General features: G+C 42.3%; 1 protein-coding gene across 9 annotated transcripts; it reads right to left on the bottom strand.

Annotated features, from left to right (window-relative positions):
• Positions 1-69,284: 69,284 nt before the first annotated feature.
• On the bottom strand, positions 69,285-126,652 carry CDH17 (cadherin 17). Of its 9 annotated transcripts, XM_069466214.1 has the most exons (18): positions 126,580-126,652; positions 116,073-116,143; positions 111,115-111,213; positions 103,411-103,545; positions 102,379-102,517; positions 100,325-100,483; positions 100,027-100,226; positions 97,267-97,398; positions 96,822-96,972; positions 92,990-93,205; positions 89,316-89,392; positions 87,190-87,381; positions 82,190-82,434; positions 79,059-79,189; positions 76,473-76,712; positions 72,000-72,116; positions 71,753-71,866; positions 69,285-69,519 (listed from the first exon to the last, which is right to left on the bottom strand). In XM_069466214.1, exons 2-18 carry the CDS (start codon positions 116,121-116,123, stop codon positions 69,419-69,421), a joined length of 2,499 nt encoding a protein of 832 aa, XP_069322315.1. In that variant the 5' UTR covers positions 116,124-116,143; positions 126,580-126,652; the 3' UTR covers positions 69,285-69,418. The 9 variants fall into 9 exon arrangements, with proteins under 9 accessions (XP_069322315.1, XP_069322318.1, XP_069322322.1 ...); XM_069466217.1 differs by lacking the exon at positions 71,753-71,866; XM_069466221.1 differs by lacking the exon at positions 76,473-76,712.
• Positions 126,653-144,179: the final 17,527 nt, after the last annotated feature.

Below are 144,179 nucleotides of genomic sequence, written 5' to 3'. Positions count from 1 at the left end.
CCTTGAGCCCGTGTCCAGAAGAGCTGCAGCTAAGAGGTGGGCAACAGGCGGAGGGGCCTGTAGCTCTGCACATGCCTCCCCTGCCTCTTCCTTCCTGCCTATGGTACATTTTTTAGGAAGATAAAAATCATAAGACTGAATCCTGGGATGTAACGGACCAAGCTGTGTTAAGATGCACCCAAAATCTCATGTTTCACAAAATCACAATTAAAGCCAAAACTGATGATGACAACCCCTTAGGGATGCATCTTCCTTGCAGACCTGCTCAAAGACGTTCTACAAAGCAAATCTTCCTAAACGGGCTTTTGGCACCAGGAGCTTGTGTTTTGGTGATGGAATGTGCCTGGAAAACAATTCTTGGGCTCCTTTGATGCCTGGGGCAATCTGCCCCTCAGTGAGAAGTCTGTGAAGAAAGCAAGAGACTGACAGAGCCCAGGTGGTCCTCACAGAGAAGCCTCCGCAGCCCCTGATGGTGGGGAAACATCAGTCACCTGAGGAATTCATTAATGCCGGTTCCCGGGCCCGCCTCAGCGATTCTGATTCAGTAGGCCTAGGGTAGGATAGAGCATCAATGTTTAAAGTTTCCAGCTGATGCTGGTGGTGTCTACAGACCTCCCTTTGAGAAGCACTAGTGTATGTGAATTCTACAGAATTGACCCCAAACCTCTAAGGGAATCACCAGATTTCTTGGTATTTTGTTGGTGTTTCTCATGTCATCTTGGAGATAAAATTAGGGAATCAACATGTACCACCGTCATCTTCATCATCATCAGTGTCTCTCTGGTTCTGGCATTTATTTTCCCTCTGTTGCAGGGCCTTTCCCCAGTCTTCCTGGAGCCCTCGGAACGATGCCCGCATCTACCTGAGAAGCCCGGCACCTGAAGATCAGAGCCCTTGCTCTGCTCCCTGCAGGGTTTCAGCCCTGGGAGCCGCCATCACAGGTGAGGTGTCAGGTGTGGGCTGTCGCCTATCTCCCGACTGACACTGGTGCCCCTTTAATGTTGGAGCACCACTAACTCTTCTGATTTACACTGTTGCCCCTGCTGTGCCCAGCAGGTGCCTGGCGCTGGCAAGGCCCACTGCTGGCTCTGGGGTGTCTCTGCAGAGGGAGCTGGAAATCCCTTCACCCACCTGTGTGACGCTGACCCAGAGTAGGAGCACCTGGAGCAGCCAGGTGGCGCAGAGGCAGCAAGATCCTCCTGTGCCTGGTGTCTGAGGAGCCAGGGGCAGATCTGTCCTAAGGAGACTTTGCTCTGGCAAAGAAATTACATGAAGGTGAGGCCAGACCTTGGTCTGGAATGTTTCTGTTGATGCAAAGAAGAGCTAATCTGCTCTGCCTTTCAAAGTTAAAGGAGAGGAGGTCCACTGAGGGCAGCTCTGTTTGCTCTGTGCTGGGCGCTCACCCCTGTTGTTTCATTTGGTTCTCGAAACCTGCCCAGGACAGAGCACTGGTTGCTCCACATCCTTGCCAACAGCTGGTGTCGTTAGACTGTCTCACTTTTGCCAGTCTGGTGGGTACAAGATGGCAGTTGTATCTGGTGTTTCCCTTATTGCTAGTTAAGTTGAACTCTTTTGGGAGACTTGGCTTTTAAATGTTTCCTTCTTCTCTGAAATAATGTCATGGTTTTACTGCTAGCCTGACGTGGCTTTGCTGATCACTGACTTTTGGTTTTCTCTGGGCCAGTTAAGGAAAACGGAAGGGGGAGGGGTGAGAACATTTCCAGACCTCAGGGAAAGAGAAAATTGGAAACGTTCTGAGGGAACAGCCCCACCAGCACGGTGACAGGCTAGCGTCAGAGGGAGGCCTGTGCCGGGAAACTGGCTTGGGGGGATTCGACCCAGGACTTTGGAAGGTGAGGCCTGATGCCCAATTGTGTTCCTCATTCAGTGGTGTCTTTCCATGCTTTTATTTTTATTTTTGAGACAGAGTCTCACTCTGTCATCCAAGCTAGAGTGCCGTGGTGTCAGCCTCGCTCACAGCAACCTCAAACTCTTGGGCTCAAGTGATCCTCCTGCCTCAGCCTCTCAAGTAGCTGGGACTATAGGCGGGCACCACCACAACTGGCTAATTTTTGTTTATATATATTTTTTTTGGGGGGGGTAGTTTAGTAGAGACAGGGTCTTGCTCTTGCTCAGGGCTCAGGCTGGTCTCAAACTCCTGAGCTCAAATGATCCACCCGCCTCGGCCCCCCAGAGTGCTAGGATTACAGGCATGAGCCACCATGGCCAGTCCAGATCTCCCTTTACTTTTTTCTTCTTTTCTACTCTACCCCGTCCTGACTGTGGGCAGTCATAAGACTTCAGTGTGCTTTTCATCAGGAAAAGGTTGGAGAGTCTTGATTTCATATAAACATATATCACTGAAGCTGAAAGAGAGCACCTCTTGGCACCTCATTTTCCTCAGATGTAAGCCCCATCTTATGAAGTTGTCATGAGGATCTGCACCAGATAATGCATACAAACTGATTAGCACAATGCCTCACACAGTATAAATATCAGATGCTATTATTATTATCATTCAGACTCTTATCTGTCACCTCTCCCAGTAGAGACAGCACTAAAAAACAAAGAGCTGATAATTCCCTTTGGAAACTGGGGCTGCAATATTTAGATGCTGTTTTGGGTTAGTCTCAGGTTCTTCCTGACACCATATCTGTGGTATCTTTTCCGACATCCATTCTCCAATTCTCCAACACCAGCTGGGGGCCCCCAAAATCAATTCAATCCTGACACTAACTCCTGAAGTTAGCATCCGACCCCACAGGTCAGCCACTCAGTCCCACAAGACTGGCCCCTCTTCAGCTGCAAATGGGGTGCCTAAGCTACCCACATTTCTGCCTGCCTGACTGCAAATTCAGGGCTTCCCATGACTTCCCTAGTAAAGCAAAGGAAAACTTCAAACAGAAAATATTAGGCAGTTCGGATTATGAGAGGTTATTAACCTTTCACTTCACCAGAGAGCATCAATTAAATCTGATAAAAACCTCTTAAACTAATTTTAGCTTTTTGTTTCCTAGATTAAACCTCTCCGGATAGCTATCAAGAAGATTTGATAATTTGCTAGAACGACTCACAGAACTCAGGAAAGCACTTTGCTTACTAGTTTATTATAAAGGAATCAACTCAGGAGCAGCCCAATGGCAGACATGCATGGAACGAAGGATGGGAGGGGAGCTTCCGTGCTAGAGGGCTGCTGTTCTCTTTTGGGGGTGGCCTTTCGCTCTGATGTTTCCTACTTCCAGAGTTCTTTTGCTGATTCCTCCTCATCTGGGGCAGCTGTCACTTCTTATTTTTGGATTTTCTTTTGTTTAGATGGAGCTTCCTCCCCACCCCCACCCCTTGTAGAGGGGTGTCTCTAGCATATGTTGGGTAAGAACCTTTGTCTTTGCTCGTGGGTTTTGATGGCAATCTAGGTTCTGGATGGATGCCTCGGTGATGGATATCCTTGGTGTGGTGGTTTTCTCAGTGGCTAGTCGTTTGTAGGCTGTAGCCGTGGTGAGCTATGTCACATCAGGACTCTTAAGCGCCAGCTTTATCTCTGGTTCCTTAAGCGAGCTGGGTTTGTAATTCATTTCACTCACTTGGGATCTCAAAAACCTGTTTCTATGTCCAAAGTCTCTTCTTACTGGCAGCCAGGGAAGGTCACTACTTCCCCCATCAGCTTGCTGGCTTTTGCCCAAACACTAAACGGTTCCTCTGCATTTTGTGGAAGTCAGATCATAAGTGCCCTCTTGGCCCCCAACATTGTATTTGTGCTCAGATGGAAGCCTGCTCTGGCCACCCCACCTTCACCCCTGAGTCTATACTTTGCATGCTGAAGCATTTGTTTTGCCATGTTCCTCACACCGGAGGACATAGCCCCATTGTTCTGCGCAGATCTGTCTTCTGTCTTCTACCTATGCTTTCTCAGCTGTGCCGGCTTTGATGCTGCAAGGCTTAGCTGCTATTGCTTCCTTAACGAAAAGGGAGAGTGGGAGTGGGAAAGAAAAAATAGTTTACTACAAAACTTCGGAGCACCCCAGTTTCTAGTGAGGACACTTTTTCAATATGGGGACAGTGGCAAGCATCTCGAAGGGTTTGCCATAAGGGTGACTTCTGAGCAATCAGGATAAATTTAAATTGAAACAGTTAATGGAAAAGAAACTTATTTCCTATTGTAATGCAGCTTGGCCTCAATATAAATTAGGAGATCTGGAAATTTGGTCACAAAATCGTTCTCTAAATCAGCAGTCCCCAACCTTTCTGGCACCAGGGACCATTTTCATGGAAGACAAGTTTTCCATGGACCGGGGAGTGGGGGGTTGATTTGGGGATTATTCGAGTGCTTTACATTTATGTGCACTTTATTTCTATTATTATTACATTGTAATATATAGTGAAATAATTATACAACTCACCATAATGCAGAATTAGTGGGAGACCTGAGCTTGCTTTCCTGCAACTAGACAGTCCCACCTGGGGGTGATGGGAGACAGTGACACCCAAAGTGTGTTGCTTATGTCCAGTCTACTCTGTAATCTCGTTTTGGTGGCTGTCACTGCAGAACACTCTGCTTCACAAAGATAGGATGTTGGAAATGGAGGCAGGCTTTTCAGTGCTTTTGTGGCAATCTCAGGATTTTCTGCCTTGACTTTAATACAGAACTTATGGAGATTTGAAGTTATCTCAAACACACTTTTAAGGTCACCGTCATTTGCGATCTCAAGCAGTTGATCCTCTTCTAGCACGATTCACCTGGCTTATTTACAAATGGGTCACAGATCCATTCCTTCCCGGTTTCAGGGTCTTTCCTGGTTGAGAGGTAATGCTCAAACTCTTTTGAAAGCTGAGGTAGGTGATCATGCATCAGCTGGGAGAAAGAAGGCCTTGGCTCAGTCTCTTTCAAAATCTCTGCTAATGTTTGAAACATGTCAAAAATCCCAATGTTCACCCATCACCCCATAATTCCAGTTTGGCTTTGAATGCAGACACTTTATCTGCTAACTTGAACACAGTTGTCATTCTCCCCTGAAGTGACAGATTGAGTTCATTGAGCAGGTTGAATATGTCACACAAGTAAGCAAGTTTTGTGACTCTGTGTCTCTGAAACGTGCTGCCACTGGTGACTGTTTTTCTAAAAGAAATCTCTGGAGCAGCTCTCATAACTCAAAAACTCTGGCCAGTGATCTGCCTTTAGAAAGCCATCTCACTTGTGCGCATAAGAGAAGACGTGCATGTTCTCACCCATCTCCTCATAGAGCTGCATGAACAGACATGAGTTAAGAATGTGTACTTTGATGTGGTTAATAATTTTAATCACATCGTGCAAAATGTTGTTTAGTTCAGGTAGACATTTTTCAGCTAGCCACAGTGTGTAGACTCATATTCAGAAGCGACCTCCTTTACCTGAGTAGTGAAACCAGAAAGCCATCCGGTCATGGCAGCCACTCTGTCCGTGCATATACCGACACAAAATGACCAATTCAGTTTTCCTGGTGTGTAATCATTCAAAGACTTGAATAGTTTTGCAGCTGTGGTGTTGGTTGACAACAAAAGGCACATAACATATCCTCATGCACATCCTCCTGTAAAAAATATATTTGCACAAAAACAAGTATTGTTGTCTTGTTGTCAGCCTTGGTAGACTCATCAATCAACCTGGATTTCGTACTATAGTGACTCATTAATCCTCTCTAACAATTGTGCCTCAATATCCTCTGTATTTCATCGATTTGTCTAGTTATGGTGCTAGTTGAAACAGGAACACATGCCACCTTTTGAACTGTAGCCTCTCCTAAAAGTTCATGTCAAATGTCCTTAGCAGCAAGCAGGATCAACCCTTCACCAACAGTAAAGGGCTCCTTAGCTTTAGCAATGTGGTTCCCCTAAGAATGATGCTCTCACTGCAGACAACATTTGATGACGTGGTAACCTTCAATAATTGCTCCTGTTCTTCATGTTTTTTTTTATCTTTTGAAAAACTCCAAAGCCTTGTCTTTTAATGCAGGGTACTTGGTGTCTGTGTGGCAAAGCAGTTTTGAAGGTTTCATGGCTTCATTGGATAGCTGGTCACCACGTGTTATACAAAGTGGGCTTGGAGAGTGTGAATCACCTGTTGCAATGAACCTGTAATTTAAGTAGGACTCTTGGTATTTTCTTTTAAATGCAGCTTTCATTTTGTTGGCAGTCTTAGAGTCTTCGGCTGTCTCATCATTGGGTCTTTCCCCCTTTTCAAAGAAGCTCTCCAGTGACATTTGTTTTTTACTCATTTTTTTCTAGAGTTAGCTTGTGGGCTTACCAAAACTGTGACTGAGACAAGTGCATGGTTTGGGAAACAAACATGGTAAATAAAATAACGGGCGGACCACAGATAGACTAAAATAAGTGTCAGATTCTGACTTAAAGCCTGCCACCAGATGCAGCTGCACAATTGAAGTACATCAACTCACTTGCCACTCTGAAGCCTGCCACTAGATGCAGCTTGTCACTTGCCACTCAGATAGGGGTTTGATATGAGTCTGCAAGCAATTGATTTATTATGGTCTCTGTGTAGTCAAACCTCTCTGCTAATGATAATCTGTATTTGCAGCTACTCCCTAGCACTAGCATCACCACCTCAGCTCCATCTCAGATCATCAGGCATTAGATTCTGATAAGGAGCGCACAACCTAGACCCCTCACACCTAGACCCCTCACACGTGCAGTTTACAGTAGGGTTCAGGCTCCTATAAGAACCTAATGCTGCCACTGATCTGACAGGAGGCGGAGCTCAGGTGGTGCTGCACACTATGGGGAGTGGCTGTAAATACAGACGGAGCTTTGCTCGCTTGCCCGCTGCTCACCTCCTGCTGTGTGGCCCATTCCTAACAGGCCATGGACTGCTATTGGTCAGTGGCCCAGGGGTTGGGGACTACAGCTCTAAATCATCATACCATAATGCAATTAGATTTGGTTTATAAAAGGGAGAAAGTGGGTGGAGGTCCCTTATGTACAAGCTTTTATGGCCCTTTATCAGGATCCTGACTTAAGGGATAGTTGCAGGATGTGCCTAGCTTGTGTAACCTTCAGGCATCAGGAAGTCACACCTGATATTCTGGATGATCCCCTCCTGGCTTCCCCTCCTAGATGGCCTGCACCACCCCCAGAACCACCTCAGTCTCCCAGCTCTGGGGGAGGGGGGTCGATTAGCTCCCTGCCACGAGATTCTACCCCAAGGTGGGCAGACACTCCTCTCCCTTACCCAACTGGCACCAGCCTATACCCTCCATGACTGGAGGAAGTGAGCCCTACCAGCACCACCAGGAGTGGGGCCCATGTCAGCTCCTACAATCAAACCTATGCCCATTGCAGGAGGTGGCTAACAGAGGCGGGGGAATAAGTACAGTGCATGTGCCTTTTTCTATGTCATCTTTGGCATATGCAAGGAAAAGTTTGGTCGGTTTTCTGAGGACCCAGGAAAATTTGTTAAAGAATTTGTTAAATTGACTATGTCTTTTGACTTAACCTGGCAGGACTTACAGACACTGTTGTCTAATTACTGTACTGTAGAGGAAAAACAGAGGATCCTAGGCACTATCCATGAGCACTCGGATTGGAAAGTCGCTGAAAATCAAGGCCATGCCATCTGCCGTGTAGGGGGAGATGCCGTTCCTGACTTAGACCCCCAGTGGAATTATCAGAAAGGATATATAGATTGTGGATTCCAAAATCATATGATAACTTGTCTAACAGAAGGCAAGAAAATGCATACTGAAGCTGGTAAGCTATGACACGGGTAGATAGGTGATCCAGGGAAAAGATGAGAACCCTGCCCTATTTCAGGGTCACCTGGTTGAGACTCTCAGAAAATATACTAACACAGACCCAGATTCCCTGGAGAGACAGGCCCTCTTAGGAATGCATTTATCTCCCAGTCCACCCCTGACATCAGAAGGAAGCTCCAAAAACAGCAGTGGGCTCTCAGACTGCTATGAATCAGCTTCTAGATATGGCCTTTGGAGTTTATAACAATAGGGACAGGCAGCAAAAACCAAAAGAAATAACCAGAAGGCCCAATTGTTGGCAGCTGCCTTAAGCCCTCTGCCACCTCAAGGTTACCCACCTTATGGAAATACGGTGGGGCTGGTGTCTGGGACACCCAGATGAGAGCCCCTGACTCGCCAGCCCTTGGGTCCCAATCAATGTGCCTTTTATAGGCAAGAGGGCCACTGGAGAAAGAACTGCCCCAAGCCCCAAAGGGAGCCTGGGCCACCCAAACCTATAGTGGCCAGGAGAACAGAGGATTGATGGGGCCTGAGGCCCCTACGGCTCCCCTTGGACTTCTCACCATCTCCACACAGGAGCCTCGGGTAACCCTGGATATGCCAGGTAAGAATATTAAATTCTCATTAGATACAGGGCCGCCTTCTCAGTCCTGACCCATTTTTCAGGGCCATTATCTTCTTCTTCCTGTACAGGAACTGCAGTTGATGGACAGCCAAAGATTAAATGTTTGCCCATTCTTTAGATTGCTCCCTAGGGGACCATTCATTTCTCCACAGAATTCTGCTTGTGCCTGAATGTCCAGTTCCTCTGATGGGGGGGAGATTTACCTTTCAAGTTCCAGGTAATTCCTTTCAAGTTCCACAGTTCAATTTGGTGAACCTTATAAAAGAGCCAGCCTAGAGAGAACGTTGCTTTTGACTTTGAATGCTTCTCTACATACTGATGGGGGAGAGTCTAGCCTTCCATCACAAATTGCCACCTGGGTGGAACTGAAGTTCCTGCAGGTTGTTAATGTGCCCCCAGTTCAGGTTACTTTAAAGCCTAATGTTAAGTATCCCTGGAAAAGGCCATACCCCTGAGACCTGAGGCTCAGAACATATACAGCCCTTGATAAGCAAGTTTGTAAAACATGGGCTGCTCTGGCCTTGCCAGTCCCCATGTGGTATCCCCATCTTGCCAGTGAAGAAACCAAATGGAGAATACCGGTGTGTCCAGACTTAAGGGCAGTGAATGAGGCCACGATTCTGGGCCATCTGATAGTTCACAACCCTTATGCAATACTGACCTGAGAACCTGAAGATGCCAGGTGGTTTCCAGTCTTAGATTTGAGATGCTTTCTTTTGCATTCCTTTACACCAGATTCTCAATATATTTTTGCTTTGACATGGACTGATCCAGATACTCATGTGACATCCCAGCTTACTCGGACAGTTTTACCACGAGGATTTAGAGATCGTCCTCATTTGTTTGGAAATGCTTTGGCGAAAGAATTAAGAGAGTTACAGTTAGATAAGGGGACTCTCTCACAGTGTGATGATTTACTGATATCCAGCCCCACTAAGGAGCACTCTCACGAAAACACTGTCCAGGGCCTACATTTTTGGAGAAAGCAGGGATATTGAGTGTCTCCCCACAAGGCACAGATCTCTATTCAAGAGGTTAAATATGTAGGATATGTGCTCATTCCTGGAGCCAGGACTTTGGCTTGGGATCAGAAGGAGGCTGTATTGGTACTTCAGCCCCCTCAGACTAAAAAGCAGTTAAGAACCTTTTTAGGAATGGCAGGATTCTGTCAAATCTGGATTCCCAGGTTTGGTCTCATAGCAAAACCTCTGCATGAGGCTCTAAAGGAAACTCATCATGAGCCTCTAACCTGGGACAGGACCTGCCCGCAGGCCTTCCTAACCTTTAAGGAAAAATTAGGGACTGTCCCTGCTTAGGACCACCAAACTTAGAAAAGCCCTTCATCTTCTACATGGCTGAAGGGTAAGGGACAGCCTTGGGGGTCCTTATTCAAAGGCTGGGAAATGATCCTAGGCCCGTGAAGCCAAGAACCCACATGGCAAGTTCAGGGGGCTTTCCTCCCTTCCCTGGGGCACGCCCTGCATCAGTTTTGACCAGTCTACAGACTCTGTGCAGTGAGAGTTTTTGTGTCTTCTGCTTCACCTTTGATATCAGAAGGCCAAAAGCTCCACCCTTGAATCATTCTAAGGCCAGCATTTTCTGAACATGAATCTCATGAAGTACCACAAAGCTCAGTTGTTTCTCATTTCGTAAATACTCATGACTCCTCCTATAGTTTGTTAAATGTGTACATTTGGCCACCCTGCTCACCCTGTTCCCATTGTCCCTCCCTTGAAGTGCCTCCTCTCAGCTTCTGCCCTAGGCTGCTGCTTCCCAGCCTGTCAGAATGGCCACCCTGCAGGCTGTGACCCTTTATGAGAGCTACAACTCTCCTTTCCAAATTTATGAAGCTCATCATTTCTTCAGTTGACAATAGATAGATCCTCTCTTTTTTTATACTAATAGATGCATGAACACCGTTCTGTACCTTCTTTTCTTCTCACAACATACCCTAGAGATCATTTCATATTATTAATAGTACATTCTTTTTAATAAAGCTGCCTGATATTCCATGCTATGAGGGTTCTGTAAATTAAGTGGCCTGTTAGCAATGGACATTTAAATTTAAATTGTTTACAGACTTTGGTTACCATAAACCATGCTGTGACAGTCATCCTTGCACGCTGTCTGGTGAAAGCATGTCAGAATGGATCTTTGTCCCTAAGTGCCCAACAGGGAACCTGGCTGGAAGGATGTGCTCAGTGATTGTTGCACACTTGAATCATCAGACGCCCCAGACTTAGTCCCCTTATGTAGAGGTGTTCTTCTCTCCAGAGCTCTTTCCTTATGCCAGGAAAGGCAGCCAGGATGCTGAGTGCCTAGCCCTTGGGCTATACGAATATCAGAAAACAAATAATGTGACCTTTTCTTTCAGTCTAGCTGTACTGGGACCCAGATTTGGATCTCTTTCCAGATTTGAGATATCTTTTTTTTCTGAGCCTGAGAAATACTGAGTTCTCCTCTATTGTTGTCAGACTTGAAGCTAAGTGGCCTTGGGACATCTTCTTGCTTGTAGATAGCTGATGGGGCTTTGCTTTGCCTTTAATCACCATTGTTAAGGGACTGAAAGAAAGGCTCTGAGATGTCTTAAAGGTATGAGTCAGAGGCAGAACTCACATGCTCATCTCTGGAGGCCAGGCTGAAAATCTGAAAGATTGTAGTGGAGAAAGTGCAGAGCCCTAAGTGTTCTCTGAGGTCAGTTCCCCAGCCTACCTTTCACCTTCCGCATGGACTTAGGAGGGAGTCCAGGTGGAATGCAGGTATTAGATTGCCACAAACTCCACTTCCAGGCTCCAGGAGAAGGGAGAATTCCCTGCAGGAAGGAACAGGGCCTTCAGAGCTTATCTGTCTGGTGAGGATGGTTAGCTGTGTATGTGGCTTGTCCTCCCCATTAGAACAGAAGCTCCATGCTGGAAAGAACCATTTCATACCTGTCTCATTCCCAATCACTAGGCAGGTACTCAATAAATGTTTGTGAAAGGCATTTGGCCTTGTCCTGACTATACTATGCTCAGCCCTGGTTTGTGAGGTGCATGACACAGAAACTTTGAGAACAATTTGGTTCTTGGAGTCTTAAGTCAACTCATCAAATACTTATTAAGCCTGTATTATGTTCTGAGGATGGAGACAAAGTCATCCTCAACAAGATGAGAAAAATGATGAGTTCTGTGAACTAAAATAAAATCTTAAGCCCCCCCAGCTGACCGAATGGACCCCTCTTGGCCAAGGTGACCCCCAAAATACCCTAAAGCTGAATTGCTAGCTGTGAGAAGGGAGATCAGACATGCCATGTCATACTCCCCCTCCCTTCTTAGAGATACCCTTCCTAGCTCACTAACAGGCCTAAGGCTATGCAAGACAAAGCTTTAACCACACCTGCAGGTATATGTCTGGTGGCTTGTCTCTGATTAACAGACTTCCTTATCTTAAAATATTGCAAGACTTTAGACAAAGCTGCATTTCTTTAACCAATAACAAATTACAATTACAAATCAAAGAATCTTTAAACCCACCTATAACTGTAATGCCCCTTTTCAGGCCAAACCAATGTATGCCTTCCATGTATTGATCAGTGACTTTATGTGTAATCCTTGTCTCCCTGAAATGTATAAAACCAAACTGTAACCCAGCCACGGTGAGACCACTTGCTCAATGCTTCTTGAGTGTGGCTCTCTGGGCCATGATCACACATATTCAGCTCAGAATAAATCTCTTAAATTATTTTACAGCATTTGGGTTCTTTTCTGTTGACCGTGTGAAAGGGTGTGAAATTCATATGCAGGTGAGAAAGATTCCTCAGATGAAGATTAGGGTAGAAGGAAGTACAAAGTTCATTTTACTCTTTCTCTGAAGAAGAAGAGGGCACAGCACCAGAAAAAAGGGAGGCGCTGGCTCTGAGACCAAATGACTCTGACCCTTTATTAGGGCAGGCTGGGGAGGGGTAGAGGGAGATTTATGATTGTAGCCCAATTAGCAGAAGACAGCTGAGAAACTGCTGTGTTGGCCTTTTCTGTTTCTCATGTAACAGATCGATAAAAGGAATTGGTTTCTTCTTTCTTCTTGGCTATAAATTGATAATGGAAGGCATCTGGTATTATCTCTCCTTGGGGAGGCAGGGAAGCTCACACTCTTGCTGTCCACTCAGGAACTCTTTAAGGCTATTTAAACAAACTCAACAAAACTTTTTAGTCTGTAGGTGATTAATTTTAATGACAGTCAATCAGATAGTCTATCCTTCCCTCCCCTCTCCTGGTGACTCTTTTCCCTTTGGAATGTGAATTGACCGGTCTGGCAAATGTTAATGAAAATTTACATCTTTTTTTTTGTTTGCTCAGCTTCTTTTAATTGCTGAGTAAATATCTCTGTAGGAGAGATGCTTATGTAACTAATCTTAGAGACAGAGTTTATGCTGCTCTAAGAGGCTACAGGTGAGAGATTTATCTTTCCTGTCAGCCTGTTAGCAAGACCATCCTTTCACAGTGCTATCATGGAGAAATGCTCAGGCAGATACAGGAATACAGAAAGGGGGCCCAAAGGTTTAGAATTAGACCAGGATCCAAGAAAATTTCTTGATAAAGGCAACATCTAAGCTGAGCCCTGAAGAATTAAGTGGAAGTTGGTTGAGGAATGGGTTTTTGTCAGGTCGTCATAAGGATTCCAGGCAGAAACAGGCTCCATGGCGTATGTGGGGCATGGAGAATAGAGAGGAACGGCTCCCGTGAGCAGAGGGAGGGAGGGAAGGTTGGCCAGGAGGCAGGCCACGAAGGACCTGTGTTCTGCCCAGGGAGCACTGACTTCATTCTGAGAACCATGAGGACTTGGCTGGGGTTAAGCAAGCACCCCTGGCACCTTGCTGGTGCTGGGAATACAACAAAACAACAAGGGCAGTCTCTACCTTCATGCAACTTGTTTTCTATTAGAGATTGAGCAAAGAGAAGAAGGGGAAGGTGACTCCCAGGCCTTCTGCTCAGATGACCGAGTTGTTAATAGTGCCATTTGTTGTGAGGGAGAAGACAGGAGAAAGAACAGGTTTTGAAATGTGTTTTGTAGGTATTATCCTTGCAAGTACTATAAGCTCCATTTCCTTTCTCTCCACCTTCCCCAATGTGGTCTGCTCCTCGGGTGCCCCAGCTTCTCACTGGTTGGCCAGTGCCTTCCTGCTTCCAGCACCCCTTCCCCTCCCTCACCCACAGCCTGTCAGAACTTATTGATCAGGGAACTTTCCTCCTCTCAACCTCCTGGGACAAGAATGACTCTTTAATCTGAAAATACAAAATTCCAATAGCTGATGATAGCTTCATGCATTACCTGAAATTGGGATGAGGACTCACACAGACATGGGTTTGCATTCAAGTTCTGCTGCTTCCCAGGCAGATGAGCAAGAGGCCTTTGTGGTCTCAGTCTGCTCATTTGTAAAGTGAGGATAACATGAGCACCAACTTCATAGCGTTGTTATAAGAATAAAATTAAATAATATATGGCATTTAGCATAGTTTCTGGAAGAGCATGAGAGTCAAATCAATTGTCACTGTTCCAGTTATGTGTATTTTTGTCCACGTTCAAGCTGACCAAGTAAGATGGTCATTGAGCCTGACGTTAGAGGCCTCTGGGGATAGGAGTTCCATGGCCTTCCTTAGCGTGCTTGCGTACTTGCCCGTGCAGTTTGGAAACCCTTCCTCATGTCTGCCCAGCCTTCTCTCCCTGCCTCGGAAGCCCTGTTACCCCTCTGTGGAGGACACGTGCTCAGCTGCCTCCCTGAGAGTCTTTGGCCTCTTCCTCTCCAGGCTGAAACACTTTGCATTCCTTCTTGTTACCTTATAAAACCCATCGTCTATTTCTGGGATAATGTCATAATTTTATTACTCTTCTTAGGAATCAGAGTGAAGTTTAGAAGGTAGCCAGGGGCCCAAGGACACCCAACTTGTAAAAGAAAGCAAAGTACTGCTTTATCATAAACTGGGACAGTGTCGTAAACTCTGGGCGGTGGTTCTCAGACCAGCTGTTGTTGTGGTCCCAGACCAGCAACAACAGCATCGCCTGACAACTTATTAGCAGTGCAAATTTGTAGGTCCTGCCCCAACCTACTGAATCAGACACTCCAGGTGGGGCCCAGTGGCCTGTGCTTTAACAAGCCCTTCTGGGGCTTCTGACGCTCATTAAATTTGGAGAGCTGCTGCTGTGTGCAAAGTGACAGTAAAAAGGACCAGAGCAATGGCCAAGGCCTGAGGCATAAAGGGGAGTGCTTAGCTGCCTCTTAAGCCCAAATCCAAACCTCAGGCTTTCATTACCCTCTAGTTGGTGATGAAGGTTATACGCACCCCTGCATGGTCCCTGTAGGAGAGAGAGAGAGACTGCTAGCCCCCGTCCTAAGCTGCCCTCACCCCTGGGAGGAGAGAGGAAGCTGGGCTCCTCTGTCCTGATCAGTTTACTGCAACATGCAGAAGCAGAGAGAGCCACTAACTCCTAGCAGCCTTGTCTCCTGGCGAACATGACCCAAAATCGGTGTCTTATTTTTTTTTTTTTTTTTGAGACAGAGTCTCACTCTGTTGCCCAGGCTAGAGTGAGTGCCGTGGCGTCAGCCTAGCTCACAGCAACCTCAAACTCCTGAGCTCAAGCGATCCTACTGTCTCAGCCTCCCGAGTAGCTGGGACTACAGGCATGCACCACCATGCCCGGCTAATTTTTTCTCTCTATATATATTTTTTAGCTGTCCATATAATTTCTTTCTATTTTTAGTAGAGATGGGGTCTCGCTCTTGCTCAGGCTGGTCTCAAACTCCTGAGCTCAAACGATCCGCCCACCTCGGCCTCCCAGAGTGCTAGGATTACAGGCGTGAGCCACCGCGCCCGGCCAAAATCGGTGTCTTAGAATCTGAGCAGGCAGATCAGCAGCTCCTAGGGAGTGAGGAAGTAAGAGAGTGAGAGGAAAGGCTTCCCTCTCCGTAATGAGAGGGGTAAAAACTTCTATCCAGTCCCCTGGGAACTACAGCTCTTCTGGTTTCTCTCCCTCTCAACTTACTGTGGGAAATAAACTTCCCTTGTTGTTTTTAATTTATTTATTTATTTTTGGTGGGGTGAACTAAAGTGCCCGGATCATTGAGGGTTTTGGGATGTGTGTTGGGAATTATTAAGCAATAGATGTAAAATTTTCCCACATCAAACTTGGGCATATTTCCAAAAGTAGAACTTTCCATAGCAAAACATCTGTTTTCAAATTATTCTAGAGGTCAAAGGCAATCAAAGTGTGGAAGACAGCTCGAAGCCACTACGAGGGACCTAAATCTGTCCCACGGTGCAGGGCCAACCACTTCTGGGGCACCCAAGCTTTCACCAGGTGTTGGGGGCCAGTCTGTGTCTGTGAGCAGGTAGGCGAGCCGGCTATGATAAAAGGCACTGGCAAAAACACTGTGTTATGTCTTTGTTTAGCTTTTCAATGTGGTATGAAGTTAGAAGTTCTGCTTTTGCTCAGCTCTTTGTTTTGTTACAAATCAGTAATCTTCCAAGTTTGAGATAGTTCATTCTGAATAGTTGGGATCCTACATCTCTGCACCCTGGATCAGCAAAGATAACTTGCATTAAGCACTTGGGGAGAAAAGACATATGAAAACATTTATAAATTTTATTTAATTATCATGCCTTTTTTTCTTTTTTGCAAAATTATGCCTTTTTAAATTCAGCTCACGTTAGTCACGGGCTATTGGGACAGGTCACTGTTTGGTTTAGTGCTGTCGGCTAGAGAGTTGCAGGGTAATTTTTTCTCTGAATTTGTCACCAGAAGCACTCATTCCAACCTGACATCCTCTGAAACCCTACAGCAGCCTCAATGTTTCAAAACAGATTAATTATGAGAGAGCTTTGCATAAATCTGCTCCCTTCTAAATGGTGTCCTAGCTTCTTCCTTTTACATTTTACATCTTCCTGTTTTTACATTTTACATCTGCCCTTTGTGAAGATACTGCAAAGGGGCCTGAGACACAGAGGATGTGCAGGGGTTTGAATCCAATGTCCATTTTCAAAAATGATCCCAAACTGCCAAACTCCAAGGTCCAACTGGCCTGCCACCGAAGTTGACCCAGCCTCTTACCAGGGACTAAGTGGCCTCACAAGTTAGGTGGGCTCTGGGGCAAAGGCCAGAGAGCAGGAGATTGCAGCTAGCAGAGCACCAGGTGCCTGAACCTTCTTCATTAAGCACTTGTGTGTGCAGAACATTGTGTCGGGCTCCTCAGGAAACACCCACACAACACTGTGCCGTCCCTGCAATGGGGAACTTGCACCAGGTCTGCAAGTTGAGATAAGCTTGCATTCAGACACAGGGACGTACCACAGAACAACAGGAGAGTGCGTTGGGGTGGGGGCTCATGCCTCCTAAGAGGGTGATCAGGGTGGAAACATGCTCTGAACGTCCTCTCTCTTGATTTTCAGTTTGGAGTTGCCTAGGACCTGAGAAGATACCAAGTTCAGACAATATCTTACAGACAAGCAAACAAGCCCGGAAAGGAGGCAAATCTGCTGACAGAGTGGATTCGGCTCAGCTGAATACCACCAGCCCCCCCCCCCCGCCACCTGCCACCATCCAGTAGAAAAATTGTCTTTCATGAAATCGGTCCCTGGTGCCAAAAAGGTTGGGGACAGCTGTTCTAAGTAACATAGTGTAACCGGCTCCATGAACAAATTTCAATGACCCTATTTGTTTTTTTATAATCCTTCCTCTCTCAAGTTTTAGATTCTCAGGCAAATAGGGCTTGATAATCAGAACCCTGTAACTTTTAACTAACTACTTGACCTTTTTGAATTGTTTCCCAGAAATGACGGAATTTTTCCAAGATAAAGGAGTTAAGATTCCAAAGTCCGCTGGACAGAATTTCTGAGGCCAAGACTCACCATGCCTTACTAACCTGCCCCAATGAGCATAGCCCTCATTAATTTAAACATAACCTTCCCCCATGCACACAGCCCCTCTTCTAAAAGCCTCTTCTGTTAGTCAAGATGGATTTGAGGCTGCATCTCCTGCTCTCCCGACAGACATCTTTCCTGTTAAATACTCCTTTCTTCCTTGGCAATCCCCATTGTCTCAATAATTGGCCATATGTGCAGTGAGTAACCAGACCTTGGCTGGACCCCTTTTGGGTTCAGTACCAACAGTAGGCATTCAAAGTCCTGGTGCCTGAGCCCTACTCTCTTCTGTGCCCTGGGGACCCCAAGGTCAAATAGGCCCTGTCCTCAGAGCTAAGAGTCTAGCATGGGAGGCAAGAAAGGAGTCCAGGTGACAACTTCACACTACCAGACAGCATGCATGGTGCTGAGCAAGCCTGAGGTCAGAGGGGAACGTTGCTCCTTCTCCTGGGGTATCAGGAACTGGGGATTTGGGCAAGCCCTCCCAGAGGGGGCATAAGTGAGCTGTGTCTTGAAACCAAACTAGCTGTTAAAGAGGCAAGAGAAGGGGAGATAGATGCAGACAAGTTAAGAGAAGCAACTAGTTGGAATTCAGGACAATTTCCAGGATCATCAGAAGTTGGAAAAATAGTAACAAAAACAATCTTGGATTTACTCAGGCACTCACTCTTGGTTTCTGATAAATGATGTGCAGCGTACACACTTCTCCCAAAGGCAAAAGCTCAACAGAAAGCTAGAGGAACTCACCATACACTTTACTAAAGCTTCTGCAGGCTGGTATTGGGATCTCAGAAATGCTATTATTTGTGGAGGTCGAAAATGGCATTACACCTCATGGGAACAAGCCCGCTAGGTGATATTTGTTGCACAAACAAATCACTTCTCTGGAGCTTTCTTTTTAAACTAAAATATTAATTGGGAATTTTTGTTGTTTGTTTTTGCCAACAACTGAAATGAGTAACTGACACAAGTATCTCAATCGGTCGAGGTTTATTGAGCCAACTTGAGGGTGCACCCAGGAAAAAACACTAGTCACAGACACATTTTATGGCAATTTTATTTCAAAGTTCTCAGGAGGTTTAGCATTTTCTTTAAAAGTGGGGGGAGAAGCAGTGAGGTGAGTGGTTACATTCTTGTAAGACCTTAATTAGTGCTCAGTAAATCTATATGTTACATAAGATAAGCTGAATATTTGAAGAAAAGAAAAGGGAGTAAAGAAAGAAACAATTATGCAGACATATCAGAGTGGATGGAGGAATGATTGATCTCATCTTGTCTGTGTTCTACACCTGGCAAGATAAGCTTGTAATCAACATGATCAGTGTGGAATCAAACAGACTTAATTTTAGGAGCTAGACCTAGATTGCAGACCTAAAGTTATAGTTGACTTGTTCTTGTTTTATGGGAGGGTGTACATGTTAAAGGTTTCAAGGCTAATAGAGAATTTACTTATGCGTGATTTTGTGGGGGTAGTCATCAGGAAGTGCCCGAGGCCTTTTGCCTTTCCCTGGGGATCTGGCTGATATATAAAGTAGGGTTGTGAAGTAACAGCTACCCATTTGGGAAAAAGACACCATGTAGTGTGACTCAGCCTCCAGACTTAATTTTCCCTTTGACATAAGGAGTTTGGAGGTCCTGAGATTTTATTTTTCTTTACATTGCTATAAACTAAAAGTCTGATATAAAAAGTAAAAATTACCTATACTCCCAATACCCAGACATAACCACTGTTAACTATTGATGCTTTGTAGTTGAGCTCATACAATTTGACTTTTACATTATTTATTTAACAATATACTATAAGCATTCTCAAGGTAATTAAGAAGGCATCGTGGAAGTCATTGTAATGGCCACATAATTATTGTATAAATATAATCTATATAACATATATTTGGTGGTATACATTTTGTTCTTTTTATAATAAAAATTTGCTATTATAAATAGCACTGACATGAAAGATATTGGGGATGAAGTGTCATGATTTTGGCAACTTACTTCCAAATATGGTAAGTTGTTTTCAATACTTGAACCTGTCATCAGGATGGCCATGGCGGAACAGTTCAAAAATTTTAACAGTTTTTCTTTAGTCTTTTTATCTACAGGCACAACCACTCAGGGACACCAGATGGCCAGGAAATAGCCACATGACCCCCTGCCGGATCCCAGAGGAATTCCAGGGCCACACAAAACCATGCAGACCAGAGCAGGTGACCTCCAGTTACCTTTAGCTCATTAACATATCATTATACTACTAAAAAGCCCTCCCCTAGGAGAAGATCGCCACCATTTTGTGTACATGTGATGTATGAAGAAGCGTGTATGTGAACTGCACCTGCGCATCTGAAATTCCACCCTGTACAAGCTCACACACCTCCACCGCCCGCTAACTTGAACTCCCACACCGCCCACTGCCTGGTAGAAGGCGCCCTTAGAGCCTGAGCTCCCCCTCTCCATTCTTTGGCCACTGAATAAAACCTGAATGCCTTTCTAACTGAATGTTCGTTCTTTGCAACCGACATAAAGTGGAGAAAGAACGCAGATTATTATTGACAAATCTAGCTGGATGGTATGGGAATTTACTGTACTTTTCTTTCAACTTTTTTGTATAATATATTTAAAAATTTTCATGATAAAATATTGGAAATGATAGTGCAGTGATGAATTCTTTTGTACATAATTTTAAAAATTTGGCCGGGCGCGGTGGCTCACGCCTGTAATCCTAGCACTCTGGGAGGCCGAGGTGGGCGGATCGTTTGAGCTCAGGAGTTCGAGACCAGCCTGAGCAAGAGCGAGACCCCATCTCTACTAAAAATAGAAAGAAATTATATGGACAGCTAAAATATATATATAGAAAAAATTAGCCGGGCATGGTGGTGCATGCCTGTAGTCCCAGCTACTCGGGAGGCTGAGACAGGAGGATCGCTTGAGCTCAGGAGTTTGAGGTTGCTGTGAGCTAGGCTGACGCCACAGCACTCACTCTAGCCTGGGCAACAGAGTGAGACTCTGTCTCAAAAAAAAAAAAAAAAAAAAAAAAAAAAAATTTAATCCTTTAATTTTGTGTTTAGGATGAATTCTTAAAATAGAACCATTGAGTGAAAAGGTATGAATATCTTTAAGGATCCTAATACACATTCCCAAATTGCCCTCTTGGAGGTTTGCAACAACAATATGTGGGACTATTTGTCTTGTTCCATCCATGCCATCATTGAATAATACTCATTTTGATTAATATTTGCTACTTTGGCAGGAAAAATAGTATGTCATTGAATTTCTTTGGTTACTGATAAGTTTGAACCCATTTTTTCTCATTTTTATCAGCTCTTTGTATTTCTTTCTTCAATCATAATCTTGACCCATTTTTCTATTGAAACCTTAGTGTTTTCTTAGGTCCTTGAACGAATGTTTTAATTTAATGTTTATTTTTTCTAGGTAGCACATGAATATAAATTAATATTCAAAGATTTGTAATGTGAAGTAATAGCCCCTGTTTCACCCTCCCCATCACAGAGAAGGTTTCTTTAAGGAGCTGTTTTTTCTAGTGTTTTCTCGATACAATATATTTTCTTTGCCCTTTTCAAATTTATTATGATATCATTTACATATAATAAATTGCCCATATTTTAACTGTACAGTTTTAAGTTTTTTTAGTTGTGGTAAAAACACATATAAAATTTACTCTCTTAACCATTTTAAGTGTACAGTTCAGTAATGTTAACTATATTCACAATGTTGTGCAATAGATCTGTAGAACCTATTCGTCTAAAGTGAAATTCTATACCCATTGAACAATGACTCCCCATTTCCCCTCCACCCAACCCCTGGCAACCGTAATTCTACTTTCTGTTTTTATGAGTTAGACTATTTTAGATACCACATATAAGTAGAATCATACAGCATTTGTCTTTTTGTGACTGACTTATTTCACTTAGCCTAATGTTCTCAAGTTTCATCTATGTTGTAGCATGTGACAAGATTTCCTTCCTTAAGGCTGCATAATATTCCATTGTGAATATTTGTGTGTGTGTATATATACGTGCACACACATACACATGCACACACACACACACACACACCCCCCACATTTTCTTTATCCATCCATTTTTGATAGACATTTGGGTTGCTTCCACTTCTTGGCTGTTGTAGATAATGCTGCAATTCACATGTGTGTGAAAATATTTCTTCAAGATTCTGCTTTCAATTTTTTTGTATATGTACCCAGAAGTGGAATTACTTAATCATATGGTAATTCTATTTTTAGCTTTTTGAGGAACTTTCATACTATTAATATGCTTTAACAGATATTTCTTGCTCTTTTATTTTCAATTTTATAGACATTATCTATTGGCTTTATACTCTGGAAGATAAGCTTTGTTATATTTATTTGCCACCTCCATTTCCCCTTTCTATTGTCTTTCAAGTATATTTATATCCCAAGTTTTAGTTAAATTACTATTTTGTGTTTCTACTTTTTATTATACAAGCATTGTTTATTTAATTTTCTTTCATGTAGAACTTTTTGTTTACCTGGAGTTAATAATTGTACTATTTTTGATTCCCTTAATTTTTTATGTATGTATCATTACTTTATAGCCAGATTCACTTACAAAACTGTAAAGTTCACCTCAATGTGGTCAAACATGCCAGGTAACCTATTAGTTGCACTTTTCCCTTGGAGACAACCTCTGTCCCCTTGCCCTATACCCTCTGGTTTGTTTCTTGGTCTGCTGCAGAACTGTTGTCTTAGAACTTACTTCCATCATCTTGGTGATTCTTTTCACCTCTTTCCTATGTTGGATTCTGTATTTCCTGGGTATTAAATCTTAGCTTTCCTCAAGTCTGGTGATCCTTGGCTGCCTGTTTATATTTAAGAATGGAAGCTGTATGTTTACAAGGGGATTGAGTTATCTTGGTCTGTTTTTTGCTGCTATAGGAGAATACCACAGACTAGGTAATTTACAAGGAATAGAAGTTTATTTGGCTCATGGTTTTGGAGGCTGGAAAGTCCAAGGGCATGGCAGCAGCATCTGGTGAAGATTTTGTGCTGTGTCATCTCATGACAGAAGGGCAGAAGTATAAACCAGCTCAGGAGACAGAGAAAGGAAACTCATCCTTTTATCAGGAACCCACTCCCAGGATAACTAACCTGCTCCTATGATAAAGGCATTAATCCATTAATAAGGGCAGAGTCCTCATGACCTAATCACCTCTTAAAGTCCCCACTTCTTAACACTGTTACAATGCAGGTTAAGTTTCAACATGAGTTGAATGGCAAGAATGTAAAGACTGATCACCTGTTATAGCTCAGGTACTAGAGAGTCCCTGGGGCTTGAAAGAGAAATAAGATTCAAAGGAAACAAATACAAGCACAGATTTATAAATCTAGAACTATTGACGTGACTATAAAGAATAGTAGTGGCACAAAGGAAGGAGTAATCACCTCTTCCTGGGCAGTCTTCCCTTCTAGAATATATGAATACTGACAATGATAATGGCAGTAACAATAGCTAACCGTGGTAAGTGCCTACTATGTAGAGCTACTGTTACATCCCTATTTAAGACCAAAGGTTTCCTTTGGTTTTAAAATTTTTTAAATCACCTTTTCTGAAACAGCAGAATTTTATTACCTTGGTAAGAATGAGTCATATATCAATAATGTTAGAAGAATCAGCATAGGTTGACAAGTGATATTTTAAATGTCTTTGTTTCTCCTTCAATCTCTATTCATCTTTTTAAAATAAGACAGAGATACAACTTCATTAAAAGAAGTGTCCTTGTGCAGAGCAATATGTATATCATTTGTATAAAAATGGATGTATTATGCATATTTTTGTGTAAATTACATATTTGGCAAATATTTTTCTAGAAGGATACACAACATAGTGTAAACTAAAAATAAAATCCTAAGGCCTCTTCCAACTGAACAGACCCCCTCTTGGCCAAATTGTCCCCAGAAAAACCTTAAAACTGAGTTCTCAGGCATAAGGGAAGGGAGGTTGGACTTGTCTTGCTATACTCCCTCCCTTTTGGAGTTTAGACAAATTGCAGACAGAACCTAAGACCATGCAAGGCATAGGTTAAATCATGCCTTAAAAACCATAAAATCTTGCTAACTTTTTTTTTTTTTTAACTAACCCAGAATGGTGTGGCTCCTTTTCCAAACTGACTCTGGTACAGCATCACATGACAGATAGCTGACCCTCATATCTTAATTCAAGCATTCCTTTCTACTGACTTCAAGTCTTTGAATAAAGCTGTATTTCTTTAACCAACTACAAATCAAAGAATCTCTGAACCCATCTATAATGTGTAAATCCCCACTTGAGATGTCCCACCTTTTCAAGCCAAACCAAGGTATACCTTCCATGTATCGATTTATGATTTTACCTGCAATTCCTATCTCCCTAAAATGTATAAAACTAAACTGCAGCCCAGCCACCTCAGTTCCACTTACTGAAGGTTTCTTGGGTTTGTCAATCTCCGGGCCATGGTCACTCATATTGGCTCAGAATAAACCTCTTTAAATTATTTTAGAATTTGGGTCTTTTTCCGTTAACAATAGTGTGGATACCTTCCAGAAAGGGAGGGGCTATGCAGGTATGTGTAAGTTGGAGGGGAGCTTTTAATAAGTTTTCTATCCTTTAGATCAGTTTGAACTTTTAACTGTGTGCATTTATATTGCCTTTGTAGTTAGAAACTAGTTTAAAATAAAATAAAAATCTGATGGTACCAAATATACAATCCTAGCCTGACATTAGGGGGTTATTATCCTATAATGGAAAACACTCTATCAACATAATTCTCCTCAGTGCCTCTTTCAGGACTGAAAGGCTCAAGTTGCAGACCCAGAGCCCTAACACCAACAGAATGTTGCCTAGGCTGGAGGGATGGGGTGGAGCGAAAACATGATGAAATGTTACAAGAGCAGATTTTTGGAGTACTTGGGAGTATTGATCTGCCTGTCAGCTCTCTGCCCCTCACTCCCTTCCAGCCAGTGGATGGTGAGTTGCCAGGAATAGAAGTTTATTTGCTGCCTTATCACTGTCACCTCTCTCTCCCTTCTTTGGGAGCAGTGGTCACAGCCTGGAATAGAGCCAGGGCTAGTGATCTCCAAGTTGGCTTTGGGGCTATAAACACAGTCTGGGATTGAAAAGAAAAATCAGGCAGACATGAACCAGTCTGACAGCAAAACCAGTTGGTCAAAACCAGTAAGTCAGGAGCAATTAAATCAGGGTCTTGGCTACATCTATGAAAACAGAAATCCCAGCAAGTGTCAAAACCCAGGAGAAGCGACAACAAGAGCACCCCAGATATGGAGTGTCTGCCATAATAGTGGTAACTATTAATAGCATTTATGCAGCATCAGTTACGGGCCAGGCGCTGCGCTAAGGGTTCCATCTGTGTTCATTCACTTAAGCCTCCCATCAACTCTAAGAGGTTGACACTGTTCTAATCCCCATTTTATAGATGCAAAAACTGAGGCTTAGAGATACGTAGTGATTTACCCAAAGTCATACAGCTCATAGGTGTTGGCAATAGGATTTAAATCCTAGTAGAGTGGCTCTAGAGGCAGGAACTGTGCTAAGGTTAAGGATAAAATGCTCACTACAGAAACTACTTACAACTAATAAACATGTAATTATTAACTGAAGAAGTCCAAAGAGAAGAAATATGGCTTTTGACTATGATACTTAGCCTACACTGCAGAGTTAGGTAGAGCTTTCCCGGTGGAGGGAAACTTGAACTGCGATCCAGATGTTGAGTTGTCAAGATAAAAGACTGGAAGGAGGGAGAGTCATGGAAAGAAGGGAGTTCCAGAAAGAGGAACTAGCATGTGCAAATGTCCTGTGGCAAAAGAGAGAGTGCTGAGTTTAAGAAAAGCCAACATAGCAAGTGCTGTTTCAAGGGACTGCATGAGCCAGTGATTAAAACTTGGTCATCGCCATCACATCTAGGATTCGGGATAGAGAAGTGTTCTGACAGGAGGAACCTGGGCTTCTAGTGGGGATTCAGTGTGATCATGGTAGCAACATCTAGCACTGTGCTTGCTGATGAACTGGTACCTATTATGGTTTTATTCTTCCTCTTCCATACTCTCATTCTTCTCTTCTACATTTCTGATTCTGTGGCACAGCTGGAAGTGGACAACAATGCCCAGGTTGCACAAAGAATTGGGATGTGGTGGCCCTGGGTCCTCTGCACTCTTTGTAAAGAGGCCTCCCTGCCCGCTCCTCCTCCCTCTGTCTAGAATGACTCACCACAGCAAAGAGGCAGACAGCCGAAGTGCATTTGGCCAAGGCCAATAGCACATTATGTTGCAGGGTTTGTTGGCTTTCCCCACCCTGGGCTTTCAAAAGCAATTCAAATGAGGGATGAACCAGGTGCCAGGTCCATTGATCTGTGCCTGCTAGAACTGAGGTGGCTGTCAGCTGTGTCCCCATTTGGCATTACCCTTCCACACTCTGCCAGAAAGGCGCTGGAGAGTGCCTGCCGCGTGTGTGCTGGGAAGCTGGCTGGCTGGCTGGCCCCCACTTTGTCTGGGTCACTGCGCAGTGGCATGGCCACCCTCCACCGTAGGATTGCCAAGCTCAGATTGTCCAACTTTGGAGTTTTAACTTGTTTTTCATTTCTGTGAGTAAAAGGCTATTCACTTAATAACCAGAGAGCAATTGGTTATTCAGGAACATCCTGTAATCCTTACAGGGATTGGTCCTTGACCCTCAGAAAGAAAGCAACAGACATTCAGAGAATGTTGATGATCCAGTTTGGGAACTGCTGTGAAAAGGAGGAAAGTGTTAGCGGTGTTTTGGAAGGTGCTTCCAAAACTCCCTCTACACTGGGCTGGCTTTGTAGAGCTTAGGGCTATTACAGCAGAGCTGTTCCTTTACCTGTATTGAATCTTAAATATTTACAAACCACCCACCTGACATGGCCCAACCCTGCGGGTCCTGGGATCCCAGAGAAGAGAATGCCACTCTTGCAGTGGAGTGGGAACAGACGATGACCGTCAGTCACCGTGAGGGCACCTGCAGAGACCCTAACTGAGGTTTGCACAGGGCCTGATGGCAGCACAGCAAAAGCAGCCAATGTTTATCAGAGGGGGAGGTCAGAGAAAGCCTCAGAAGGCTATCTGGTCTTTATACCCCTCTTCAAGAGGGCCTTGGGTAAGTCTCCAGCTTGGAAGAGGGTTTGTTTACAATGATTTATGGCTCAAGGTCCCCTGTCTCTCCTTTTATAGCTGTTATCACTGCTATGTGTCCTAACCAGAGAGAGGCTTCTGACTGGGCTCCTGGCTTAGTAGTAATGGTTATCATTATTGAATTCTTACCAGAAGCCAGCCACTGCCCTAAATAAGCCCTATCTCATTCAATCTTACTCACGAGGCAACTGTTATTCTTATCCCTACTTTATAGAAGAGAAATCTGAGACTTGGAGGGATTAAGTGAATTGCCCAAAATGCCACAGTTAGAGACAGAGCCAGGGTGGTAAAATGGGCAGTCTGATGGCAGAGACGTTGTTCTAAACCAGGAGTCAACAAACTATGGCCCATGGGCAAATCTGGGCCCATTGCTTGTCTTTGTAAATAAAGTTTTACAGAACATAACCATGCCCATTTGTTTACTATTGTCTATGGCTGTTCTCATGCTGCAATGGCAGAGTTAGGTAGTTATGACAGAGACCACATGGCCCATAAAGCCTAAAATATTTACTATCTGATACTTGTCAGAAAAAGTTTGCCAACCCCTGCTCCCAAGTACTACACTAAACAACGTCCCTTCCAACTAAATCAGAGTCTCCCAGAGGGCAGGGACTGCCGCATTCATCCCGTCCCTCAGCCTGACCTGGGAGATTCCATTATTGACAGTTTACACTTCTATAGACTTTAAAATACTTACTCAATTAAATGGACTTAAACTGTATTTAAACAATCCTAAACCTTCTTCTAAAAATGTAAAATTCTAGGCAAAAATAATATTTGCTGCAACCTTCACTAGGGGAGACAAGTCCCGGAGGTCAAGACTGATGGCTCTAACAGCGTAGCAAGGACAACTCTAAATTAAAGTGCATGCTACATCTGTAGCAATCTCTTTTTCAAATGTGTTATTTCTGAGAGTAGCTCTGCAGTAAGCTGCCTGGAGGAAAAAAAGACAATATATCTTTCAGCGCTTTGGAAATTGGAAAGTACACATAAGCAAAACCTCAAGGAGACGGGAATAAATAAGAAAAGCCTACACTAAATCCCTGGCGTCTTGCAGGCAGCCGGGGGAAAGAAGCAAAGGAAGAGAGATGAAGTGGGTGCCCCTCTCCAGCAGTGGGGAGGGGATGTGGCCGGTGGGGTCTCAGACCTGGAAAGGGTTGTGCATGTCCGGCTGGGGCTTCAGAACCAGGTGAGACCACGTACACCAACCCCCACTCAGTTTTTACCCCTGGGGTTTGCCCAATTTTGGGTCACGAGGGCTACAGTGGTGTGGGAGGAAGAACACTGGACGGGTATAGGAGATCGGGGGTCACTTCCCAGCTGTTTGATGCCCTGGTGACTTCAAGGCCGTGTCACCCAGCCTGGAACCTGACACAGCAAGTGAGTGAATAACTGTCAGTGAATGTGCATTGGTCACAGTGGGATGAACACTAGTGCTAAAGCCAGATAGACCTGTATTTAAATCCCAGCTCTGCCTTCACTCGCCCCAGCGTCCTGTGAAAGTAATTTATAAATTAGGTTTAAAACTCCTCCAAGGCAGGGACTGCATCTTATTCATACTTGTATTCCCAGTACCTAGGACACAATAGGTGGTCAATGTTGAATGTTAAATGAATAAATCTCTTTAAACCTTGGCCGTTACGGTGAACATTAAATGAGAAAATGAATGTCAAGCCCAAGCATTTAGCAAGTGCTTTATAAGTATAAATGAAAACAAAAGTGGGAATAATGTTAGTGATGTAAAATCAGCTTTTTTGTGCCTCAATTTCCTTGACTATAAAATGGAATAATAATTGCTTGATAAGATCACGTTTGTAAGTAATTAGAATGGAATGAATACGAAAGCATTTGTTCTTCCCATGGAAGTTTTTGCCTGTCTCTATTTTAGCACTTGTTATTTGCATGAAAATTACCTGTTTTCAATTGTTCTCCTACTCAGCAGTAGCTGGAAAGTAGCAGGTGCTCAGTAAATGTATGCAAGGTTAATCGCCTTTGGGATACATAGACAGTAGTATAATGGTGAAAAATGACACCATACAAATGTAACTTTCAATTTTGGATGTAGTGAACATTTTACTAATGCTATAAAGAATCTTTGTAAACAGAAATCAAGTGGCTTGCAAAGTATGCATTTTATGCCAATGCATGATTGTATTAATATTTTCCTGTCTTTGCCAATTTCTGGGGGGTTTTCCCAGCGACAGAGTCAGCATTTCAGATCAACGTGCCTTCTGGATTTTGGTTCATATCTTTCCTGCAGTGGAAAATAATTCTTGGGGTTTTTTGTCCAGGATTCTTACCTCTTCGATTTCATTTGAGCCATTTCATCTACATTGCTAACATTTCCAAACTTGATTTCATACATAGCATCGGTGCACTGATCTTCCAGGTCATAAATGAAACTGTTTCACTCACAGGTGCCTACTAAGCACCTCGGGGCACTTAAGGCATTTTCATCTATCACCATCACCTTTTCTCACCTCCCACTAGTCATCAAGTCCCATAACGTATTTTTAGCTGAGTCAGTTATGAGCAAACGTTTCAAGAATCTTTATGAAACTGAAAATGCAGCTAATTTATTGCATTTGTAAATTTTGCTAAAAAAAAAAAAAATAATGAAGTTCCTCTCAGCTACTGTAAAATGCGGACATAGTGAAGGAATAGGACTTATACCCAGCCTAGTAGAGAATGATAAATACTGCAGGTATTGATTAACACAGAACCAGGGAGTGCCCAGGCAATGCTTCTTGCCTCCTTGCTGTCAGACAAGACAATCCATCAGACCGTACCAAAGTTCTTCATCTTTTTTCTTTCTATGTGACGGGAAACAAATGACTCCTGTGCAGCAACATGCAAGTCCTGTTGCATTCTCTGCAGCTCCATCCTTCGTACCCACACCTGAAAGCACTCCTAAATGCAAGGGAGTAAGACTAGGCATTTGATTGAGAGAACCTGGAGACCACTCTTATCTTTAAGTTAGTCATTGGCAGTATTAGCACACACTCGTAACAAGTTGATAGTCATTAGTTATGATTGCTATAATCCATCTTGCATCTGGTTGCAACACCCCAATGTGTTATAACTCTGTAAGAATCTTCAGGAAATGTTGAAACAATTAAATAGAACAGATAGGCACTGCTATGGTCTGAACGTTTGTATCCCCCCAAGTTCGTATGTTAGAATTCAAACCCCTAAAATGATGGCATAATTGCTAATGCAGGTGGGGCCTTTGGGAGGTGATTAGGTCATGAGGGCGGAGCCCTCGTGAATGGGATCAGTGCTCTTGTAAAACGGGCCAGCAGGGCTTTCCTCATTTCTTCTACCCTGTGAGGACGCAGGGAAACGGTGCCGTCTAAGAACCAGGAAGAGACACCGAGTCTGTTGGTGCCTTAATCTTGGACTTCCCAGCCTCCAAAACAGTGAGAGACAAATTTCTGTTGTTTACAAGCCATGTAATTTATGGTATTTTGTTATAGCAGCACAAACAGACTAAACCAGACACCTGGAGTGCTCAGGCTGCAGCCAGGCCATTTGATATGGAAGGTGGATATTTATTTTCCTTGGTGAACATGACTGTTCTAACCCAGCATGTAGTTTATATTAATGATTTAAAAATCTATCTGTTTTGCATTTTGTTATGTAATCCAACCCCTGTAGTTGATTTAGTTTGCACACTTTCAGTTGGGGTCTTAGGAGCATCATAATGAGTGAAATGGAGTTACAAATCTAATTTGCTCTATAACATGAGTTTGCAGGAAACAGCTGTAATTCTAAAATCCTATCAGTTAGCTCTTGCTATGCAACAGACCACCCCAAAATTTAGTGGATTCAAATAACAAATTTTATTATTTCTCAAATACTTATTACTGGTTGAGTGGTTCGGCTGGGCTGTCTGGCAGGTGGATGGTCTAAGATAGCTTCACTCAGTGTGTCTGGGATCTCAGCTGGGAATCGAGGATTGCTGGGACAGCTGGGCCTGCCAAAGATAAGCAGAGCTGGATGTTGATTAAAGGCAGTAAAAATAGATTTTATTCAAACTGTAGTCCCAGCTACTCGAGATGCCAAGGCAGGAGGATTGCTTGAGGCCAGGAGTTTGAGAGCAGCCTGGGCAACATAGTGAGACCCATCTCTGAAAAAACAAACAACAAAAAATTCCCAAACTGCTGCAGCTGGAGCAAGAGATGGGCTGAAGCCAACATGCAGACAGTCCATCTGGTGTTTCTAAAGGAGAATGAGGGAGCAGGGAGGAGGAGCGAGTGGGGACTCGGCAAAATGAGAGAGGTGAAAAATTACAAAATGCAGTTAGGTGGTGTGTGCCTGCTCACTGGGCTTATCCACGGAGACCGTGAGGCTGGGGCCCCTCACCTTCCCGAGGATTACGTTCCAAAGGAATGGCCAGTAGATCCTTAAGAAAGATGCTCCTGGGCCGCAGACGATGCATATATATCTGAAAGAGACAGAAGAAGGGTCCACAATTGTAAGCTCTTTTTAAAAATGTTCTAAGAAAGTGAGGTCAGGAGCTTGGCTCCAGGGGTTGGTTGGAACAAACTGTAAATTCTTTTGGCAGCCTTGCACTTTCCCAGGCAGGAACTGAAGGCAATGGTGGGGCTGTTAGAAGCCGTGCTAGCGTTTGGTTAAGTCTCTCAGTGCAGGGTTTGGACCGAGTTGTTCCTGCCAGGAGTTTCTGCACTCCTCAGGCAGGCTTCCCTGCACGTGGCACCTCGTCCACCAGCAGGCTCATCCCAGGTGACAGAGAAAGCAAGCCCCAGTGCACAAGCATATGTTGAGCCTCTGCTTGCTTCATGATTGCTGATAGCTCATTGGCCAAAGAAAGTCAGATGGCCACGCCCAGATTCAGGGGGTGGGGAAACAGACTTCCTCTCTGGACGGGAGGGGCAGCAAGGCCACACTGCAGAGGGTGTGCATAAGGGGCTGGACATCTTTGCAAATGATCTACCAGACATTCTGGTCTAGCACCACCCTGGCCTTTCTCCCAAGCTCTAGTCTCCAAGCAGGAAAAATAAAATTTACTCATATGGCTATTTCAGCTTAAAACAAAGTGCAATCTGGTCATTTAAATAGTAGAATGAGTCTCTGGAATAAAAATGCTTTTAGCCTCTATCTAATTCTCTGGTAGTGTCTGGGGATGGGAATGTGGCAGAGAAGAGTCGAGTCTAACTTCTGTTGATGTTTTTTGTCTTGAACTTGTCGTGGTGTGGTTGAAGTGCCAAGCCACGACCTGGCTAGAGCTACATCAGCCTGGATGGAGAAAGGCACCTCTTTCTAATTGATCGACCCAGAGGTGTACCTCTTAATTTCCCTCTGCCCAAAAAAGCACCTTATTCTGTTGTGCACAAAGACATTATGAATGTTAGCAGAGGCCCAGGAATAATATTTTCTACCACCTCCAGTATCCCCTGGGGTGTTCCTTAGTTGGCTGGTTAGGTCCTGTCCTCCTGGCCCCTGCAGTGGAAGCCTGTGACTGGAGGGCTCAGCCGCCATCCGGCCTCCCCAGGCTTGCTGGGATCCGTGGCACGTGCTGGCCAGATCAGCCTGGCTCGGCTCTTGCAGGCACCCAAGACCGCTCTGAGTCCTGGCTGGGATCCCTGACTGGGACCTCCCTGTGCTGTTCTGAAGAGCTACTTGACACCAACCAGGTACTTCTTCGTCCTGTCTGTGCCACGCCAGAACCACAAAATATTCTTGTGTGATTCCAAGTTAGGGAGACTGTGCCCCAGATTGTTTAGAGCAGGGAGGTTCACCCCAGAGTCCCTGCTCCCTTCAATCTATCCTGCGCCTTAGGCTGGAGCTCAGCTGCGGGGAATCAGGGACATACAGTTCTCGCCTTTTCCAGTGTCTTCCCACAGTCCTGTTACTGTCTGGACATGGGCAAGGCTTCCCCTGCTCTCTCATTCTTCCTTGCTCGCTCATTCCATCTACATCTTCACAATGGGGAGGGCAATCCCCTCTTGTCTATCTAAGAGCTAAAATTTTGGGTTTTTTTTTTTTCTTTTATGTGTTAAAGGGGGTAAATTTCCAGATACGGAAATAATTTTTTTTGAAAAATTATTTCTCAAGACCATAGCCCGGCTTATAAGACTGCTGTCTCGTTGTACAATTGTACTCAGCACGTCAGAAGCTGACTCTGCCGTTCCTCTCCGCTTTCCTTTCATAACAAGTGCTGATCCCGCCACCCTCTCCTGGGAGATGGATGGGACAGAGGACTGCTCCTCTAAGTGAGGTCGGCATGGCAGCACTCAGAGCTTGTTAGAAATGCAAATCCCGGACTGCTGAGTCAGAATCTTTGGAAATTGGGCCCAGAAATCTGGATTTTAACAATTCCTCCAGGACATTTTGATGTCTACTAAAGTTTCAAAAGCACTGAACTGAGGTATGGGGCTTGTACTATACTAAAAAAAAAAATGCAGATAAGGGGGTTTAATTTTAATTCAGCACTTCAGAGTATCTCATGCTCTTCTCATGGAAGACTCTGGATCATTTGGGATGAAATCACTACAGTAGTTAGTGAACTGTCCACTCTGTAAATGTGCCATTTCTCAATAATTGGTCCCAAACAGCAAATGCAATAAATAGTGGCGTTTTCTCCTTTCTGTGTTATGGTCTCCTTCAGGATAAAGGCCAATATAGGAAAAGGAGGTCGGACGCTCCTGTGGATTTCTGTTATTCAGGCGAGATTATGCTCCCCAAATCATCCGTTGGCCTCCTGTTCCATTTCACACATTGAGAAGCAGACGTGGAAAAGAGGCAAGTGGGTGTGGAGTGATCAAGCCTTATTCACAGCTTTGGGACATCTGTGCAGGAAGGGTCCGGGCCCACAGCACCGCTGTCCCAGGCCGGTGTGATTTTAAGCAAACCTAATGGGAAGCAACTGAGCCAGCTCCAGGCTCCGGGGCACTAACGGGGATCCAGCCCACCGAGAGTTAATTCTGCATCCGGGCGCTGCAGTGCGCATTGGGACGCTAGAGGGCAGCAGAAAGTCAGGGGTCTGTGCAGATGGCTTGGGTGGTGGACCTCCATTGGGTAGAGTGACAGGGCAAGGTCAGAAAAGGGGGCAGTGACAAAGAGCTGAGTACGACATAGTCAAAACAGGAGCGAGCTTCAGGAGCCAGTTGCTGGAATATCATTCAACTCAGGGGAACATGATAAAGACCAGAGCAAGAGCCCCCGAGCTAAGAGAACCCAGGACGGTGTGGGAAATGCAGGGAGGATGAGACCAGCCAGCCAGAGTGAAGACCAGGTTGGGGGACAGTGGGGCCACTCCGGTCCTGAGGATGGGCTTACGGTCTCAGGGCAGGTCTCAGGGGGAAATGCGGCTCTAAGAGCATGCCCAGCTCCTCATAGGGCATCATTCTAAATTTATGCCTGTCTCAGTTTTCTCTCTGGCAGCAGGCTCTGCTTCTACTGCAGACTCATCTATTTCACAAGAAGTCTACAGAAGGACTTAGTGACACAAATCTCTTCAGCAGACCTAAAACAGGGTGCTCCATGCCAGTGCCAGACAGAGGGGTGGGTACTAACACAGGTCAAGATTGTCTTGTCTTCGGGGTCAAGATTAGGGGAGATTGTGGCTCTTCTGGTTCCTAGGTGCTTTCCAGAACTGCGCAGACTGGGAAGCCCAGGGAGACGGGAACCAGTGGGCCTTGCGGTGAGTGGTAGGAGAGCCCCCAAAACACATCCCTTGTGTGGATGTGTGATTGCGCTGTAGGGTGGTGAGTCCTGCAGCTGTCTGTCACAGCAGTGTGGTCGTGGGCAGCATGGCTGTTCTGAGTCTTATTACAGGGAAGACAATAATTCTTGCACTGACCCTAAGGTGCTGAAAACTCTAGCAACACTCGTGCTTGTTCTCCTACTCCTCTCAACAGCTGCAGAATATGGTGGTAAGCAAGGAACCATCGTCTTACACATTAAAAAATAAAAACAAGAAAGATCCTCCTTCTAAACATTACTGCCAGGAAGTCTCCTTACAAATGACAACCACTTCAGTGGCAAGATAAAGTCTGTTCTAGGAGAAAGTGCCTCCCTAGCATGACAGCAGGCTAGATGTGCCTCTCCCGGTTCCATGTCTGATGGCGTCACAGGGTGCATGGGACGATAAACAAGGCCACAGGGGAGCAAAGCAGAGAGCTCTGACTCTCAGCAGAAAAACCTACATCAGATGTTTATCTAATATTTTTGTTTAGCTTTTCGGAGACATTTAGGCTCTATACACAGAACCTCAGAGCTACTGGCCAACTAAGGTAATGCAGTAAGAAAAATCGTTGGTCTCAGGAAAAGTAAACAAACTAATTCTTTGAGTACCATTAAGAAAACAACCATTAAAATTTTAAAAATTTGGCTGGGTGTGGTGGCTCACGCCTGTGATACTAGCACTCTGGGAGGCCGAGGCGGGAGGATCATTTGAGCTCAGGAGTTTGAGACGAACCTGAGCAAGAGCGAGACCCCGTCTCTACTAAAAAGAATAGAAAAAAATTAGCTAGACAACTAAAAATATATAGAAAAAATTAGCCGGGCATGGTGGCGCATGCCTGTAGTCCCAGCTACTCGGGAGGCTGAGGCAGCAGGATTGCTTGAGCCCAGGAGTTTGAGGTTGCTGTGAGCTAGGCTGATGACACGGCACTCACTCTAGCCTGGGCAACAGAGTGAGACTCTGTCTCAAAAAAAAAAAATTTTTTTAAAAAAGTTCTTCCAACCAGTAGTTTTGATGTCTGCTTTAGTGTGAAGTTATCAGAACATATACAGCGCCTACCAAATTCACTGTGTTTTACTTAAATATAAAAGTCGCTGTACCCACAGAGTGGAATGCTATTAGTATGTTTTGGTTATGGTAATGTATTTATGAACATGGGAAAAACTCACTTGAATATTAATGAAAAAGAGCAAATCACAAAATAGTTTGTATTATATGAACCTTTCTGGGAGAAACAAAAGATATGAACTAGTACATTAATTAGGCAGGTGGGATTATGAACACTTCTTGTTTTCTTGCTGATACCTTTTAATTTTTGTGAAATAAGCATATATTCTTCCATAAAGTTAAAAGATCATTTTTGTATTCATAGCAGTGTCAGGGAAAGGGCCTTTGGCATAGAATTTTCTGGAATCATGACACAGTCCAGAATTGTTTCACAGACCCAAGTCTCAGCAATTAGTGGGCATTTAGCTATGTGAAAAATTGTTTCTGGAATAGCAGGAATACATCTTGTAATCAACCAGAAACTCGAGAATCCCTGAGCAGCATTTGAGAAAGCGAGATCCTGTGTTTTGAGAGAACTCAGACACGAAGTATTCACTCCAAGAAATGTCAACAAGATGGCATGGTGAGGATGCCTGGCAGCCACCAGCCCAGCCTGTTTCTTGTCACTCTGGAGACAACAGCCACTGAGCCCCTGGGACTTGCCCTTGGGGAGTGTGTTTATCCTTTTGGTCTGTTTCTGCTTCGCTGCAGCAGCTCACTCATTGTTTTTATGAGTTTTTTACAAGGCTGGTACAACAGATGTAGACATAGAAGTGACGACAGACTGGGCAAGGGGACAACCCAAGGGCACTAAGTGGGTTGAGCACCCTCTGGGTGCTAGAACAGGCCCCGGCCAGGCTTGTGTCTTTGCTAATGTTATTGGGTTTCACCCTTCTCTGACCCTTGTAGAGCAGGGTAGTTTTTGCTTCCCATTCTATACTTAAAGACTGTAGAGATGGGAGTTTAAATTTTTTAATTAACTTAAAAAAAAACCCAACTTGTAAACTGCTGAGTGGAAAAGCCTAGAACTTGCCTTGGATATGGTATGAATCTGCCTTATAGAGATGTTGGGAGGATTAAAAATTTCATGTAAAGCATTCAGCGTAGTGCCTGATATGTCATATTATAATAAATATTAGCTGTTAATAATTTCCTTTTCTTAACATAAACCTGTTTATGTTCCAAATCCTGTTTATTTTGAATAGTTTAAAAGTTAGTTTAATTCTTATTTTAGAGAGACCAAGAGAGAAAGTTCTCGATCATCACCTAATGCTTAATTTGGTTCCTCAGACATAAACTCCTGTTTCTAAGTTGATCACCCTACTTGATGTTGTTCAGGGTCCAGAAGTTTGGGCAGTCCTTGCAATGCTCCCTTACTCTGCCAATCTTAACATGGGTCTTTTCTGTACTAGGAGCCAATGAGGTTCGATCTTAATGTTTTGTTCCTTGAAATTTCCATTAAGTGTGTTTATTCCTTTTGAGATCCTACGGTGGTATCCTGCTAGATTTTGGATGAGGTTGGTCCAGGGAAGTTTACTCCATAAAAGAACTGTTGCTGAGGTTCTGCTTTCTCCTGACTGTTGATTGGTATAAGAATGAAACTTCTGGAGACAACCAGGGAGGCTATAAACAAAAGTGCTGCCAATTGCCAGCAGTAGCAATCTGTTCCAAAGATGGCTCCAAATGACAGTTTAGGCAGGAGATGGATGTGGGGTTTTTTTGTCTGCCAAGGTCTATTGGGAGAAAAATCTTCCCCATTCTCAATCCTTATGCTTCAGTCATTATGTAACCTGGGCTTGTCCAGAGTTCACCACCATTGTGATCGGTTATTGGTGCTCAGGTAGGGGAAATCCAAGTCTTACACTGGACTTTTTCTGGAACTATTAATGTTGAGAAGCATTCCTTTTTTTTTTTTCCCCATGGAGATTAACAGTGAGGATTGCATAAGTGTAGAGTTGCTGGTGGTAGCCTTTGCCTTTACAAGAAGCGGTGGGGAAAAATCTCCCCAAGAAGGAAGCTGAGAAATGGAAAGACAGTTCCCTAAGAGTATCTTATAAGCCCCTGGGTCTAGTGCTGCCAGAAACAAGCCATGTCCTGGTCTTCACAGTTCCATGAGCCAAAAAGTAAGTCTGAGTTGGTTTCTGTTACTTGACAACTGAACGAGATCTCTCTATTATGAAGTTTATTCAGCAATATTTGACTTCCTTCTTTGTACCAGGCACTGAGCTGTGTTCTGTCTTGACATATTTTCCTTCTACTTTGAGGCAAATGAAACAAAGTCTTCAACAGTAGTGAATTGGCTCCTGAGAGCCTGTGGATCCCAGAAAGATCCCTAATCCTTGGATAGTCAGCAAATCTTACAATATCAAATATCAAAGCTATTCTTCTCATCAGCACCATCAAATTATTCCATTTAACCAAAAAAAGAATCACACCAGAAGCACTGCTGTTTTCACTGTGGAGCTTTCACATCAGTGCACTATGTGGTACTTTTAAGAATTCTTAGCTGACCCGGTGCCATTAGTTGAATGTGAAGGTCTCCATAAAACCATCTCTATTAGTTTGCTAGTGACCCAAGACAATAGAAATTTAATTTCTCACAGTTCTGAAGTCTGGAAGTCTGAAATCGAAGCGTCAGCAGGGCCACATTCTGAAGGTTCTAGGAAAAAATTCTTCCTTCTTCCTAGCTTGTGGTGGCTTCCAGGGATCCTTGGAGTTCCTTGGCTCATACCTGCATCACTCAAGATTCTGCCGCCATCCACACATGGTTTTCTGTCCGTGGTGTGTATCTTTCTGTCTTCACATGGCCTTCTTGTAATTATAACTCGTCATTGGACTTAGGGCCCAACCTAACCCAGCATGACCTCGTCTTAACTTAGCTAATTATATCTGCAAAGACCTCATTTCCATATAGGTCACATTCTGAGGTGCCAGGTAGACATGAATTTTGGGAGGTATACTATTCAATTGAATATTTCATCCAACAGAAGCTCTGTAGAACCAAACTGTCAGATACAACAGCCCAAGGTAAATCTCTTCCCATGAGATTATTTTTCTACATGTCATGGAAATTACAGATAAAACTCCTAATAGAAATGCTTTGCTTTTAGAGTGAACAAAGAGCTCTTACAAACTGGGCCAGCAAAATGTAGGAAACATAAACTTAATTATATCTGCATTTCTATTCAACCATACTAACTTCTCAGCTGACAAATAGTTCTGCTTACAGATTGTGGGAGAAAAAAAATTATCCTGAGAGAAATTTTCATTCAATATAATTATTCATCATGGAAATAAAAATTGACACTCCAGTGAGAAACTACAGCACATTGAATCGAATGGTTAAAACCAAAAATATGGACAATGCCAGGTGCTGGCAAGAATATGGAGCAACTTGAACTCTCAAGCACAGCTAAGGGAAGTATATAATACAACTTTCTTGGGAAAAAACTGCTTAGCAGTATATACTAAAGTTAAACAGGCCTACTCCATGACGCAGCAATTCCACTGTAGGTATGCACCCAAAGAAATGAATGTGTATATCATAAAAAGACTACTATAAGGCTGTTCATAGCAGCTTTATTGATGGTGGTTAAAACTATAAATGATTCAAATGTTTATCAACAAAAGAATGATAAATCAATTGTGGTATATTCATGTAATAGGATACTATAAATCCATAGTAAAAAAAAAAGTTAGAGACATAGAAAAATATGAATAAACCTCAAAAACATTTCAATTGAGTGAGAAAGATACAAAAGAGTATACATACTATGTTTCTATTAATATTTACATGAAGTTCAAGGACAGGAAAAACATCTATATTGCTACAAGTCAGAATAGCAGTTACCTCTGGAGTGGGAATATTGACTTGGAAGGGACATGAAAGAACCTTCTGGAATAGTGGAAATGTTTTCTATCTTGGGTGGTGGATATGTGAGTGTATACATATGTAAAAATTCATTCACCTATATACTTAAGAGTTACTTCTATGTAGGTAAATAATACCTTAATAAGGATATGATTCCTGTTGGAGCTCCTAATTGGTAAGGAAGATGAACATTAACAAATAAGGACCCAACCATATTGTCAGAATTATTATAAATGCGCTGACAGAAAAGAATGGTGTGCTTTGAGAAAGAATAACGGAAGAATGTAATTAGGGTTGGTGGAATTATTTTCTAAATAACTTTATGTTCCTATTTCTGTCTCGGATTTCTACTATGATCTCAGATGATGTCAGTAATTTGCAGGCATATTGGGTCATTGTCGAAATCCAACTGTTTCCTGGCTTCCAGGAACATGGGATTTAAGATACGTGAGCATGTCTAACAGCGTGTCAGCACTTCACTCCAGGAGGCTTAAGAAACATGCAAACAACTTTATACCAGTTGTCACTGGGCCGTCTCCAACAAGCAGAGGTTAGTTGAGAGAGAGAGGGGTCACTTAGGCCAGGATGTGCACCTTTGGAGGAGACTGGATAAAGGGTTTGCACTGTGTTGTTAAACATGCTCATTTATACTCAACAGTAGGGTTAAGTTCTGCTGAATTATTCATGGAACAATAGCTTAAAACTTAACTCCTTCCAAGAGTGCCCGTTGTGGGGAGAAGGAAGTAGTCACTGACTAATGACAGGAAGTTGCTGTTAATTACAACAAGTGCTTAGGTAAAGAAAGAAAAAAGATCACAGAATCGAAATTTTAAAAGGGTGCCTCCTTTTAAACGGTAGGCAGAAAAAGAAACCTAAAATGCTTGAGAAGGATATATCCCTATAAAGGGTTTGGCTAAAAGAAAAAAAAAAAAAACTTGAAATACTTCAGATAGAAAGTCCCAGCAGATGAGCAAAGGTTTGGAAAATCCTGTAGGCGTGACAGATGAAGTCTGTCTAAAAGAAGGGACCCAATCCAAAAATGCTAGTCTGGTTACTAATGTCTGGAATAAAAGCACCATCAAACATCAGTCAAAAGTCTGTTATCTGATAACTTCAGTATCTCATCACAGGAATGGAAGGTTGTGATGCCTTTCCTCACCCACCATAAGGGTAGCAGCCGGCATTCCTATAACAAAAGGCAAATTAATAACAAAAGCATGACAAATATATTTAATCAAAGTTTAGGTGACACGGGAGCCTTCAGAAATAAAGACCCAAAGATCTGAGGAAAACTGTCTATTTTTCTGCTTAGGCTCGATGAGGAATGAATAGCCACATAGAAATGTGTTTGGACAAAAGGGTATGATGTAATGGCAGTAGGCTGAGGTGCGAGGAGGGCCCAGCAGGACCTGTTTTGATTCTTCTTGGCCTCTGTGGGTAGCATTCTTTCCTCCTGGGAATGGGGCAGGACCCTTCTGGAATGAGGGTCTTCAAGGGAGAAGGGAGAGGATGACCTTCCAGGGTTTTATTTTTTTTTTCTTAATTTCAGAATAGTATGTGGGGTACACATGTTTTGGTCACATGATTTGCTTTTGTACAGTTTGAGTCAAAGATATAAGTGTGCCCATCACCCAGAGAGTGTGCATTGTACACGTTAGGTGTGAATTTACCCATCCCCTCCTCCCCACTCCCAGCTACTTGATTTCTGTTGAGTTTGACTTCCATATGTGCATATTAAGTGTTGATGGATTATTTCCAATTTAGTATTGAGTACATGTGGTGTTTGTTTTTCCATTCTTGCAATACTTCACTTAGAAGAATGGTCTCCATTTCCATCCAGGTGACCTTCTAAGTTTTATAGCTGGCTTTGGGAGAAAGGAGTTCCAGTTTCTATGTCCCAATTTGGGAAAGGAGCATTCTGGTTTCTGTGACTTGCTTCCATGGGGAGGTGGGGTGGGGAGGAGAGGCAGGAGACAGAAGGATGGGAGGGGGTTCAATTTCCTTCAGTTCAAATTCAGCACACCAAAGCACCATAACTTGGGCTGTCACATTCCGAGCCCCAACATAATCTCAGCTGTTCTAGGATGGCTGTCTGCACCTTTGAATTTGGTGATAAAATCCTATGAATTTATCAAAATAATATAATATATATTTGGTGTTTTTGAAATGAGCAGTGTCTTAATTTTTGTGGGATCTTTGTATATTTTTGAGAATATTGAAAAGGCCAAGAGAATGGTATGTCTAGGAGACATATATAGTATAAATTATTAAGTAATAAATGTTCATTAACTGTGCCTAAATAGGCACCCCAAGGGGAAAGCTAACATGTGGCAAGAACTTTTGGGACTAAGAAAAATGTATTCTGTATGCTGCCTTGTATGCAGTACAAGATGCTGCTTTTCCCCCCACAAGCATGAGGTTTTGCTCTAGTTAGACTAAGAAAGAGGATTCTTTCCTTTATAACCAACAGTACTTGGCTAGTGTTATACAAGATCAGAATACTGATGAGAAATGTAGTATCACCATGTTGATCAACTTTAAAGGCCAGAGTGACCTGCCCTAGCAGAACCATTAGAAGCAACATATCTCTCTGGAATTTTTGTTTGTTGGTTGCTTATGTTAAAAGATAAACTTAGGCACATTAAAATTTTAATGGGCTTATTTGAGCATTCAGTGATTCCTGGATTGGGCAGCAGCAGACCACAAGTGGTTCAGTGTTCCACCAAAGGGGAACAAGGGGACATTTTTATTAGGTGTTTGTAGAAGCAAAATAAAATATTTGGTCGAAGTGGAAAGTCCCTAGTTAATGTTTAGTTGGTAGATTCTGATTAACCTTAAGTTTCATTTTACTGTTCATGTTAAATTGGGTTTGGGTTGCTTATATAAGAACCCAAGGTGCTGGGACCATCTCACCCCCAACCGGGAAATATGAAGAATGTGTCATTTTAAGTACAGGCATTTGAGCCAGATGGCCTTGTTTGAAAAAACAATACCACATTCTATATTTTGGAATGTTCTAATGTGGAAACTACTCTCTAAGAATGGACTATGAAAAACAGTATCTTTGCTATTTTTAGAAGCAACCATCCTCTCTTTCTCCGAGTAATGAGCTTAATGCTCAAATTTATAATTCAGGGATTAAAGGTGAACAAAAACTGTATCAGATTAATATTTTCAAAATATCCCCATTGCACTCATGACTTTTCTCTGCCAAAACGAATATTGAGGCCTATCAGCACATGCTTCCACGTGCCGGAGAGAGTTAGCAGATGAAAAGGAGTGGGGGCCGTGGAGACGGTGATTAAGGCACAGAGCTCGTCACTGCCAGGCCAGTTCTTCCAGCTGCAGGGGAACCTCCGAGAACATGTGCCAGGCCCCCCACTCCCCAAACACAGCCACTACAGCAGCAGGCCATGGGGCTGCTGTGAGGACACCCACGATCAATGTTGGTCCTAAGAGGGATTCTGTACAGTTGTGATTTGAAGGTTTTGGGGTTTTTTTTTTTTTTTTTTGTCACCTCTGCCCTTTAAGTCTTATCCCCTCAGTTGTTCTTAATACCAGGAACTGCCACATTTTTGGAATGTCCTCATGATCACACATCTGGGTCTTGAGGCAGCTGGAACCAGGTTAGAGAGGTTTTGATGGAAAAAGGTAAAAAGAGAATAATACTAATAGGTCTCATTTATCAAGCGCTCACTCCCTCATTGCCTTCAACACTCACACCACACTGGCGGGACACAGGCCAACTCTTGGTTGCCCACCCAGCATCCATTTTGCCCTTTCTTCTGTTGAAAGAAAAACTTCAGATAAATTTAAGAGTTTATTTGAGCAAAAAAATGACTCATGAATAGGGCAGCCTTCAGAACCAGAGGAGATTCAGAGAGCTCCACCCAGCAGCCCACCCAGCGGTGTGAGCAGGGAGCTTCTATAAGGGGAACGCAGAAGCAGAGAAGTCACCTGACTGGCTACAGAGAGGCATTTGCCTTAGTTGGGCGTGGTCTGCTCAGTGGCTGTTTGTGATTGGCCGAAATGCAGCTGTTATTAATAGAAAATATAGTCCTAAATGTGGTTTCTGTTTCTTCATGTACTAAGATAGAGTGTGGTTTGTTACCCAGGAACTCAAAGTATGGAGACAGCCTCATGCTAATGGCCTCCTGCATTAGCACTTCTATAACTGAATCCCAGTTTTGTAACCAAATGCACCCCTGCTCCCTGATCCATTATCAGGGCATTCCTGTCTCTGTCCCAGTAGTTTGTTCAGGAATGTGCACCCACCTCTCATCTGGAAAGTGAGATGAGAGGAGAATGTTCCCGGAAACATCTTAAAGTTTCCTTAATCTCTGCCTGGCATGGCTGCAGCCACGCAGCTAACAGTGTAGGCAGGGCCAGCATGGGTTTGGCAGAGCTGGGAGAGAGAAAGACCAGCTTCCTCAATGGCACAGTTGAGCTGCTGAACCAAACAGCTCTGAAACCAGAATTCTTCTAGACATCCTGTTATGTAAGAATAATCGATGTCCTTGAGTTTGAGTTGAATTGTTTTGCTACTCGCAGGCAAAAGTATCCTAACTGATACACTGCTGTTATTTTTCCCACTTGGAAATGGAGAGTCTGACAGCTAAAGGACTCATTCAAAGTTGCCAGCAAGTGAGTGAGAGCAGAGTTCAAAGCCAGGTCTTTCTGACTCTAATGCCAAGCTTAACCTGCTAAGTAATCTGAAAATGGTCCATTCACAGTAGCAAGGAGGGCCACGGAACCAATGACTGTAGATACTCTTGGGACATCAGAAGGAACCTAGTCCAACTCCTCTCTGAGGCAGGGCCCCCTAGACAGCCGGGGTGGCCCAATATCCTGGCCTTTGGGTGATGGGGGGAGGAGAGGTATGTGGAAGAGGCCCCCACAGGTCCCTTTAGAAGCACTAGTGGGACATTGATCAAGTTTACAATATTAACAATGACATTTCACAGAGGTATTCCATGTACAAGATGCTTTTTTTGACACATGATTTTAATTGTTCTGATTCTTTTAATAATGCTATTGAGGCACAAAGTAACCTCTACTTTATAGATGAGGAAACCGAGGCTCCAAGGTTGTAAGTCTTACCCAATATCTCTCAGCTAAGTGGTGGAGTTGGAACTGATCCAAAGACTGGCTGATTCTAAATCCCATGCTCTTCCCATGTCACTGTGCTTATCAATATGACTCTCATTCCTGCAGGTGACATGCTTGAGGCCACAGACTTAAAAATAATTTTTGGCAACACCTTGGGGAATGGTGGCTTGCATGGCTGATGCGGTAACTCTCAGTGATTTAGAGGGAGGTCTAGACTCTCACCATTCTAAAGTGGAAGAAAGGAGGCAACTGCCTTGAGAGTTAGTTCCCAAGCAATGTGCAGCCCTTGAGCCAAGAATTGTTATTGTCTGGAAACAGGAGAAGCCTTTTAGGGCAGGTTGGAAAACCTCAGGCAATGAGCCTCTTGCCCAGACTTTCTACAAGATTAGAATTCAGCAGGGCAGACAGACCTTTAACTGAAAAGCTCTTTGCTCTCCACTAGTTCCCTTAGGCTGTGACAAAAGACATTCTCAGTATCCCCCTTGGCAAGGAGACTGTGCTGAGAAAACCTCTTGTAATTTAGTGGAGAAATTCAGGCTATCGGTTTCCTAATATTACTATTATAGCTGAGGTCTCTGCTTGGTTATTCATAGAGATGATGGTAAACTGGGTTGCCTCAAACAAGTACACACCTACCCAGAACTATTCTGTCGTCCTCACCAACAGCTGCATGCACTACCAAGAGAGACTGGGATTCTGCGTGTGGTCCCGCCCTGGTATTGCCTTGGGATGGTCCGGTTTTTTAAAACATTTGTTGAACACCAACTGAGTACTAGGCCCTAAACATACCTTTAATCTTCACAACCCTGTGACAGCAGGTATTATTATTCCCACTAAATTGATGAAGAGACTTAGGTCCGGGCTGATTTGCTCAAAGACACACACACAGCTAGTAAGTGGTAGAGAAGACACTGATAATGTGAGAGTCCGTTTCCACTGCAGGTATTAATGCATGCACTGCCTACCGTGACCAGCCCGTAGTGACAGTGTGGCAAGAGCAGGATTTTGTGGCAGTTCTGGCTTACGGACCATCAACTGTACATATGTATTATGCCAGTGCTTGGTGGAATCAGGATTGGTGAGAGGCCTGGTCTTCGATGAGCTTCTAGTCTAGTGGAGACAGATGTTGTGGAAGAAACTTCTATTTGAAATCTAATATTTATTCTCCCTTCTTCTAAAATAACAGAACTTTTAACTGAGTACATGATTACCAAGCTAAACACTGTATTTTCTAGCTTCTCTTGCAGCTATGAGTGGCCCTGTAACAAAGTTCTGGACAATGGGATATAAGAGAAAGTGATCTGTGCAACTTACAATTGTGCCTTTAAAAAGAAGTGGGGTCCTCCAGCCTTTCCCCTCCTTTTCCTTCCTGCTGCTTGGAATGCAGACATAATGGCAGGAGCTGGAGGTGCCATTGAGAACCAAGAGGTAGAAGTCACATATTGAGGATGACAGAGCAGCAGGATAGAAGGAACCTGGGCTCTGATGATTATGGAGCTGCCATAGCAGCCTTAGACATGTCCCTGAAATCAACTTGTCATTTATTTATTTTTTATTTCAGCATATTATGGGGGTACAAAAGTTTAGGTTACATATATTGCCCTTGCTCCCCCGCCCAATCAGAGCTTCAAGCGTGTCCATCCCCTAGATGGTGTGCATTGCACTCATTATGTATGCATACACCCATCCCCCCACACATCTGCCCAACACCCAATTAATGTTATTCCTAAATATGCTCTTAGGTGATGATCAGTGAAACCAATTTGATGGTGGTACATGTGGTGCTTATTTTTCCATTCTTGGGATACTTCACTTAGTAGAATGGGTTCCAGCTCTATCCAGGAAAATACAAGAGGTGCTATATCACCATTGTTTCTTATAGCTGAGTAGTAATCCATGGTATACATATACCACATTTTATTAATCCACTCATGTATTGATGGGCACTTGGGTTGTTTCCACATCTTTGCAGTCGTGAATTGTGCTGCTATAAACATTCGAGTGCAGATGTCTTTTTTATAGAATGTCTTTTGTTCTTTTGGGTAGGTGCCCAGTAATGGGATTGCTGGATCAAATGGTAGATCTACTTGTATCTCTTTGAGGTATCTCCATATTGCTTTCCACAGAGGTTGCACTAGTTTGCAGTCCCACCAGCAGTGTATGAGTATTCCTGTCTCTGCAGCCACGCTAACATTTATTGTTTTGGGACTTTTTGATAAAAGCCATTCTCACTGGAGATAAGTGATATCTCATTGTGGTTTTGATTGGCATTTCCCTGATGATTAGAGATGTTGAGCATTTTTTTATATGTTTGTTGGCCATTCTTCTGTCATCTTTTGAAAAATTTCTATTCATGTCCTTTGCCCACTTTTTGATAGGGTTGTTTGATTTCTTCTTGCTGATTTTCCTGAGTTCTAAATAGATTCTAGTTATCAGCCCTTTATCGGATGTGTAGCATGTGAAAATTTTTTCCCATTCTGTCGGTTGTCTGTTTGCTCTCGTGACAGTTTCTTTGGCTGTGCAGAAGCTTTTTAATTTAATCAGATTCCATTTATTTTTTGTTGTTGCTGTGATTGCCTTTGGGGTCTTCATAAATTCTTTGCCTAGGCCAATGTCTATAAGAGTTTTTCCCACATTTTCTTCTAGAATTTTAAAGTTATCATTTAGGTCTCTTTGTTAAAGAAGGCCACTTTCTAGCCCAACGAATAGAGATGTGAACACAAATACCTGCAAATCGGTGTCTTAAGACTTGGTAGCCCCCATCTGTGTGATGGTATGGACCTAAGCACCAGAAGGTGCTTCGCAAGTGCCCACAACCAGTTTGCTACCAAGCACATTTGCTCCATTCTTCCTGTTCTGTTCCCTGTCATTGACACTGCCTCCCGTGTGGCAAGTCTTCCCACAGTCACAGCCCATCATAAGGTGGCCACCCAGGCCAAGAAAGCTATCTCCTCTACATCCAAACCCTCCAGGTCTCTGGGTAGAGAGAGATGCAGAAGTTCTTTGCAAAGGCCAGAAGGGACTCTTGTGCCTCTGACCACTCGGTCTTGCGGGCCATCAGGGCAGATCTACCCAGAGCCCCTTTGGACACTGGTGTCAACTTTGGGTCCTCCCTCTTCACTGCAGGTCATACTCAGTCCATAGGGCCAGACCTAGGAGAACAGATACCAAATCATCCTCCTGTCTTTCTCCTCCTCTTCTTTTCCCTGCCTCCATCTAGGTCCTTTCTCTTCCACTGCTCACCAACCAAACACAGACATATGAAAAAAGACAAATAGACCCCAAGATGTGTTGAGATTATGTGTAAGGGTAACACTGGCAGTAGGCAGCCAAAGTTGAACCATATATATAGCCAAGCTGACTGTTTTGTGTGTGCACGCACATGCATTTGGGTGCATATTGAGTGGAGGGGGTCCTATGGATTCGCTATACAAAATGCCATGGGGGTATGGAAGAGGGAGAGATTTTTCAGGCAGAAGCAACCATGGAAGGTTTCCTGGAGGAAGCATTCTCTCCAGGTCCAGGCCAGTTATAGGGAGCTCAGATGGCTGCCAAATTTCCATTCCCTCTGAACTCTTAACAGGTAGCCAGAGGACAGAGCTGGCAGGAAAGCTGATGGATGAACCAAAGAGTCCATCATTCCTTTACCCTATTGTCTTAGTTCATTTGTCTCAAGGGTTCACAAAACTAACATGCCTGGAGGGGCCGTCAAGGAAATGTCATGGGTGAAATGGAAAACTGAGGACCCACATCTTACCCAAGGGGACAGCAGATGCTCAGATGCTGCCTACTGTTGCCATGCAGGAGTAGGGTCCCAGGCTGGATTAAATCAGATTTGTCAAAATGACCAAGAAATCTAAATTTTTTTAATGTAAAATACCACAGTTTTTCAATGCTGATAACTAACTGAGATATTTAACAATCACTAGGCAGGCCAGATTAAACTCATCTTTGGGCCACGTTTAGCTGCATCCTGACACTGAGACCATGTTTATTCCTGGGCTCAATGTCTGCTAAATACTTGCCATGAGCAGGGCACCGTATTAGCTCCAGGCTGCACATGTGTGTCGGAGTGGAGAGGCACAAAAACAAGGTCACTGCCCCAAGGAAGTTATAACCCGTGAGGACAGGTGCAGCACAGACACAAGCGATGGCAGGGAGGAGAGAGGCACATCTTTTTGGGGAAGTCAGGGATAGCACCTCCTCCAGGAGGAGCAGAATTTCAGAAAGGGCACGGCGGTCAACAGCACGAAATGCTGCTCAGAGTAAGGAGGACACACCTGGGGAAGGTTATTGACTTTGATGAATAGGAGGTCAGAGGTCACCAAGGAGAGGGGATTCTGAGAGGGTAATGGGACCGAGGTGGTGACAAAGCTGAAACTCCAATTGATAGTGCTTTTTGGAGAGAACTGACCACTATAGAGAGTAAGGGAGAAAGCTGGAGGGATGCGCAGGATGAGGACAGTCTGTGAGACTGTGGGAAAAGGGGACACAGGCGAGGGCGAGATGGATGATGCTGGAAAAGAACAGGGAGAGCAGAATCAAGGGGGAGGAAGGAGAGAATGGAGCCAAGGGTATGGGCCTCTGGGAAAGGAGGGAGTCATCTCTCCAAGGACGTCACAAATCACAAGACAGTCCCAAATGGTCCCAATTTCTAAAAACATCAGAACAGAAAGCTGTGCTGGAAAGTTGTTTTTTTTTTTTTTTTTTTTTTAAAAAAAAAAAACACCTTTAAAACTATTTCCATGGATGTTCATTTAAAGAATAAATCTTTTTGATTGCAGGAAACATCTTTAAGAAAATGAGAACTCAGTGAAAAGTTTTAAATGGTTGGAGGCAATACAAGTAAAGATGCATAAAATCCAACTTGGCAAAAGATGAAATCAAAAGTGGGATTAGCGTTAAGTATATCTTGGGGAATGGAAAAAATGTTCCGAGAGTCCATATTAATAGAGTGGGGTTATCTGTGGGGCAGAAAGATAGCCGGCGACTCTACAGTTATGAAACAAAAACAGAAGGATTAGACCACTGTAGATTATTTTAGGAAGGATTGGGAGAGTGTCTGTTACAGGGTTACTCCTTTATGTTAATTTTTAACCCCCCTACAGGGTGAGAACTCAGTGTTCCTCTCCTGAGCTTGACTGCATTTTTCCATCACACTGGTGCTGTATTTGCCTTGTGCTGGCTGTTTCTCCCCAATGGATTCTTAGGGATCACCTATAACTAACTGCCTTGCCCCGGTGTGTTACTAACCCACTAATTTGATTTTCAATACAAAGTTTCAGTGCTGTAATTTGTGCCACTTTTCCCACTCATAACCTCCAGCAGATTTCTATAATTGTTTCTAAGATGACGTCATGAGCAGAAGGTGACCTAGAAACAACAATTAGAATGTACTTTTGTGCCAGGTGCAGATTTACATGTCTTAATTAATTTCATTCAACCCTGACAGCACCCCTTTCCCTAACCTGTTACATACCAATTGTCTCCCCTTAGGAATGGTTCATTCTTTCTCCAATTTCTTCATCACAGAATGTAATAAAAACAATATGTCAGAACTGTGAAGACTAAATGAGTTTGACACCAAGTGTACTTAAAACAGTGTTCTCTATTCAGTAAGTTCTCAATAAACGTTTTTTATTTCTATTATTACTAGTGAGGGTCATTATTACCTCTATTTTACAAAATAAGAGGAAGTTGCGCATTGAAATTACATCCCCAACATCACCATAGCCAACTAGTAAGTGGTAGAGCTGGGTAATGCCTTTTATAGAAGACAGAGTTAGAATGGCGAGCTAACACAGCCCCACGCTTCGAGAAGACAGATAAGGTGGCATGGTTGTGTGGATTCTGATCTCATTGCTCCTTCCTTTTCAACTGGAAGTGGCAGGTGACTGTGTCTTCATTTATGTACATGTCTAGCTGGCTTGCATGGTTTTGCCGGGGTATTAGCTGTCCTGTGACATTCTGTGAGCTCCCATTTTTTCCAGCTGGGTAGGATGCAAGCCATTTATGGGCAAAACTCTTCTCTGAACCTTGACCACAAATATCTGCTGAACAGGGAGTTCTTCTGCAGAACCCTGGTGGTTTATCATGTGAAAAGAAACATGGGTCATGGGATTTGCAAAATGAATCATGGAGCCAAAGATTCCTTCATATGAAATATTGCCATAGGCTTCTGTTGGAAAAACATTGAATGTGCTTAATTTACTTTTCGTGATCCTCTTAGGAGTTGGCTCTGTCTCAGTGTGTGTGCCTCCAAAAATATTGCAAGACTCTTCATATTTACGCTAAAACTCGTGCTGAATGAAGTTCTATTATGCTACATGTATCATTACAGCCTGGATTTAAATGTTGTGATGTGTAAGGACTTCCAGTATTAGCAGACTTTCTTTCCAGTGGCCAAAAGAGATTCTGAGGCCTCTGCTTTATTTCCTCTCAGCACTAGCTTCACTAGATGGTTGTTGTTGTTATTATCTATTGATATCGAAACTCAGGTTCACTGATGCCAAGGGAACGTACTAAGATTTTATAGCCAGTCAAGGGAAGAGCTAAATTGATGTTTCCCTTTTTGCCTTAGTTGACACCTTGGTTATGGGGATGTATAAATGTGTCATAGTCTTCTATTAAGATTGTGTATGTTTGCAAGTAAATGAAAACCCAACTTTTAAAAGTCTTTAAAGAAATAGGGATTTTCTCACAGAATAATACAAAAAGAAAAATCAAGAAGGGAGGCCATTGTTATTACTGATTTAGCAGCTCAACAATCGGAGGACTACTGTCTCTTATTTTTTCTTCTGCAAGATGGCTGCTGATCATATGTCCTCTTTTATCAAGGTATTAATATTCCCCCCAACCTTAGCAGACATCAGCTTATGCTCAGGTGCCAGATAGTGGCATATGGCTGCCCTTATCTAGCTGAAAGGGAGCCTCAAATAGTAAGCGAGGAAGAAGGGTATAGGGAATGGGTATTGGGTGAGTCAACCCACCATGTCATCACATCTGAATCTTGAAAAATTTGTTTTTATAATCCCTAAACAGTTGTTTACTGACTCAAATATTTCAGTCAAGTCAGTGAAAAAATTGTTGGAGATTTGTTCAGAGATGTATACCAATATACAATTGTATGCCAATATATTAATATAATTATCATCAACTGGAATTGTATATTCAGTAGGTTGTTTCCCTTTATTTAGACAGTCTGATCCTGCTAAAATTTTCTATGGTTCTGGTTCACTGATATGTTTAGATGAAACCTAAACCAAACCAGTGGTTTTCAATGGCATTCAGTGCATCAGTGCCAGGTTGGCTTCATGAAGAGCCACCTATCTATTCCTGAGTCAGTTTTGGTAATTTGAGTCTTTCAAAGAATATATTCATTTCATTTAGGTTTTCAAATTTGTGGGCATGAAGTTTTCTATAATATTCTCTTATCCTTTAATGTCTGTGGGATCTGTAGTGATGTCCCTTCTTTTGTTTCTGATACTGATAATTTGTGCAGATGCTCACTTGCTCTCTGGAGTTTGCACTCTCTCCATCAATCTAACGGTTCATTCTTTCTTTTTTTTTTTTTTTTCTTTTTATTGAGACAGAGTCTTGCTTTGTTGCCCGGGCTAGAGTGAGTGCCGTGGCGTCAGCCTAGCTCAAAGCAACCTCAAACTCCTGGGCTTAAGCGATCCTACTGCCTCAGCCTCCCAAGTAGCTGGGACTACAGGCATGCACCACCATGCCTGGCTAATTTTTTTTCTATATATGTTTTAGTTGGCCAGATAATTTCTTTCTATTTTTAGTAGAGACGGGGTCTCGCTCTTGCTCAGGCTGGTCTCCAACTCCTGACCTCGAGAAATCCACCCGCCTCGGCCTCCCAGAGTGCTAGGATTACAGGCGTGAGTTACCGCGCCCGGCCTCATTCATCTCTTTAAAGAACAGCTCTTACATAACTTGATTATTAAATTGCTTTTTTCATTTTCTCATTTATTACTTTCTGCTCATCTTTGTTATTCCTCCAACTAACTTTGGGTTTAATTTACTCTTTTTCTTGTTCTTAAGATGAAAGCTTAGAATGCTCATTGATTTTAGGCCCTCTTCATTTTTAATGTAAGCATATAGAGTTTTAAAATTCCTTTTAACAGCTACCTTAGCATTTTAATATGTTGTGTTTCTATTTTCATTTAGTTCAAAATATTTTCTAATTTTCTCATTTACTTTTTGGATACAATGAATAGTTAAGTGTGTGGTTTAATGTGGGGATTTTCCAGCTATCTTTCTGTTACTGATCTCTAGTTTAATTTCATTTATTCAAAAAAATATACTTTATGTTATTTTTATTCTTTTAAATATGTTGAGACTTGTTTTACAGTTCAACATATGTTCTGTGTTGGTGAATGTTTTATGCACACTTGAATGTGGATTCTGTTGTTGGGTGAAGCATTCTGTGTTAATTAGGTCAAGTTGGTTGCTAGAGATGATCACATCTTTTCTTTACTGATTTTTTGGCCTACTTCTATAAATTACTGAAAGAAGAATGTTAGTCTCCAAGTATAATTATCACTTTTTCTATTTTTCTGATCTTGCCTCATATATTTTGAAGCTTTTAGGTGTACACACATTTAAGATTATTATTTCTTCAACATGAATTGATGCTTTTATTACTATGAAATGTCCCTTTTTGTTTCTGGTAATATACCACTTTGTTCTGAATTCTACTTTGTCTGATATTAATTTAGCCACTTCAGCTTTTGTATACTTAGTGTTTGCATGACGTATAATTTTTAATCCTTTTACTTTTTACCATTTTTATATTTAAAGTTTTTTATAGACAGTATACATTTGGGTCTTATATTTTAATTCAGTCTGATAATATTTTTAATTGTACTGTTGATATCATGTAACTATCAATGTAGTTGAGTTTAAATATACCATTTTATGAAATGTTTATTTGTTCCACCTAAACTTTATTGCATTTTTTTTTTTGCCTTTTTTGGATTAAGATGATACTTTTTTGTATTCCATTTTATCTCTATAGTAAACCTTAATAGTATGATTTATTAATTTTTAATTACATCTCTTTGTATTTTAAAAGTTTAATCTAAGGTTTATAATATGCATTCTTCAACTTAGTCTGCCCTCAAATAATGATATACCACTTTGTGCATAATATAAGATACTCTTAACAGTATACTTCCATTTTTCTGCATCTCATCCTTTGTTATTTTGTCATATATTTTATTGCTACATGTTATGAATTCCAACATACATTATTTTTGCTTTAAACAGTCAACTATGTTTCAAAGAAAAACTTAAGTCTCTAATATTTACTTATATATTTACCATTTCCACTATTGTTTACCCCTTCATTGTATTAGTCAGGGTTCTCTAGAGAAACAGAACCAATAGGATATATAGATTTATAGAAAGATTTATTATGAGTGTTTGACTAACACAATTAAGGAGGCAGAAAAGTCCTATGATCTGCCGTCTGCAAGCTGGAAGCGCAAGGAAGCAGCTGGTGTAGTTCCAGTCCACACTCAAAGTCCTGGGAACCAGGGGAGCCAATGGTGTAAGTCCAAGTCCGAAGTCCGGAGAACAAGGATCACTTGTGTCAGAAGGCAGGAGAAGCTGGATGGCCCAGCTCAAGCAGAGACGGCAAATTCACCCTTTCTCTGCCCTTCTGTTCTATTCAGGTGCCCCGTGGGTTGGATGATACCCACCCACATTGGTGAGGGCAATTTTCTTTACTCAGTTGACTGATTCAAATGCTAGTATCTTCTAGAACACCCTCAGAGACACATCCAGAGATAATGTTTTACCAGATACCTGGGCATCCCTTAGCCAACTGCAGTTGACACAGAATTAATCATCACATTTGTGTAGATCCAAATTTTCATCTGTGTTTTCTCTTTTGCCCAAAGAACATCCTATTAAATTTTCTTGTAGAAAAGACTGCTGGTGACAAATTCCCTTGGCTCTTGCCTTAAAGTTTTATTTTATCTTTATTTTCGAAGAATATTTTTGCTGGATATAGAAATCAAGATTGATAGGTTTTATTTTAGCATTCAAAAAAAAAGTCATTTTCTGGCCAGGATGTTTTCTGATGTGAAGTCTGCATTTGATTCTTATCTATTTTTTGGTGTCTTTTTTCTCTGGCTACTTTTAAGGTTTAATTTCATCACTGTTTACCAGGAATTTGATTACAGTGTACGTTGGTGTATTTTGAGCAGAGGGAGGGGTTGGAGGAGCTTATAGTACTCATCACTTTCAGAAAACTAACAGCCACTATTAAAATATTTCCTCTCTTAACTCCTTTTCTAGAACTCCAATTACAAATGTTGGAGTGTTTGATTTTATCCCATGGGTCACTGAGGCTCTGTTTGTTGTTGTTGTTGTTGTTGTTGTTTTACTTTATTTTTCAGGGCAGTTTTAGGTTCACAGGAAAACTAGGTGGAAAGTACAGAAAGTTACCATATGCCCCCGCCCCCCACACAGCCTCCCTCTCAACATCCTGCACCAGCATGGTACACTTGTTACAACTGATTCATCCCCACTCCCCCACTCCAAATTCATAGTTCAAATTAAGGTTCGCTCTTGATATTGTACATTCTATGAATTTTAACAAATATACAATGACATGTATCCATCATTATAGCACCATACAGAATGGTTTAACTGCCCTAAACATCCTCTGTGCTCTGCCTACTCATCCCTCCCTGCCCTTCAAGCCCTGTAAATCACTGATCTTTTATACTGTCTCCACATTTTGCCTTTTTTAGGATGTCATATAGTTGGAATCACACAGTATATAGCCTTTTCAGATTGGCACCTTTACTTAGTAATATGCATTTTATGTTCCTCTGTCTTTTCATGGATTTATAACTAATTTCTTTTTAGCACTGAATATTATATTTCATCATCTGGATGTACCACAGTTTATTTACCTTTTCACCTACTGTCAAAATTTTGGCAATTATGAAAAAAGATGCTATGAGTATCTTTGTGAGGACACATGTTTCCAACTCATTTGGGTAAATACCAAGGAGTGTGCTTAATTGCATGGTAAGAGTATTTTCATGAGAAACTGCCAAACTGTCTTTCAAAGTGGCTGTACCATTTTTCATTTCCACGAGCAATGAATGAGAGAGTTCCTGTTGCTCCACATCCTTGTCAGCATTTGGTGTTGTCAATGTTTTGGATTTTAGCCATTCTGATAGGTGTGTAGTGGTATCCCATTATTTTAATTTGCAATAACCTAATGATATATGATGTTGAGCATCTTTTCATATGCTTATTTACCATCTGTATATCTTCTCTGAAGTGTTCAGCTCTTTTGTCCACTTTTTAAATCAGGTTGTTTTCTTACTGTTGTGTTCTAAGAGTTCTTTGTGTATTTTAGATTACTGTCTTTGTCAGAAATGTCTCTTGCAAATATTTTCTCCCAGTCTGTGGCTTGTCTCCTCATTCTCTTGAACTATTTAATTTAAAACTTTTTTCTCTATGCTTCAGTTTGGATGGATTCTATTGCCATCTTCAAGTTCAGTAATACTCTGTGGTTGCTGTCTATTAACACCACCCAGTGAACCTTTTCAGATATTATGTTTTTCATTTTATAATTTCCATTTGAGTTCTTATTTATATCTACTCTCCTCACCATATTTTTTCTTTACTAACATATAGTAACAATAGCTATTGTGACGTCCTTGTCTGCGAGTTCCCTATGTCTGTCATTTCCAGGTCTGTTTCTATTGACTCCTACGCATGTGTGGTATTTTCCTTTCTTACCATACCTAGCAATTTTTAATTGGATGTTTACATTGTGAATGTTACCTTGCTGAGTGTCAGAATTTTATTGTATTCCTTTAAAGAGTACTGGGTTTTGTTTTGCAGTTATTTGCTAAACTGTTTTATCCCTTTGAAGCCAGTTTTAAAGCTTTGCTAAGTCTGGAGTATTCTCTGCCCCAAGAATGGTGCAGCCCTCTTCTGTGATGTGACTCCTCTCAGTTCTCGACTGAATGTTGTGAGTGATCAAAAAGGACTCATTAATATGACTTGTCAAAGCTCAAACCTGTCCCCTCCCCCTCTGTGAACTCTGGGTATTGTTCAGCTTACAACTCGGCGGTCATTCTGCGCCCGGATTCGTGGAATTTCCTGTTTTATGCACATGCAGCATAGTACCCAGCGAAAGCTCAAGGGAAGCCCTATATACATTTTTGTAGTTCCTTTTCTTGTGTTACTCCGACTCAGTCCCACAGTTTCAGCCACCTCAGCCTACCCAAACTCTAACGTCCATCTCTTCACTTCAAGTCTGCCGCACACTCTTTGGAGTCCCTTTCCCTGTGTCAGTGGGCCATACGTTTCCTTAGGGCAGTGAGCTGGAGAATTCACATGGCTCACTGTTTCTCTTTCTCTTCTCTCAAGAATCAATCAAGAATCAGTCATGGGCTGCCTGTAGTCCAGTGTCTGAAAACAATTGCATGTATTTTGTCCAGTTTTCTAGTTGTTCATCATAGAAGGTTAAGTCCAGACCACCTTACTCCATCATCATAGGAAGATGAAGTTTTTCCATGTGGTTTTTGATAATGCAATCATGTTTGGGAACCACTGTTATTAGCATTGTCATTATTCTTATCTATATTTTATCAACATTAGGAAGTTATTCATGGAATCACCTTCAGGTTCAATTTAAATAAGCATTTCTGATAACAGTACTAATAGTATATAATCTATTGTACAGGCAGTCTGCCAAGGACTTCGTTTACATCATTTCATTTCATCTACACAAATACTATTATTGGATACATTTTATAAAAGAAAAACCCAAAGTTTAAAGATAATAAATAGTTTTGCCCTTTGTCATACTGCGAGTAGATGGTATGCTAACACCAGATCTTGTGCTCTTATCTGCTAGGGAGCTCACCAGATGGCATATAGATTATACAACTGCTGTCCATCAACATTCAAAGCTGGAAAATGTGTTTGCATGGAGTTAGGTTAGTGGAGACTGCTCATGTTGAATAAAGATCTCAAAAGCAAAGTAGTATTAGCAAAAACTAAGATAACAGATCATCTTAATGTGCCATAAAATTTATAATCCTGCAGAGTTGGCATCCTTACCCCATCCCTAAATTTCACTCATGACAACTTCTACCTGGAAGTTAAGATCAGAGTGTTCTAGGATGGAGGAGGATCAGGAATGGAGAGATCCAGAAATCTGCTATCTCACTTGGTGATTTTAAAAAGGAGTAATTTTTCATTTTCATGAAACATCAAAACACTGAGGTTAAATCAGTTGTATCAAAATATTCCCTAAATCAAAATAGCCACATCCAAATGTCTGTGTTAAGTCAATCCTGTTAAAATGTTTTTCTTCGAGTATCTCTTTTTAAAAAGAGAAAGTTGACAAATCTCATTTTAAAAGATCACAATTTGAGGACTATTTTGTTTTGGCTGTTAGTTACCTATTTTGTCTCCTCAGTCAAATTAGATTGGAATTTTCTCAGCAGACCTTGAAGCAAAGTCATGAATTGGGAGATCAAGGGGTAAGCTGAGTCTGAGAAGACATCCATTTTCTCAGCCCAGTCCTTTAGGCAAGGATGTGTTCTGGGTCTATTCTTAAGCCCACGGGGCTGCCATTCATTGCTGTGAGGTGAGAGAATGGCTACATGTGCTCTTCGGCAATAACATAGCAATACTTGAGATAAATAAAAGGAACCCACATCTATTAATACATATTCCTAACATAGAAAATGATTGCAGGAATGTACTTGGATGCACATGGCTGTTGGCAGGCCTCAGGCTTTCACTGGCTATTAACCAAAAACATCAGTTTTGTGCCATGTGAGCTTCTCCGTAGGGTAGCTCACAACATGGCAGCTGGCCTCCCCAAACAAGCAACTGAGCAAGGGAGAGATGGCAGCCAGAGACATCTTCTGCTTATTTCCTAACATCAGAAGTGACATCCCATCACTTCTGCCAGATTCTATTCAGTAGGATGATGTCGCTGAATCCAGTCCACACCCACAGTAGGGGATTACAGAAGGGCGTGAATGCCAGGCGTTGGGGGCAGTCCTGGCGGCTGCTTGCTGAGTTAATCTCACATACCAATTGCCACCCACATGGTCACCAGATTACCACCTTATTATGAAATCAGTCCTGTTTTCAAGGCCTCTGGCTGCATTATACCTTTTCATCCACTCTTTCCTTCTTACGATTTTCTTCTCTAATGTTTATCAATACTTCAGTTTGTAAGTTTTTTACTTTTTTTTTTTTTTTGGCCACTTTTTATGCTTTCTTAGGACCATCTTACTCTGACAGACTTTAAGAGCAGAGTTCTGAAAGTTCTTTATTCTTCAGCTTATTTGCATTATCGGCATTTATTTGTATGTCAAGTGAACATTTACTGAGCATCTAGCATGTATTGGGTGTTCTGACATTGACTGCTCTAACTGGCAGAACCACGTAAAGATTAGATTCCTTTGAATCAGTGGTCCACAGTGTCTGTATCTTCACGTTATTGGCTCTGAGGGCATACATACTGAAACCACTTTTGACTCTACTCTGCTTTTACGAAATTTGAAATCACCTGTACAAAGCAGGGGTGGGGAAGAACAGACCATTCAGCTTTATTGTTTTCCATTTTGCTTTTGGAACATATAATGTAGTTTAAAAAGTTGGTAATGTTTGTCCTGAATTTCCCTCATCTGAAAGTGATTTAAGTTGAGTGATTTAATGATTGGAACATTTTGGCGCTTTTGCCAGAGCACCAAACCTCTTAACGTGGTTTATGAATTCTGCAGCACTCTGACTTTCCCCAGCTGTCGGGAGCCTTCACTAAGTCCTGCTGTAACTCCACAAATCTGGCCTCACAGAGACAGGTTTTCATACCTTTTGTTTCCTTAAACTATTTTCCAGCTGATCTTAAGATCAGGCTCTGATCGTGGTGAAAATACCAGAGACAAGAATGATCCAAGATGGGCAGACATTACTGTGAACATTGATTTTGCTAATTATTTGGTGGAAGAGTCCTGGAACTTGGAGTCTGGGAACACCCAAAATTCCCTCCGCAGACCTGGTGGGGTTGTGTTGAGAAAGATTAGCAGAAAGGAAACTGGGAGAAGGAAACTGCTAAGGAAATTAGCAGAAGAAGGGCTGTAGTGATTGTTACCATTACTGTCTGACTGCTGCTTAATAAAAAACAAAAGTAATTAGTAATTTGTGGATTAAGTCACACATGAATCTGAAGAAAACGATCCTTAGCTAAATTCAGAGTACCCTAATTCAAGGAGCAAATATCATGCCAACCATTGAGATGACTCTTTGAACAAGGCTGTCATTGACAGAGCAAACTCACCACACACTACCATACACTACCGGGGCGGATACTCACTCACCCTCAACAAATGTTCTCTTCCTTTCTTTTCTCTTGCCTTGCCTTCACCCTGAGCATTTTTCCATCCTTCCTTTATATTTTAAACAAGATTTTATGCAAAGGTTATAAACATTAGTAATGTTAAGCTGTATTAAAGAGTTGGACATGTGTCAAGGAGAAAGCCATTCAGGGCAGGGTTCCAGAACACACATACCCAAATGACTTCATTTCTAGATCTGTCACATGGTGTCCTTGGCTTAAATGCAGTGATTAATATTCCTTTCAAACTCTGAAATAGCTAGAAGCTTCTTGAAGCATTTGAGTTTGCAGCAAAAGGCTTTGTTTAAATTTTTAAATTGTTGTTCCACTATAGTAGAAAGTTATTTTTAGCTCCTCCTCCTTTATTCTTATTCAATCATGTCTAATTTGGGGTGAGGAGAGGCTTTCCAAATTAAGTCACAGATCGGTTCAAGCTAAAAAGAGATTTCTGCTCTTTAATAGTTTTTGACAAGTAGGACACAGATTTTGGTCTATATGGTTAACAGGCAACAACTTTGGGCTCATATGAGTTGAGACAACTTGCTCTGCTAAAAAGAGCAGAGACTGAACTTCTAGAAGGTCTCGGGATGCTTCAAGTTAATTCACTATTTACCAAGCAGCCATTTTATTGAAGATTCTTTGCAGGCAGCAGAGTTATGATAAAACATGATCTCCTGCCCTCAAGGAACTCAGAGTGTTGTCCTGAAGGAGGTGTGTAGGGTAGGAAGAGGGAAACACATGAATAAATAACAAAAATAAGACTTGATACTCTACAGAGAGGTGCCTCTCTATATAAGTAAGATAGAAAAATGCCTATTGAACATCAGTCAGGACATATAAAAAATCATTAACAAGCCTTGACCTTAATTTACTTTCAAAATGTATGGTATAGAAATCCATGAAATTCAAAGTTGTACAAGTACATTAATTCAGCGAGTGAATCAAATGTGTTCTGTTATATCCCTGTGTGAGAAACAAAACAGAAACAGCTGACAGAACACGCTGTAATTGGTGGAGCCTATCTCTACTACTTTTTATTTGTATAAATTTATGGGGTACAGGTATAATTTTGTTATGTGGATATACTACATAGTGGTGAAGTCAGGGCTTTTAGGTTATCCATCACCTGAATCATACATGTTATACTCCTCTCTCTCTACTTCTAGAAACCTTGAAGGCATTCTAAAATATGGCCATCTTGAGAGGCTTTCTGGTCACTGGGTGTCACTTTGTGCATCATGCAAAGTGAGAATTGCATCCACAATTGTTCCCCCAGAATATCCTCCTTCCTACACTGAAGAGCCATATGTGACTTCAGTTTTAATGTCATGTTTGCTACCCAAGGGAGCCACAAAGGGAGGGCTGGACAAGTGGTCTTTGTGGTCCTAGCTCCATGTTCCAGTAAGTAGAGGGAGGGGACTGGGAGGTGAGGAAAGCTAAAGTGATTTCAGATACTGAGGATGAAGGTGCTTCGAACCTGCAGGGGATGGAAAAGTGCTTTGTCCCTTCACAGACTAGTTGTTCTCCCCCCGCTGGTTTTTCCTCCCTGGTCATCCCTAACAGATTTCCACCCACCCTGTTCAGCTCCCACATCTCCTTGACGGTGTCAGCACACACCAATCTGCATTCTCTGAGCAGTTCAGCACTTAATTATTCTGTGTCAGATGTACATCTTGACTCTTTAATTAGATCCTAAGCTATGCTATTTGTCCATTCACATAAGCACCTACTCTATGTCAGGCAAGATGCTCACTGTTGGGAAGCAACAGTCAACAAGGTCTTGCCCCTAAAGATGCAAACTAATAGTGGGCGTAATTGCACATTATGGAAAGTCCTAGGATGGAAATTAGCAAGGTGCTGCTATGATGGAAAATAGCAGGCAGAACATCTCAGAGGAGACAATCTTTACACTGTGACCTAAAGAAAGAAAAAAAGCCAGCCACGCAAAAGAGACTTGAGGGGTAGGAGAACATTCCAGGCAGAGGCACGTGTAAGGGAACGGAAGTGGAGAGAGCTTGGCCTCTTCGAGGAAGTGGCAGATGGCCAGAGTGTGACTCGAAGTTGTTGAGCAAGGGGAAGGAGGCAGGAGGTGAGGCCAGCAGGAGGGAGGGACCCAATGTTGCACTTCGTTCATTCCACATTTGGTGCTCGGCCCAGGACTCCCTCCAATGGCTCCCCTGGTGCCCAGCACAGACCTTTGCTCAGAGTGAACTTTCAGCAAATACTTGAAGGTTAAAATGACTCAGAGGTCCCAGACTTGCACCAACACTTCCAGAACCTTCCCTACCCATCAGTCATCCCCCGAAAATCTTGTGGTTGGCCATGTCCACCCTCACTCAGGCTCCTCCCAGAACACGGGGGCGCTCAGTGGATGAGAATGACAGGTGAGCATGCCTTGTCCCTAACTCTCTTCTGAGAGGTGGGCAGCAGCACAGTTGACATCTGACATTTGAGAGCCACACTGCTGGTTACTCTTATCCTGGCTCTAGCATCCATAAGCTGTGTGCTGTGCTGTGGGGGAGGTCAGTTCGTCTCCTGAGCCTCCACTTCCTCTCCATAAAATGGGTCTGATAAGAGGGTTTTCTCAGGGTTTCTGTGAGGATTAAATGGAATGATGCATGAAAAGCCCTAAACACAGTGCCTGGCACATGGTAAACTCAGTACATGATTAGCCATTGTTAGCTACTGTTATATTATTATTAGCATCATCAACCAAGGCCCCTGATACTCAAAATTTTCCAATCCCACCCTTCCCTTCTCTATTTGGAGAAACCTAAGGCTCAGCTGGGTGTCATTTCCTGGGGCGGGGGGGAAGGGGTGGCAGTGATGATTTGCTCCTCTCTCTGCCACTGCAGCAATTTATATGCTTCTCTTGGGTGACACTTGGTACTTACCACATGGCATGACAATTGCGTGGGCCTGTCTGTCCTACTCAATTGTGAAGTCTTTGAAAACTGGCATACTGCCTTTGTGTAATATGACTATTGACTCACAATTTTTTTTTCACGCTTTAATATATCTGAAATTGAGGATGCATCTTACTAATAACAGCAGGTTGTAGTTAATTGACGGTGCTCTTTTGTTAGTGTCATATAAAATAATGAAACTTATTACCATAAATGGCACCTTCGATGAGATGAAACGTGGTAACTTGGGGCACGGGCTTTAGAGGCAGGCTGCTGGGGTCACTTATTTGGTATGTGACCTTGAGCAAGTTATATCCTTAACGTTTCTGTGTGGCGATTTGTCATCTGAAGAACAGACATAATTGTCTTTACCTCATACAGTTGTTGCAAGGATTCAATGACTTAATATATTATAAAGCATTCAGAATAGCGCCTGGCACATTGCAAACGCTGTATTTATTAGCTATTGTGATTCTTGCTCTTGGTGACCAGCTCAGTATCTGGCCATAGGGCTCAATAAAAATCTGATGAATATAAAAGGGACTTAGAGGGCCGTGGGAGCACATGCTGGGTGCTGACTGCCAACCTCCAGTTTCTGTTCTCTTTGGGATCACAGCATCGCCCTTCCAGTCTGTGAGCACAGTGGGGTCCTAGAGCCCGGTGGTTTCCTCCCCACCTGGGGTCCTGCAACAGACACCCTTTGCTGTGGCACTCGGCTCACGCAGCCTCAGAACTGCACTTTGGCCTGAAACTTCGTGTTAATCCTTCTTTCTCCCCCCGCTGCGTTCACAGCTCTAGTCCTCTCATCTCGGGCTGGGCCTCTCCCCACCTGCTCCTGTTCCCTCCCCTTAATTCTCCACAGGCCTTTCCCTCCATAGATCTCTTGCCTGTTGAATTTGGCCATGGCCTCTGCTTCTTGGAGGGCCAAACTCTGACCATTAGCGAGCCTTCTAGAGAACTCACTGCCGCCCACACAGTCCCAAACGATTTCCTAGTTTCCTGCTTAGACAGGTGTGGTGCTGCCAGAGAGGAAGCTGGACTGAGAAAAATGTAGGAACAGCCCAGGAAGAACTTGAACTCCATGGTGGAAGGCCTGCCTCAGTGCCAGAGTGTTTAGCACAGACTGCCAGGACGTCAGCAGGTGTCCACCCACTAGGCCACGCTTGCTTACACGGAAGCCTTGTCCTCCCGCCTCACAGGCCGCAGGAAGGCTGCCCGAGGTCCCACTGCGAGAGCAGCACTCGGCAGGTGACCCCTAGCCAGGGCCTTCCCCTCCTGCCCCACAGCTGGCCTGGCCGCTTCCAGACCCTTTCCCTAGTTCTGTGTGTCCACCCTGCACCAAGGCCATGGTTGACTTTGGTTGTTCCTGGGCAGAGCCGCAGGAAATTCTGCTTTGGGGATCTTTTTCTTTTTTTTTTTTCGGTCAGGAGTCAAAGAGGCTCAGTTTGTCTTCTGCTACCCAAAATATATTCTATTTCCTCTCAGTCCTGTGCTTAATCCAATAGAGTAACTAAAATCGCTGGGTAAACACATGTGCTATTTTTATTCCTACCTCCCATGTGCGCACCCTCCTCTTCTTCCAAATGTAGCCTTGGAGTCTTGACTTACACATCCACATCCACCCAACTGTTTCGATGGAAAAATGGAAATGCTTGTCCTCCATCAAAGGAACGCTTGCTTCCCTAGCCCACCCCTTCCCTCGACCTTCCTGCCGCCCTGCCCCCACGGCCAGCTCTCCCAGGACAAGGAACACGTGGACAAAAAGGGGCTTTGGTTTCTGTCCAAAGAAACCATTGACTATTTGGAGACAAATAGCACATGGAGCCCTCGAGTGTGACTTGTGTTTTTACCCCTGGATTCCAGGGCAGGCCTTGCTCTTCAGAACTGCGTGTCCTCTCCACGGGCCGTCCTCTTTGTCTTAAGGGCCCAGATGGCTTGCAAATGACTAACACATAGCAGATGCTCAGGAAATCGTTTTGAAATGTTGAATGGAGTTTTTGCATCATGCTGGTATGTCAAAATACAAACATGGAAAATCAATAAAATGGGAAGTAATGGTATTATAAAAATATTCTTTGTTTTTACATCATCAGTAGCATTTTATATTGCCATTTCTCCAAGCACATGCACAAGAGTCACTTTACATAAGCATGTATTTTATGTGTATTTTTGAGAGCTGCAACCACTATGAAAAGTGAGGCCTCATTGCTTATCTCAGCTCTGGCCTACAGAGGGAGGGCTGCTCTCCTGCGGGCAAGAAGCACCTTTTCCTTCTTGGCTTCATGGCTGAAGTTCACAGGTTCTGACATGGTGGCAGAGTGACCCAGGCTGCTCTTAGTTGAAGGGTGTCTTCACCTAAGGCATGGCTTTCCCAACAGCAGACCCTCTTGCCTTCCCGAGTTCCGGGTCACAGTCTGAGTGGACATCTGGGAAGGGTCTGGGCAGGTGAGGGTTAAAAGAGCCCCAGAGGTTGAGGGGATAGGGAAGCCAATATTGTTCTGAGGAAGGATCCTGATTCAGTCTTTGTGTTAGTCAGCTCAGGCCACCAAAACCAAATACTATGGTGTGGATGGCTTAACAGACAGTTATTTTCTCACAGTTCTAGAGGGTAGAAGTCCTGGATCAAGGTCCATCAGGGTCAGTTTCCTGGAGGCCTCTTTTCCTGGCTTGCAGACAGCCACCTCCTTGCTGTGTCGTCACGTGGCTGTTCCTCTGTGCATATGTGGAGAGAGCGAATGTGCTCTGGTGTCTGCCTCTGCTTCTAAGGACACCAGTTCTGTCAGATTAGGACCCCACTCTGGTGACCTCTTCAAAGCCGTATCTCCAAATACAGTCACTTTAGGGCTCAGGGTTCAACGCAGGAATCTGGGGGGGACATGATTCAGTCCCTAAGCAGACTCTAAAAAGAATCGTTCCACACCAGCCTGGTACTAACTTGGTCTTCCAGGGACCAAGGGTTTGTGCTTGTGGTTGTATATTAAAATCACCTGGGGAGATTCTTGGAAAAAATACTAAGGCTGGGCCCGTGCCCAAGCATGCTAATTCAATTGAGGGTGGAGCTGTGGAATGCATATTCGTAAAAGCTCTTCCAGGTGATTCTAATAGGCATCCATTGAGAACTCCTGTACTAGACGGCTGCTTGGCCAACACCTGAACATGCTCCTTGGGGCTCAGCAAGAACAAGACAGGCTTTCATGGGGATGAACATGGGATGTGAGTATGTACGGTATTTGGAGAACATAAGTTCATTGTGTATACATGTGTGGGTAGGGTATCTTCACATATGTGCAAAATGCATTCATATGTATACAATGTGTGACGTGAATACGTGCAAAAATCAAAAATACCATTAGCCTTGAGGTGGTCTTCTCAAGAGGTAACTTTTTCTAGGTTCGAATGCTACTTTTTTTAGTTACTATTTTAAAACCTTTAAAATAATGATATTTTGGACGAATAGTATATAATTCCATTTACATGTGATATCTAGAATAATCAAATTCATAGAGACAGAAAGTCAGAATGGTGTTCCCAGGGACTGGAGGGAGAGGCATGGGGGTTAGTGTTCAGTGGGGGCAGAGTTTCCTTTGGAAGGATGAAGTTCTGGAGGTGGATGGTGGTGATGGTCACACGACAGTGTGACTATACTTAATGCCACTGAACTGTACACTTGAAAATGGTTAAAATGATTTTTCAAAGTTGATATTGTAAGATAGTGTATCTTTTCTAAGTTTGCCAAGCTCCCTGATGAGTACAGCCTCACACAGAACCGTGGAAGCAAACCCTTCCCTTCTTGTGTTAGACACTTGGGAGGTAATCTCTGCTTTCTGTGTGTGGATTATCTACACCGTGGACCAATACCTCCCTGTCTCTACTCTTAATTTACTGCTCTGTGGAAGCCCCTGAGACTGTCTGTGTAGCTGCTCACAAGTGTCTGCCTACATCCCCACCCACCGAGACCCTCTTCGTCTCACAACTATTTCTTAGCTATCCAGAAATTCTCGCAAGCTTTGTCATTCCCAGGCCTCATTCACCACTAGACTGCTCTGCGGATGTTTGAACAGAGCACCAGGGTTTTTGTATAGGGAAAAGGAGGGTGGTGAGGGGGAGTTTAAAGGGTCTTTGAGAAGACTGTAAGTGAACACAAAGGATGAGAGTTACACTTTTTCCTCTGGCTTAAGCTTTGTCAAATGTGTGGCACTTAAATGACAATAGCTTAAGTGGCCAAACTGAGTCAGCTATTTCATTTATTCAAATAATTATGGAGCCACTATGAGCCAGGACTTGTGCTCACACAGTGGCATCAAGAGAGATTCCGAGAAGTCCCAGACTAGTTGGGGAGATCGAACAGACACTAATGATAGACCAAGAGAAAGGCCACATGCGAAGTACAAATATCCACTCTTTTGGTTGCAAGGGAAAGAATTTATTGTGTTGTAAGCAAAAAAGGATATTGGCTCATAGGATGGAAAAGTCTAGGGCAAGGTTGCCTTCAGACAAAGCTAGATCTAGGTACTCAACATTTTCAAAATGTTCTCTCATCTCCTGATTTTGTGGTTCTCATTCTGGGGAAGGTTTATCTCTTACGGTAACCAGAATGCTCAGCTTACTTCCTACTGGTTTAGCAAATTCCACGTACAGACAGCTCTTTTCTAAGAGTTGCAACTAAAATTCTAGAAGTGAAACTCACTGAGATATAGTACCCAACTCTAGAGCTGAAGGGTTGCAGAAAAACAGGGAGTTGGTTCTACCCAAACTGTAGAGATTGGATCAGGGCTTCCCAGTGGGAAATTCAACATTCTTACAAGAAGATGGAATGGACCCTGGCCAAGGAAACCATTTTCCTTGCTAAAGTGTGGAAATTTAAATGAGGCAGTGGCCTGTTCTCTTGTAGGAAATCAGAGGCTTCCCAGAGGGACCGGTAGTTAAACTGGTCTTTAAGAATGAGTAGGCTCTGGTCATGGAAAGACGAGATTGAGAGCGAGGGACCCACTCATGGAAGAAACAGCGTGAGCAATTTGAGTGCTAATCAATGGTCCTTGATGGAAAAGTTCTGTGTGATCAGCCTATTATCAGGAAACACCAGTTGGTCCAGAGAGGATGTCATGGAGTTGAAGCGGGAGAGGACCCCCCCCGCCCCCCGCCCCCAGTCTACCTCAGCAGACCTGCCTCAGGACTGCCTCAGTCTTTTAGTGAAGATACCATTTCCAGAAAATAAGCAGGGCAAGCAATAATGCAATTTTAAGTGACCTAAATGTCACATCACAGTCATTCCTTAGTTAAAAACACACAGGTGTAAAATACCTAAAGAGCTGCTGATAAAGTTGTGCTATTCCTCAGCTTGGAGGAAGTAAATTTGCTTTTAGCACTTTTGGGTTTTTTTGTTTGGCCTTTTAACGTGAGGTGAGACAGGAGAGAACCTTCCCCCCGTGAGGGTTCTGAAGAGCCCCATGTGAAAAAAAAAAAGTTTGAAGCCACAGTCTAATAATATACAAGAAAGCAATACTGAAGGCTTAAAAACAGTTTAGGTATTTTACTTTTTTGCTTTTTAAAAAAAGTAACAGATCACAAAAAAGATTATTTACGAAAAACACGAGCTCATGGCCTACTTCAGCAGCCGTTGTATGAGCATCCTTTCGTAGTTGAGCTCTTGTTCATGGTTAAAATTTCTGAGGGGTTGTGTAATGTTGAATGCTCCCAAAGCTCAACTCATGAACCAGATGACAGTGTTTCAGGCCTAGGAATGCTTTAAAATCTCCAAGGTTCTCTTATTTAAATTTTAAAAGTTCCTGAGGTACCTACCTGGAACACCTCAACCCACAATCATGTGAGCAGTGAGTTTATATTTTTTGTAGACTCCCACTCTTGGGCTAATTCCACATGGGAGGTAATTTTGATAAACAGGATTAACCATTGTTAGTTAACTAGTTATTCCTCTCAGCAAATGAAAAGAACCAGGAAAGCAGTCATCCTTGCAGCTCTCAGGCAGGGCAAGGCAATATATGTAACCTAAACATCTGCACCCGTAATATTCTGAAATAAAAAAATTTTTTTTAAAAACGTAATATAGAAACACAAGGGAAAAAAAAAAAACCAGAAAGCAAAGCCAAAGAGATCAGTGAAACGAAAACATTCACAACCAACATTTATTCTTGATTTTGGTCACTAATTTTATGGTTCCTTATTTTCCTCCACACATTAAATATATAACAATCCAAACTTTATTAATATACAAATAAAACATGCGTAGCATGCAAGCATGGCAGGTGGTGAGTAAGCCCAGGCAGCCGGTTGCTTCCCGCACCAAGATTGATGAAGGCAGACACAGGCGACTGTGTTGAGCAGCTCCTGTGGGTCTGTGCCGTTCCCAGGCTGAAGAACCCCAACCAGCACGCGCCATGTTGGTTAAAGGTTAGTGACACAAGCGTTTCTGTTAATATTGAAGGACAAGGCTGTTCTTTTTTTTCCTGAAACCCCACTTTGTTCTTTTCTCTGACAAATGTTCTAACTTCAGTGACATACCAAGGGAGACATGGATGAAGGGACACAGGGTAGAATCAGAAAAAGCATAAATGGAATCTGGGAAGTTCTGCGGTAGGTAACTGCTACCCCTTCTTGATGAAGGAAAAAAGTGTACAGAATATTTAATCAGCCCATCTTTCCCTGAAAGGGAAAAACACATATTTTTGGTTTTAGATAAGTAGCTAAGGCTTTTACAGAGAAGAAAAATGTCATGGGAAAATGAAAAACTATCTCTAATGTCTATAGCACATGAACTATCTAATAGGAGTAAAATATTAAAGGGCAAGGGGGAACATCTGTAAGAAGTTATAGTGCACATGTTGGATGAAAAGTAATATTATAGGATTAGACAATTGTTATTGAAATAGCATTTGGTATATAAACTCAAACATTCCTTTTTAAATTCAGCTTCTCAGAGGTTGGACTTCAGATGCCCGAGCACTTTGAACATTATCTTTGCCTTTATTTGTCTTCATGCGGATAAACACAACTGCTAAAATTATACCTAAAAGAGAAAGCTCAGAGTCAAATGGATGGAATCTTAAAATGTACTGTCACGTTCATTTATAAAGTAGTATCCTGGTAGGAAAAAATGACTCACATAACTTCATTTTTGTTTGTGGTTTAACAAAGTTTTGTTGTCCTGGTGAATAAGGGACTCTGGGCAGTAGCTTTCTTGGATAAGTAAGCTTAGTGCTTGTCCTGTCATCAGTATGTATGTATCACGCCCCAAATCATATGTGACCTGGTGATTCTCACTGGGTCTCTATCTAGGAATGTAAGACCTAATGTCCCACACTGAGTGTGTGAGTATCTGACGGTTCCTGAACTTTATATTAAATACATACTCCGTAAGTATTGATTCCAGTCTGTCTGTCTTCCCCTTCTTTAGAGGAAACAACCCAACCAGAACAACTGGAAAGCTGTTGTCAGACCTAAAGCTGACCTTCACTGTGTCTACACCAAATATACATTTTCTTTGGTGCCTTCCTCACAGCTCTAGCCCGGGTTGTTGAGTGACCTTGAATAGACTACTAAATTTTTCTGGTTTCTCCCATCCCTGAACTTCTACAAAATTACATCGTGCATCTCAGCACTAATTGTATTATTATCAGTCGGAACCCACTATGAAAAAGGGATTTGTTTTATGGAAATTAACCTGTAAGTTTACAGGAGGAATCATGGCAGAAAAGACTAGATGTTCAGAAACCCATTAAGAATCCTGTAATAATTCCAATCCTACTTTGAAAAGAATAAGGGTACAAAACGGTAAGATTCTATTACTTCTATATATCCCCAAACTCATCCAACCTTTAACTTGTGGGAAGATTCTGGGTTATAATCCTTATGTAAGAAAATTGCTATTTGGTGCATAAACTCAAATCCTTTCAAGGTGGGAGGGCGAATATAATAAGAAAAGGCATAGGGGTGGAGGGGGAGGAGCTTGGTAACCAGGTGGGATCTCAATGAGTGACTCTCCAGGAGAAATGATGGTCACTGTGACAGCAGGTGGGTAGCAGCCATGTCATAAAGAGTTTGGACTGCAGGGTATAAGGAAATGAGATCTCTTTTAGTCCCATGAATCAGAGTCTAATATGACAGGTTGTGTCATGGAAGAAAAGACCAGATGCAGAGAGAATAATCAAGAACATTTAGAATAATCCCAGCCCATCTTTTAAAAGAAAAAGGATGTGAAATTGTGAACCCCTCCACTAAGGTGCACATAAACTAATGAAGTACTTCTAATATTTAACTTGTGAGGACAAGAAGGTAATTACTATGCAGGTTGAACATCCTTAATCTGAAAATGTGAAATCTGAAATGCTCCAAAATCCAAAACTACTTTAGTGCTGATATGACATCACAAGTGGAAAATTCTGCACCTGACCTCATGTGACAGGTCACAGTTAAAATGCAGTCAAAACTATTTCATCTATAAGTTATTTAAAATATTGTATAAAATTACCTTCAGGCTATGTATATAAAGTATTTTGAAACAAGTGAATTTTCTGTTGGATCCTATCCCCAAGATAACCTCATCATGTATAATATTCTGAACTCTGAAAAAATCCAACATATTTCTGGTCTCAAGCATTTCGGATAAGGGATATGCGACCTGCAGTAGGCACTGAGTGGTTTGCAAAAAAAGACAGTGAGATCAGAGGACTCTGCTGTCTAGCCAGGCCAGGGGCCAAGGTAGAGCCAGAGCCATGATACAATGGGGTTATTCTGGGTAATAAGAATCAGCATCCCCAGTCATGAAAATATACAAAGAAGTTCTGCACTGTACATTTCAGGTATAGCAGCATCTCCACCAGAAGGCTGAGAACAATGGCAGACGAGACCGTAAACTCCAATGTAGGATGTGTGTATGTCTTGCCCATCACCGTATCCCCCATCAAGCACAGTGCCTGCCATGAAGCAGAGGCACAGCTACTGCATTTTTCTCCATCATGAAAGCCTGGTAAGTAGGGATAAAACATAACAATTTATGCTCTGAAGCCTCTTATATTTCCCAAACTAACCAATATGGAGATGATAGGCAGAGGATGGTACTAAAAGCAGTACCTCCCAACCAGGAAAGCCTCGTGTAGTGTCCTTGGTGATCTATATGCTTGGTTAGTGCCTTGCTTGCCCTTGGAGCAGCCACCAGACCAGCCCATGAAGATAGGCCCTGAGATGAACTCATGTTTCTGAGGCCCAGGATAGGAATCCTTGACTTGAGAAATTATACTCACCAATGACCAGAAGGGTGGTCAGCAGTATGCCAACTGCCGTGCCCATAGCGGGTATCCCAGGCAGGCGAGCTGCTGGCCGGAAACACCTGCCCTCCACACATGTGCAGAAAGTAACTGAAAAATAACATAATATTTGGTAGGATATGTTTTCAAGTGAATAGTCACAGAATCTTGTACCCAAGACAAATTTCTCTCAAACTGCGCCTGATGACAGACTATCTTAAGTTGCCTATAGTAAAATACCCACCTGGTAAAGAGACAGTGCCTTCCAAGGGTGGCCGACCCCCATCATTGATGCGGATCGGGATGTCATAAACTCCCTCCTCAAAGTTTGTGTGCTTGGTGGAGAGTCTGGCATGAGTGCCTGTCAGAGCAGGAAAACACACAACTTCAGCTCCCTGGATCAGCAGGAATTGATAAAGCTTATCCTTCCATCACATACTAAGGTTGGCTGGGAAGTGGCTAGATATGGGTGATACTTTGGGTAGTTTAACTTAAATCATTCCACATGTATCTTATCATAGTGAAAAAAGGGCTAAAGTATCCTTTAAATTCTCAATTCATGATTTCTCTGTAGAAATGAGTACAAACTGTAGTCAGTTCTCATATTTCCAGTAGTTGTGGTCTATAAAGTTGTCCTAAACACTGAATTAGTAAATACCGAACCAATGTTCCTACAGAAAACATAAGATTAGGTTCCTGTGAGCCTCTGGTCACAACATTTTCATCAACTGATTAATATATAATCTTGTTTCCTGTGTTTCTGTTTAAAGATACCTTATTTAATATACAGTGGACTAACATTTAACTCAGGGTTAACAGCAATAGAAGGCCTGCCTGAACAAAGCTTATCTAACGTGTATTATCTCTGTAGCTGCAGTCCTAACCCTTGGGTGGTGGACTGGTACCAGTCTGTGGCCTGTTAGGAACCAGGTTGAACAGCAGGAGGTGAGCAGCGAAAGAGTGAGCAAAGCTTCATCTGTATTTACAGCCACTCCCCTCACTCACTTCACCTGCTGAGCTCTAGCCTCAGTCAGATCAGTGGCGGCCTTAGATTCTGCATTATGGTGAGTTGTATAATTATTTCATTATGTATTACAATGTAATAATAATAAAGTACACAATAAACGTAATGCACTTGAATCATCCTGAAACCATACTATGCCCCTCTCCCCAGGTCCATAGAAAAACTGTCTTCCATGAAACTTGTCCCTGGTGCCAAAAAGGTTGGGGACCACTGCTGTAAGGCACATCATAGCTACCTCACGCTTAGGAACACTACAATAGCATTTGAGCACCATGGTTCAGAACCATTTTAAATAATGAAATCACAAAATGAAAAGCACACAATGTGGGGGATAAAGGACACTACGTAGACTGCAAAAAGAACACGTTAACAGTATGAGAGCTGAACCTCATACTGTGTCACATTGTTCACCCTCGGCTGGGAACAAGCGTGCCCAGTAACTCAAATTTTTGAACCTTCCACCAGTGTCCACGAATGCTCAAGCTCCATTATGAAAGAGTTGAATCTGTAAACATGAAATCTGCAAATAGTGACTGGAGGGTACCTGGGACAGAGCATTTGTAGACCTGACCCTGGGTTTCATACCTGCTGCTTGTTAGCTATGTGACATTGGATAAGTGATAACGAGTCCTGAAATAAGGGGATGCATAATATTCTACCTGATCTTCAGGTATTTACCTTCTTTCCTTTTTTTTAAATGGAGAATTAAGAGTGCAAAATAACACTGAGCTTCAAATTACTAAAGTCAGTTTCACTCTTGTTGCAACTCACTCATATACCCTCCCCATTTGTGTACCTGCCAAGAAATTTTCCAGAATTTGGGGAGATTTTCATATTTAAAGATTATTATGGCCCTGGAGTAACAGGGACCAGAGTCACCATCCCTCCAAAAACAACTCAAAGAACATACAAAATACATGAAACCATGGTTTTAAGGACATTGGACAATGAAGGATAGTGATTCCCAAAAAAAGGGGGAAAACAATCGCCCCAGCTCACTACCCCAAGCAATCGTCCAGGTCTCTTAGCGCAGGAAGGGAGAGCCCAGTGATGTCCCTGGGTTGAGGCAAGGGAGTAAGAGGAAATTAATGACACTAGAGGTTACAGAGAAGAGTACCAGAGACAGTGTGTGTGCTGCATACAGAGAGTGCAAGAGGGGGCCCCTCATAAAAGGTTTAGAGAGACCAGAGTTCACAAAGAGCGAGGAATTGTTCCTACTCCTAAGAGCCAGGGTGGAAAATCTCACAGGGCAGCGGGGTGGGGGTGGGGGGTACAGAGAGGGTTTTGTCTCAGAAGTTTGGAAAAATTAGCCCTTAGAATAAATGCTGCCCTAGCCCTGCCTAAAAAAACCTAAAAACAACATGTGAAAGCATCAAACTATTTCCAAATAACTACACTTCAAAATAAAGCTCAAGAATATTTACAAGAATACAAAAAAAAATCAGCATCTAAATGTCTGGCATTTCATAAAAAACTGCTAGATATGAAAGAAAAGACAAAAATATGACCCATGATGAGAAAAATCAATCAAGAGTCACTATGTATGGCAGCTATAGCCTCATGAAATGTATTTCTTAGATGATGAAATTTGAAGTTATTCCTTGATCCATGGGCTGCAGAATGGATATTGTGTTAGCAGCATGAAAACAATATTAATCTCCTTGTACATTTCCATCAGAGCTCCTGGTTGACCAGGTATATTGTCAATGAACAGTAATATTTCCAAAGGAACCTTTCTTCTGAGCAGTAGGTCTCAACTGCAGGCTTAAAATATTCACTGAACCATTCTATAAATAGATAAGCTGTCATCCCAAGCTCTTTGTTGTCCCATTTATAGAGCACAGGCAGCGTAGATTTAGCATCATTCATTAAAGGCCCTAGGATTTTTGGAAGGTGGCTTCAACTTGGTCATGAGCTACATTAGCCCCTGACAAAGTCAGCCTGTCCCTTAAATCTTTGAAGCTAGGCATTAGCATTTCCTCTCTAGCTATGGAAGTCCAAGATGGCATCATCGTCCACTATAAGGCTGTTTCATTTACACTGACAAATCAATGATCTTAGCTAGATCTTCTGGATAACTTACTACAGCTTCTGCATTAGCACTTGCTGCCTCACCTTGTACTTCTATGTTATGGAGACAACTTTCTTTAAACCTCATGAACCAGCCTTTGTTAGCTTCACATTTTTCTTTTGAAGCTTCCTAACCTCTCTCAGACTTCATAGAATTGAAGACAGTTAATGCCTTGCTCTGGATTTAGGCTTTGGTTTAGGGGAATATTGTGGTTGGTTTGATCTTCTATCCAGACCACTTAAACTTTCTCCCTTTCTTATTCTTCTGTTCGCTGAAGTAGCACTTCTAATTTCTTTCAAGAACTTTGCCTTTACATTCACAACTTGGCTTTTTGATGCAATGCCAGCTTTCAGCCTGTTTTGGCTTTATCAGGTCTAGCTTTTGATTTAAAGTGAGAAATGTATGACTCTTCTTTGAATACTTAGAGGCCATTGTAGGGTTATTGGCCCAATTTCAATATCATGCCTCAGGGTATAGGGAGGCCCAAGGAGACAGGGAGAGGCCTGGGCAGAGCACACCCAACATGAAGTTTGCCATCTTATATAGAGGGAGGTGACTAGGCTAGATGCAGGGGCTTGCAGAGTGGGTACCAGTGGTAAAGTCTAACTAAAGGGGGTTGATAACCACAGACAAGAACCAGCTTCAACTGGCTTGCCAGCTCTCTGCCACTTGACATGAACTTTGTGTAATTGTAATATCACATTGTGGTTTTAAAGTTTCTCCACCCTTGAAATCACCATGACAGTGCTAAAACCATCATATACAGTACAAAAATGGGAAGGAACCCAATTCTGGGACTTACTACCAGAATTCTTAGTAAAAGCTAACCCATTAGCCTGGAATAATTTTCCTCCCAATTAGCAAGACTTTTGGACCAAAAACCACAGCTTCCTCGTACAGTTGCTCTTTTCGAACCTGCCCCTGTTTCTAAGAGAGCAATCACTTTCAATCTTTCAAAAAAGCTGCTTGCTTGCCCTACCTGGTGTGTCCTGAAATTCTTTTCCCGACGATCACCAAGAACCTCCACTCAGGACCGTGGCAATTATGCTAAGTGAAAGCCAGACCCAAAACCCATGTAACATGTTATTCTATTTAGTTTTCCTTTTCAATAATTTTATCTAATCAATAGTGATAGAAAACAGGTCAGCAGTTGCCTGAGAAGAAGGGACAGGTGCGTAGGGAAGTAGCGATGAAAAAACTTTTGGGAGTGGTAGAAATGTTCATTACCTTGATTATGCTGATGGCTTCAGTGCTATTTACATATATCAATTCTCAAAGTTGTATACTTTGAATAATATACAACTTACTGTATATCAATTATATTTCAATAAATAATTTTTAAAAATTATAAAATCTGTTGTTTCTCAGCTGCCATTGGAAATTTTGCAAATGATGCTCAGTTGTCCAACTATCCCCCTACACCAAAGGAGATGCTAAGCGGTAACAGTCTTTTCTCCCTTCCCAGCCTGAGCCGCTGCCCCTCTGAAGACCTCAGAGTCTGAATTTCCTTCTGGGAGCATGGAAGAAAGCTGTGTGTGGGGTACTTCAAACCCACCAAGTAAAATAAAAACTTAATGTCATCATCCATCGTTATTTTTCTCCATGTGCTTTTGACAACTCACCATTGATTTTGAGAACTTCCCAGTCCTTCTGTAAGCTTTCACTGCCGAGGGAAAATGTAAACTGGGGACCCCGAAATGACTGCCAGTCATCATCAGTGGCCTGGAAAATGAGACTTCCGGATGCGCTGAGGGGGTGGCACAAGAACAAGCCCGTGTACTCCTTGGCTAGCCGCGGGGGGTTGTCGTTCACATCCATGAGCGTCAGGTGGAAATCCGACACGGCGCTCAAGGAGGACCCGCCTAGGAAAGGGAATGATTGAAACACGGCGTCAACTCACTCATTTTCCTGTTACTGAGGACATTCCCCTTTCTTAAAGAAAAAAATGAAATTCGAGCAGTTAGATAGACGAGGTACTAGAAAGACAAACTTTTAGAATCAAAGACCTAGTTTCATTACTGGTTAAAAAAAAATCTTAATGATAATAACTAAGGTCTATATGCTAATATTTCACATATATTACGTCAATACTGATGTACATATATGATAAAACTGAGCTCAGAGAAACTGACTTGCCCAAGGTCTCACAGCCAGGGAGCAGTGGCGAGGTTTTCAATCCAAGGTCTGACTCTAGCTCCCACGACCTCACCTGTTCCTTACCACGCCTTGCTTCAGGCCTGTTAGTCAAGTTTTCTGAGCCTCATTTCTTCAGGTGTGAGACACCTATGGCTCTTTGAGGATCATATGTGTAAGGGAATGTTCTAGAAAGTAGTAAAGGGCTGCACCAATGTTATTTACTGTGCTATAGTGGTACAAAACGTGGGCTCCGCAGCATGACTGGGTGGTAGCAGTGTGATCTTGGTCAAGTTACTCAATTCCTCAGTGCCCTTGTTTCCTCATCCATAAAATATGGTCAATAACAGTACCTACCTCATAGCATTGCATGAGAAGTTTCTACACTGAGTGCTCAGTGTGGGGCCGTCAGTGCGACTCAATCACTGACTGCTGTCAACTTTCTCCCTGGCCGCAGTCACAGATATTGTTTCTACAATTTGACTCTGACCTAACTTGATTCCCATAAAACTTGTTTTCTTGCTCCTGCTTCGTTTCCAGTAAACTCTGTTTTCTTGCTTTTCTTCTCAACTGGTGCTTATGTCCATGACTGCACTTAACCAGAGAAGAAAAAGCCACTGTGTTCTTAAAGTCATTTTATCTATTTATATCATTTCAGTGCTAAACTCTAAAAATGGAACAGGGTTTTGGAACGTGGTTTTGCTTCTTGAAACTTCTAAAATGTGAGACATTTCTAGGAGGCGTGCAAAGTGAAGTATTGATATGATGCAGGGGAGTATATGGCATAAAGGCTCAGCCAGAAACTTCCTGCTGATTATCTGGGAGCATTTATTTAATAAATCAGAGCTAAATATACACAATATGACAGCGGAATGGGCTTAACTTGACGCAAGAGACAGAGACACAGGACTCGTCCACTCACACGCAGCTGTTCCCAAGTTGCACGCTGTCCTGCAATTCTGCCCACTTTGCTTGAACTTGACTGAAGTATTTTTGTTTTCCTTAATATTTTCATATGCAGGAACTATTTTTATGATTCCCTTCTCTGTTCCCATTTCAGCTCCCAATCCCAGGCCTCACATTTTTTTTTGTCTAAAACTATATTAATTTAGTAATAACTTGTTTAATTCTTTTTTGGGGGAGGGAAACCATGCAGATATATTTACTAGCTAATTATAGCCTCTGATCAGCATAAGATCAACAGAATTCCTTCTGTACATTTTTAAATTCCATTTAAATGCAAAGAAATTAAATATTTAAATTACTAGCCTTATCACTGGATAAAAATATTATTCCTATGAGTTAATTTTTAATTTTAAAAATTCTCTGGAATTCCAGTTTGACTATACACACGGCAGTAGTATATGGCAATATACACTACTACAACGGAACTAAATGAGATGCAAAGATTATATAGAGATGGTTCAAACCTCCTGGGCTTATCTGTACGATATAGTCTTCCCTTTTGAAGGTTTACCCTATTTCATGAAAACACAGATACCCAGGTTTACCCAAGCCTGCCGAATCAGAATCCCCAGGGGTGGACTCCTAGTGTCCATATCAAACAAGCTCCCCAGTTGACTCGGACACATATCAAAGTGGAGAACACCGCAAAGAACATTCTCTGCTTCCAAAAGGATGAAGCCTGACAAGCTGCAATTTTAGTTTGAGGGAGCGAGTAGTGGTCTCGGTCAACAAGGCAGTGATTTGACTGCGCTCCGAGCTCCCAGGAGAAACCCACAGCCACTTTGGAAGAAGGCAAGTAGTTCACCCAGGGACACAGAAACCTTCTAGAAGAGGCTGTAGGCTCCCCCCCCCCCCGCCAGAAAATCAGAGTGAAGCCTGGCCAGCCTCCAGGTACAACCCCCCTTGGAAGAAGCCCTGCTCAGGGGCACAGGTGGTTCTCATCTTTAACAAAACCAGGAAGGCGTGGGCACCCCCCTGCACTCCGGTCTTTTGTGCCTTTCTCATCTTTCCACTTTAAGGTGATTGTATTCTGGTGCTTTGACCCCGGTTAAGTTTGTCAAGTTTCCCCCATTTCTACTGATAATCTATTTTCTGTCTTTTTTGCTTACCTACTTCAGTGGCCACCACTTTTACCCGATACACACTTTCAGCTTCCCTGTCCAGCGGAGCCGCACTAAAGATCTCGCCAGTGACAGGGTCAATTTTAAGCCAACCTCTCGTGTCGCCTCTCAGTGAATACCTTCATAAAGTGAAAAGAGCAAAAGAAAGCCCACGTTACTTTGCAGGAAAATGTGAAGATAGTTTATATATCACTATACTGTTATATCAGCATCATCATTTGTATGTTATTTAAAGGATCATTGTCTCACATTATTAATAATTCATTTGCATTTTTTCTGTCTTCAAAAGGAGGACTCATTCATTCTTACAACTGGTAGTGTTTGGGCTCTGAGGAAAACTGTTACACTTTTCTGGAAATCGAAGAATTCCAATTAAAGCAATATAGAAATATCTTTTAAAAACTCTTAGCAAACCACCCCTCTAAGAAAACTCAGACACCCAGTGGTGGAGACACTGGGTGAAATGGGTTAATGCTCAGAGGCTGCTGATGAGACGGTGAATTCCTCACTCAGCAAACGTCTGTTGAGTGCTGGGCAATGCTGGGCAGTCGGCCCAGGGAGGAGGAGCCCACAAAGGGCCTCAGAGTCAGTGGGGGAGAGAGGCACTGGAGCAAATGATTCCAGTAAAATATGGTAAACACAACGAAAGGGGACCCGTGGAATCCAAGAGAAGTTTATGGGAATCGGAGAAGCCTTTCTGAAAGGGTAGAAGTTAACAAAGGCAACAAGAGGATGCTTCAGCGGATAAGAGAGTGTGAACTAAGCACCAAGGGCCAAGGAGTGTGGGGGCAGATGTTTCAGCGGAGCTGGGATATAAGCGGGAAGCTGTGGCAGCAAAAGATGAGGCCACAGAGCTTTAAAGAGCAGATCATGGGAAACCCTGGGCAGCCATCAAATGGCGTTAAGCGGGAAAGGGACCCAGTTGTATCTGTGTTTCAATGGAACCATTGGTAGGTGTGTGAAAGATGAATTTGAGAGAGAGAAGACTAGAACCCCAGGAACACCAATGGGCACAGCCCTTTGGAAAGCAGCACATCATAGTCACAGGGATGCTCATATCTTTAGACCAAATAATTCCTCTCCTAGAAATTTAACCTAACTAAAAAAATAGAAGTTTAAAAAGAATTATATGCATACATATATTCAAAACATTTTCTACAATAAAAAATACTTTAAACAAACTACATATCCAAGAATAAGAGAATGATATAAAAATTATGTGTGAGTTAATTACTTTCTCACAATATTTTTTTGTTTTTTGGCTTTTTTTTTTGTTTTGTATATTCTATATGCCAAGCACTGTGTTAGGCTGTGTGTGGGGGTAAGGAATAAGAAATCCTATATACCGGAAATTTCATCCTGAAAGAGATAGGAACCCTTTGGAGGGCTCCGAAAGAGGAGTCAGACAATCTGATTTACTTTCCTAAAGGATCACTCTGACTGCATCGAATAGATTCAGGGAGGGCAAGGGCAAGGACGAATCCAGAAGAGAAATGGTGGCACCTGGGACTACATTGGAAGTAGTGTGGAGCATTTAGATTCCAGTTGTATTTCAATGAAAATCTAAAATATTTGCTGATGGATTGGATTAGGATCCACTGGGTGCTAATGGATTGTAAGGTTGTGGAGCTGGAGAATTAAATTGCTCAGGCCGAAAGTTTGGAGTCATCCTTAATTCTTAACTGACTTATTGCCAGCACCTGAACTATTAATTCTTCCTCATTCCTGAGACACTTTCTGCTTGTCTTCCAGAACTGTATCTAGCAGGATATCGCAATCTCCCTTGCTAACTTCATCTTATTGACCTCAACTTGATAGTACATATGTTATATCTTTTCCTTGTTTCATCAGAGAAATTCTCTTAAATGCTTTTGTTTTTCCTACTTATAAACTTTTTATTCACTTGTCTTTGACCAATGATTTTTATAGCATTTTCATGAAGAAGGTAGAAGCATTTGTTAAATAAATGGCTATAAAAATTTAAACATTTTGAGTCTCCTTATAATTTGTGACTCTTGAGTATCTATATTAAACCATAGAGTATAGCCCTGCTGTTCTTTCCTTTCTTGATGAAACTAGAGAAGTAGTTAGAGAGTAAAACAGTAGATGGTAACTTTCCTCCTTGACAGACAAATGGAAAAGATTTTAGAACCGATTCCAAGTGCCTAAATGACAGCTCAAATGGGGGGCAACACTCCCCTCAAATGTTTAGCAAAATTTAAACCAACGCACGTAGTTGTGACAATTCTTTAAGTCATGCTGAAATATTTGTTATACCACAGTGAGCATGTTGTACATTGTACAATAGAAGCAAAAGATCTGAGTTCAAATCCCATCTATGTGCTTATCAGCTATACAATCTTAAAGATTTTATAGCTATTATACAGATACATACACATACATATATGTCTTGAGCAAATTAATCATCATTGTACATTTTTAAGATAAATCTTTTTGGGTCCTATTGCACTGAAAAAAAGATTGAGAATTGCTAAAATGGAAATATTTATACATTTTGTTTAGCCACCTCTGCCTGAGTACTAGCCTCTCCTTGCATGTAGTCTGGAATGATTCTTGCTACGCCAAACCAGCTCTCTGGAGAGCTGAGGAACCTATGCACCCAACATCCAGAAGATTCCCATGACCCTATAAGGTAGGCTTGTCTGTCCAATTGGGGTTCGTTTCATTCTCTCCAACTAGAACTTCCGTACATGTGAGGAGCTGGAACGCTTCCCCAAGCCCCAGCCCACATAACTGGTTAACGGGTTCAGGCACAGGGCCTGCTGTGGCTTGCCAGTCTCTGGGAGGTGAACGCCACCTCTTGAACTCACCAGCTCTCCCAGGTGAGACCTGCAGCAAGTGGGCTGGATGGAGCCTGGAGCTGCTTCTCACTTCTCTGAGCCTGGATTCATAATGATGAACCACCATCCCTTGGAATGCCCCACGGGGTACTGACACCTGCCTCAATCAAGGCCAAGTTCACCACTGCTGGTTGCTCCATTAGGGGACAGCCCTGGGGTCAGTTCAGGCCAGTTTCTCCAGCCCTCCCAGCTCCTCCTCCACTCCACTGGCCTTGGTTGCAGCACACAGCCAGGCCTGCCCAGCACTGTGCTCCTTACCTGATGTCCAGGCCTTCTGGATCCTTGGCAGTTACGTTGCCCACTTTTGTGCCTGTGGCCACATCCTCACTCACTCTTGCTTGGAATACGTATTGGGAAAATACGGGTGCTTCATTCACATTTGTCACAATAAGCGTGAACTTGGCAAAAGAGCTCGCGTTGTATGCTACACCAGGAACCAGAGGCTCAGGATTTTCTGCTTTGAATATAATGTTGGAAACAGCTGCTGTTTCAAAGTCAAGAGGCTGCGTGGGGGAAAAAGGAGAAAATTTTGGGATGATTAGCTCCCTTAAAAGATACATCCCACATGTTTGTTAAACTCTGATATGTTTAATAAATGATGTTGGGAAAACTGGATAGCCACATCAGGAGAATGAAATTAGACCCTTATCTCACATCATGTATGAAAATCAACTCAAAATACATTAAACACTTAAACATAAGATCTGAAACTGTAGCACTACTAGAAGAAAACAGGGGAAAAGCTCCATGACATTGGTCTCAGTGATATTTTGGATGTGACCCCAAAAGCACAGCCAACAAAAGCAAAAATAGACAAATGGGATTGCATCAAACTAAGAAGCTTCTGCATAGCAAAGGAAACAATAGAGAGACAACTTACAGATTGAGAAGAAATATTTGCAAACCACACATCTGATATATAATGAACTCAAACAACTCAATAGCAAAGAAACAACCTGATTAAAAAACAGGCAAAGGACCAGAACAGACATTTCTCAAAAGAAGACATCCACATAGCCAACAGGTATATGAAAAAATGCTCAACATCACAACTCATCGGGAAAAATGCAAATTAAAACCACAGTAAGATAGCACCTCACATCTGTTAGAATGGCTATAATCGAAAAGATGAAAAATAACATGTAGTGGTGAGGATGTGGAGAAAGGGGAACCCTTGCACACTGATGGTGGGAATGCAAATTAGTACAGCCATTCTGGCAAACAGAGGAGGAGCCTCAAAAAATTAAGACAAGCACTGCCATATTGTCTAGTATTCCCACTAGTGGATATATATAGAAAAGGAAATGAAATCTTTGATGGGTGTTGAAGAGATACCTGCACTCCCATGTTCACTGCAGCATTATTCACAATAGCCAAGATATGGAAACAACCTAAGTGCCCAGCAACAGATAAATGGGTAAATAAAATGTAGTGTGTTTATATACCACACAATACTATCCAGCTTTAAAAAGAAAGGAAATCCTGCATTTGCCATAACATGGATGAACCTAGAGAACATTATGTTAAGTGAAATAACAAACACCACATGATCTCACTTATAGGTGGAATCTAAAATAGTTGAACTCACAGTCGCAGAGAGTGGAATGGTGGTTATGGGGTGGTGGGGAGAGGATTGGAGAGATATTGGTCAATATGTACAAAATTTCAGAAAGAAAGTTTAAGAGATCTATTGTACAACATGGTGACTAGTGACTATAGTTAATTAACAATATATTGTATACTTGAAAATTGCTGAGAGTAGATTTTTTACTCTCCCCACAAAACCAATGATAAATATGTGAGGTAATGTATATGTTAATTAGCTGTATTTAGCCATTCTACAATGTACACATATTTCAAAACATGCTATTCACCAAAAATATACAAAATTTATGTCAATTACAAAGGTTTCACACAGAGCAGTTCTCAATCCAGTGTCAGCAGAAACTTTCTTCTCAGAATGACAGAGCCATGAAAAAGTCTTTATTGCAGGACTTATCAGAGCTTGTGATATGCTAATGTGCACTGTGGTTCTCCTAGAAAAGGAAATGGAATGTAGCATGCCTCAAACTCACTTAACCATGGGACACTTCATTCAGCAGAAACAGTGATTTTTTTCAAGAAAGACAGTTCTCAGAAATCAGCTTGGGAAATGCTTACACAGAAGATTTCCATTCTGTGTGGAAAATGAGTTCCCAGGGGCCTCAGGACCCAAATCCTAAAATCAAAGACTTTAAATTCATGGAGGCTGGGAGGGGTGAGCACAGATGATAGATGCCCTGCTCTTGTTCCAGGCCAGGCCAAATGGAACCAGGAATGAGCATCAAAAAACCAATTTGGGTTTAATAAGAGGAAGAATTTAACAGTTAGGACTACCCATGATGGAAAGAGTTACTTCAAAAACCAGTAAGTTGGCCGGGCACGGTGGCTCACGCCTGTAATCCTAGCACTCTGGGAGGCCGAGACGGGAGGATCGCTCAAGGTCAGCAGTTCGAGACCAGCCTGAGCAAGAGTAAGACCCCATCTCTACCAAAAAATAGAAAGAAATTATCTGGACAACTAAAAATATATAGAAAAAAATTAGCTGGGCATGGTGGCACATGCCTATAGTCCCAGCAACTCGGGAGGCTGAGGCAGAAGGATTGCTTGAGCCCAGGAGTTTGAGGTTGCTGTGAGCTAGGCTGATGCCACCGCACTCTGGCCAGGGCAAAAAGAGTGAGACGCTATCTCAAAAAACAAAAAACAAACAAAAACAGTAAGTTCCCAACTCTGGAAGTTTTCAAGCATGGGCTTAAACAACACGTGATCCGCTAGTGTAGAAAGGACTTAAATATCATAAGTAAGTGATTCCACACGATTTTTAAGGTCCTTCTCGAGGCGAAGAATCCATGTTTCTATGGGGGAAAAGTTCTAATCCTAAAGAACCCGATGAAGAGTAGAACAGCCCCTAAAGTAGGGCTTCTCAACTAAGGGCTTGGGGGAGGGTGGTCTCTGAACCCCTGGGACCTATGTGCATATGTTTTTGTTTGTTTGTTTTATAAGGGGAGGGTATGTAGCTTTTATGAGATTCTTAAAGGGACCTAGAACCCCAAAACATGAAGAAACCAAAGCCCAAAGATATATTACAGACTATGAAAACTACACTGTTTTATTCACTTTCCAGGCCTGAGGACCCAGGACCTCTTGGGTAGCTGTCCTTTAATTTTTATCAGTGTCTCGCCCATTAAACAGAAATGGCAATATCCCATTCATAAAAACTGCGGCAGGATTGCATTGGCTCAGCCTGCCCTTCCCAACATCTGCAAAAATCCTCCCCCTCCGCCAGGCTCAGTGCTGTCCTCTCCATGTCGGCTTCCCTGATCCAACACGCTCCCTGGGCCACTCACTGCAAACTCTGAAAACTGCCCTTTCCTTTATCCTTTATTTCTGTCGTTCTTTCTCTCCATGTAGACAGCTACAAGCTGAAGGAAAAGCTGTAACGGCACCTTTTCCTAATGCTTTGAGCTGGTCCCAGCAAGAGCCTTCGCCAGAGCGGGAATACGTGGTAACCACAGGACCGGAATTGCGAGACTCTGCCCCACGGCTTCCTTCAGCACCAGCACTTTTTTCTCTGTGCTTCTGTCCATTTTCTGTGAAATTATTCCATTTTGTTTTCATTAGTAGCCTCTACTTTCAGCTTTCCTTTACTCTGGCTTCAACCTGCCCTGCAGAGGCTTCCTTGGCAGCCTCAGACGTGGCCACGCTTGCGGATTCCCTCCCGCTGCAGGGCTGACTCCCTCTCCCAGCAAAGTATCTTAACTGTAAGTACTTGGATGACAGCGAGGACTGCTTCCAACTGAGTCATCCGAGATGGGCCGGCCGTGGAGAAAAGCGTCAAGATTTAGGTGTACACAGCAGGAGACAGGAGAGATTGAGGGAGGGTTGGGGGGCATCTTGTACAAAGAAATAGGAACTAATATAATGAAGACTCTGCCTCCAGATTACCCGGTCCTTACAGAGGGAGAGAGACTGAGAGCATGAAAGATGAGAGCAAAGCAGGGTGGAGGGAGAATGAAAAGGTAAACTTGTCTATGCAACCTTAAAAGGAGACCTGCAGATTTCCAGTCATTATTCAAGAAGTGTCTCCACCTGTCACATGTGAATGAAGGGGTTACAGCCTGAAGGTCCCCTGGGTGCATCCAGCCCAACTCCCCACATCTGCAAAGGGGGAAGTGCAGCCCCAGGTGCCATCCCCCTCAACAAGGCTGCCAGATTTAGCTAATAAGAATATAGAATACCTAGTTAAATTTGAATTTCAGACAATTTTTTAGTATAAATATGTCCCAAATATTGCACGGAACATAGTTATGCTAAAAAATTATTCATCCTATATTCTTTTCTTTATTTTATTTTTCGAGATAGAGTCTATCTCTGTCACCCGGGCTAGAGTGCAGTGGCATCATTGTAGCTCACTGCAACCTCAAACTCCTGGGCTCAAGCTATCTTCCTGCCTCAGCCTCCCAAGTAGCTGAGATGACAAGCGCGTGCCACCATGCCCGGCTAATTTTTGTATTTTTAGTAGAGACAGGGTCTCACGCTTGCTCGGGTTGGTCTTGAACTCCTGGCCTCAAGTAATCCTCCCATCTCGGCCTCCCACAATGCTAGGATTACAGGCAGTATTTTACAGGCATATTTTATGCGGCAACATTACCACCTCCCTGCAAAAGTTACTTGGCCTACCAGGGACAGACCCAGGCCTGGAATCCTGGCTTTCTGTCTGTCAAGAGGACAGGAAGGACAACAGGTGCTCCAGCAGCCCATCACCATGTCTGAGAGGTCACTGCTAACATGTCACCTCTGCTTACAGATCCTCATACTGTCATTAGTAAATTTTTTTTTTTTTGAGACAGAGTCTCACTCTGTTGCCCGGGCTAGAGTGAGTGCCGTGGCGTCAGTCTAGCTCACAGCAACCTCAAACTCCTGGGCTTAAGCGATCCTACTGCCTCAGCCTTCCGAGTAGCTGGGACTACAGGCATGCGCCACCATGCCTGGCTAATTTTTTCTATATATATATTTTAGTTGTCCATATAATTTCTTTCTATTTTTAGTAGAGACGGGGTCTCACTCTTGCTCAGGCTGGTCTCGAACTCCTGACCTCGAGCGATCCACCCGCCTCGGCCTCCCAGAGTGCTAGGATTACAGGCGTGAGCCACCGCGCCCGGCCTGTCATTAGTAAATTAATCCACAAAAAGACAAATTCCATTAAGTGGACTATTTACCTTTTTGACTGTGACATATCCAGCGTTGGTGTGGGGATCTGTGTCGACCCCGAGTCGTCCCTCACTATCCCCCTGTGTGATTCGGTACAGGATTTTAGAGCTCCCCGTGAACGGCTCATCAGCATCAGTGGCCTGGATGGTTAAGATGATGGACCCGATCTTTGTGTTTTCAGGGATGGTCAGGTTTCCATACTAAGGAGGAAACGGGGAAAGGAAACAGTGAGAACATCCACTGTCATCAAGCATCACTGTCGAAGGACAAACTTGGCTCTTTGGTTTCAGAATGGACAGATGTCATAGTTTGCATTAATATGTGTGGGGCATGTTTTCCCTATTGATGACTACGTTGCAGTTGATTTTAACATCAGTCATACTCATGGACTGATGTCCATCATACCAAGGAACACAACATCTCAGATGGGTACTGGTAGGATTCTAAGACAGAATCCTCCTCCCCTATCCAATGTTTAATAACTATAATTATTATTATGGTAATAATGACATAAATAAATAGCTGCACTGGATTGAGCATCTATAATGTGGCAGGCACTTTATATACACTATTTTAACTCTTAAACCAACCAAGGAATAGAGGTTAATTAAAAGCTTGTACTTTGGAGTCAAACAGCCTGTATATGAATCATAGGCTTGCTGCTTATTAGTTGGGTGACTTGAAGCAAGTTACCTTACTAAGCATTCATCATCTGTCTAATGAAGATAATAATAATAATAGAACCTGCCTCGTGTTTGCCATGGGGGTTGAGGAAGATAATGTATGTAAAGCTCCCAAATGCCTGGCACATAGTAGGTGCTCAACAGAGCAACACAACACCCCACTGAGTAGCTATATTACCACCTCCATTTACAGAGAAGCAAAGGATTGGAGAGGTTAGACCCACCCGTGATCACACAGCTAGTGAGTCACAGGATTAGGATGTGAACCCACGTATGCCGACTCCAAAGCTTGTGCTCCTAGTCACTGGCCTAGCCCATCTCCCACTCTCCTAGAAACCCCTAGATCATTTCTCGGCATCGTGATCGTAGAGGTGGCAGCAAGTGGGGTCTGGGAGGGACCACAGCAATGAAAGCAGCAGGTTCATTCTCTCCGTAGCCAGATTTGTATTTAAGCTCTGAGACTCCCAAAACAGGATTCTTACCCTCAATCTAAAAAAACACTGTCAAGGAGGTGAAATGGGAAGAAATCACAATATTCAGAAAGGATAAAATGCCCAAAAGCATGGGGGCTGAGAAGAATGGGTTCTTTACTTTATGCTTGCTTACCCTCAGTGCCTGTTACACAGGGTACGCCTAGTCTCACTTCTTCCCACCTCAAGCCCCTTCGTAAATCAATTCCCTTCTTTGTCACAGCCTGTCTCTATTTTGATTTATGAACATCATCACAGGACTCTGGGCTGTCTCATAACCGACTTAAACATGACATAACAATCTCTTCAAATGGGCTTCTCTCTCCTTCAAAGTAAACAGAGACGTCCCTTGTAAGGGGAGCAGTGATAAAGCCATCACCAAGTCTGGAGCCCATACCAAAAAAACCCCAGTAATCTGCATTTTTCTTGAGGTTCTAAACTGATTTTTCCCTTTTCATCCAATTCTAATTTTTGCAAATGTCTTGAGTGCATTTTTCTTTGGCATAAGCCAGAGATTCACTTTTTTCTTCTCTCTTTCTCTTACCCAATTATGACAAAGTGAGTTTAAATTGCCAAGATTCCAAATATTAAGTTTTTGACTAAAAATGCTTGTTTGAACCTAGCAGTACTCTATTTATTGTCCTAATTCACACAAAATGTATAATGATAAACTGCAAGCAGCTATTCAACTCTTTTCAATTTGACAGAGGCTGTGGTTGTAGCTTTTAAGCAGCCCTTGGAATAAACGAGCCGTTGGCAGGAGTTTATAAACACACATCCCTGGATAACTATAACAGTGAATGTTATTGTTCCCTGAAGACTTCCACTGAAGATGGTGTCTGGGTTTGTTATCGGTGCATTGACCAAGGCTACCTGTTAAGTCTGACGCTTTTCCCAACTACTGTCTGTATCTTTATCCCAGAAGGAGGGGTCGAGTGATATGAACAAAGTAAAGAAAAAACAAACGGGAAAACTACTCACATCTGATTTTCTAAAGATGGGGATCTGATCATTGATATCAATAACGTTGATTTGCACAGCACAGAGGGTCTTGAAATCTGAAAACCAAAGTTATATATCACAGAAATTTTCACTGAAAATCATGCATTAAAATCAGAAATCTGCAAGAAAATAATTGCAAAGTGAAGTGACAGTCTTAAGTCACAATTTTGCAATTGACATGCAAGTTATGTGGAGAGAGGGTTCTCCACGCCCACCTGCACCCACAAGCAGGTCGTCAGGGAGGGTGGAGAGAGCTGAAGACAGACCTGAGAGAAGTTTTTCTGGACTTCCTGTTGTTCTCCACCTGTCCCATCCTAGGGAAGGTCTGTTCCTGAGCAGGATGGCTCCTTTTTTGTGAAGCAGCCTCTCTTTCTCTGGCCAGCAAAACTTAAGTAGTCTTTAAAGCCCAGTGTAAAATTATCCTTCGAGAAAGCTGTCCCAGTGGCTATGTTTCCTTCTCTGAACACATCTATCTGTCCTATACCTGCTCTGCCCTCTATGGTGGGAAGATTCAGGGGTGCCTGCTCCCTCCTCTCCAAGTAAGGGAGGAAGTGGTACAATTAGCCTCCTTCAAAGGGTGTGGCTATCCAGCCTGCAGGAAGCAAGACAGGGACAGACAGAGCTCAAGGAACCCTGCGGAAATGGCTCAGGCTTTCACGGGTGGGTTTGACAATAAGAAGACCTAGTCAGAGACAGTAGCTTCAATTAGATCCAAGAGGAGCACTGAATGGAGGTGGGGAGAAGGTCAGAACAAGAAACAAAACGATAGGTTCTTTGTCGGGGCTACCATCTTTCCAACCACAATGAACTGTATTGTAGGATGGTTAAGACTCCAGGCTCCAGAATCTCACTGTGCAGACTGTGGTTCTGCCACTTATCAGGTGTGTGAGAGCTTGGGTGTGTCACGCAATGTCTCTGGGCCTCAGTCAGTTTATCTATAAAACGTGGATAATAACAGAACCGGGGTTCTCATCGTAATACAAATTGTGAGCAGTCTCTATGCACCAGGCACGGTAAAGTGCTTTACCTGCATTACTCATTTCATCTTCACAACTTCATGATGTGTAGGTACTATTATCACACCCATTTATTTATTAATAACAAACGAGGAAGCCAGGGGACAGAGATGTTAAGTAACCAAGGTCACACACCTAACCAGTGGTGGAACCAGGATTCAAATCAATGTTCTCCCTTTGCCCTCTGCATCCGCTATCCACTCTTCTGTCCGTGCTCTGTGTCCCAGGGGCTGACCTCATGAAATGCATCAGTGCACATCTTGCCCCTGGGTAACAGTTAGGTCTTGCCAATGGGAGGCCTGGCGGAAGCCTGCAGAAAGGGCAGGAGGGGAGAAGTTGGGGGTGTGATGCCCCCATTGCCAAAAGCCCTCTTCTCTAGCGACAGGCACAGGCCTTGCTCCTTCAGAGGATGCTCCCTTCCCTGGCTCCTTCAGGCTTTAGAGCAGAAAAGGCTGCCCCTGTGCTTCACAACCACCTCCTGCCGGTTGCCCTTAACCCTGCCCACAACCTTTACAAATAATCCCTTTTTGAAACTCTTCGAGGGGCCCTCTGTTTCCTGCTGGGATCCCAATACACCCAGGCAGTCCAACTCTACAGCTTGTGCTTAATGCACTGAACACACGCCAGGCACGCAATCTATTCACAATCTAATTACAAGCAAGTGCATATTGATTGAAGTTGAGGCTGGTCCCCAGAACATTTATAGACAAGAATGGCTGAAGATTAGGGTGGTCCCAGGCCCAGAACTCACTGGCTCACTGCTCTGCACAGACTTCATTTGGGCCAGCAGTGGGCCTCTGGGTGACAAGCCCTCCCTGGTTTTATGTAAAACTATGTTAATTATAGGCTAGTCTCTAATTTTCTGTACTGCACAATTGAATGTTCAAGTCTATCAACACACATATTTATATATAAATATACTTAATAATCTGGTCCACAATTTCCAGGTTATGTGTACTCATGCATGTAAACAATTTATAATCCAATTTCTACTTTATACTCATATCTTCAAACTGCTTCAGGTCCCTATGCATTTGCACATGGGATTCCCACTCCTCTGTAAGCCCTATGTGAGTTTGTCACTTATCATATTCATTCTTCAAAACTCAGCTCAATGACACGTCTTCCAGAAAGCCATACCCCTTCTCTCCCTCCAGTGAGCCACTCGTTTCCTTCCCGGGTTACCTTGTATAGTTTCTTACAGTTTATTGATTCATGTGTCCATCTCCCCTACCAGAATGAGCTCTCCTTGAGGACAGACACTAGGGCTTATTCATCTGTAAAGTATCCCCAGTACCTTCCATGTGTCTCAAATAGGCAAACACTCAATAACTGCTAAAAGAATGGACAGCTAATAGTGTGAACTTGCTAGTTCATCATGGATGAGGAGGGTTTATTATACTTACTTCTGTTTTAACCTCTTAACATAATGCTCGAAAATATTAGGCCCTTGATATTTGTCTAATTACTGGGTTTCACACATTCTGCATTGAGGTCTGCAAAACCCAGGTTCCCCCTAGGATGTCAACATCCATGTGAAGGAGACAATGTGAAGCACAGTGTGAAATCATGCTCATTTCTCCTCCATACCTCCATAACCTGTGCCTCTCAGAACGATTGTTGAATTATTTGGTCATCTAAGATTCAGTGCTAGTTAACTCAAAGGATTCTTAACCTTCTAGGAGTCTGAGTCCCCCAGAAATGAGTCTCTCTCTAGATAAGTGTATTTTTATGTGTCTGTGCAAATTTTTTAAGAATGTGTGCATTCAATTGAGAAAGCATAGTTTTCATCAGATTCTCAAAGCATGCTGTGACACGACAGAGATTAAGAACTACTTGATCTGTAATTATACAAGGATTAGAGAAGAATGTCTTCTAGTAATTGTCAAATGGCCAACTGGAAGCTAATAGGAAAAGACAGAACCTCCCAAACATGCATTTCTCCTCCCCTTTCATACAGACTCTTCCTTTGAATTTGAAAGCAAGAACTGGGAAACACGATTTTCCTGTTCATGGTCATGGTCTGCAGAATGTGCCTGCTAGACCTCCAACAACAGGGACAGCAACTGGTGATGGCCTCACTGCTGTGCTCCGAAATCCATCACCGCATTTGCATCAAGGCCTCACTTCCCACGGGCTCCTAGCAGCCAGTGACTAAGCAAATCTCATTCTCAGAGACCATGAACTCCCTTGACAGCCAACTTTGGACTCCCCAACAGCCTTATCGAACTTTCGTTAGACTGTTCAGCAGTGTAGGACACCCCCACCAGCCTTCCTTCCCCTCTGTCCTCCACTCAGGGCCAGGCCTGTGCTGTGCTCTGACAGCTCTCCCAGACTTCTGCCTCTCTCCATTTTTTTCTCACAGGCTTCCTCCTAATGAAATCCTTGTACATTTAATTTATTTTTAGCATCTGCTTCTCAGAGGACCTGGACTCACACAACAATGTTACCTGAGCTGCAACTCCGGCCATTAAACCCAGGCTGTCTCTGTGTTGGGTGTTTCATAAAGGAAGCAAAAATATTTACATGGCATCATTCTGTGATATACCCAGGCATTAGAGCAGCCTGACAAATTAAAACTAGAAGTAAAACAATTATGTGTACTCATGTACTCAAGACAGCAGGTGTGACACTAACCTTTGTCGGACACCTGTACCGTTAGGTTGTAGTGAGGAGTATCTTGCTTTTTCAAGGACCTTTTAGCTAATTGGAACACTCCCGAATAGGTTTGGACCAGGAAGAGTCCGTCCATGGGAATTTGGGGAGTTTGCGCCACAATTCTGTACTCTAAAATACTGTTGACAGTATTTTCTTCATCCATGTCACGGGCAGAAAGGGTCCCGATATTGCTACCTGCAGAGAAGAAAAGGAAATCCAACAGGCTTCATGTTACATATTAAACTTTCACCTTAATCACCTCTTTAAATATACTATCTCCAAATATAGTCACATTCCGAGATACTGGAATTTTGGGGGAGACAGATTCAGCCCATGACAAATAGCGTCCCCCAAAATTCATGCCTACCAGAGACTCCTCACAGGAACTTATTTGGAAATAAGGTCGGCCCTTGCAGATGTAACTAGCTAAGGATCTTGAGATGAAAGCTCACCCTGAATCCAGTTATAGGTAGTTCTTACAAGAAGGGAGGACACAGAGACACACACAGTGGAGTAGATGACAGAAGGAGGTTAGAAATCGGAGTGATGCTGCTACAGGTAGCCAAGGAATGCCTGGGGCCAGCCGAGGCCAGAAGAGGCCAGCGAAGATCTGCCGTAGGGACTCCGGAGGGAGCGTGGCCCTGCCGGCACCTGGATTGCAGACTCCTGGCCTCCAGGCTACGAGAGGATACGTTTGTTGTTTTAAACCACCAAGTTTGTGATGACTTGTTACCGCAGCCCCAGGATGCCAACATGCACGGCAAATGGGATAACCAAACAAAGAGAAGTCAACCCTGGGGTGCTTCTAAGTAACTTTGTGGAACAATTGTGGAGACTGAGATATTGCACCCCAGAGATAACGCAGGGCAAAGAGCAGGCCCGATCCTCTCTGCCTCGCTGCAGTTCGCAGCCCTCAGTACTAGATTCCCGTGAGTGTTTCAGTGCAGGGAGCCCCACAAGTCCCTGGCTGTGACTCAGCACTGCACTCAGCACTGGGTGAGTTCTGACAGGTTCTAGATCTTACTCTGTGAAAGGGGGACTGTGGTGTGGTTTCTTTATACACAGCAAGAATCCCACCCCATTTGTGCAGTTAGTTTACACCCCCCTCCCCATATCGGTTTGCATCCACTGACCTACATGGAAATGTAGAGGTGTTTTGGGTTTGGGGGTGGGGGAAGGGAAGTGCCTACACTATGTCCACAGTGAAGCTGGACACATGCAGATGTGTCTCAGGGGCTGGGCGCAGGGACACTCATGAGCAATGGGACGGAAGAGAATATGCATCTAGTGCAGTGGCAGCCACTTACTTTAGTATCCATCACAACCAAGTTACCTTTGTGGCATGTGTGTGCCCCTGCAAGCAAAGTATCTGTGCTTTGGGATGGAAGAGCATCTTGCTAAATTCTGTGATCCTTTGGTGTCTAAGCAGCCCTTGGGCTTTGGACCTTTCCACTCAGCAGGTGAGTACAACAGCAAGGACACTGTTCTCTCACTCCTCAGAGAATGTCCTGGTAAGAGGCCTCATGAGGACTGTGGGCACCAGGGGACACCCTTCCATGGGAGTGGCGGACTTTGTGCAGGAGCCAGAGGTGAAAGGAGAACCACATCTCTGAGTGACTGAGGCCGGGAACTAGTGGCAGCCCAAATTGATTCAGGAGTACATACAGCATCTCCTGGGGGCATCCAGAAATACTCCAGGGAGGTGGGGCTTTTATGAGGGGCGAAATTTCCAGTATGAATTTGTAGGACTGGATTGTAAGTGGGATACAAGAATCAATGTTGATATTGCTAAGACTTGGGGACACAAGTCCTACAAGATACTGGCTAATACGAGATTCCAAAGAGGAAAATGTAAATATACCAAGGGATGATTTGGCATCTTATTGAAGTTTTATTTGTTAATGTTTCCATCTATGCATGTGCTGTCAGCTCAGCTGGACGGGAAGCCCCACAGGGCAGGGGCATCGTCTTGCTGCTTCCTCAGGCTACATATATATATATACTCAGTTGATTTATAGGAATTGTTGGTCCATTAAAAACTTTGTGAAGTATCTTTACAAAGTAAATTCTCACTTTTAGAAAGGCAAATAGCATGCTGATCCCCGAATAATTTATTCTACCAACAATGACTTCCTCACCAATCTGAGAAAATGAGTACTATTCTCTTCCCAAATGAGGGAGGCGGCCTCTAAAATGGTTCCCAGCATTCCCAATCTCCTGATATTCACGCTTTTCCATAACCCTCTCCCTTTGAGTGTGGGCTGGGCCTACTGACTCGCTTGTAATGAATAGAACAGGGCAAAAGTGACGGGATGTGACTTCCAAGATTACACTGTAGAACATCTGTGACTTCTGTCTTATCTTTTCTTACTCTCTCTCACTCTCTCTCTCTGAGCTCTCATTCTGAATTAGAGGCACCCAGAAGAACTGCACTCAGATTCATGATTCACAGAAACTGTGAAATAATACATGTTTGTTGTTTTAAGCTGCTAAGTTTTAGGGCAATTTTTTATGTAGCAGTAAATGACGCTATATTAAATGTTTGGCCCAATGCAAAGAGACTTCGGGAATCATCTAGAAAGGTCTTCAAAGGTTTTCTGCCTTTATTCGGCATCACGGACCATCCCAGATTTCCAAAAAGGATGATGCCTCAAGTGTTTGTTGGCTATTGTTACACAATTCCATTGTTGCACAGTTGTCACTATGAGAAGATTCTTCCTTATGATTAACTGAAATCCTTCAAGCTGTCATTTAACTCTTCCTGTTGTGGCAAAAGTTAGAATAAATGAAACAGAGAGGACCTGAGCTGAACACACGGACCCTCGCTAGCCTGCACATGGCAGCTGACAGCAGACAAGCCACTCCAGCAGCACCCACCACGCCGCCAGGAAGGCAGCCACTGTGTCAGAGGTGTGTAGGAAGAGGAGTAGAGAGATCAAAAGAAAATGACGAGAACATCCACAAAGCATATAAGAATCTGCCCACAAGGGCAGCAAAGCCCTAGACACGATACCCATCAGAGGCTGCTAAACTTGTAAGCCTCTGAAATGAACACAGCACAACGGACCAAAACATTTCAAGGAAAGCCAGCCTGCTTAGTCAACGGTCTCAATACCAACGGGGAAACAGACAAGGGTTGTCCCCAAACCAGGGAAGTCATTAAACTCCCAGAAATCATAATGTTCTTATGGTACTTGTTCCCATACAAAACTAAAGCTATCATGAGACACAGCAAAAGAAAACGTAGCAAGTCAAGACCAAAAGGACAAAAATAGATAGGACTCAAACTTCATCTACCAGCCTCCTGAATTATTATCGGCTTCCTCGAGAGGGAGGCTCAGGGTCAAAGTCAACTTCCATTGGTATTATTTATTTATTACAGGGTATCTGACTTTGGGTGTGAATGTTTATTTAAATTATTTAGCAAATTTGGTGAAATTGTATCTCTTTTAACAAGCTTATTAGAGGTCAAATAATTTATGGGAAAATCTTGCAAATGAGCTATCCCTATGCACATACACAGGATACTAATGTAAGTAGTTATGGTACTAGTGATAGTAGTGAGGGTGATAGTAGTAGTAATAGTGGCAGTGGAGGTGGCCATTATAAAAGCTCCCATTTGAGAATACTACCCAGATATTGCTCGATCCAAACCCGAGGTGCATTTAACCTCTATGCTGCACTATAGACATGGATTATTGACTCCCAATTAGGTCTACCTGCCCACTTTACCCCACAGAGAGGAGAAAGGGACTCCAGAGTTTGCATAGGGAAGACAGTTACACAGCATTGAACAACTCTCATTTCTTACCCAGTATTTCATTCTCCTGGACCTCAAATACAGTCACTTTAGATGGACACGTAGGCGGGTTATCATTAATGTCTTTAACTTTGACACGAATTTCCAGAGGGTATGAAAGTGGTTTTCCATGCTCATCCTTTGCAAGCGCATAAAAAACATACTGCAACAGGAAGGTCAGAGTTAAGGCAAGACTTTCTCACCACCCCCTTTAAAAGGCAGAGAAAATAGCTGTTTCATTTACCCCGTTTATCTTCAGTTTGTTTAGGAAAACATGAGATAGGTCAGGATTGTGGGAAAATTACCAAATTATAATGTCTTTGAAAGCCAATAATAAGCTGGGGTCTGGAATGCAGATTTTTTTTTTTTTTTTTAAGTAAAATCAATTTTGCTCTCAACTGTAGATGGACATAGGACTTTGTCTTGTTGCCTGTGAAACTTGTCCCGTTTTACTCACTGAATCCTTTTCTTCCCGGTCCAAGGGCTGAGTCACATAAATATATCCTTCCTGGTCAATTGAAAATGGGAATGTTGGCCGCTTCTCTTTTTCAAATAAGGAATATTGTGCACCCGGATCATTCCACTGCACCTACAGGGCCCAAAGTGAATTGTGAGAAGAGACACATTTAGAGAGAACTGGAAAGGAAATTAACAATTTTCTGGTTCTCAATTTGAAATTTCTGACAACATTGTATGTCGGTGGTTTCTTATAACAACTCAATTACATTTTTCATTTTCAACCTAAAATGAGCCCTTTTTTTTCCCCATCAAGTTATATTGCTCATAAAAAAACACACCAGGGAATTTTTCCTCTCTAAAGCAATTCTTTGTTGAACCCTCTAAAGGGTTTGTGGGTTGTTTTCTTTTAGAAGTCTGACTGTGAAAGCTGTATATCCATGAAACATCAATTTAAGGAATGAAATGTACTTTGTAGCTGCCGTTATCTGAAGACTAAGCCATGATGTATGAAGCTTCTAAAACTCACCAATGCAGATGAATAAGAGCAACGGTAGCCACTTTAGACTCTGCTCCGTGCTACTATTTAAGTAAGACAAATGACACCTAAATAAGGCACATTCCTCCCCTAAACATCTAGTCTGAAAGACTTTAGGGGTAAGAATAACCACCAACTCCTAGGGTTGTTTTGTAAACAACCTGGTAAAAAAAATTAATAAACTCACTAGTAAGACTAGTCTCCTTGCTATATAGACAGGTCATGACTTTTTAGATATTCTAATACTAATAATATATTTATTGAGGGTTTACCACATACCTCATGTAATTCTAAACATCTTTATGTATTGTCTCATTTAATTCTCAAACAGTCCTATGAAGTAGAGGCTACTGTTATCCCGATTTTAGAAACGGGGAAACAAAGGCACAAAAAATTCAAGTGACTTTCCCAAGATCCTACAACTAGTTGAAATTTCCATACTAAACAAATCTCTTTGACCAGCCTGGGAAGGTATCAAGGACATAACTTTGTCCCTTGCTAGTCATTTAACTATCACCCACTGTCCATGCCAAAGACTACCTTTCTGGTTCTAAAGTGAGCTCCCTTGTGTCCTAAACACTTCGCCTGATTTGTTTTTTCTTGAGCTGCACCTCTCCACTCTCCTGAGTTTCAGAACATACAGGCTTGGAAATCGAGCGTGGCACCCAGAATTTCCTTTCTTTGACAACCCGAAGAGCAACTGAGCATATTGGTTATTTTTAGCATTTATAATCCCTGTGGGATAACATGAATAGTAGCTAGGAATACTTTCTTCTTGGCCCCCAGTCTGAAAATCTCATGGTAATGAATGCTAACATGCCTTCTTAGCTGGGAAAGCACAATTCCTCCTGCTTTCATTCTTTTTTTTTTTTTCCTGAAGAAGTTCATTAATTCAACATTCAATAAATAAGAGTCTCTTTAGGTTGCATAATAGATATGGTGCGATGGCCCATTCCAAGGTCCCTTTAACAATAATAGTATCATTTTTAAAAAAAATTTTGGTAATCCTAGCACTCTGGGAGGCCGAGGCGGGTGGATTGCTCAAGGTCAGGAGTTCGAGACCAGCCTGAGCGAGACCCTGTCTCTACTAAAAATAGAAAGACATTATATGGACAACTAAAAATCTATATAGAAAAAATTAGCCGGGCATAGTGGCGCATGCCTGTAGTCCCAGCTACTCGGGAGGCTGAGGCAGTAGGATCGCTTAAGCCGAGGAGTCTGAGGTTGCTGTGAGCTAAGCTGACACCACGGCACTCACTCTAGCCTGGGCAACAAAGTGAGACTCTGTCTCAACAAAAAAAAAAAAAAAGAAAAAAGAAAAAATTTTGGGAGAACTACAGACTAGTACTTCTTCATAACATTAACATCTTTTATCCACTTTCACAGACTCTACCTCAGTTAATTTTCATAACACTGAGAGGTGTTATTACCATTTTACTGATGATAAATTGGGGCTCAGACTAGTTAAATGACTTGGTTCATGATCAGTCACTAAAGTAACGGAGCAAGAACATGGTTTTGGTTGTCTACTTCCTAATTCAGGGATCGCCCATTGACCCACAGCTTTCATGTCAAGGAACCTCCTGAGCTTCTAGAAAAGATTGGATCTGGATAAAGTCTAGCCTGGATTTCCAGGAGCTAAGGTAGGAAGAGGCCCAGGGAACCCATAGAAGTTGGGAGGAGCATTTGAATAGAGGCGAGAGGCACACACTGGAGTTGGAACAGTATGGGGAAAGGGTGTCTCCAAGGGTCAAGGTTGCCTACTAGGACTCTTTTACCATTGGCAGGCCTGTCTCTATCCCTTAGCCTCTGACAGGATGAGTCTACTGGGTCAAGATTTTTCCCACAAGCATAAGCAGCAGCTTCCAAAATACTTGCAACTTCAAATTCAAACCATGTACATATACATGATGTGTGCACCATGTACAACCCACTGTAGGGCAGCCATTCCCCACACTACTGACAGGGAAGAACAAACATGACTTCTACTTTAAGGTGAGGGTAAGTGAAGTCCGCTCTGAAAGCTCAAATATATATCTGAACCCAAGCTTTCTGCCCATGATGGTCAAGTCCAGAGACTCGGGGCCAGAGACTATTCAATGTGCTTTACAATTATGCTATGCAAAAATATATCTAAGGAATGTATCAGTGGAGACCCTGAGGGTGGGGCTCTACAAAGTGAGGCCATTTATCCAATAGGCTCCAGGTGTTACTGGGCACTACCTGAGTGATTCTGATGGGGTGAGGGTCCGTGGAGTTTTCTACTATCTCCACAGGTTGTGGTGCTTTCCAAATATTCTCCATCACCGTAATATCCACTGACGTGGAATCACTGAAGGAATTCTCAGTCTGGCCTCCCATGTCCTTCACTGAGACCACCAGACTGTAGGAAGGGTTCTTAGTAGGATCCAATTCCTGAGACCCTGTAGGAAGTTGATGAGAAGAAAAGAGACACTTTCAGAGACACATCTAAGTCCCTTTTTCTGACCGAGACAGTCCTAGAGGGCACCCGTCCACGTACCTTGTCGGGTAAGTGAGATTGCCCCTGTTTTGTTGTTGATCTGAAAGTACATGACATCGTTGATCTTGGGCAGCTGGATGACAATTTCATAAAAAAGCTGGCCATTGAGAGTGGCCGGATCATCCAGATCTGTAGCATTGACATACATGAAGGGCTTTCCTGTTGTCCCCAGGGGAAAAAAATAAAATAAAAGATATTAATTAAAACCCAAACCAACCATAGCCACTTTTGCCTTCTAAGAAGCAGAGATAGAATGGGGGAAGGTGTGAAAATTCATATAAGTGGGGAAATAAATCTTTATTCTGCTCCTCTCCCCTAGGATAGGATTTCTCAAAGTGTGGACCAAGAACCTCTAGGGGTCCTTGAAACTGTTTTAAGATACTCATAAAGTTAGAAACTATGTATGTGTAAAAGATCCATTCAAAAAACAAGATAATTTAATGGGTTTTGGTGTAAAGGATATAAAATATATCGTTGATATGGTTTCAGATTCCACGCTGCAACTAATCTTTAAGAAACCAGTATCACAGAATGTCCACAGTTATCTTAAAATGTTATTAAAATATTCATCTCTTTTTTAACTACATATCTGTATGAGGCTAATTTTTCTTCATATACTACAACTAAAACATCATATGGCAATGGAATGAATGTAGAAATAGACATGAGAATCCAGTTGTTTTCTATTAATTCAGATATTAACAGATTTGCAAAAATTAAAACAATGCCATTTTTCCCATTATTTTTGCCTCAAAAGTACAGTTATTTTTCACTAAAATATGTTTCAGTGTTATGGTGAGTTAATAAATATTTTTTAATTTTTCAGTTTTAATTTTTAATACAATAAATATTGATAGATACAACCAGTGTTATATTGGAGCCAGCTCATGGGAGCCAATTGTTGAATTTTCAGAAATTCTGAGTCCTTAAAAATGATAAAGATGGTAAATTATATATGTACGTTTTACCTCAATAAAAAACGTTATTAAAAGAAAAGAAATTTTGTGAGTCAATTTTTAACATTGGCAGTTTGACAAAGGCCATCGTGGGAGTTATTTATGCCAGGGAAATCAGCAAATGCTACAAAAATCAGGGATTTGCTTCCTCCATCCTCCCAAGAAACAGCTGTTAAACATTTACCAGGACATCACTGGACAGAACCCACCTGTCTAAACGTTCTTTGGGGACCTTGGTATCAGAGTCTGTTAATCAGTCTTCGGTATACAATCTAAGGGACAGGGACAGTGAAATTGCTCCATATAATAAGATGGAAGGAAATTTTCCCCTAAAGTATTGGAAGTGGACATCGAAGACTAAGAGAAGATTAAGTAACATAAAGGGAAGCTTGATGATGAGTTGATGGAAATGGCCAGGAGTCTTTCTGAGCACCCAGAAGTCTAATATTCATTTTTGTTTTGTGCACAGTTATGATGTGATGCTCCTTCTAGGTGCCTGCTGCATACACTTAGGCCTTGATGAAGGGTTTCTGTACAAATGGAGAGTAAGTGGTCAATGCAGCAGAGAGAAGGGACAAGCTGGGAGGTAGATGTAACAGAAGAAAAAACTGGGAAAAAGCAATGACTATGATAATGTAAGTTCCTCAGAGGATATGGGAGAGTGAGCTCACCTTTCCAGAATGTCCTAGAGCTTTAAGGTATTTTTAAAGCTCACCCTAGAAAACTGTTTCTCAACTGAGGGTGATTTTGCCCAGTTGGACATTTGGTGATGTCTGGGGACATTTTTATTGTCACAACTTGGGGGAGGGCTGTTCCTGGCATCTAGTGGATAGAGGTCTGAGATGCTGTTAATCATTCTGCAGTGGACGGAACAGCCCCTAACATAAAAACAACTATCAGGCCCAAGATGTCAATACCAAGTGCCAAGGTTGAGAAACCATGTTCTAGAACAACAGGGATAAGAAAACAACTCCCAGAAGATCAGTGTGAAGTTTAAATAAGACGGTAAGTGTGTAATGAGTGATTGCTGCAGCTGTTAGCCACACAAATCCGTCCCTTCCATCTTTCCATAAACATCTCCTTGCTCCAGCCTGTTACCTGGACGAGAGTTCTGCCTTACTGAGCCTTCGTACTTTGGCTGGAGAAACGTGGGCCGATTGTCGTTGATGTCCTTCACTTCTATGGTGACCGGGACGGGGCCCTCAACTATAGCTCCGTGAGCATCCAGGGCCGCAACCTGATGTTGAGGAAAAGGAAATGACCTTGGTGAAACTGGACTTCATATTACATGCCCAAAAGTCACTCGAAGGAAATTAGAGCTCAAAGAACCAATGGCCTGGTGACTGTAAGGAAGAAGGAACCCACAAAAGCCCAAAGTGGGAGCTGCTAAAACAGGGGCACTATCAGTTCAGCCTGGCTAGGCATGACAGTGACTTTCCAGCAGTGGGGTATGCTGGACACTGGACATGCTTCTGCTCCTAAATGGCTGGAGTTGGTGAAATGAGACCACTTTCACCCTCGAGGCTATGGAATTGCAATGTCATCTTACAGAGCTATTATGATAGTCAGCCTGCAGAGCCCGCAGCAGAAGGCACCAGACAGAAAGCTTTAGGGCTTGCTCTCTGCTATTCCTAGGTATTCAGACACCAATCATGAAAACTAAGGGGGAAAAAGAGGAAGAAGGGCCTATTTAGTCAGCCCTTGTCCATTGGTTCCTTCTGCCTCTTGCCAGGACCAAAGGGGCTCCACCCCAGCATTGATGCTGCCTTCATTGTGGGTCCAGATCCCACGCATTAGCCACAGGCAGATACCAGTGAAGCATTAGGAACTGCTGACTTGGTTTTGATTCAGGTGCCTAAGCATGGCCTTACTTGGATGAGTAGTAACATCCGAGAGTCCTGGCTATGTAAATTGGGTTGCTCTGGTTAAAAAGCCTGAGGAAAAGGGTCCCTTTGCCACGCTTCTCTGTAGCTGGTTAAAAAAGGACATACGAGGTTCACAAAGTAAGCCACTAATGTTAGGAGAGCTATAGCAGGATTCTAGGCAAGGGATGAGGTTCCAATGATACTTCTAGAACAAAGGGTGCTCAGAGAGGTTGGAGTTAGGTCACTTTGTCTGGTCTCAGTTCACCTGGAGATTGTAAATAGATCTTGTTTCCCTGTCCAGTGGTTTGATGAGATACAGAAGTCCATCTGGTTCTATCTTAAACGTGTTGTCTGTCTCCCCAGTTAGTTCAAAAGACACAGCAGGAGAATTGACCTTAAACTGGGAAAAAGCAAAAAAAAAAAAAAAAAAATAGATTAGGTTGGAAGGAAAAACTATGTTGTGGCATTTGTAGAAAGTCACCAATTTCAGGTAAAGTTTTCATTTGTACAATCACTAAATAAGAAATCCTCAGCTTTTAAAGTGGTACTTTCTGAAAGTTTGCTTTCACATTAACTAACACATTAACTATTAACTATGTAATGTGCAAAATATATTTTCCTCAAGAAACAATGTATAATATAATTCAATACACTGACAAAAGCCATTGATGCTTTAAATTATAGCTGGGGTTACAGGAGATTTTTCTGGGAATACCTGAAAGCTATGGTATTACTAGCTTCTGAGAAACATTGAAAAGGGATGCTTTATTGCTAGCATAAAAAGATGACAGTACTTCTAAAAATTGTGACAAAGATTAATAGACATGTTAATATTAAGAAAAACAATTTATAAGTGACTTCAACTTGATAAAATGCTATATGATAATCTCTTAATTATTAATACCTTTTTAGAAGTGAAAAAATGTCACTTTATATATAGAGGACTTTTTAAGATCACAAGAATAGACAATTCATGTAAATCTAAGAAGACATAAAAGTTGTTTAACTTCATTAAGTTTTAATATGTTAACATATTTTATTACAAATTAAAAAACAATAATGCCAATGTTATTAAGGACATAAACATTGTTGATGGAAATATAAATTCATATAATCCTTTTGGAAATAAATTGAAGCATAAAATGTTTGTAGCCTTTGATAACAAACATTACTATACAGAATTTATCCTAAAAAATATTTTTTTAAACAATAAACTACATGCTTATAGTATAAGTAGCTTTATTTATAATACTAGTAAAGTTGAAAATTCCTAAATGGTCAGAATAAAAGGACAGTGAAATTATTATAGTACATAAGCTTCGTAGAATATTAATTGTTAAAATGTTCATTCTACAAATTATGAAGAAACATAAGAAACAATGATATGATGTGAAATAACAAAAGCAAATTTAAGAGTAAATCTAGACTATGATTGTAATGGTACCAAAAGTGAAAATAATTTCATTTACAATAGGATCAAAAAGAATAAGATACTTCAGAATAAATTTAACCAAAGAAATATAAAGGCTTGCAAAAAGAAAACTACAAAGCATTATTGAATAAAATTTAAAAAGATCTAAATACATAGAAAGACATCCCATATTTATGGATTGAAAAACTTAATATTGTTAAGGTGGCAATGCTTCCCAAGTCAATCTGATTCAATACAATCCCTATCAAAATTACAGCTGCCTTATTTGTAGAACTGATAAGCTGATCCTAAAATGCATATGGAAATGTAAGAGACCCAGAAGAGCCAAAGCAATCTTGAAAAAGAACAACAAAATTGGGCTGGGTGTGGTGGCTCACGCCTGTAATCCTAGCACTCTGGGAGGCCGAGGTGGGCCGATCGTTTGAGTTCAGGAGTTCGAGACCAGCCGGAGCAAGAGCAAGACCTCATCTCTACTAAAAAAAAATTAGAAAGAAATTAGCTTGACAACTAAAAATATATAGAAAAAGTTAGCTGGGCATGGTGGTGCACACCTGTAGTCCCAGTTACTCCGGAGGCTGAGGCAGGAGGATTGCTTGCGCCTAGGAGTTTGAAGTTGCTGTGAGCTAGGCTGATGCCATGGCACTCTAGTCTGGGCAACAGAGTGAGACTCTGTCTCAAAAAAAAAAAAAAATGGAAGACTTAACACTGTCTGATTTCAGAATTTACTACAAAACTACGGTTCAAGATATTGTGGTACTGGCATAAGGATAGACATATAGTTCAATGGAATCCAATTGGGAGTACAGAAACAAACTTACATTTACCGTCAATTGATGTCCAGTGAAGGTGCTAATTCAATGGGGAAAGAATAATGTTTTCAACAAATGGTGCACGATCAACTGGATATCTACATGCAGAAGAATGAAGTGGGACCCCTACCTCACACCATACACAAAAACTAACTCAAAATGGATCAAAGACCTAAATGTAACAGCTAAAACTATAAAACTGAGAGGAAAGCATACACATAAATCTTTGTGACCCTACATGAAGTAATGGTTTCTTAGATATGACATCAAAAGCACAAACAACAAAATAAATTGGATTTCATCAAAATCAAAAGCATTTGTGCTTCAAAGGACACTATCAGGAAAGCCTATAGAATGTGAGAAAATATTTGTAAGTCATACGAACCGATAAGGGAGAACTTGTATGCAGAATATACAAAGAACACTTACAACAATAAAAAGACAACCCAATTAAAAATAGGCAAACGATTTCAACAGACATTTCTTTAAAGAAGACATATAGATAGCCAATCTGTATGTGCAAAGATACTCAACATAATTTGTCATTAGGGAAATGCAAACCAAAACCACAAAAAAATACCACTTAACGACCATTACGATAGCTATAATGAAAAAGACAGATAACAAGTCTTAAGGATATGGAGAAATTGGAACTCTTATACAATGCTGATGGAAATGTAAAATGGTTCAATTGTTTTGTAGAACAGTTTTTCAGTTCCTCAAAAAGTTAAATGTAAAATTAACTTTGACCCAGCAACTCCACTACTAAGTGTGTGCGTACGTACACACACACCCAAGAGAATCAAAAACATGTCCTCATAAAAGCTGTACATGAATGAATGTCCATAGCAGCATTATTCATTATACCCATAAGTGGGAAAAACCAATGTCCATCGATTGATACATGGATATTCAAAATGTGGTATATTTATACAATGGAATATTATTCAGCCATAAAAAAGAATGAAGTTCTGATGCATGTTACAATATGGATAAACACTGAAAACATTATGGTATATCTAAGAAGCCATAGACAAGAGGCCACATGTTGTGTGAATCCATTTATATGAAATGTCTAGAAATGGCACATCTATAGAGACCAAAAGTAGATTAGTGGTTGCCAGGGGCTGAAGGGAGGGGGTGTGGGGAATGACTACTAATGAGCACAGGATTTCTTTTGGGTTTGATAAAAGTGTTGTAGGAATTAGATAGTGGTGATAATTGCACATCTTTGTGATATACTAAAAACTACTGAATTGTACATTTTAAAAGCATGAATGAGGTATGTGAGCTATATCCCATTATAAATAAAAAGGACAAAAGACCTGTCTCAGATTTGTATCATACTGTCTCGTGATCTAGAAGCCCCTACAGTACACTGAGTTGGCTAGTTGAAAATCCTCAATGAAAGAAGTCTATGGTTGTTTAGTTCATTTTATTTTGAAGGGTATATTGACAACACAAGGACCAACCTCATGGAGAAATGAGCATCCTTTGTGCTTCCCTAGCTCCAGGTTCTAGATGAAGGACCCATACAATTACTCCCCATGGCTATAAGAAAGAGCTCAAAACACATCTTACCAAGAATGGGTTTTCTGAATCATTTCCACACACAAAGACAGAGAGAGCATAGTGTGCTTGACCAGAAGTTGGGGGACCTGTGTTCTAGTCTTGGTTCTGCCATTAACTAATTTAAGCCTCAGTTTCCCCACCTGCAAAACAAGCTGTTGGTACCAGAAGTCTCTAATATCCTGTCTAACACTAAGATTCTGTGATTCTAGGAAGGGAATCCCCCTCACCTTCTACTCACTACCCTCCCACCCCAACATCTCACCCTGCCCCAACACACACCCACACCCATAAACAAGAAACACCCAGCCATGATAACTAAAATATCATTTCCTGCCAAGAAGGACTAAGCTTTTTAGCAAGGCTAATGGAAGCAGCAGTGGAGCAGCCCAAGGAATGATTACTGGCTGGTATCCTCAGAGACTCTGGAATGACCTCATCAATTTCTTACAGAGGTCACAGAAGTAGCCACAGACTCTCTGGCCCACAAATATGTTTTGTTTAGCTTATAGGATAATTTTTAAAAAACTGTGCCAATATTTTTAAATCAGGGAATTTTATGTAAATATAAAACTGTATAACTTTTCTAGAAAAATTACAAAATCTAGTAGATTTTACTGTGAAATTCCAACTTGTGAAATTTGTCTGGAGCTGAATTGAGCTTATCCCCTTTTGATGTATTCTCAGTTTGCCACAGTCCTCACTACTCCCTATTGTCCCACATGCTTAAGACAAGGATCAGAAGCCTTTTAATTTCACATTTGTGCACTTGGGGTTTTCCTCACATCTGTTTTTTTCTATTGCTTTTCTTATCTCCAGATAGCTTCATTCATCACATGGCTGGCCTCTATGGACAGTTGAGATAATTCGCTATAGACAGGCTTTCATGGTGCACCCAAGCACTCCATTAACACCTGTATGAGGAAGTCTCCCCAGTCTTTATCTCCAGACCCATATGATCACTGGCTCCTAGACATCTCCACCTTTTGCTACAATCTTTCTCTCTCTCAGTGACACCACTAACTACCCAGTCAAGCAAGCCAGAGACCTAAGAGTTATACTAAACACCTCTGTCCCCTCAGCCCCTGCACTCATTCAGTAACCAATTCCAGTAGGTGCGACTTCCTTCACATTGCTCCTACCTGTCATCTTCCTTCCATTCGCCCTACCTTAGTCATTTCGGCAGCTATAACAAAGTACCTTGGACTGGGAAATTATGAACAACAGAGATTTATTGCTCACAGCTCTGGAGGCTGGGAAGTCTAAGATCAAAGCACCAGCAGGCTGAGCGCCTGGTGAGGGCCTGTTCCCCACAGATGGCACTTTCTATGGGTTCTCACGTGGCAGAAGGGGCAAACAGGCTCCACCAAGCCTCTTTTAGAAGGGCACTAATCCCATTCATAAGGGCAGAGCCCTCATGACCTAATCACCTCCCAAAGGCCTACCTCTTAATGCTATTATGTTGGAGATTAGGCTTCACTATATGAACTACAGGGGGACACCAACATTCAGACCACAGCACCCTCTCTGTACTTACTTAAACCAGGCCTCAGCCACTTCCCACTGGACTATTGCAAATAGCCCCGAGATCCTTCCCACCTCTAGGCCCACCCCCTTCAACTCACCTCACAGTGATTAGTCAGCTTGGATTTGCACAAGTCCAGCCATGGTGTTCCTTGCAGAAACCCTCCAGTGGTGCCCTTCCTCCCTCTACAGGATGAAGGGCCAGTCCAGCCTGTGCTGACCTCGGCAGGCGTGCATACCTTTGACTGCGCACTATCTCCCACCCTGCACTCTGACCACCGGTCACCTGTCATTTTCTTTCTACGTGCACATCTCCACGCTTTTTCCCATCCTGTACTCAGTGCCTGCTTCCTGCCTGTGAGCATCTGCTTATCCTTGAAGACTCAGCTTAGGGGTTAATAAAACCTCTTCTGTTCACCCACTACCATCCCCATTTAAAACTGATCACCCTTAAATTTTAAGTGTTCTCACCACAAAAAAACCATGTGCGTGAGGTAATGCCTATGCAATTAGCTCGATTTAGCCTTCCCACAATGTGTATATATTTCAAAACAACATGTTGTACATGATAAATATATACAATTTTATTCCATTAAAAAATCAACACAAATAAATAAAATTGGTCTCTGTCTTCACATGCCCTTTGCCCCTTCCACATCCCACCAGACTCCCAGCAGAACCTTCAGCACATGTGGTTGTCTGCTTGTTAGTTTTCTCCTACGAATTGGGAGCTCACGGGGGCAGGGACAGTGTCCAGGTCATCTCAGAGCCCCAGTACTCGGCAGAGCACCTGTATAGTCACTCCATATATGTGGTAAATAAAAGAAAATGAATGTGTGCCTAGCACACGAAGTTCTTACCAGTTTAAGAAGCATAATACACAAATAAAAAAAATTTAAAATGCCAGAGAATCTACAACCAAGTGCTCCCTGGCAGAGCAGAGAAAGTAAGGAGGAATGAATTCATCCCGTGCGAGCCCTTGCTGTAGACTCCTGACCAATTCCCTGCGTCCTCCCGTCCTCCTGGAGTTTGCAGGCAGAGTGGTCTTTTCTGAATGGAAATTGACTCAGACCCCTTGCTTCTGGGAGAGAACCTTAGAGCCTCAGGAGTCAGGACCTTCCCTGTCTCTGCAGCCTCCTCTCCCCCTTCTTCTCCTGGCTCTGTCCTCCCAGCCATGTGGCCTTCTGCCAGTCCTAGGAACATGTCCTGTCCTCTCCCCTCACAGAGAGGCTGTCCCTGCTGTGCTCTCTTCCCTCCCTTCCTCGCCAAGTGAAGTCCGGCCAGCCTCCATCTCTCAACACGTTTGCCACTTCCTCAGTGCCTGACTTCCCTGACGGGAGAGGCCAAGGCCCCTCGTGACACCTGACACAGTAGGGCTGCATGGAGCTGCACGCACACCCTGGCTGGCTCCTACGCTGGGGCCCTTTGCACCAAGCTGGTACCAAATGAAGGAACAGACAACTTTCAGCCTCTCTTCTGTTGAAGGGAACTGTCCATCATGATACAGTCATCCCTGGGCATCTGTGAGGAATCATTCCAAGATCCCTGCAGATACCAAAATCCACAGACGCTGAAGGCCCTTGTATAAAATGGTGTACTATCGTCACGTAACCTACACACATCCCCCTGTGTGCTGTGAATCGTCTCTAGACTACTTATAATACCTAATACAATGTAAATGCTATGGAAGTAGCTGTTATACTGTATTTTTTATTTGTGTTATTTTTGTGGTATCATTATTTTTTATTTTTGTCTGAATATTGTCAATCCTTAGTTGGTTAACTCATGGATGTGGCACCTGCGGATACAGAGAGCCAACTGTAAATGAGCTGTGGTTAACGGAAGACACCTGCCTTCGAAGGCAGTTTAGCGACCCTCCGCTACTTCCCCGTGACATGGGCGGGGAGGAGTCCCGAGACCCGCAGAGGCTCACCAAAGCATCCTCCACCCATTGCAGGGCCGCACAGCTTCCTGGGCAGATGTCTGGTAAATGCAGTAGTACATCTCTCCCTTTCTCTGTTACGTTTCCAGGATTATCTCTGTGCTCTTAATAGCTGAAGTCTCTTCCCTCACTCCCACCTGCAGGCCACCCCCAACCCCTGTACCCCAATTTGATACCCTTCACAGTCACCTAACTAAACAAGACAACCACTTGCCAGCACACCCTGGTGGCGGCCAGGCCTGGGCTCAGAGGCGGCAGTGAGGAAAAGGCAGGCCTCTGGCCAGACACAGGCCGTCCCAGCACTGACTCCAGAGAAGCCACATCTTCAAATGCTTTAAGCGGAAAGTGCATGGAACAGACAGTTCCCTTGGTCAGATGGCCACTCCCCTCTCCAGGGACTGGCTCCCTTTCCACCCTAGACAAGAATTGGAGCCTGCAGGCACCAAGCTCCCTGCAGGAGGAACGGTAACACTCGCCCCAGAGACAATTGAGGAAGTGCAATGAGAACGTCAAGTGTAACTATTACAATACTGGGGCCACCATGTCTCTGTTTACCTTCGCTTCTGCAATCATTTTTGATAATGAGATGGCCATGCCCCTATTTTATTTCCAGCTGTACAGTAGATAAACAAGTAAGAGTCCACCAAGAGAGCATATGAAATCAAGGTAACAGTGGGCAAGGGCAACCTTTACCTGGAATATGATTTGACTCGGTTCCTGGCCTTCAAAAATAGAAAGCTTCATGGGCTTCAGGGGTCCGCTAAACTTCCCCTCTTGTCCATATCCAGTTGTCTGTTCACAAAGAAAGATAAAGTTAGTATCTACTAATATTATGAATGTGTGTCACTTGCTGATTTGATTGGGGATTCGAGAACCAACATATGAAACATAGGATTCTATCACACCTGAAAACAATGTGAACTCCGGTCAACACAAACAGAAAGGGGTCCAATGTTTGTTAAAGTTCAACCATGTCAAGGTAGCTTGTGTGAGCTTTGCATCGTTTTTCCTACTTAGCCATAGGAGCAATTCCCCTATGAGAAGCAGGTTAACATCCCCATGAGGACTTTAGGTTAACACAGCACACACTTCTGTCTGGCTGAGTGAAAGCTTGTGGTCTTGCACAACGCCATTCTGCCTTCTAAATTCTACATAGTTTTACACCAGCTTCATAAAATGCCTCCCTCCACACCTATTATTTTATGAGGACGTTCCTGGCAGGTTTCCAGCACTCTGGAGTTCAGTCACCTCAAGGACAATTGCATGTATATGGGGGGAAAAGAACACATAGTTGTGTTTAGTACAATGCTTGCATGGCACATAGTTAAACGGCAAATTTTAGGAAAATTTGAATCTGAATTTGAACTGTGACTTTAAGAACAGCTTACTATTTTAACATTTCATTAGCTCTTTCCATTCATTTAGAAATATGACAAAAATACAAAATGTTTACTTCAAGCAGGAGCCCCACAACAGGTCTAACCCCTAACCTGAAAGCCAAGCAGCCTCTGGAGACACTCACATCCAGGCTGGAATAGTAGTCGGTGCAGCTGGGATGGTAAGAATGGCTCACAGTTGCTAAGTACTAAGCGTGGCTTCAACAGTAAGAATAGCTCACACCTGCTAAGTTAGTACATGTGGCGCTCTGTCCTAAACACATTTACTCCTGAATGACAACCCTATGAGGGTAAATTACTATCATTAGTCCCATTTTACAGGTGATGAGACTAATACATAGAGAAGTTAAGTATTATAGTTTGCCCAGGTAGGGGCTAAAAGCAGGATTCGAAGTTGTGACTCTAGAACTTGTCCTCTCAGCCACTACTCGCCAGTACCCACCACAGGGCACAAAAGTGGCCCCGACAACCTAGAGGGAAAGCCGGCTGCATTAGGGATGTGCACAAGGGTGTGACCCCCCATTGCCACCCCCAAAGAATGGGGTGCATCACCATAGTCCTCACTACATTGGCCCCTCTGATGGGAGACGTGAGACAGAGCGGAGCAGGTGACTGCAGGAAGGGACAGCTGCCATACACCCACCTAAGGGCACCATATAGGACAAGGCATTGAGGGCCTCATACCCCTGCTGGTCTTCCCTCCTTCCTGGGTGGTTCTTTGGGTCTCCCATTTGTGGTAGAAATCAGGTGTGAAATAGGTTAGAATCAGAAGCATATGGCAAGCCAATAGTTTTTGGAGCTACACAAATAATACCAAAGAAGAAGAGTTGGGGACAGGGGAAAGAATTTGTTTTCCTCTTCAGGAAGAGCAGGCACACTCTTGCAGTAGAAACTGCTGGGAAGGCAAGTGGTCTCTTTCCCAGGCTCCTGTACAGCTAGAAAGGTGGCCGAGGGACCCAGTTCTGGCTCGTGAAGCAAGAAGGGAAGCCTGCTGGGGTTCTGGTCAAGCTTTTGTTTTCCTGGTGAAGTAGGACAGATGTGGCTGGCACTGCCCTTCCCTGTGGCTCTTGCTGAGACAAGGGACCTCGTGTCTGCAGCTGGGGCAGCCGTCATGAACCATGAGAGGACAAACCAGTGCAAAAGATGGGGCAGCAAAGAGAAAGAAGCCCAAGTCTCTGATAACATCACAGACCTGCTAAACCTGCCCTGGATTGCCTACTTCAGGCTTCTTTTTATTTGAGGAAAATAAACCCCTTTTTGTTTAGCTCTAACATCAAATTTCCTGTTATTTGTAGCTGAAAAGCATTCTTAACTCATAATAATTTTACAGATTTGTGGCCCATCCCTTCCTTTCTAAGTGTATCTTCCTCTGGGAGCTCTTCTTCCTTTCCACCCCTTTTCCACATCTTTTCCAGCTCCATTAACTCCTCTAGAAGGTGGAGTGCAAGCACTCAGTACCGACGTCCAGGCGCCCCCATGGTGGGTCCGACATGGGGGCAGCACTCTCCGTGGAGCTACTGCTTGATGGGGAACTACCTTCGTCAGCGTTGCACTCACGCTGGTGAGCACTCGGCCCTTCGGTTAGTCACACCGGAGAAAACCACATCAGCCAAATCTCACAAACAGGGCCACGAGGACAAGCTGGCTCACCTGTCAGGAAAGGAGACTCAGGTCTCAGTTCCAGGGTTCAAAGTTGTGTCTTCATATCAGGGCAACACATCTCTCTCCCTGCCCCCTTACGTGGCTATTGCGGCCATAAAGATTTCCAAGTGCATGTGTACCCTATGAGTCATCGAGCCACATCCCTGGGACCGGGATGGATAGTGTGGTGGAAAGTTGTGAAAGAACAAAGGGGCAGTGGGTTTATGCAGGAGTTGGAGGGAATAGCACCCACCATCTTGCGCAAAGAGGTGAAAGGAAGAGAAGACAACGGAATTGACAGTTTTTAGTCATTTTTAGCATCTCCCATGTGGCAGTGATTGGACTAGACCCTTCATACATATCATTTCTTCTGATCGATGCTATCAAAGCATCTCCAGAGTAGGCCCCCAGCAGAGGCAAAGCGCTCACAGATAGTTAGTACCACCTTGGGACTGGAGCCAGTTCTGTTGGACCACCAAGCCCCAACTCTTACCCACGTTGCTACACTGCTTTCCGGGCCAAATGACACGTGCAGTGGCCAGGTCCTGCCTGGTAGCCGCCATCAAGAGTTCAATGCAGGGATTGTGTAGTATTTGTACCAAACTCTTCTTCCTTCTGGAAATCCCAGGCAAAAACTCTAAAATAGGTGGCTCCTCCTTGGTTTCCTCCACCGCCCCATGCAGCACCCTCTCCCAAACCCTGGACCGCTGACTCATACTCCCTTCAGTGCCCTGGAAATACATCCACACTGCATTTCCAACCCTCTTGTGAAACTATGTCTTAGAGAAGAACGGAAGAGCCACTCACAGTATGGAATACATGACTGGCAATTGTTTTAAATTACTGCCTCTGCTTTAAATTAAAGCTTCGTGTAGAAGACGAGAAGCTCCAAGTAAACGTCCTGCCTTCACAGGCGAGAGCTGGGAGGTAAGAGGTAGGTGGGGGCAGGAGAGGGAAGTGTCTCCATCCCGGCACCCCTGCAGTCCCACCCCCGGCTTCACCCAGGGACAGCTGCGCTCGCGGCTGTCTCCTGGGCAAGCACTTGCTTCCAGTGGTGGTTGGGCAGTATTTCTCATTCTAGGGAGAAATCCCACTGGGGTGAGAGTAAAGAGAAAGAAACCGTATTTTCACCTTTCATCCAGGAAGAAAAATGCATGTCCCCTTCTCAAACAAGAAGCAAATGAGCCTACTAATATCAAATTATTGTGATAGAATCCTAAGACCTTTTTGTTGTTTCCTAATATGTCCATAGTCACATATATAATCTCTACCCTGTTGCCGGCATTGTGCTAGGTGCTGAATCTGCAAAGAGGACTAAAATACAGTCCCTTCTTCATGGAGGTTAGTCTCCATGTGGATGTAAGCACTGTATATTTAAAATGCTGTAGTGATAATAATAGCTAATATTTATTGAGTGCTTGGACTGTGCTGGTCACTGATCCAAGCACTCTATAAATGCATTATCTCATTTAACTGCCACAAAATCCCGTAAGACAAGTGCTATTATTAGGCCCAGTTTACAGGGCAGAAAACTGAGGTTCAAAGCTTAGGTAACTGACCCGAGTTCCTATCACTGACAAGTTTGAAACCAGGTCTGGCTTCACCACCAGGCTGTGATAATGTCGGTAGCAAAGGACGTTTGAGAGGAAGAGGAGAGGGGTCATACGGGGATGTTTGACCCAGGTGGGGTTGAGCCCCCAGGCTGTGAGGATACATGCTGCTCATAAAGTCTGAACTGCAGTTTTCCCTGCAGGAGGAAGGTTCTGGTAGTTTTACAAGTTTGACTCTATTTCACTTTATAAGCATTTTGAACTGTGTGGGCTCCAGGGTTCAGGTCTCTCTGGGACTTGAAATTTGGTGTATTATTTTTGGGTCCCAGAAGAAAGGAAACAAGATTTTAGTTATAAGGATCTAGAATCTTCCTTACTTAAAAAAAAAAAATAGATGCTTCCCCATAATCTTGCTTTATAATTGTCAATATTTTGTGGCAACTTTCATGAACCTCAGTAGCCTCCTGGGTAAAACAAGGCTGGCACCCACTGTGCACCAGAGATCAAGGTCTGGGACCCTCACACTCCCAAAGCCTGTCAGTCAATAGGGTTCACTCAACAAATGGCTAAAGACAAATGTAACCAGAAAACTCTACACTTTTTATGAGAAGAAAAGTACAGAGCAGAGCATGATCAAAAATGCTTTTCTTGACATTTTGGTGGTAATTTTTCATGGCCAAAGTAAAAAAAAAAAAAAAAGATTAAGATACATAGACCAATACATGTATCAGTATAATTCTTTCCAGACTCCCTGAGCTGTATGTGAATAGATGGATTTGTTTTCAACCTTGTTCATGAAGTGGCATTGGCTTTTACGAGCTAAGGAGACAGTACACCCCCCCCCCGCCCCCCGTTGAAGGTCAGCCATACAATTTATAGCCATTTCATTGAAAATATTACACTGGGACAAACTAAGCATCCATTCTATACAACAACTTAATTTTAATAGGCTATCTTTTTTCTTTTTCTGAGTAATGATAATCATTCTTTCCCTCATATGGGGTAGAAAGATGGCAGAAAATATTCTAGTACATAAATAGAGAAGAATGCCCTTTCCTCTTACCAAATAAAGTATAAGAAGACACAGAGAGAAAAGATGGGCTTGAAGCATCATGGAATTCTTTATTCAAAGTCCTGTGAATAAACCAGAGATAAAAGTGATTAGTTTCCAGTCTGTTAAAATCACACCTTTCCAACCAGTAAGAATCATTGCACGATAATCCACTTGTAAACCTCGTAAAATGGGATCCCTAAAGTTTCCCCTGTATGGAGCATATCCTGGTCTTCTAGAAGCTTCATGACACCTCATCCATAGCAATATCTAAGTCAACATCTTGAAACATGCTTGCCATAATTCCATTCCTTTAACTCTTTCACTCTATTATAATATTCTTTATTTAGGAGTCTTAAATGATTGGCAAGAAGTATCATTTTCACTCTTATATGGATGGGGAATATATGTTTTAGCAAATGCCAGGAGAGCCAGATACAAAAATATTCATGGTTCTGATTCAAAGCTGCAAATAGATGAAATTCTTCAAGTGGAAAGAATCCAAGAATGCTCACAAACCTTCATTCAAAGAACTCACCAGGTACTTGTTTGGTCTTCCAAATATTGTTATTACCTATTGTTTTTACCTATGCAATATATTGCATAGGTAAAAACAAAAAAATGAAATGTATTTTTGGGTTTGTTTGTTTCGTTTTTGTTTTTAGAGACAGTGTCTCCCTCTATCACCCAGGCTGGAAGGCAGTGGTACGATCATAGCTCGCTGTAGCCTTGAACTCCTGGGCTCAAGCGATGATCCCACCTTAGCCTCCCAAAACACTGAGATTACAGATGTGAGCCACCATTCCCTGGCCCCTCCAAAAAAAAATATATTCCTTGTTACTCCAAAAGAGACCAAATAATAATCCAAACTCTGCCCCCATTCTCTTCAATATTAGTTTGCTTTTTCTTCTTAAAGCTTCACATTTCACAAAAATTATAATTGTCACCCTGAGACATGCCATAACTAACTGATTTTAAAATGGGAGATAAATTTTCCACATAACATTAAACTGCCAGAAAACAAACCAACCACAATAAAAAAACACCAAGGAAATCAAAAACATATTCATTTCACTAAAATTCATTTTATTGTCTCCTGCGATTATGGATGATCTTGGTTTACTTCATCTTTTTTTATCTTCTAAAGTTTTTCTACCTCAAACATGCTGAACTAATATCACCATGGAGAAATGGTCACTAAAATTTTAAACATTCTAAAAATTTAGATGCTGAAAATTTTAAATGCCTTACATTTGGAGAGCTTATAGTCCAACTTTAAAAAGGTGAAAATGCTATCCCATTTTAGCCTCACCAATGTCCTAGAGGATAAAGAAAGAAATGAGCATGTATTAAGCATCCCCTAGGAGGCAGATTTGTGGAGAGGTCTTTATTATAAAAACAGAACAACAGTGTAGCGCAGTAGGTGGGCTGGGAGTCGGAGGGCCCGGACTGGAAACCCAGCTCTGCTCTCCACTAGCTGTGTGGCCGTGGTTGTATTACTTTATCTCCCAGTGCCTCAGTTTCCTCCCATGGAAAGTACATAGCAACTCCTCAATAATAAGTGTGTGTTCTCATGATTTTCTCACAGTCATAATGAGTGAAGAATGTTCTCATTTGATAGATGAGGAAATTGAGGTTCAAAGTCAATCATTTTGCTTTACTAAAAACACACACCTAGAAAGTGACATTGCCTTGCCTCCAAGCAGATCTGTCTATCCAAGGTTTAAAACATCTCTTGACTCTTTCTGCCAGACCCTGCATAGCGTGATAGCTACATAAACACAGATGTAGCCATAGACTGCTAGAGATGGAGATATACAAATGCTATCCAAATTAAGCAACTTGCCCTGAGTTTCACAGCTATTTTAAGGAAAAGCTAGGAATAAAACTCTTTAGGACTCTTAGATTCATTTGAATGTTTAAAAGTCAGTTTTTGCAACAGAATTAATTCGGCTGACACATCTAAACATTGTTTTAGAATTAACTCATATTAATAGTTAAACACAATTGAGACAGTTTTCTACTACTTTAGACTGCTTATTTGGTTTGGAAACACAGAAATAAGTAACAACCTCAGGTTCTGGCATATTGCAAGATGAAATATATATTAATGAATAAATTGGTATTCTTAAGTCTAACTCATTTTTATAATACAAGCAAAATGCACATGATCAGTCATCAAGCCAATATTTGCTTAATAGAGGTAAAAATACTCAGCAATCACATATTCGGGGATCTCAAACTCCCCAGTATTCAAAATTTTCAAATGTTGCTCCCAACTCTTCCAGCTTATCTCCCACACCCCTCCCACGCCCAGTCATGACAGCCACCTGGATGGACTTTGCACCCTGAGCTTTTCTGTATCCAAGCTCTGGCACCGGCTGCTATCCCCGCCTGGCACAAGGCCTGGCCCAGAGAAAATGGACAATGGATATTTGCTTAAGGAAGTTGGATTGTGATTACCCTTCCTCATCTCTGCTTCTAAATCTCATATTTTACCATCTAGATCCAGCTCATTCATTCATTTAAAAAGCATTGAGGCCGGGCGCGGTGGCTCACGCCTGTAATCCTAGCACTCTGGGAGGCCGAGGCGGGTGGATTGCTCAAGGTCAGGAGTTCGAGACCAGCCTGAGCGAGACCCCGTCTCTACTAAAAATAGAAAGACATTATATGGACACCTAAAAATCTATATAGAAAAAAATTAGCCGGGCATAGTGGCGCATGCCTGTAGTCCCAGCTACTCGGGAGGCTGAGGCAGTAGGATCGCTTAAGCCGAGGAGTCTGAGGTTGCTGTGAGCTAAGCTGACGCCACGGCACTCACTCTAGCCTGGGCAACAAAGTGAGACTCTGTCTCAAAAAAAAAAATAAAATAAAATAAAAAGCATTGAGCTAAACTTCTGTTATGTGCCAGACATCGCAGTAAGAACCGGGACATGAAAACAGGGATACAGGGTCCGTCTGCATGAAACTAGAACCTAAACTCTACTTCCTTCATGGCATTTTCCTTGATTTCCAGAAGGTTCTTCCTCTCGAAATCTCTCCTAACCACATTTTATCTTTTATTATTCATTTACCTATTCACATAACTGCCTCTATCAGAGGCCTTATTTTAAAATTGTTATTTTGTTTAACCTCTCAGGGCTCTTCATACTCTGCCTTGCATATATTAAGCCCTCAACAGATGTTGGTTAAATTCTAAAACACTTGTGATTATCTAAAATGGATAGCCTATTAATTTGTGCTCATCTATAAGAGCTTTCAGAATAAACATAACACATTAAAAGAAACTAATTTGAAATTTAAAGCTCTATTTTGATGCAAAGTAATACATTTTTCTTGTTGATGAAATGGGTTGTTTCTCTTTTAAATACATTAACAGATTTCTGCTCAGTAAATAGCTCAGAACTGGTTGAAATATTTTCTCTCCCTGAACTGATTTTTTTAGCACGTTTAATCTTCCGAAGAAATATAAGTTGAATGATAAAAAAAGCAAATAAAAATAAAATGAATACCTTATTTTAGTCAGATGCTCAGACAGGCCACTGTCTGGGATGTTTTAACGAGATCTAAACAGTAAAAGTAGAAACACACTTATCCTTTGACATTCACGTTTAGTCTTAACCTTCACAGAAGGGTTCCCAGTGGGAACCAGAAGTAACTGCCTTCCACTCCCACACGTAGGGTGCCCTGATTTACTTGAGGACAAACCTACTGTGTCATGCCGTTGTTAGGAGCACAGACCAGGAAATTAGACTGGCTGGTCCAGGTCCTGGCTCCACCACTGACTTGTAGTTCTGTTTACTCATCTGTAAAGCAGGGATAGTAACCGTATCTACCTTTGAGAGTTGTATGATTCAGTGAGTTAATATTTGGAACGGTGTTGGTCAAATAAAAATTCATTCTGCCATCCAGGTTTGCTTAGTCAGAACTTTCAACATTGTCCAACAGGACATTTCCTTTCACAATTCCCATCTTCCGGTGGACTACTAGTAACAATATTCGAGAAACAGCCTGCATGGCAATGTCCTCAGGACCAAATGAGTCAGCGAGGCAAAGCCTTTACCTGAACGATTCAAGGCAAACTGCGCTAATGCTGGGATTATGTCAGAAGGGGACTTTGGTCTCTCAAGTCTTGCTTGTATTTCCTTACATGGACATAATGTCATTAATGAATATCATAACCTGGACCACGATGCTGCTGACAGGAAATGACTGTTTATCATTGGAACTGCCTAAAACCACCAAGCCATGCACATGATGGGTTTCCTCATGAACACTATTTGGAAAAGGATTGGAGTGGATTTCCAGATAATTCAGTGACATTTTATCTGAACTATTAACAATAGTTGGTCCAACCATCCGCTTGGAATTTTTGCTATTTGTTAAGGTTTCCCTTAGGGACAAGGACTAAATTCAGACAGTTTCTATGGCAACTATCTGAGAAGCCAAGCACACTCTTAGCAACACAAGTCAAAGGTTTTTAATTTAAAAAAGAAAAGGAGGAGTTTGGAAAAGAAGACCTCAGTCCACAAAATTTGGATGCACCTCGCCTAGCGGACATCACCACCACCACTTGCTTTAACCACGGGCCAGCCCTCCACTTGCACAGGGGGATGGGGGCTGCCCCTGGCCTTCCTCTCTGGGGGTGGTGTCTTCCTTCCATTCACCACAGCCCAGAAGACTTGGAAATGCCTCCACATCCTGAATCCCTGCCAGCCAGGATAACAACACAAAGGCAGCTGGCATTTACTGAAAACAATTTGCCACACACAATGCTAAGACTTTTATGTGAATTATCTTTTGTTTTTCCTTGAGACAGAGTCTCGCTCTATCACCTGGGCAAGAGTGCAGTGGCATCAGCCTCGCTCACAGCAACCTCAAACTCCCAGGCTCAAGCAATCCTCCTGCCTCAGCCTCCTGAGTAGCTGAGGCTACAGGTGCACGCCACCACGCCCAGATAATTTTTTCTATTTTTTATAATAGAGACAACCTCTCGCTCTTGCTCAGGGCTCAGGCTCGTCTCCAACTCCTGAGCTCAAGAGATCCTCCCACCTCGCCCTCCCAGAGTGGTAGGATTACAGGTGGGAGCCACCGCGCCCAGCCAATATGAATTATCTTACAGATTTCTCAGAAGAACCCTAGAAAGCAAATACTATTATAATCCACCTCTTACAAATTGAAAATCAAAAAGGCAAAGGTCATAGAAGTTAAGAGACTTGCCCAAGGTCACTCCCTCGGAAAGCACAAACATCCTCATAATGACACCAAGTATCATTTAATCTATTACATATCTTTCCAAAAATTTGAAAAAGATCCCCCCACCACCACCAGACACACACTTCCCAGCTGCTCTTCCTTGCCGACATGGCCTCCACCCGTCCCACCTGTAGGAAAAGGCTGCATCAGCCTGGGAGGATTTGATCCTATGGTAAATATATTTCTGTCACGTTGTCTCTCCTCATTTCCCCTCCCATTTTTTAATCAAGTGTTATGGGTTGAATTGGGCCCCCTCCCCCATAAAAAAATTCGTATGTTGGAGTCCTCGCTCCCAAGTACCTCAGAATGGGACGGTATTGGGAGACTTTGCAGAGGTGATGAAGTTAAAGGGAGGTCATTAGGATGGGCCCAAATCCAGTCAGTATGACTGGTGCCTTATAAAAACAGAAAATTTGGAGATGGAGTCAAATATACAGGGAGAACGCCGTGTGAACATAAAGACGGCCATCTACAAGCCAAGGAGAGAGGCCCAGAAGAGATCCTTCCCAACCATGCCAACACCTTGATTTTGGACTTCTAGCCTCCAGAACTGTGAGACAATAAATGTCTGTTGTTTAAGCCGCGTTCTGTGGCATTTGGTTGTGGCAGTCCTAGTAAACTCATACATCAAAGAACTCTGGTTTTGACCAAGTTAGACGCTGCCATCCCAGGACAGGGCGGCCTCGAAAGGGACTTTACTCTGTCGTTACACACACATTGCCCTCAGCACCCAAGTGACCCACTTGAAGCTTGATTGATTCTCCTGTTGGGCTTCAATGCCTCCAAGAGGATTTAAGACATTTTGAGTCATTCTTGTCATTTTCCCATTTGTCTGAGTAAGCACTGGGAATTTCTAGGTCCCAGATCTTCAACCCTGCAAGTAACTCAGCACACAAGCATTGATTTTTTTTGTTCTCCCTTGCAAAAAAGCTTAGAGATAGGAGAATCTTAAATAGAATCAGTCATTTCTTGTTCTTTTTGTTTAAAAGAAAAAAAGCATTAAGTGTTTTGAATTAAAATAACTCACCTAGCACTAAGGTTGAGCCATACAGCTCCTAAGAACAAAGCCATGCAGAAGGAAAGGACTGCAAAATTTGTTTTCAAATATCACAAGGTGGTGTGGGCAGGAAAGGTTGTGACTAGAATCCATAACACCATGGGACCAAACAGCACCAAATACCCTGTGTGCCGTTTGTTTTTCCTCTGCACTGTATATTGCTAAGAGCAGCATAAATTATTCACGTAAGGCCAGGCCAGATGGGAATAAAGAGCAGATGAAAAGCTCACTCACACCGTCACTCATCAAGTATGGTCAGGTCTGCTCCGCCCATCTTTAGGTCTGGCTCACACACCTCTGGCACCAATAGCATCACTTAAGGTTTGGAGGACACAGGAGGATCTGGCCAATTTGCACTTTTGGCAAATTAAGGGCCTGATTAAAGTGGTCATTAATGAGCTAGAAGCAAGCAGGCAGGAGCAAAATCTGGGCTGCTGCGTCCCACTGCAGATCTTACTCCACCTGGCAGACGAGGCAGCTGGCTGTTTGTTCCAGAGCCGAGAGGAGGGGAGGGAGAGAGGCGCACCCCACACACATACACAGAGGAACATAAGCGTTTTTCCTCTCACTAAACTTTGCAATATGGATATGCCAGTCTTTCAGTGTACAACAATCTGGATTTACACACATACAAAATCAGGGGTGATTATTTGTGTCATCAACAGGCTCGCTATAGGGTAATTGGGCTCATGGGAGAATAGAGGGCAGCCCTGGAGAACTTACAATGGTTTAAATGCATATGATTGATTATAATATAATTACATAATTATATAATACCTATTATATAAAATAATTACATAATTATATAATATAATAGCATAATTATTCTTATTAAATAATAATGAGTTCTAAGGACCACTTTGAGAAATGTGGTTATGCTCATTCCTGGCTGGCTTGTGTCCCACCCAGCACTCCCCCAGGCGGAGTGAGGCATGTGGCATCTGGGGACAAGGGGCCTCTCCTCCCCAGAGTCTCACAGGACGCCACAGCCCTGTAACGGAAGGTGGCCAGGGTAGTCAGAGGGAAGGGACCCACCAGCCTGGGGACAACAGATGGCTACCTCGCCGGGTGCTTCCCTGACATTGTAAGCAGGTAGACAATAAGGACTTCAGCATGGGTCCCCTGAGGTGTGCAGGTCTCTACCTCAGAAACCCTAGGGGGGAGGCGGGGGAAAGACTTTCTTTCCTCCGTATCCAGCAGAACACATCACAAGGGTCTTTCTGGCCTAAAGAAGAGGATGGAATCACTACTTCTCATAAAAGGTGGCCTAACTATTTTAGACAAAGTGTCTCCTCCCGTATTACACATTTCTGTATGTATTATAAAGTGTCCAGATGAGCATTTTGTCAAGGTAATAAAGTAACACATTGTGGCCTTAGAAATTCAGAAGGAAGTAAATCTAAATTAGATTTCATCCCATAGGATTTAGACACTGAAGAATTTTTTTTAAAAAACTTGCTATAATACTACTTCATTTACAAGGTGAGCCGAGGCAAGAATTTTAATGACAAAAATGTGCAGTCATGGCTAAGTATGGCAGGTTAGTTTTCTGATTTCTGTAATTAAATCATAACTGACAACTGGGATGGGTAGGACAGTAAGGGAAAATGGATTTAATTCTACTTAATAAAGGACGCCATACTTCTACAAAATCTCATTCATGAATTGTTTTTTTATAACTGATTTTTTTTAAGTGCAAATGCTCAATAAGTGCAAGCCAAATTAAGCACTTTGGACAACTCATTTCATTTAAACAACACAACAATTCTGCAATGTGGATCCTGTCGTTATCCTACAGAGCAGGAAACTCAGCTCAGAGAGGTCGGGGAAGGAGTGTCCGTCTGAACGCGGAGACCAGGCGCAGAACCCCTCGGGGAGACAATCTCTGCGTGAGCAAGGTATGTTCAGCTTTAGTTCAGATATTAAAAGCACAAATCTACCATTTCAATTCTCTTCGTCCCTTACTGAAGAGCTACAAGGTCCTAATAATTTTAAAATAATTAAAATACAGTAAAAGATAATTAATTCAGAATATCACAGATGAGAGAATTTCATGTCAGTCTTACAGAATATTTTAAGAGAAATTAATTTTTCTCTTAAAACTAAAACTAAGCTATATACAGCCACCAAGTATAGCTTAGTCTATTATGTATTGCTTAAGTAAAAAAAGTCAATTTTAGTATAATTAATACCTCAGCCTCTGGGTGAATGTCTGCTTTTATTAAATTAATATTTCTTACACCTAAGTAAACATTCCTGTTTATTCTCACAAATAATACATAGATAGATATTCCCCGAACAAGATTCAGCATGTCTCTCCTTGTTTAGATAATTAATGAGTAAGCTACAGAATGACTAGCCTCATTTTAAATGTGACAGCAGGGATTTCTGAATGAATTCAATTTTATAACTCTATCTCTACCCATGTAAACCAGGACCTGTACAAGTACTATCTGTGGCTCTCGGAAAAACAGCAAGACAATTCCCAGCTTTCCTGCTCAGAGTCCTCTCTCGACATGGAAGTGGAGGCATACTCTTCTTTCCAGAAATTTCCTTTGACAATGGAACAAGAGGCTGAGTTGCTACCAGGATATATTTTGCCTTTTGTAGTAGAAGGGAGGAGGTGCCGGAAATGTAACCTTCACCTTGAACAGAGATGACTTTTTTCCGAGGTCATATCAGTGAGTTTCAAAGGAAGCCGCACCGAGGCCCCACCTGAAGACTTCAATGGAAACCATTAGAGGGGTTTTTTAATGCTTCTTATAAAAAAAAAAAAAAAAAAGCAAAATCCAATAATTTTATCATTCTCTTCTTATATTTTTGGATCCCACTTCCTTAGCATAGAATTAGTTGCTCACTTGTACAATGGCAGATGTTGTTTTTGTGGTATTACTGTTTCTTTTTTTTCTAGCAAATGAAACAGCAACTTCTTAGTTTGACCTGAGTCACCTACTTGCACTTTCTCATGGGAGAGAGAGCCAACACTCACCGAACATCTGCCATGTGCCAAGCAACGCAGTAAGCTCGTTACCTACTTACCTAATGACTTCTCACAACTACCGGGTTAGGTAAGTACCTTCCTTTGACAGACGGGGGAAAGTTCGATTCAGGAAGTCAAAGCACCCCGCTCAGTGCCTGCCCGCTGGGAAATGAGGAACAGGGCCTCACCCATCTGGCCAACCCTGAAGACTCATACACTATACACCCTATAATCTACTAGAAATTCTCACTCAGTGAAGGACTCATTTTGTTTCCTGGTAAAAGCTGAATATTGTCCATTTTCCTTTCATCTAAACATGTGTTTTCTTCTTCTTTCAAACAATGCCTCACTTTTGCTTGTTTCTGAAGAAAAATAATCACAAGAAAATATCAGAGAATGCTCTGCCCTTCTGATCTCCTGCTTGGCATCCCCTACCACAGAGGGCGTCTGTCCCCATAAAGTCACTCATAATAAAAAAAAAAAAAAAAAAAAATTTAAAAAAGACAGAGGCAAGGACTGTACCTGTGAGGATATCAGTAAGCTGCACATGACTGAACATCCCAAGATAATCACTCATGCGCAGGTGGTGCATCCACCACCAAGGCCAAAGGCAGCCCAGACGCTGCCCAACACGCACATCAGCCTTCCTTTCCCAACTGGGAAGGCAGGTCGGTCTCTCTAACGTTCTTATTCCAGTACTTTTACAAAAGGCTTCTTTCCTCCTCCGCGTCCCAGACAGTCCTAAGAATCCCAAATCGTATCTTGTTCTCTGAGATGTAGACAGAATGCTCGGTTTTTGAAGACCACATCTGAGAGGTGACATGCTTTGTAAGAATACGATTCCATCCCCCATTTCTAGAATACAAGAGCCCCAGAGCATCTCAACACTAGGCACTTTTATACTTAATCACAAAGAATGGTTGTAATACTTGCTTAAACATCATTTAGTCTTCCTTCTAATTCTGCTGCCAAGCTTGATTCAATCAAAACTATGTCATCAATTGAATTTATAAAATATAGACTAATGGAAAGAAACCACAAAAGAAAGAAATTGTGCTCCGCAAGCAAAACTTGTCACACCAGAAACAAACTCCCCTTCCCCACAATGCTACATGGCTCACCTCAACGAATACATTTGTCCAGCAACTTAAGTCTCCCCCGCCAATCTGTTTTGTCATTCTAGAAGAAATACATTACTGACACAGTTAAGACATGTCAGCCCTTACCTTTCTGTAAGTAACAAAATGGTGGTTAAAAGCTATTTTCTTCCATTCGGTTGTTCAGACTCTTGCTGCGGCTTGAGTATCTCCCCGGGAACACTCGCACTGCTCAGCCCCAAGCCTCTCCCTTCACCTTCAGTCAAACATTAACCATTAACATTTTTATTGATCTTCAAAACTCCAGCTATCATAAAAGTTATCATGACACTCACTCCAGGAAAGAAATGAATTTGTACCAAAAGAAGTTTAATTTATATCTTATTCGTCTCAAGACAGGTTGCTAAATTTTCAAATGTAGATGAGTAAATTAGAAGACAAGCAGTTAGAGTGGAAAAGGTTTGTGTGTATCCAATTATCTCTAGAGTGTGAGCCCCATGGCATCAGAGTTCTTTTTTTTCTTTCTTTTTTTTTTTTCCAGCACCCTCCACAAATGAGGTCAGACAAAGACAGTTCTATTCATATGTTGCATCCTCCGCACTTAGTGTAGTGTCTGCACAGGAGACTCAATCTGCAAATATTTGTGTAGATATCTTCTCAAACACAAAAGACAGAGCAGAGGGTGCCAAGTCTAAGCAATGACCCAGTTCATTGATAACCAGCTGCAAGAAACGTCGTAGTAAATGACTCAGGAGACATGACAGAGTCACAATCTGGCTGTTCCTGCTTCTAAATTCAAGGGTCCCTTTCAAGGTCTGCATGCAAAACCAATAGTAAACTTTCCCCAAAACGCAGATCAAGCCCTCCACCCCCCCCCCCCCCGATCCCACACACACAATTTAGGGAATGGATTTACCTAAAAGTAAGCTATTTTTTTTCCACTCAAAATGAGGTTTCCAATTAACCAATAAAAACCAATACCCTCAGATTTCTCAAGGCAAGGCCTCTTTTGGACCGAGGTCCGAGTCCCACACTTCAGTCACTCTGCAAAGCCTCACTGAAGATGAGACTTGATGTCATTTTTGTGTCTGATGTGTGCCACTTCGCCCCACTCGTGTGGACTTTCTGATGTTCATTTCTGGGCTTCGTGTGCAGGTGTGTATCTGGCGCAGGGGAAGCACAAGAGCCCAGGCCACTCTCAAGAAGGGCTCCCTCCTTCTCAGATCTCAGGAGAGTGCCTTCGTGAGCACTCTAAGCCACTGGTGGGACTCTTTCTCCTTCATCTTGGGGACCCTGAAAGTGAAACCATCTGGTTGCATGCCAGTGGTTTGCATCCTTGGGGGACTAGCAGGTTTAGCAAGGACCTTTCTTCCTCTGTCTCACAGCCAACATCACTATGTTTAGGAAAATGAGGTTAGTGAAGCTAAGCACTTCTCACATTCTTAACACCTCTGCCCTCCCATTAGCTGAATAAAATGACCTTGATCTGCAAAAGCAAATAGCTTCCACTTGCCACATGTTTCACTTCCTGGAATCAACGTCAAGCATCTCTTCATTGGGCACTGCTCTGAAATAAGTTTGCTGCTTCTTTGGAAACATTTTATACACACACACACACACGCATGTGTATCTTTATAAGTTTTTTTTTTAAAAAGAAAGTGCACATATGTATCATTTTCAGTCATTATTGCTTTTCAGCAGCATTATACAACTATATTCATGGCATACTGGTATGTCAGCTAAAATGTTTTCTTATTTAATCTTTATAACATGTCTATGAAGTAGATTACATGTATAGATAGAAAATGGAGGCCAAGAGAGGTTGTATCTTTTGCCCAAAGTCACACAGCCTGCGACTACAGAATCAGGACTCCAACTCTAGTCTGTTTGATGCAAAGCCCAACCTACTCACTACAACTGTGGACTCAGATTACTTTCCTTCCAGCTCTATGTGAGCAACAAAAATTCCATAGGAAGAAATCCCGCTGTGTGAGTTCATTCCTGTTGGGAGACAGCCAAGTTCCTACACTGGGCTTTGCTGTACATTTACGCTACCTCTAGCCTCTAGCTTCCAACTCCAGAGATTTGGGTTGATTAAACTCTGAAAAGGCCGAATCCATTCATCAAAGAAATTAACAGGTGATTATATCTCTGAATTATAGAGGCTTTTTCTGTACTCTCCAGGATAACGGGTTAACACGGTTCTGAGAGCTGTGTATATATTTGTTACATCTACATCACTTATAGATCTTTCCACATTAAATCCAAAGATTACGAGCATGCATGTTTCAGGGTGAACACTGCATCTTAGGAACTCATTTTCGTGCAAAAGTGAAACATTGCTAGTTCAATAGTTTAATACTTGGTAATAAGAATAATAGGAATAAGGAAAATGTAACTGATAAAGTTTACAGATTCTACTTTTCAAAGCAAAGGAGATATGATTTATTTGATGAAAACAAGTGAACAAATAAAAGGACCTGGCCTAGCCAGGTGCGGTGGCTCACACCTATAATCCTAGCACTCTGGGAGGATCACTTGAGCTCAGGAGTTCAAGACCAGCCTGAGCAAGAGTGAGACCCTGTCTCTACTAAAAATAGAAAAAATAAGCCGGGCGTGGTCATGCACACCTGTAGTCCCAGCTACTTAGGAGGCTGAGGCAGGAGGATCACTTGGACCCAAGAGTTTGAGGTTGTTGTGAGCTAGGCTGACATCATGGCACTCTACCCCAGGTGACAGAGTGAGACTGTGTCTCAAAAAAAATAAAAATAAATAAAAGGACCTGGGTAGATGCTTTTGACTATCAGCTTCATAATGATGAAAACATTTCAGCACTTTTGTCTATAATAATATTTTAACCATTTCTCCAATATTAGCCCTAGAAAATAAATAAGTAATTTATGGACAATGCTAGTTAGTAAGGAATAAAGAATGGATAGCCTCCCAGAAAAAACTTCATGAAAACTTAGAATTGTTCTGAAAATTCAATGTATGTTACATTTCTAATATTTTTATTCTTTAAAACTCAAAGTAAATGGAATCTGAGTGCTAAATTTTCCTGTTTTTCATGCACTTCATTTTAATATAATTACAATCCCATATTTTAAGAATATTTTATCATGAATCTATCAACATACAAGCCTGACTCAGCAGTATATGATAATATTTTTAATTATTTAATATCTGTCTTGCTCTTGTTAACCTAATGATGGCAGAAACCTTGTCTTCCACTGGCACTCAATAAATACTTCTTAGAACTGAATTTCTTTTAGTTATTTAATTAATAATTCCAAATAGTCAGGATTACCCCCAGGCTCAACCAGGGCTGATGGAAACCCATATAAGCAAATGATTTTGCCCCCTCAAACCAATATTTTTCAGTTTTTGTTCCACATTTATTTAGTGGAATGAGGTAAAACTAATTTTCTGCTAGTCAGTGTTTTAGGCTGAAGTAGAACCTTCCCTAATTATAATACTTCCACTGGCCAGGACAGAGTCTGTTTTCTGATAAACTTAAGCAAAACAGCTTGCAGTTTCATGTAGCTCTTATACTTGTTTCTGGGTTTGTTGGAGTTTGGAGTTTTTTTCTGTTTATTTGGTGGCTTTCTGTTGTTGCGTTTTATTTGGGTTTTGGTAATTTTCCAAACCAGAACACTGTAGACAATTATTATAGGATTTAAAACTTAGATAACAAAATGAATCACTAGTTCCAAGGAAGAAACATTAAATCAGACATAATGCTGTTTCAAAATCTTAGATAGCAGCCACCTTGTGTTCTTCCAAAAAATATGTAATGAAGACAGTTTGAGGTTAGTTAAGATCCTCCCCCCGACACACACACACAACCCTGCTATCTACTCAGACAGAAGTGGACCCAATTTGCAGCTGTTTATTCCAGGAAAATTTAACTTCATCTATAGATAGTTGCTCCAAGCAACTGCCCAGTAGGCAAGGGCCTTAATCTGGCTCCAGTTACCCTTGCCGAGAAACTGCTAGAGAATCCCATGAACGGAATGGCTAGTAAGTGCTCACATCATCAGCTGTATTGGACATATGCCTTCTAGTACTTTCTAAATGAGAGAGTTTATTAAAACTGGGTCTTACACCTTGAAATCCTGGTCCAGTAGGTCCAGGGTACGTCCCTGGGATCGACATTTTTAAAACACTCTGGATGCCTGACATGGGTGATCGCATAGACCCTTCTGTGAGAAACCCTAGCTTAATGATTCTGCGTTTTATCTGCCAGTTAATATTCTTTAGCAAGGCTTTTCCTCAGCTGAGATTAATTTCCCTGCCACGTAGGACCCATTTCTGCAGGAACGTCTCAGATAGCGGTGCAGTTGGTCTGATGTTGAACTTGCAGGCTGGATCTGGCAACACAAACATTCCCATCTTCCCTCAGATGTTTTTTTCTCACAGTCACCTGAACTTTTTATTTGATCTTGGATTTTCTTTAAATTCCAAGAAATGGCAATAATCTTGTAGGTTTTCTGAGGCCTATCTCTGTCTCTCTTATCAGAGTGCACCAAACAAGGCTTTGCTCACACTCAGCTCACGCTCAGATCTCTGCATGTGGCTGCTACCTCCACCACTCCACAGGGACTACTGCCCTGGCCAAGGTGACCCGCGACCTCATCATGGTAATCAGGTGGACACTCTCCAGTCCTCACCTCACCAGACCTCTCACAGCACTCAACAGCATCAATAGCTCTCCCCCAATTGCCCTTTGCCCCTGGCTTCCTCACCAGTACTCTCTCCTGGTTTTTCTTCTACCTCTTGAGCCAGTCCCTGACAGTCCCAACCAAGCGTGGGCTCATCTGACTCCCTGGGTCCAATCCTGGGATATCGATCGTGCTTTGTCACTCACTCTGGAAGGTCAGATCTGCTCCTATTTATGTGCCAACGTCTCATGCCTGTCTCTCCAGCCCAGATCTCTCCTATGATCAAGGCTCTCATCTTCCATATCCAACTGCTATCGTACAGCTCTATCCACATGTCCCATATGCACAATAAACTCCACATACCCAAAGTGAACCTCACTATTTCAATTCCTGCAAAACATGCTCTTCCTGGGACACCACCCCTTCGCGTTAGTGCTGGCAGTCATCACAGCTGAGCCAGACAGTGTGCTGTGACTGATGAGGAATTCCTGTCCTGGGAATGCATGCATTGCCTGGGTGTAACCCACCTCACCTGACCTCTGTGACTTGGACACCAGGGCTTAGTAAATACTGGTTTCCCTTTCTCTGCCTGTCAGTCTCTCACTAGACACCAGAATGAGATTGCCTCTGAAAAGTTTGTCCTTAAGAAGTATTTAGTGGGAAAGGATAGTCTTTTCAACAAATGGGAAAATGAAATCCACATGCAAATTAATGAAATTGGACCTTGACCTCACACCATTCAGAAAAATTAACTAAAATGTATCAAAGCCAAAAAGAGCTGAAACTATAAAATTCTTGGACGAAAGCAGGGATGAATGTTTATAATCTGGGCTTTGGAAATGGTTTCTTAGGTATGACATCAAAAGCACAAATAACAATTTTCAAAAAATAGATAAATTGAACTCCATCAAAATTAAGAATGTTTGTGATTCAAAAAACACTATTAAAAAATGAAAGACAATTCACAGAATGGAAGAAAATATTTGTAAATAAGTATCTGAGGAAGCAATTATACCTAGAATATATAAAGAACTCTTACGACTCAATAATAGACAAATAACCCAATCAAATAATAGACAAAAGATCTGAGTAGACATTTAAAACCAAACAAGATATACAAGTGACCAACAAGCACATGAAAAGATGCTCAATATCATTAGGCACAAGTGAAATATAAATCAAAACCACAATAAGATACGTTTCACCCACACCAGGATAATTACAGTAAAAAAGACGTAATACCAAGTGTTGAAGAGAATGTGACGAAGTCAGAATCCTTATAGATTTCTGGTGGGAATGTAAAATAATACAACTACTTTGGAAAAGTCTGGAAGTTCTCTCAAAAACTTTAACATAGAGTTACCATTTCACTCAGCAATTTCACTCCTAGGTATATATCTAAGAGAAATAAAAACATATGTTGCAAAAATAATTTGTCACACACAACTTGTACAAGAATGTTCATAGCAGTATTCATAAGGGCCAAAATGTAGAAACAACCCAAATGTCCAACAACTGATGAATAAAATGTGGTTTACCCACACAACGGAATATTATTCAGCCATAAAAAGGAACAAAACATCGATACATGCTACAGTATAAATGAACCTCAAAAACATCACGCTAAGTAAAAGAAGCCAGACAACAAAGGCTAAATACTGTATAATTCCATGCACATGAAATGTCCAGAATAGAGAAGTCCACAGAGACAGAAAGTAGATTTAGTGGTTGCCTGGAGTTGGGGGCTGAGAGCTAAAGGATATAGCATTTCTTTTGTGAGTGATGAAAATTTTCTAAAATTTATTGTGGTAGTGGTTGCACAACTCTTCAAATACACTGAAAACTATTGAACTGTGCACTCTAAGTACACAAACTGTGCGGTGGTATGTGAATTTTATCTCAATAAAGCTGTTCCAACAAAGGGAAGTATTCCCAGCAACCAATCCTACCTCGACATAAATATGCAAGAGAAACGCTAAACATTTTTAGTCACCTCAGTCTGGTCACTTCAGATTATTGGTCTTATCATAAATGTCTTAGGAGGGTTTTTAAAATTTATTTTCCTTTAAATATACGCATCTCACTAATTTTATCTATTATTTGATCTCTTCTGTTTTACTTTTTAAAATGAGAATAAAAACATTTCCGTACATGAAGATTATCTTTGCCCTGAACAAAGGCAAAAAAAAAAAAAACCAAAAAAAAAAAAACACAAGGTGACCACAGTGGCCTTTCTGTCCCTCTCATAGTGTCTCAGCTCAGCAGCTCAACCCTAGATAAGCCCCTCGACCTCACTGCCTAAAAGAGAAGAGCGTTTTCTTTTATGTGACTAAACCCAGTAAACTCAGGAGACAAGGAGGACAAATATTCCTCCCTTTGGTCTTTCCGATCAGGATAACATTAAGCCTAGTCCCACCAACAACCCAGGAGAATTTCTGGGAAAAGCCATGTTATCTTAAAACTGGAGTTTTCCAGTTTGTTGCATGAGGAAACATAGAAACTGAAATCTCACATCTGTGGCTCTACTTACTTCCCCTGCCTGGGGTGGTCTACAGGAGCAGTCCACGATACAGAGGAGGGAGGGAGAACGGAAACCCTACTGGGGAGAGACCCCCTGGGCTTACCAGCGAGTGCTCGGGGGATGCCGGGTCCCTCACAACCAGGCAAGGGGGGAGGCCACAGGAGCCTCGCTCACCCTGCTGCAGCCCCGCTAGGCCAGTGCTCCAGGTTCAAACCTGAGCAGACTGACCCGCTTCTCCAAAAGGCAGGGCTACAAAGCGGTCTTTTTATTCCCAGGTAGTCTCAATTCTGCTCCCCTAAGCATGAGAAACAAAGAGAACTGACTAGAAACAAGCTCACATCCAACCAGATTTACAAGCTAGAGGTGGCTATACCCTAAGTTAGCACTTTATGCAAAAAAAAATAGAAGTTAACTACACAAGATTTGACAAAATGTTAACCAAACTCCACCACTCTTTTATATTCCCAAGGAGAGTTTTCTGAGTACAAATCATGAATTTTTAGGACAGGGGTTCTCCACCCTGGCTGCATAGGACAGTAGGAATTCCGATGTGATTGGCCTTTGGGGAATCCTGACAGCAAATCGTTTCTAAAAGTCCCCTTGGTTCCAACACGCAGGCGAGGTTGAAAACTGCCAGGGCAATGTCTACTCCCTGCTGGGCACTTTTAATTGCTCCATATCTACTATCTCATTTAATCTTCACAACACTGGAAGGTAGCTATTACTTTACAAATAAAGAAATTGAGAAAAAAAGAAGATAAAAATAGATGCTCTAAGATTTGAATCCAGGTCTTATTAAAAGCTAAAGCCCTTATCTGCCGCCCTCCGCTGAAGCTCCGGCATCTGCTGCTGAGCGAGCCTCCTGCACAGGTCTACTTACCTACGAGGAACAGCAATCGGACGGGTGGTGCAAGTCCACTAAGCAGACAGATCAACTCCCAGATCCACAGCCAAACTATCAGTACTTCCGACCTAACGACATGCTCACGACCTAACGACATGCTCACCAGCTGTCCCTCCCACGTGATCTTTTCTGAGAGTTCAATCATTAGGAGCCCTGCGCCCGCTGAGAAACCTGCTCAGGTGGCATTCCCATTAACTGATCTTCCAACCGCTCTATCCCATAGAGCCTTGTGCCCCAAATCCTCACCAGCTGATATCTTCTTATATCTCCTCCCACCCTCCCTTATCACGGAGCAGTAGCATCATCTGACCCACTCATATTCAGCTGGCCAGGAGGAGGGTCGCCCTCTCCTGCAGCTAATAAGGAAGTGGTTAGCTTCATCATAGCTCAGCTCAACTCAGACAAGCCAGGCCCGGCCAGCCAGTATTATTCAGAGTTATAACCGGGAGCACCTCGCCCCCAGCACTAACTGGATTATCTCAACTCAGTGGGCTTCCTAAAATGTACCCTCCCCTCAGTGTTGAAAATCTTCTCCAGGACTAGGGTAGGATGTGGCTCCCAATACAACAATGCTGACCTGCTGACCTTTTTTCTGGAATTTAATATCGATCTTCAAGGATCTTGACTTTTGGAAATTAATTTTCTTGTAACTTTGGAATACAGGTTCCTTCTCTTTTTTGGTCATAAAGCAAAGAATCATAGAATTACCAAGGACCCAGTCCCATCGGACTCAGTATCAATGACACATTTCCTGAGCCTGACACAGGAAATGAGAACTCACCTCTCTCAATCTTGATTCAGCTCCCTGATAAATTAGTCTGGTATTCTTTAAGGCATAGTGTTTAAGACCAAAGACTTTGGAGACTGGCAAATTGGGATCTGAATTCCAATTCCAACGCTATTCTTTGGATTGTATTTTTATCACCAACATAGCTTTGGAAATCTTAGTCTAGACCCTCAATGTCACACCCCCTCCTCTGCTTGGGCTCGTAACTATAATGGCCCAATGAATGGGGATAAAAATTAAGGTGGATTAGGGGTCTTTTTAGGGACATCTGAACTCTGTCCAAAAGAGATCCCAAAATTTTCTGTAAAGTGCTTTTCTAAGAAGCCTTTCAGCTGTACTCTCCCAGTATTAAAAGTATCTTCCCATCCATCTGTCTCTCAGCCACCTCAGACCAGAAACCAACAGCAATTAGCCCTGTCACAAGCTTAAACAAGCAGGAGGCTGATCACCCCATCTTGGGTTTCTAACAAAGATAGTTACCAAACCAAATACAAATAAAGCCACAGAAAATTAAGTTCAAATTCTCATATACATTTCTATTTTAAAAAACAAACTACAGCAGGCATCAGTGAGAGACCTTGAGAGGGGCCACTAGACAGCATAGTGAACATGAGTTGGACACAGCATTTCTCACCAAATGGCTTCTGGAGGCATAGAGGGGACTCTGATTTCTGTAAGTAGCTACTAGACAGTTACCCTGACTTGACAGCAACGTTTTCATATTTTGTGACACCTGGGACTCTTCCCAGTGGGAACCTTGCACGCTTTTCAAAGATAGCCTGTCTAATTGCAGACAGCCTATTCCACAGCCCATCTGAAGCTGATAAAGGACGCGAAGTTATTTCGCTGCCAGAAATGTTCGTGTACTTTGGCCAGGCTTGCCAGTTCATGAAACTAAACGTCGGCTTTGCTCTCCACCTAACTGGCATCCAAAGTACAGAAGCTCTTCTACTTACGATCAAGTTGGGTTCTAGAAAGCTTTTTTTAAGTCCACTTGTGCAGCAAGTTGAAAGCAGCACTCTCCAAGTTACTTCAAACATCACCTGTTTGTGGTCAACAATTTTGAGAAACTGTTGCTGACCCTTAACCACAGCGGTTTGTAAGTTGAAGAGATTGTGTCTATGGCTGCTCCTTCAGTCGGCAACTCAGGATAATTGCCTGCCAGACTTTAACCAAAAGGCCGAGTCTTTGTCTTGCTGCTGCTGCCCAGCAATGGTCAAAAACCTGAATGAATGTGGGAAAAGATCCATTCCTCACCTCACACCAGGGTAAATTTCAAATAGATCAGAGATTTAAGTGTTTTTATTAAACAAAGGAATCATAAAGTACTAAAAGAAAACAGGAGTGAATTCCTCTATAACCAAGAAATGGAAAACATTCCTAATTAGAACTCAAAATCCAGAAGCAACAATGAAAAGACTGATAATATTAATGTTTTTTTTTAAATTTTGCATGGAAACAAACACCAAGAGCAAAGTAAAAAGAAATGATAAACTAGGAAAAAAGTATCAACATATAACAGACAATGGCTTCATATACTTAACATATAAGAGCTTCTAAAAATGTAAATAAAAAGACCAAAAATAACAGTTGACAAGTGGACAAGCAATATGGACAACAGTTCTTAGGAAAGAAATGCAAATGACTCAAACACATTTTTTAAACTAAAAGTAAGAAAAATGTAAATTAAAAACAATACTTTTCTTATCAGATTAACAAAAACCCAAACTTCATGCCTTTTTGGTGAGGCTGTGGAAAAAGTTACTCTCATACATTGCTAGTGATAACACAAAATGATACAGCTCCGTGGATGGGAATTTGACGATATTAGCAAAATGACATTTACCCTTTGTCTTAGGAATCTCACTTCTAGGAATATATCTTATAGATACACTGAAAAAATTGTCCAAAGATGTATGTACAAGGTTATTCATTGCAGCACTAGTTATCACAAAAAAAGAAAACAAAACAACTGGAAACAATAAAGATGTCCACCAGTAGGGTTCTGCTTGAGTGAAATGTGGTTTATCCACTCAATGAATAGTTTGCAGTTGTTAAAAGGAATTGGGTGGGGGAGAAATGAGGATGATTTTTATATACCATTATGGAGCAATCTCTGGGACATACTGTTAAGTGAAAAAGGCATGGTAGAAAAAAAGTATATATAGTATGCTACCATTTATCTAAGGATCTAAGAAGGGGTAGCTACAAATATTACATATATAAAATATATGATATGTAAAATATTATATGTATGTTTATAAAATTATATGCATATATAAACAAGTATATATATGCATTTGCTTATGCTTTAGAAAATATAAGGATAAACACCTTTGTTAATTACCATAGGGAAAAAGATGGATCAAATGGAGAAAACAAGAACAGAAGCTAGAACTTTTCTAAATATAATTTACTCTAAAGATTTAATACTGGAACCATGTAAATTCTTTACAAATTTTCATAAAACAACATTAAATCAAAATTAAAAAAACAATTCCTAATATTTGAAAGTAAAATGAAACTAATGAACTTCACTGTGTATTGAGTTGGCAACAAAACCACTGAGAGGAATTAATCCAAGTAATTTCCAATACAAACAGTTATTTGTATGTCTCTAGTGAGATAGATCCTAAGGACAAAAAGTAAATTTAAAAAATCTTAAACTGTTTTCAGAAATCATACCGTTAGCAATGACATCAATATTATTATTCTAAAATGTATAGTAAAGCAAATAAGTAATTATGTTGATATTGTCTGGAACCAAGACCTTTAGATAAAAGAGAGAAAATGTACAAAGATAAAATCCAAGAAGTTAAATTTTAAAAACCTGCCATACTAAATTCAAATTCAAAATATTAGTGTGAACTCATGATGCATTTTCTCTTACGTATTGTTTTCAATTCTGTCCACTGAAAAAGGCTAAAGACAATGCCCAACTCTTAAACAAAGGGAAGCCCTAAAGGCAGCTTATGATTTTTAAATATTATTGCAAAATAACATCTAAAGGAAGCAAGCCTCCTGGGGAAAATTGCTGACTATAAGTCTGAGGCAGGAAATATACAAGATGTGCCTAGAACATTTGTCATACCAGACAATAAAGAAGTTACCAAACACTGGAGTTGTATCAAAACATTCAGAGCCAACAAGAAGAGGCTATCACTGGAAAAAGACGGAAAAATTTGAGAACCAGGAAGAATAATGACTTTGATGAACTTAAACACATCGAATATATTAAAACCCATGAGGTCATAATTATACTTATTGACCACCTTTACAGGATACCAGGGAACTAACTTACTATCCTGAAAACATGTAAACATAGGGCAAGAATCAAGGATGTAACCCGTCCTTGCTGTATAAACTGTATCTCGGGGTAACCAAATAGTTTTTATGGAAAGTTTTCTCTTTATGGAAGTCTTCCAGCTAATAATGAAGGAATGATAGAATTAGCATATTACCACTTTGCAACCCTTACTGAAATAGTGGATCTAGGCAGAGATCATTAATGACGGCTGCATCGCAAATAGACGGACCACTGTGTGCCTGCTGCAAGAAGGATGCGAAACTCCTTATGAGGGATTCCTGATGAAAAAAATTAGGCTTGAATCATATCAAACTTCTGATTCTAGAGTCTAGAATTTATAGGAAATGCTGATCAGAGAAATAGGTTACAGATGAAATGACACTCCATGGTTATAATCAGCAAAATACAAAATGTGAGAAACTGCAGAACAAATGACTCTGTGTCTTCTGTATATAAAGCGAAAAGGGAATAAAGGGAGAAGCCTGTATATTAAAAGAAATTCAAGAGAATGTTGAAACCCTGATGGAAACAAACCAGCTCTTAAAAAAATAAAAAAGGAAAAAGAGTACAATTAGGGGAATTCAAATGTCCATTTTTGAGTGTGATAATAGTTATGTGGTTTCATTTTTTAAAGAGTTCTTATCAGTTACATATACATATGGAAATAGTCATGGATGAAGTGGTTTGCTGTCTTGGGTTTTCCTCAAAAGAGTCCATCTGGGCTGTGAGGGGTGGATAGTGTGGTATAGAGGAAGAAACGTGGATAAAATGAGACTGGGCATGAGCTGAGAATTCCCCAAGCTAAGGTTCGTTCGTTCATTGCATTATTCTCTCTATTTTGTTTATGTTCTAAATTTTCTATTTAAAAATGTTAAAGTGAGAAAATTCAAGTCTCACGCGTGCACACATGCATGCACACCCTGACTTTCCCTACCTTCCTCTTCTTGTTTCTGAGCAGAGGGTCTGGGTCAACAATGAGTGAATGATTTTTATAAAACAATCAAGACATTTACTTCTTTAAGGATAGTCATGAACACATTCTAATCAGAAAGCTGCCCGAGAAGAGACTATTCTACTATAGCGCCTGTGCTGAATCCTCCAATTTCACACCCTGGATGTGGCCTTAGAGAAAATTTGAAAGAAGATTTCTGAATTAGAGGTAAATTTGGAGATCAACATTCTAAAAATGTGGGTATTGAAACATGAGAACCATTCTACCTTGTTAGCTTCTAAAGCATGTAAAGCCTCCCACCTGAGCTGGGATTCGTGCCCGTGGGTGCCAGGTGAAACAGACATAGCACGTGCAGACACAGACGCCGGTGACCTGGAAGCGAGGGCAGAATCGGGGACAGCGCAGTCTGTCCACTTGAGACTAAGCCTCAGGAAGTCGCAGGAACCGCGGGGGTGTCCGTAGCCTTTCACAGCATGATCTGAGATGTAGAGAGTTTTGTCCGAGTCTCCGATGGTCAGGGAAATCTGAGCTGATGACAGGGTTACGAGCAATTGTTCTACCCGCCATTTATACGTCATCGCTCCAGACCATGCACTAAGCGTTTTATATTAATTGCCTTATTGAACCTTTCCACCGTTTCCCCCAAACTCTCGCCTCCTCTGCTAACCTGTCTCCCTGCTGGGTTTGTCATCCTAAACCTCGTTCAATGCAGGACCATTCTGCCCCTATAGTTGTCCCTGTATACAATTTCACTAATGTACCCTCCCGTACACTGAACTTACAGAAGCCTGTGTCTCGGGTCACCTACAGGGCTCGCGTAATAACTCCGTACTCAGAGGTCCCGTGTTTCCTTCTTACCCACCCCCTTATCAGACATTGTGTACGAGGTAACAGCAAGGACCAACAATCTCAAAAGTGTGCTTTCTACTGGGCAAACGGTCTCCCTAAACTAACCACCTATTGTAAATACTTGTCTGTTACGGTCTTTTCCTCACCGCCCTCTTCAGATTATCTTATTAACAAATGTTTTAACCCCTCAGATAAGGACGATGAGACTCCTATCTGTACCATAATATGCCAGCAAAAATTATATCCTCAAGGGTTGAGAAAACTGGCAGCCTGTGAGCTCCTGGAGGGACAGGATCAACTCTTTTATACAGACCCTTGGTTTAAGATGTTAACCCTAATGTCACCTCAGAATGGCTCTATAAACCTTCAAACAGGAGCAGGTACATTTGTGCACCCCTGGGATATATTTTTGTCTGAGGAGGGAAGGAAGGAACTCCTTGGGCTTATGGTCTCTTAAACAGCTGGTCAGTGGGAGGCACTTGTTCCTTAGGACTCCTCACCACTCCCTTCCGGGTCTATAACAGATCTCAAGTTATTCATTAGACCAGTTTCCTGAAATTGTTTTCATGAATAACTAGGGGAATTTTAGACGAAGACTCCATCTGGGGAGCCCCAAAGCAGTATCTCCTAGGGGGAATCCCAGATGGAGCTGACTACTTCTTTGGGTCCACCCTACTACCGTGGCGGGGAGTGGCAGCTCATCCACATCTGCTCTGTAACCTTGAGAGTCCACGACCTGGAGAATTATCGCTAACAAAACGGCATTAGCAACAGCTGCTCGACAAAAATCTTTAGACTCTAGCTCAAGTGGTTCTTGGTAATCACATTGTTCTTGACTATATTTTAGCAGAACAAAAGGGCGTTTTTGTTATAGCTAATTCTTCATGCTGCACTTATATAGATGCCCCCACAGAAGTGGAAATACAGGTTGATAAAATTAGACAAGAAGCTTCATGGTTGCAACAGGTTAACAGGAATGATCTAGGAATGGGAGACTGGTTCTCCAAATTATGTTCTTAGATTCCTCAGGATACTCACTCTATTCTTTCTGGGATCTTGAAATTTAGGCTTTCCCTTTTAGTACTTATTTTCTTGATTTGCCTCATGACAAATATATTAATTAAATGTGGACTAAAATGTTATTTCAAAATAATAGACAAAAGCACCCAAGTAATGGTACTAGAGACATTCAATCATTCACCTACAACTCGTGAGTACTTTCAGCTGGAGGCTCAAAATTTTCATTTCCTCACACCCAGCTATGCCCCCTTCAGCAGGAAGCAGCCAGATGGGTCAACGCCCTGACTCCCCAAGATTGAGGATGAACAAAGAGAAGGGGGAAAGTTGTAACTGGCTCCATATGCAAGAAAATGTTTTTTTAATAGTGTTCTTAGTTCCCTTATGTTTTAAGTGAGTTTTCAGTGTTCACATTGTGGCTAGAGCTGGCTACTCTAAGGGGTCTTGAATTGATGATACTGTAGACAGTGAGCTTTATCTCAACACCAGTAACTTAGCAACTTCACTTTCAAAGTATTCAGAAAAGAGAGTGCTTAGCAGACACTGTCAGTAAGATTTGCTGACCAAAACTTGGTAACTTTCCATTGCACTGATGCATTCCTTTTGAGTTTCTTTCCCAGAAACAGGGGAATCTCATTGCAGCCACAGGATAACTACAAAGTCTTACACCACCTGTTTGTCCAGAGAAGACAAGATAAGCAACACCCCACCACAGGTCATGCCCAAGGACTCGTTGAGCAGCCCATTCCCTGCATCCCACCTGTGCACAAAGCTGAAAGAATGACCAATATTAACCCCTAGCTCATTATATTACTAAAATCCCTACCCTAAGAGGGACTTCTCTGCCATTTTTTGATATGGGATGTCTGTACTAGCATGATTTCTCACTATGCTTGCATGCCCTGTACTCCACCCCAAACATATAAGTATGCTCACTCCACTCATGCATTATTCATTTCACCTCCAGAAAACCCCTGACCTGTGGGTCAGGGCGGTGGATTTGAGGCAGTCCATACCTCCCACCTCCCAGTTGATGCATCTCCTGCAATAAATCCTTTCTTCTTTAACAATCCTCCTTTCTCAGTAATTGGCTTTCTATGCTGCAAGCAACAGTGAACCCCGCCTTGTGGGTTCATTAACACAACCACCAGGGCATAGGTATTATCACCACATTTTGACTGATGAGGAGGAGGTTCAGGGAGGTGGAGTAATTTATTCAGAGTCACACAGTGGGTAAGTGACCCAGCTTGTCCTCTAACCTAGGGCAGTCTGCCTGCAAAACCCTTTCTCCACTGTCTGGGTTTGGTAGGCAGTGGAGCAGCATTTTGTGGACATGTATGGTTGGTGTCACTGCAGGGGTCACACACAGAACACTTCCTGGGTAAAAATTCTAACCCTTGCAATAAAGGCAACAGCACCATCCAAGAAAGCCAGTGTGTTCAGAAGACAGATCATGCCTCAGTCATTTCTCTAGACAGCAGATCCAGGATAAAAGCATTCAGAGAGCCTGGCAGGTGCTGCTGGGAAATGAAAAATAAGGAAGTGTATTTCCCAGCTCCTTTTTTCCCATTACCTGATATCACTTTTAAATAGATCATGAAGGATATTTTAGACAAATGCAACCCTTTTCCCTTGTGGCAAGTAATGTCCTAAAAGCTAATTTATTTAGCATCCTATTGATTAGAAAGTAGTAATACAATGAGAATTGATGACCCAAAGGCAGCAAGCTATCCTAAGAGTTTTATGACTCATCATCAAAATGCAATTATATTCCAAAGGGGCAGAGCGTTAAATGTGCCTTATTGAGTTAAATTTATCGGTCACTGTTCAGCCGCATATGGTTATGTGAACTCTATAGGACCAGAACACTCGAACCAGAGTAACATTCCCTGGCCATGCGGACTTTTCTGCCATCGAATCCAGATAAGTCTGACTCACTGCATCGTACATATTTACTTCATCACATGAAGATTGTGGAGAGGACAGACCGAACTGGAAAATACATAATAGAAAATGATCTGAAGACAGTCCTTTCATAATATATCATTTCTAGGGAGAAATTAAGCACTACATCTTTGGAGCCTATAGTGATTCCTCAGTGTGTTTGGTAAGGTCTTCGGCATCTGTTATGTGTAAGAAATAACATATGGAAAAGGCCTGTATATGCCTAATAACTGGTAAGGGCTCCTAAGTGGCAGCTATTTTTATTATAACATTGTAGTAATTAATATAATTATCTAACATAATATTAATTAATATATATTAATATATAATACCTAATATATAATTATATAATATATAATAATTAATATTAGAACCATGTCATGATGCTTGCCTTGTAGGTGCTTATATAATAGAAGTAAGTTGATAAAACTGGCTTGTGTTGTCTTTTGTCTTCAAAAGAGGAGTAGGTGTGTGTCTTTGGTGTTAGTCTAAAACTCACTTAGCGCAATCTGATAATCACCATACTATTCTCCCATTCTATGCTTTTAATTTAGCCCAAATAAACAAACAAATGTAAAGCAAGCATGAGACAAAAAGGTTATTTCTCAAATGCAAAATCTTTGGGGGAAAGTGCTGTGAGCCGGGCTGTCCAGTAAAGCCCTCAGCCTAGAGAAGGCAGCAGAAAATGCCAGTGTTCTCGTTGTCTCCCCCTTGCTGTGTGAGTCCGGGTTCTCCAGAGAAACAGAACCAATAGGCTGTGTACCATATGCGGAGAGATTTCTTTTAA

Source organism: Eulemur rufifrons, chromosome 3 (assembly GCF_041146395.1).
Source record: "Eulemur rufifrons isolate Redbay chromosome 3, OSU_ERuf_1, whole genome shotgun sequence".
Lineage (NCBI taxonomy): Eukaryota > Metazoa > Chordata > Mammalia > Primates > Lemuridae > Eulemur > Eulemur rufifrons.
This window is presented reverse-complemented; position numbering and strand designations above follow the sequence as displayed.

What these genes read in the sequence shown, in the direction of transcription:
- CDH17 (XM_069466214.1), bottom strand. Translation starts at nt 116,123, where the DNA reads ATGATGCTTCAAGCCCATCTTTTCTCTCTGTGTCTTCTTATACTTTAT. An exon ending in ACCGGGAAGAAAAGGATTCA is followed by an intron (nt 96,973 to 97,266) that starts GTGAGTAAAACG and finishes TTCCTGTTGCAG; the next exon opens with TATGTTTTTTATGCGCTTGC. An exon ending in CCAGGAGAATGAAATACTGG is followed by an intron (nt 93,206 to 96,821) that starts GTAAGAAATGAG and finishes TCTTCTCTGCAG; the next exon opens with GTAGCAATATCGGGACCCTT.